The sequence below is a fragment of the Periplaneta americana genome, chromosome 9 (assembly GCF_040183065.1).
Source record: "Periplaneta americana isolate PAMFEO1 chromosome 9, P.americana_PAMFEO1_priV1, whole genome shotgun sequence".
In the NCBI taxonomy this organism is placed as follows: Eukaryota; Metazoa; Arthropoda; class Insecta; order Blattodea; family Blattidae; genus Periplaneta; species Periplaneta americana.
This window is the reverse complement of record NC_091125.1, coordinates 153,747,983-153,892,161: the sequence shown is the minus strand read 5'-3', so window position 1 is coordinate 153,892,161 and position 144,179 is coordinate 153,747,983. Positions and strand designations below refer to the sequence as shown.

Here is a 144,179-nt window from a genome sequence, read left to right as displayed (position 1 = left end):
TCCCCCCCAGTCTATAAATGCGGACTTAGAACAAACGGTAAGGTTATGTAATGATTTATTTTTCATTTTAATATTTTAACAATATTATTTACATAACATATTGCAGTAATAACATCGGCAAGTTTGTTGATTTTTTCACGGCTTCCTTAATGTTACTTGTATCAGGAATGCAATAAGTTTCGTGGAGTAGTAGACTTTACTTAATTTTTGCAAATATTTAAAAACAATAATTAACAGTGCAATTTAGGTGAAATTGCAGTGGTAAGTTTCCAATTTATAATTATTACTATGTTAAACGTCTCTAAAAATAATATGTTAAAAGCCTACAGCAGTAAAATGAATGTCGCGCTTAAGCGGTAAGAAGAGGGAAATTGTTATGTGTGTTACGTTGGGAATACTGAATGTGGTATTTCACACTTACCGCGTATTGGCTCTGTGCGGAAAACAAGCAAATACGCACGATCTCGCACAAAATATTATTATATTATAAAGAGAGAGTGTTTGTGTGTTTGTGCGAGGCAATCTCAGGAAACTATTTAATAGATTTAAATAATTCTTTCAACATTGGAAAGTGTAGTTCCTTTAGATTGACGTAGGCTTTATGTCATTACAGAAGCTCATAAGTGAATCGAGGACTGGGCACAATTGCAGATAAGGTAGGACTAAATACAACCTTACGTACAGAAAATTTTATATACTGTCGAAACTAATAATTAGCTATATGTACTGCAGTTAAATGTAATGCTATTTGGAGGTACCGTACTGAAATTTGTTGTCTTATTTGCGTTGCGTTTTTAATGAAATAATGAAAGCCAGAGACGGAATAATTTTACATATATACACGCGGCACGTATTAAGTATTAATTATTCAGTAACATAAAAGTACATATTTTTAGTGCTTAATTACGTATTTGGGTGAGCTACGGTAATGTATACTTAATAAGTAACAGATCTATGCAGTGCACAATACTTCATATTGAATAATTAACAAACCAACATCTTTAGCATGATTTGTGGTTTGTAGACCATCTCAAACCCCGAACTCCACCCCTCTGAGCGCAAGATATTGTATACTCGGTCAGTTATGGCCGAATGTTACAATAAAAACAATTAACAACATAGGTATTTCAGTCATAACGTCATACAATACCAGATGAAACTATGAAGTAATTACATGATTGAAATACGACTATTTGGTCTAGGGAGCATCCGTTTTCGTTGCAAGAATAATTAGTTTAACATATTTGTAAATTAGTCTTGAATACGTTGCGCTGCTGGAAAAGTTCTTCTTCCTGAGATTAAAGAGCCTCCACAACCAATTAAAAACTTAGGTAGCTACTTATAGTAGTACATCCGTTATTAACACACGTTTTAAATAATATAGGGCAGTACAACAGCTTATTTCAAATGGTATCATTTGGTGACAAAGCCTTCTTCCAGCTGAGAGTAACAACCTTCAGTTCTTACATATATATATATTTTTATTTTATTTGATTGGGTTATTTTACGACGCTGTATCAACATCTCAGGTTATTTAGCGTCTGAATGAAATGAAGGTGATAATGCCGGTGAAATGAGTCCGGGGTCCAGCACCGAAAGTTACCCAACATTTGCTCGTAGTGGGTTGAGGAAAAATCCCGGAAAAAACCTCAACCAGGTAACTTGCCCCGACCAGAATTCGAACCCGGGCCACCTAGTTTCGCGGCCAGACACGCTGACCGTTACTCCACATGTGTGGACTATATATATATATATATATATATATATATATATATATATAATTTTTCAGACGCTGTTAGGTTTAACATAATACCAAGCTTAAAGGAAGAATTAATCGAACAACTCCAGAAACTATTGCATGGTAATAACAGTTACATTCCTAGTTCTAAATACAGGGACATCATTTTATTTTTACTTCAATTTTTATTGTACCTGAGTTTTTGAATGTACTTCACTCCCACCCCTTCAACCGACTTCCACACAGATCTAAGGCCGCATATACAGTCATAGCAGCCACAGTACGTTCCAAAAATATGTTCGCATTTTCCAGTGACGAAAGAGCTTTCAATATTGAATCATTTTCGCACAGGTACTGTCGTCCATTTGCCTACGTCGTACCCCGATTTCCCCAGCCAGCTTTTATTCGCCAGCAAGTGGCTGGGCTGTCTTAGCTCTTTTCTGAGAACATTAATTTCTGTTAGGAATTGGACGTCTACGTAATATTATACAACTGTTTAAAATAACTTAAATAAAAGGGCCTCGTTAAGTAATTAACTGTCACGTGATTTCCCTCCTTTCTACGACCCCACGACATAACCACTTGGACGGACAGTAGATAGTATGTCTGAGTAATTTTATCTTTTCGGGCAGAAGTGAAGATTGAATTTACAGTACGTAAGGTACTCTTTTATAGAGTAGATACAGAATTATTTCAACATGAGTTACTAGTACGAAAAACCGGTAATTGGAATTAAGTACAATAGTCTATAGTGCGATAATATGCACATTAGAACTGAAGCCTATATCGAAATGTGTTTAATATCCATATTATGATTATTTTTCAATTTAACTTCATTCTCTATATTGCACGCTAATGTGTTGTAGACAGTATAATATACACTGCATAATGAATACGTCCACATGGACAGCTCAGTTCGTGAGTAAAAACACTCATTGTTAATACTGTACTGTATTTTGATTAAACAAAAACCTAATGAAAATGATGAAACTCAAAAGCGCAATATTTCCTAGTTTACATAAATGGATGAACTACTTTTCTTCCCTCCTATACCTAGTAAAGTGATTTGTTTGTATATTACGTCAGTATCATCGAACTCCAGTCGTGGAAGGGGATAGAAAACGGCGTTGATCCAGAGGTATAGGCACGTTAATATTAAAAATGTTAGTAAAAATAAAATGATGTCCCTGTACAACTTTGAAAGTAATTCAGGAGCAAACGATTTATAATTGATTATAAATTAATTATTCACTAATAACGACAAAGCTCTATTTGGACATATAAGTGAATGATATTTATTTATAACAAGTGCAGCCAAGCGCGCGGGTACGGCTAGTTTACAATAAAGTATGAAAAAGTGTTTTTAATCATTTCAAGAAATGTGTTACATTACAATAAGCCTACAAATTTCTATTTAAGAACCAAGAACAGACTTAAAAAATGGCGAAATATGCATTACTCAGAATCAAATTCTTGATATAAAAAAAGTCGAAAATATGATCTTTAACGTTCTAGTTTCCTTAATAAGTATCATACAGTTATCCTAAAAATAAGAAATTTTGATATTGTAAATCAGAAATGACTTTATTTATTTATTTATTTATTTATTTATTTATTTATTTATTTATTTATTTATTTATTTATTTATTTACTTATTTATTTATTTATTTACTTATTTATTTATTTATTTATTTATTTATTTATTTATTTATTTATTTATTTATTTATTCTCTTTGTCCATGTCTATGAAACTATGAGAAACTGGTCACATGAAATACATTTAATTGCATAGGTATTTTTTTAGTTTTTTTCATCTGATTATGTTTTTATTGCTTCCATAATGTATCATATTGTTCTTAACGGACTGATTTATCACTGTGGAAATTGATAAACTATAATATAAGTTTATGAGAGAAATGTACCTGAAGTTTGAAACGTGTATTACATATAAAAGTAATTTCATTAGTGTGTCAAGAAGCGCCTTTAGAACAAATCTCCAACTGTAACTGTATCAGTCTGTCAACCGTATCAGTATGGAATGCCTGATATAACTGTGCAATACATAAAAATTACTGTACTTTCTTTTAACGTTTTAATACATTAATAGAAAAGCAAACATTATTATAAAGATTTAATAATCATTAAAATAACCTATATTTGTTTTGTAAAGCAACCATAACTTGGCCTTTTGCCTGACTGAAAAATCGCGATGAACAGATTTGATTCATCCTGATCCGATTAACACGTGCGAGCCTACAACTGGTGGTGTCTTGTTTCCCAGTCATGCAGGAGAGCGTGACCACCCTGACCGTGCGAGACTCGGGCTCGGAGGACGACGGCTCGCTTGGGAGGACAGAGGAGCTTGAAGGTTAGTTCCAGTAGCTACAATACACCTGCCCAACACGCTGCAGCATTCAGCTTACATTCACAGTGAAAACTTAAAACGTAAACATAATAGTCTGACTTAGGGTAGGTACACGTTGGAGCGACGATAAACGATAAAAGAAGCAGCGATGCTATATCAGAGAGAATTGAAGCATGCATTGTCATTGAGGTGTGCATATTAGAGTAACGATAAAAGCGAAGATGCACGATAAAAGCGACGAAAAAGAAAAGTACCATTTTCTTCGCTCTTGTCGTTCATATGATCTCTGATTAAGATAATATTAATCTGTATAATTACCGGTGGTTATCAATATATCCGAATATTAATCGATTTATTATTATTTCGGATTATTAAATTAATTATTGTAGATATTGGCAAATTGATCAGTTGTGTATTTATTCGTCCAATGTTATGTGATCACAAGAACCAATCACAACACAACGAATTTATACTATCTTTGGGATGAGAAACGGGTTTAATTTTGTACGTATTTAAGTTACATTAACCTTGAACTTAGCAGCTGATATTTCCTATATATCTTCTTTCATTAAGTGGATGCATAGAATATCTTCTACTGACTATTACACTCTTACTACGTCATACTACTTTTGACCAATAAAACGGTACGAAAGGACGTATTTCAACCAATCATGGCTGCTTATCGCACAATTTTATCGCGTCCCTAGCATTTGTTTAATTTTATCGCGTCCCTAGCATTTGTTTCTTTGTTTGCCAACATTTGAAACTGCGCTGGTCTGGACGTCAAAAAAAAATGTATATAAAATTACAAACACTCCAGTCGATGCACAGCAGTTTCAAATATGACTCGCATTGGCATTCAAGAACAAGAATTAATAAAAATCACTTATCATACCTATGCATCTTCTGAAATCCGATTTACAAATAAATGAAGAGCACCATTCGGAAATCCTGAATAAGTTGAATACACCATGTAGGCCTAAATCAACGAGTTCCACTTCTATTACGCACACGTCCAATATAACATCAATTGAACCACCAACCACATTCAAATTTGAAAATAGTACATTCAATAATTATTCCTTTTAAAATTACTCATTCGGAAATTCTGAATAAGTTGAATACACCATGCAGGCCTAAATCAACGAGTTCCACTTCTATTACGCACACGTCCAATATAACATCAATTGAACCACCAACCACATTCAAATTTGAAAATAGTACATTCAATAATTATTCCTTTTAAAATTACTCATTCGGAAATTCTGAATGAGTTGAATATACCATGCAGGCCTAAATCAACGAGTTCCACTTCTATTACGCACACGTCCAATATAGAGTGTTAGTTGGGAGACCGGAGGGAAAAAGACCTTTAGGGAGGCCGAGACGTAGATGGGAGGATAATATTAAAATGGATTTGAGGGAGGTGGGGTATGATGATAGAGACTGGATTAATCTTGCACAGGATAGGGACCGCTGGCGGGCTTATGTGAGGGCGGCAATGAACCTTCGGGTTCCTTAAAAGCCATTTGTAAGTAAGTAAACACGTCCAATATAACATCAATTGAACCACCAACCACATTCAAATTTGAAAATTGTACATTCAATAATTATTCCTTTTAAAATTATTCATGTTTATTTTTTATGTCATCGTCGTTAATTAAAACTTTTCTAACACTTGTGTATATTAGTTAGGTTATGTTATAGTTTCTGCTATATGATATTATGGATAGTCACGTATCAGAGATTGTTCAATATTAAGATTTATTGAAAATCATCTGTCAAGTGACGTTGATTACTGGGATTCGGATAATTGAAGTGGAATGTTGCATTTTAATAAAAATGAAACTGAATCATCAAAGCCTTCTTGACTAGTAACATTGCCATCGTGTATAATAGATCGAGAACTTCTCGACGAGAAGGCATTGCTCACTACTGCCATCTAGCATGCATCTAGTGTAGGGGAAAGGAGGATTGTACCGCTCAGAGGGCAATCGCGCTCATGCTAATATATCTGCTTGGCAGTGGCGTAGCGTCAATGTAAGCTTAAAAGCTCAGCTTCCCCAGTTAATAATAATTTCATAATAAACCTGCAGTTTATAAACAAAATTATTTATAAATTTTAATAGAGTTTATATTTATGCGTTAAATATTGTGATGCGGCAGCTCAGGATGATTTGTGATGCAGCAGTAAACAAGAAGCCTGCACACACCAGCTTCCAAGCAGACTGGTTTCTTTCACTCATTCTTCTATGTAACCCACCCCGCAGATTTTCATCCCTTTCTAACTAACATACCCTGGTCGCAAGGCACGGAAGAAGCTAGCTTTTACATTGAAAGTTTCCGAGTTATCCCTTTCGTGAGTTGTGTTCAGTTGAAGGTTAGTGTGCATTGCGGCTGATATAATAAATAATGAGTGAAATAACAGTTCCTGACACCAATTTACTTGAATTTTTAGGACAATTCTATTATCGAGACTGACTTACGAACAAAAGTGCGATTTAAAAGACAAATGACCGTGTCTATTTGTTAGAGATATGTGTAAACCATGAAATCATATTTTACCATTTGAGGTCATGCCTTATTGATGTTACTTACGAGGTTCCAACCAATCTTCGGACTGCTGACTTGACATTGACTGCTATTTATTTTAAGACTATATCTTTGTAATACGTTTTCTCATATGTACACGAAAGACAACTTGAGTTAGCTTCCCCTGGTCAAAATTTCATGCTACGCCACTGCTGCTTGGTTTAAATTTTGAAGAGCTCAGGAGGTGATGCTATTTTGCGGACACTGTACTAAATGCATAGTAGTTGAATGGTTACCGTGGGAAGAAACATTTCATTGTTGTGAGCGAGAATATTTTTGTTAGTACTTTGTTATAAGAACACGTATATTTCAAACTGAGGGTATGTGAACAAATATCCTTTCACATTATGACCAATTAATATGTTTATGTAGGGGATAAAGTCAGCTTAACATTGATATATTTATAAACATCTGTAATAAGCTTCTTTCGTCGGTACATGTTAAGAACTTTAATATTGCTACGGAGGGTTGTGGCGCTCAAGTGAGCGGTATTACCCTCCAGCTGAGGTTACTTCCTTGCAGAAAACAGTCCATTTAAGCCTATATTCTTATATTACTGCAATAAAATGTTATTTAAAGCATACAATATGTTAAATATTATTATGCTTTCTATTTTAACGACGTGTGATGTCTCTATTTATTCTATTATTAATTAATTAACTTCGTAATTCGACTATTAACAGATGCCGAAAAAAAGAGAAAGGTGTACAAATAAGGCAGCATGGACAATGGAGACCATGAAAACAGCTTTGAGAGTAGTTTCTTCAGGGACATCAATTCGACAAGCACCTCGGCAATTCAATATCCCTTTCAGCACACTTAAGGACAGAGTGAAAGCGGGAAAGCATTATGCCACCTCTTTAGGTGCAAAATGTGCTTTCAGTGAGGAACAAGAAAATGAAACTGAAGAGTGTGTTTTGACGATTTCTAGATTATACTTTGGTATTATAGCTTCCGAACTCAAAAAGATAGTTTTTGAATATGCAGAAAAACATGAAATTAAAACAACTTTTGCAGAGACAAAAGGGAAGCTTAAAAAGATTGGTTTTACGGTTTCCTAAGACGGCATCCAAAATTGAGCTTAAGGAAACCTGAAGCAAAAAGCGTTTACCATATTCTGGCATTTAATAAGGATGAAATTCAACGAGTCTATAGCAATCTTGAGTCACTGTTTTCAAAATTCAACTTTCCAGCTGCGAGGATCTACAATGTAGACGAGACGGAGGTCTCAACTGCCCATACTCCTTCGCGCATTATTGCATCTAAAGGGACGAAACAAGTTGGCGCCATTACCAGCTGGGAGAGGGGCAAGAATATTATGGTCCGTTGTGCAGTTAGTGCTGCAGGACACTACATTCCCACGATGTTTATCTTCCCTCGCAAACGAATGTCACCTCAGCTACAGTGTGATGGACCTGCAGGAGCACTGTACAAGTGCTCTAAAAATGGGTGGATGACGTCTGAACTTTTCACAGTCTGGTTACAACACTTTGCAAAGGAAACCAGTGCTTCCATCGATAACCCTGTTCTCCTTATAATGGACAACCACAGCAGTCACACATCACTTTCTTCATATTCCTTTTGGAAAGAGAAAGCCGTCCACATCATTTCAATACCTCCCATAGATTGCACCCCCTTGACCTCACCTTCTGTGGAGCATTAAAATCAGCGTTCAACAAAGAATGCAAAACTTTCTTGAATACTCATGCAGCCCAAAAAAATCACTCCATACGACATTGCAAAGCTTTTCAATCAAGCATATGGTAGAGTTTCTTCTGTGGAAAAAGCGATTAATGGATTCAAAAGAAGTGGCATTTGGCCCTTGAACCCAAATGTTTACTCAGATGAAGATTTTATGGCTGCAATGAATTTGAGCCCACCAGGTGAAGGTTCAGTTCTTTCATTGATTGACAACGAAAGTAAGATTGAAGGAACAAGTCAGCAACTAGTATCAACCAGTGTGAAGCCAATATGTCACAATAATTTACCCACAATAACTTCTAAACAGCCGACGACCTCTCAAGAAATTCCATCGCATCCTTCTGCATTAGAAACAAATCAAAATAGAAAATCAATACCAATCACCCAAATATCACCTATTCCTGGCCCCTCAAAAACCAACAGTAAAAGAAGATCCGGGAAAACCAAACAGCATACTGAGATACTTAGAGCATCACCGATGAAGGAATAACTAGAAGTCTTAGAGAAGCGCAGAGCCGACAAACGTAAGACTAAGAAGTCTGAAAAACCAAAATCAACCATTCTTCCTTTATCAAAGATCAGGGCAAAGAAAATTTAAAACCCAAAAAGAAAGTTATTCGAAAGTACATCAGAAGGTGAACTGGATGAAGATGATTTGTGTGACGATGATGAATTAGACGACATTAATCCAAACACACTTCTTCAGGAAGTGGAAGAGATTTGCGCTGTGTGTGGAGAATTCGGTAAAGATGGTGAAGTGTGGTTTCGGTGTACTGTATGTGCAAACTGGACACATAAGGAATGCAGTGGGGTTGATCGATCACATAATTATAAATGCGATCACTGCACCTAAATACGCGTGAATGTTATTTACTATGTTGAGCGCCATTGCCCTACAGTGTCGGGCAATACCGCTCATTACTCATTTTCATTGTTTTACTAATAGTTCCCTAAATACAATACTTTCTTAAGCAAAACTATTTCAGATGTAAAGAAAACTGTTCAAGTCTGCATTTTGTGAGTGAAGTATTAAGATTGACCATTGTTTCGAAAACAAATAATAGTTTTCCTTAGGTGAGCGCCAATACCCTTCCTTCCCCTAATATTTGTAATGTTGAGATGGTACAATAATACATTTGAAGACAGTTGTATTTTCGTAAGTCAATTAATATTTTATTGTATTGGAGTACTTCGTTACTTCTAATCTTTATATACTTTCTTCTAATCGTGTAATAGTCAATTAAATCCCACTCGAGTTTTGATTTTCTCTAGATATATCAAAACGTCTAGTGAGATTACTGTTGATAAATCAAAATGTTCGCTTCCCGCGTCCTCGTTGCTCCGATATGAACACTTGATTCTTTGATAATACCAAAGCGTCACTAGATCATTTCTCTTATCGTTTGTCGTTGCTCCAACGTGTACGTACCCTTACACAGAAACAAAATGAGAAACGTGTAGTACGTTAACCAATTACATTGGTGCTCGATCGGTGTTATGATTGATGGAATCGATTGTGGGGAAGAATCAATAATTACTATATGTACTTTTTGCCGAAGCAGTAAGTTTGGTTCACATTCTGCCGTGAAATTTGACTTTCGATCTTCTGCTACCATGTCATCTCTGTCTTTCGATTGGCTGAAGTTTTCGCGGTGAAATTGCGATATCCTCGCACACCACACACGGGAGACAAAACATACCGATATTTAAATTATTGAAACTAACATAAAAAAATAACCTATCGCTCTAGAGACACAATGTGATTACTGCGCAAGTTACCTACTTAATAGGTATCTAAAGATATCTAACCCCTACTAATCGATAGAGACTGAAAATTTGTTCGTGTAAATATGGCTTCTTTAGTTATTACTTGCACGAATAGATTGCGAAGGTAACAGTCAGTGTCGCCAGTAGTGCATAAATATGCCCGCATTATACAGACGTGGACAAATTATTAGACTAAATGATTTATATGTGCAACAAAGCTGTACTTATCTGTAGAAATAATGAACAAAAATGTATTTTGCATAGAAATAATGAACAGAAAATTGAGTCTTGAGGTTACTAATATTTTGTGAACATTTCCTTATTCTTTATTAACACGTTGATTTTGTCAGGGATGCTGGAAACCAAAGTTTGACACTTTCTTTGAATATCAGCATCATTTAGCCAGATATCAGACAGTGCTTAAATGATTCCATGTTTTGTTGTAAGCCTCTTTTTGTTCATTTTCTTCTTCAGTACAGATCACAGATTTTCAATTCTGTTCATGTCCGGTCTTCTTGCAGGCCATGGGAGAACAGACTGTTGAATATCTTCTGCAGAATATCATTAAACACCAGTAGTACCAACATACCCAGACAAAATATACTTAACCATTGGAAAAATATACCAGAAGATGTAAACAATCATATTTACAACAACAGAGACTCTGTGAATTATAATGAAAGTTGATATGACGAATTATGTTTCCAAGAGAAACGTTTTTGTCTAATAATTTGTCCACGTCTGTAGAATTCAAAATTTAATCCCCCTCTAATGATTGTAAAAAAACACTAGGATAAGCGGGAAATACTGACGCTGTGAATTATGAGAATAGTTTATACTTAATCTACATCATTGTCCATAATACTTTTTTATCCGTCCCAGTAATAGTATCACCTATTGTGAACTAGCGGAACTACTTCAGTTTGTCAATTTTTTTTTTTAAATATGTCTTTGATTCTGACTTATCCCGTTGTTAGGAAGTTCATTTACACCATCAGAAAATTCTAGATCAGATATCTTTGAACGCCAGTGTACATAACACTGCATACTGAATTAATTAGGAAGGCGACATCTTTAGCACGACATATATGGGTTATTATTAATAATATGTAGGCCTAATCGTAGTCATAACAACTTCGTGAAATACGAGATGAAACTAAGAAGTAATTAAATAATTAAAATACGATCACTTGATTCAAGGAGCATCAGTTTTTGATGTAAGGAAAATTAGTTTAACATGTTTAGGTTAGGTTACGATATCCAGATAATTTAAATATGGTAATTTGGCCCAGAAAGCACCCGTTTTTGGTGCAGGGACAATTCAAGAATACGGATGAAAAAGGGTATGAGGCAGATTTTTGAGAAAATGAGTTATTGACGATTTCGTGCATTTCTAAGGCTTACCTATCGGCTAGTACAAATAGCACACGAGTCCCAATGTTTATTTTAAAGATAACAGTAGCCTACTTACAACTTTATGATGCAGTAGTGAAACATGTTTCTCTGTTTGGAAGCATAGCGAGATTTTATGCTTTGCCAATGGTATGACGTTGAGTGTGTACAGTACTGGTGCAGCCACCAGTTGTGTTGTTCAACTCATTCTGCGCGCAACTATTGAGACTGTATGTGAGGAAGTGTGAACAGATCTAGCGTACGACGTCAGGTTTAACTTTGCCAAACAAAACTGCTGAATTCCAGATGTTTCGAAACTTACATGTCTATGATAATCCATGTTGAATCTTTCGTACACTACTTTTAACACTTGAATATAAATAATTGATTAAATGGCGATCTTACTCGTGTTAATTATGTAAGCATGTGTGGCTTACAGCTGTTTCTGTGTTACTTGAAACATAGAACAAACATACATACTCAACAATGAATACAACAAATATGCAGACAATAAATATATTGGCACAGATACGTAGACGACATACTCATATTATACAAAGGAAACAAACGACAAATACACAAACTACACCAATACATAAACAAAATACAACCAAAACTCCAATACACACTGGAACTTGAAAACAATAACTCCATAAATTTCCTAGACATCACTATAACAAAAGTTGACAACAAACACACCTTCAAAATATACAGAAAACCAACCACCACCACCACCACCACACATACACAACACATCTAATCACCCCACACAACACAAACATGCTGCATTCAGGTCAATGGTACACAGATTACTCAACATACCCATGAGCCAACAACACTACAATGAAGAAGTGAACACAATCAAATACATAGCACAAGAAAATGGTTACAACCCAAACCTAATAGACAACATCATAAGGAAGACAAAACAAAAACTCAAGAAACACAAAAACACACAAAACACAACACAAACACAAGAACACAAGAAATACATCACACTAACATACGAAAACAAAAACACACACAAGATCGCATCCTCATTCAGAAAACAGAAATACAACATAGCATACAGAACAGAAAACACACTACAAAGACATCTCAACATACAAACAACACAAACAAATAAATACAACCACACAGGCGTATACAAACTCACATGCAATAGTTGCGACAGTTTCTACATTGGACAGACAGGCAGATCATTCCAAACTCGATACAAAGTACACATTAAAGCAATAACCAGAGGACACAATACATCTACATATGCCGAACACATAACTAATGCTAACCACACATACAATAACATAAATACAGACATGGAAATCCTACACATACAACCCAAAAACCAAAACCTCAACACACTAGAACAATACGAAATATACAGACACACTAAAACACACCATAATCAACTTCTCAACATACAGATCAATTTCAGAACACACACACTATTTGACACAACTCTTCATCACACGAACGCACCCACACAACAGGCAGCGAAGTTGAGGTAGCCCCGAGATCTAGTTGGCTCTGAGGATGGTGTCAAGTAACACCGAAACAGCTGTAAGCCACACATGCTTACATAATTAACACGAGTAAGATCGCCATTTAATCAATTATTTACATGTCTATATTTTAACCAATCGTCCCACTGCTGGGCCCAAGTTGAAAGATATAGGCCTACAAAAGTTGATAAACAATTGTTCCAGCTTTGTATCAGCCATTCTATGACTCCTTGACCAGAAAGGCTAACGAGCAGGAGAACTCTGTATCAGAATAATTAATAATAAAAAACAGGATAAATCAGACGCAAGATTGTTTGATGATGGCTTGGACAATGTGCAAGATCCTGGAAGTTTGAAGTAAAACAGATGTTAAACTCATGTCGCATCTATCTATCATCCAGAGCATAGATCAAGACTAATTTATTGCAACATTAGATGGAAATAAGGGGAATTTTCTTGCTATTACACTCGAGTCTGACATAAATGGGCATAAGTCAAAGTAATTACGATGCATGTACATAAAATTATTTAAGGCCAAATTAAGAAAGTATCTAATGTCTCGCGCCTTTTATTCTGTAGGTGAATTCATGACATTCAATAACACTGTATGAATATTTCTGTCTTGTATTAAGTATCGATACTAACCCCTTGTGCTGTATTAGTATACTATATTGTAAAATTCTTCTGTATATATTTCAACTAGACCGTGACTATAATTAAGACTTTATAGAGGTATTAAGATTCTTTTGACATTTTCCATATTCTAGCTGTGAAGCGATGTACGAATGCCATGGAATACAATAAATACAATACAATATAACTCCCGTGAAAAAACAATATTGCAATAAAGAAATGTACACATGCAAATTACACCACATACTATGCCCAAGGCAAATGGCAACATCACAACTCCTATATTTTCAAAAATATTCAGTTTTTCCTGTCTTCTGTAAAATTTGTTTCTCTTGACTCGTGCCCTTTTTCGACCGCACCCTTGAATTTGTTTTAATATGTTTCTAAATTAGTCATGAATACACTCCAAACCAATGTGAATATAGCATGTATTGTGTACGAAGAGAATTTTTTGTGTTAGCCGCTTTATGCATCATAAAATAAATTAAAATTAACATGGCACATAACCATTATTTTAAAAAATACAGGAAACAAATAAGTAAGTAATAAAAAAATGTGTATCTTACGGAATAGTTAATACTTGATATGTGCCGCTCATATATGTATAAAGTCATTCCATCTGTCACTTTCTTTTGATCATGAAATAACGCAACTCCGACACAGTCATGTGTGTGGTGTGGGAAGATATCGAAGTGGCATCGTTTTTGCTTTGAATAAAACTTAAATTTAAAAGCTTAACAACGTTCTAATTTGACGTCATTACAGTTTCGTAAACCTAAATGTATTGTGAATGCTGTATTTATTGGAATATATCATAGCCTTCATGTCGGCGTTTTGTTTACGTATAAGTTTTCGTTGTGGATGTAACAAGGATTTCAGTCTCTCTACTGAATGGGAAACATATCATTATAGTTAAAGGTGATGACATTATTTATTTGTGGTCACTCTTGTAACATAATTTTAAAATGTGTCGTGCAGGAGAGATTCATTTCAAACCATACAGGTTATTCAGTTTCGGTGAAACGACGATAAAGAGGATATTGGGAGGTGGAAAGGAACTGGCCACTCTACTCCATTATCTCCTGACTTAGTTGCCTCATGAATGATGCCTTATTGGTGTCACTGATTTTAGACAGTTGACTAAACAACAATAGTGGAATGAGGTCAGTATGAGGAGCCGAAATTCTCGGACGAAATCTGTCATTTGCTTCATCCCACAGAAACTACTAGGAATCGAATCCTGGCTCCTAGGCGTAGAATCATCAGCGGATTGAGCAGTGTCACGGCTAGGGTTGCCAACTAGCTGGTATTTCACCAACATGGCTGGAAATTTTGGCGGATCTCGATGGCCGGTGTCAACCCCTTACCGGCCCTACCTGTGCCCGGTAATTTTATTAAATGAGTTTCAGAACTTGTGATAACAGTTTTTATCATGTAATGCTAAAAGGGTTTTTCTCTATTTCGTGGGACATTTTAACCTTTAATTCAGAGCAGCAGAAGATAATATGGGAATTTTTCAGTTTTCTTCAGTCTAAATACTTGATAGGTTGTACACCAAAAGTGAAAGACATTTTAAGTATTAGACAAAAACTAAGATTGTAACTAGATGAACGTGCTTGTTAAATGTCGCAGATTCTTCCGTCGTGAAAGATGCATATTTGACAAGTTTTATAAAATAGTGTAAATATTTTCAGGATAGGGATGCCTCAGAAAAATCTCCACAAATAAGAATGGTAGTTCAACACATGTTTGCTATTCATGCAAGCAATTCTTTTGTGGAGCGTGCATTCAGTATCATGAATATCTTGCAGAATAATGGGAGGAATCATTTAACTGAGAAAACAGTAAAAGCTGAACTTTGTATAAAGAAAAAGCTTGAATTTAGTTATGTAGAATTCTATCTCCGAAATGGAACTATAAAAGTTGGAGAATTATCCTTCGAAGAGGTGGAAAAATTCAAATATCTTGGAGCAACAATAACAAATATAAATGACACTCGGGAGGAAATTAAACGCAGAATAAGCAGGCTATGGGAAATGCCTGTTATTATTCGGTTGAGAAGCTTTTGTCATCTAGTTTGCTGTCAAAAAATCTGAAAGTTAGAATTTATAAAACAGTTATATTGCCGGTTGTTCTGTATGGCTGTGAAACTTGGACTCTCACTTTGAGAGAGGAACAGAGATTGAGGGTTTTTGAGAATAAGATTCTTAGGAAAATACTTGGGGCTAAGAAGGATGAAGTTACAGGAGAATGGAGAAAGTTACACAACGCAGAGCTGCACGCATTGTATCCTTCACCTGACATAATTAGGAACATTAAATCCAGACGTTTGAGATATAGCATGTATGGGCGAATCCAAAAATGCATATAGAGTGTTAGTTGGGAGGCCAGAGGGGAAAAGACCTTTGGGGAGGCCGAGACGTAGATGGGAAGATAATATTAAAATGGATTTGAGGGAGGTGGGGTAAGGCTGTGGTATCAAGCTCCAAATACAAAATTAAAAAGTGTATTTTTGAACACTGAAGCAAGATTCTTTCTGAATTTATTATTATTATTATTATTATTATTATTATTATTATTATTATTATTATTATTATTATTATTATTATTATTATTATTATTATTGCTCATATGATATAGCAGATTCTGTATTTATTGTATTTATATATAATACAGTATTAATCCAAACTTGCGTGTGTAAATTACCGGTAATTTTATTTACAAGAGTTGGCAACCCTAGTCAGGTCTCGAGGTATGTTATGTTCTCTCTGGCTCCACGGCATTCTTCATGTCGTGGTGCATCTAAAATGTGTATCAGTTATAAGGTTTTCATAAATTCCGCTCCCTTTGAAGGGCTGTTGTTTCCTACTTTGTTCATCAAACGCCTGCTGCTTCAAGAGACTTTATCCTCCAAACACATGAGCAGTCTGATCAGGCGAGATATTGGCCTGCGGAGGAATGTGTCCGCAAACAGACGAGAAACATCTGGCCGGTAATTTTGCCTGGCTCAAGGTATTTTTACATAATGAATCTACAACACGACTCATCTGGTTTTACTTCTCATTCTGATATAGACAGAACATGCGAAGACTGGATGAGGTGACAAGCATGGTGAGGGGGCGAAATGGCATGGTGCAAAGATACTTTCCCACTAACTGGACGGCATTCTCCTGCGACGGGTGCGAGCATGTGCTTTAGGGATTTTGAGTGCAGCGGCATGTGTCAGAGAATTAACACTGTGTGAACTGAATGTGTATATGACAAAGTGATGATAACGTAATGAGTATGTCCTAATCACATTAATTGTCTCCAAGTTCAGCTTTGATCACTCAGATTTTCAGCGCACCCATTTAATCAGTGATCATCATAAGCGCACATCTTATCATTTTTATAAACCGAAAGCTAACATTTCATTCAATCAGAAGCGCACTCGTAAACAAAACAAAAGCGAACAGAATACTTAATCAAAAGTGCACAACATTTTCCCTCCCGCTTGACCAGACTTAGAACTGGCTGCGAAATATATCAAAGGTGTGTGTGTGTGTGTTAAAAATGTTGTGTGCATATTATTTATCAAAATGTTCTAAACTGAATAGCTGCGTTAGAAAGCTGCAGGTAATAATTTGAAACAGACTTCTTCAAGCGTGTGATTTTATTTTCTCTGTACTTCGTTAAATACACTGTTATAATTGTTTCCCACTGATAGGCATTTTTTCTTCGACTACGGTAATATTTTTAGGTACGTTTCAAGCTGTACTTTTTGCAGTGTGTCTATTACCAAATAACTTAATGGTTTTGATGCATAGAAATTTGTTTCAGAATGGCGATGGAAACTTTCGGCGCTGTTAGTGGTACAAGGTTAGGCTAGTAGATGGTGTTTGTACCCATAATATCGGTGGAAATGCAACGTAATTTTCTAAATAATTCTTTACAATGTACATTAAAAATATTCATTATTAAGTGTTTATCTGGAGCGTCTGACATCAATTCAGTAAATGCTCGCTCTCCGACTACAGTGAAGGCCAAAACATTGTTTCATCAACGTACTGTTGAGTCTTTTGTATAAAAGAAATAACCACAATTCCATAAAGTGTCCGCCGAGTTAGCTCTGTGGTAGCGTACCTGCCTCCAAACTACCCGGCATGGGTTCCATTCTCGACGGGGTCAGAAATTTTCTTGTAAAATTACTACCTTAGGACTAGGAGAGACGGCGGTGTACAACTTCTAATCACTAAATTGTGCACCAATGTGCCTGGGCTAAATCCCAAATCTCTCCGCAGTGCATATGAAGGGAAGGCATATGTCACTGTTGATAGTGATTCGTCCGTCGGGTGGGGACATTAAGCTATTCCCTTGGTGCTATTCGACAAGAGTAGGCTACGTGCCGGCACCGGGTTTCCCCCTTTCCCTTCCTCACCTTCATCATCATCCTCACCCATTCCCTACACTGCACTTACACGAACACTTAACATACACTCACCCTAGTACACGACAAAACTCTTCACAGATACACATCATGCATAACGCGGCCCGCCGAAGTAGTGTGCAATTTGAAAATGGGTCACTGTCCTGCCATCTATCCGCAGTATGTGGAACCCGAATCACGTAAAGTGAAGTGGGTAGGCATTAGACACACACACACAATTCAAAAATTTTCCTATGTCGCCTTTGGTTAATTTGAAATCGGTAACATTTGAAGGTTGTGATAAGGAAGTGTCTTGCCATGGCAATATATGGTATTAAAATATTTCATTAAAAGTGTGCTTTCAGTTGATTTAAAATGCGGCTTTCAAAATATTGTAAAATGGTCAATGTGCGCTTCTGATACACAGTCCATTTAATCGAGCTGCATTGCATCCAGTTGTTTTAACATTTGAACTGAAATTTAACGTTCCATTTCGATTATCGATATAGATGCTGAAGTAAACAAGCAGTGCCACCAGTAGCCAAACAGGGTGGCTAATAGTTAGCACACACAACACGAACTCAAGTACAATGAAAATACAAAGCTGCTTGTACACGATCAAATTTCCTTCCTAATTTAGTATTTTATAAGAAAGCTTGTCGAAGATTCTCAAAGACTGATTATTTATTTGGTATGCCTGTCTATCAAATAGCCTATTGCAATATTAAATTTATAAATCGTTTGGAGAATAACTAGACTGTACAAAATAATATTAATTGTGTTACTTGACTGTATTAAAGAACAACATTACGGTTTCATATTATTCTAAAACAAAATATTTACGATTAGCATTCGCCTAGGTTATAGGTATAATCTTCATTAAAATTAATGTATTGGTACTTAACTCGAGATATCTGCCTTGCAATTTCCTCATACTCATTATTTTCCTTCATTATATTGTGGTATTCCCCAGAATCCACAGCGTATATGCATCCATTAAGTTCATGTAATTGACTTAGCTCTCAAACAACTTCTCTCGGCAAGGACGCCAAGTTTTTTGTGCTTCTTGGCGCCATAATATTTTCGAATGCTATTGGCCAATTTCTTCAAAGAATTCGATTAGAACATGTTCTTATTTACTTTCAAGTCAATCAAAGACTTTTAGAGCATCTAAGTTATTTCACAAAAAAAAAAATTATTGACAAGTCTTGAGAAGTCTTGTGAGCGTTGAATTTGGCGAAAATTTGATCTTGTTAAAGCACCTTTATGAATGCATTTTTACAGCAAACTAAGGCCTATGTGAGAGAGAGCCGAAACTCCAATCCTTTTATTTTCGATGTAACTTCACCAAAAATATATCCATACAGATGTGTGACATCGGGTTGGCAATTTATCCTTGGTAAGAGATTAAGTATTAGCATTGTACGGCAAAACAATTAGCGTTTTTTTTTTGCAATTTATTTTATGGGAAATATTTTTGAGCACAAACCTTTTTACTGACACGGCTACCTGCCCAAAGTTGTAATGTTTGCTTTATGTTCAGGTAATGATTGTCACTCAGACAGAAAAGCTGCGCTCGAGGAGCAAAAGCTCAACAACAGTGAGTACTACATCCCGGAGTGCACGCCAGACGGACGCTACAAGATAATTCAGTGTTACAAAAGCACAGGTCAGAAAGTTGAGATATTTATGTTAGAATATAAGACTTTTCTTGATCATACAGACATGAAAATCAAAATTATCTTGATCAAGCAAATTCGAACCTAGAATCCTCTATATCATTGGTCGTCAGCACTCGCTGAAATGTGCCGTCTCTTGTGCACCGTCGTGCAGCAGGGAGAGCTAGAGAGCATACCCGCTAGCAGCTACAGAGTGCACTATGGTGCACTGCGTTTTTCGCGGGTAAGAGACGCTAGCCCCAGCGTGCTCTGTGCTGACGACCCCTGCTCTATATCAAGCATAGAGTTACAATCCTATTGATAAAAATTACGTAAATGCGAATTTCCTTATTCAGACAGTTTTTTGTACAATGATCTGTCAGTGATTCGTCAGTCAGGAAAACAAAATTTTCTTTTGTTCATTTAGTAATGCAAATGAAAATTCTCTTGATCAGTCAGCAAACTAACGAGAATTCTCGTGTTTAGTCAGCAATGCAAACAAGAATTGTCTTCATCAGTCAGTAATATAAGCAATAATACTTCTCTTCTTTAGTCATGCAAACGACAATTCTTTTGTTCTGTCATGCAAACGATATTTCTCTTGATCAGTCTTGAAAACTGAGCTTCTTCTTATCAGTCCTGCAAATAGTGTTTCTTTTTATCAGTCTTGCAAACGGGAATTCTCTTCATCAGTCATGAAAACGGGGAATCTCATGATCAATCATGCAAACTAGGGTTCTCTTGATCAGTCATGCAAACTACAATTCTATTGATCGGTCATGATAACGGAGTATCTCATGATCAGCCATCTAAAGTAGCTTCTCTTGATTAGTCATGAAAACTGGGATTCTCAAGATCAGTCATACAAACGAGAAGTTTTTTGATCCATCAGTCCTGTAATTTAGAATTATTTTTATCAGTTAGTTACTCAAACATTAATTATTATCTAAGAAATGAGTAATATAAATAAGAATTATTTATGTAACAATATTTTAATTGCGGAATTATGTTGATGAAGCAATTATCCCGCATATCAGATAAGTCAAGCAGGTGAGTTTTTTCGCAATCTGGCATAAAAGACGAGAATTTTCGTGCTTAACTAGACATGCTGTACTGTATCATGTGGTGAGTCAGCAATGGAGGCACAAGAACTCTCGTTAATCCTGCAGGGTGTCAATTACGACTCATAATCTGCCGCAGGTTACTGTTGGTGCGTGCAAGAGGACAACGGGAAGCCCATCGACGGGACGTCAAAAAAGGACGAGCTTCCCGACTGCGATTCCTTGCTATCTCCGCCGAGGCCCATGAAAGGTGAGGGTGTTGTGTCATCAATTAACATACGTACCAATAACAAGGGAAGAACTTGTTGACAGATAATACAAACATGCGAAGTTTTGATATTTCAGTCTTTGACTTATTTATAGCAAAATATATCCACAAAGTTATTTTTTAGCAAATCTTTGTGGATATATTTTACTATAAATAAGTCAAAGTCTGAAATATCAAAGCTTCACATGTTTGTATTATAGGACTCATTGGAACAAATACAAAAATGAATTCAAAATTCAAATTTGTTGGCAGGTGTTTACTAATATCGTTGCACTCATATTTAACGACTAGCCGTACCCGTGTGCTCCGCTGCACCCGTTAGAAATAAATATAAAGTAATTACATAATTAAAATAGGACATCTGATCCAGGGAACATTCGTGTTTGATAGAAGGATAAATCGTTTAATATGTATGTTACTTCATTTAAATTGCATCCAAATAATTAAAATGCGATCATTTTGGTCCAGAGACACTCATTTGGTGCAATGGCAATTCCTTTAACCTGTTTCTTAATTTTTATTACATGCAACCATAGTTTAATGAAGATTGACATCATTTAGATTTAATGTGTATATTTTATTTTACTTGTTATAGGTTTCCATTGAATTATGGTAATAACTTCATTTTAACCCTTGTTTTCTACGTATTCAGTAAATGACGCTTGGCCCACTATGGTTCTGAACCCTTCAAATAACTTAAATTCTATTCTATTATATTATATTATATTATATTATATTATATTATATTATATTATATTATATTATATCAGAAGGTACTGTAATAACATTATAGTATTATGTCCATCTAGAGAAACTACACTTTCCAATGGTGAAATAATAATTAATTATACAGTAATTGATTAAATCAAATCTATACTAATAATAAATCTGTAACCGAAATTTTTCTGGTAATTTTCGATTTTCCAAAAATAATTGGTCCTAACATATAATTAACCACCCTGAAACCGAAAATTGCTTTTTTGAAAATTTTGTTTGTATGTCTGTCTGTCTGTCTGTCTGTATGTTTGTTACCTTTTCACGCGATAATGGCTGAACGGATTTCGATGAAAATTGGAATATAAATTAAGTTCGTTGTAACTTAGATTTTAGGCTATATGGCATTCAAAATACATTATTTAAAAGGGGGGGTTATAAGGGGGCCTGAATTAAATAAATCGAAATATCTCGCTTATTATTGATTTTTGTGAAAAATGTTACATAACAAAACTTTCTTTAAAACTAATTTTCGATAAGTTTTATTCCTTGAAAAATTTTTACAGGACTGATATTTAATGAGATAAATGAGTTTTAAAATTAAAATAACTGCCATTTAAGGTCGTGTAATGAATTAAAAAACAAATGACTTCGTCTATAAGGGGCCTTGGACAGCAACAATCGAAAGCTATGAAAGATAGCCTATAGAGAATGTTTCTGTGTTTGTATGAAGTAATATCGGAAGCTAAATTAACCGATTTGTATAATTAATTATTATTTCACCATTGGAAAGTGTAGTTTCTCTAGATGGACATAATGATATAATGTTATTACAGTAACATCTGATACAATATAATATAATAGGCTATAATATAATATAATAGGCTATAATATAATATAATATAATATAATATAATATAATATAATATAATATAATATAATATAATATAATATAATATAATATAATATAATATCGTCGCCTGAATGCAAGAACTAGGTAACTTGATTTTTCATATTTTGTGACATTGCATATTTACTTATTTATTGCACTAAGGAATATGTCTCGTTTTCTTTTACCTATTTGTTATATTGGAAAATAGATGTCACTGGTATCGTTCGATCAGTTACCTAGATCCTGGATTACATTTTGTGCGATTTTTGCTAGCTATAAAAGAGATAACTAAAAAACGCAAATTTCGAGTTACCTAGTTCTTGCATTCAGGCGACGATATAATATAATATAATATAATATAATATAATATAATATAATATAATATAATATAATATAATATAATATAATATAATATAATATAATATAAGTTATTTGAAGGGTTCAGAACCATAGTGGGCCAAGCGCCATTTACTCAATACGTAGAAAACAAGGGTTAAAATTAAGTTATTACTATAATTCAATGGAAACCTATAACAAATAAAATAAAATATACACATTAAATCTAAATGATGTCAATCTTCATTAAACTATGGTTGCATGTAATAAAAATTAAGAAACATGTTAAAGGAATTGTCATTGCACCAAATGAGTGTCTCTGGACCAAAATGATCGCATTTTAATTATTTGGATGCAATTTAAAGTAAGTAACATATTAAACGATTTATCCTTATATCAAACACGAATGTTCCCTGGATCAAATGTCCTATTTTAATTATGTAATTACTTTATATTTATTTCTAACGGGTGCAGCGGAGCGCACGGGTACGGCTAGTAGATAATAAAATAGCGGCGTCTGATAGCACTAAGTTAGAAATAATTTCCTGGTATGCTGTGATTGCCTATCTGTCGTACGCAGGATGTTCTGAAGCTCGCAAGAGAGCCTTCCTGAAGGATTTGATGGATCTGATGAAGAAGAAGATGGCAGCGTCGTCGAACAAGACAACTACAACAGAAAGGAGGTAACATGAATTAGATGGTAGTTACTTTAATTTCTCCGCGAGGTAAAGCAAGGCAGCGAAAGTTTAAATCTGCCACATTGCCACAGTCTGGGCCGTCAGTTTTGCCACATTAGGAAGTTCGCACGAACTTTCATTTTCAGTGAATATTTGAACCTAGAATTAGTGTATTATTTGTAGGACTATGATTTTGATGAAATTGCATCTTTTTTCTAGTAAGCCAGAAACATAGCTGCTTTAGTATTTATGGGCCATATTCATAGACATTTTTAGCGCGGGCTTCCGGTGGATGATCAGCGTTTTTCGTATTCATAAACCAGTGTTAGCGATAGGATATGATTTGAATTCTGTACAAGTAACCAGTGGATAGCCGGGATAGGCGAAATGTCTATGAATAGCACCCTAAATGTTATGTGATAAATTGAGTGTTTTAAGACACATTTGTTAGGGCATTTTTTTTTTTTTGCATTTTTTTCCTGTTTCAACTCATAAGAGCATCTTTTGTTTTATTTGGACATTTTTTAGGCATTTTCATTTAATTTTGACCAAATCCCCATTATTAATATAAAATAATACTTATTTCCTTTGATATTTTGTCTACATATTTGGTCCATTAATACCCTTTATTTTTTTACTTGTTTATTTCACGACGCTGTATCAACTACGAGGCTATTTAGCGTCGATGGAATTGGTGATAGCGATATGATATTTGGTGAGATGAGGCCGAGGATTCGCCATAGATTACCTGACATTTGTCTTACGGTTGGGAAAAACTTAGGAAAAACCCCAACCAGATAGTCAACCCAAGCAGGAATCGAACCCGCGACCGAGCGCAACTCCGGATCGGCAGGCAAGCACCTTAACCGACCAAGCTACGCCGGTGGCTAATACCCATTATTTTGTATAATATTTTAATCGTTTTTCTACACAAATATTGCCATTTTAACGTAGTAAACTCCAACCACTCCTTCAATATAGACTCCTCTGTACCTGCTAATTCCGGATAAGAGTGGCCTTATGGTTGACTACATGTAAACTACATCAGGTAAAATAATTAATGAAAGTGTACCACTTAGAAAAAAATTATGTAAAATTAAATAAACTTAAATGTTGGTTCTATGATTTAATTTAATTACTAGTCTAAATATTAACGCTTGAAATGGGCAGGACATGTAACACGTATGGGCGAATCCAGAAATGCATATAGAGTGTTAGTTGGGAGGCCGGCGGGAAAAAGACCTTTGGGGAGGCCGAGACGTAGATGGGAAGATAATATTAAAATGGATTTGAGGGAAGTGGGATATGATGGTAGAGACTGGATTAATCTTGCTCAGGATAGGGATCAATGGCGAGCTTATGTGAGGGCGGCAATGAACCTCCGGGTTCCTTAAAAGCCAATAAGTAAGTAAGTAAGTGTAAATATTAAGTAATACAAAACCTCTTTTCCTACTAAGCCAATTATGTTAGAACAATTTTTAGGGCACTTTTAAGGGCATTTTTAAAAGATTTTTAGGTCATAAATGCATTGTTTTTAGGACATTTTTTCATGATTTATAGGTCATCAAAATCCTAGCCCCAATTATGTGTGTTGTATGATCTGTTTTAATAAAGAAAATTAACACAGTTTTTATGTTTATTTAGTTATAATCGGGCCGTCAGTGTTGCCATAGTAGGAAGATCACACAAACTTGGAATTTCAGTCAAAAGACCGAATATTTGTTATGTGGCGGTGCGTGTGTTATTGTTACAGCACGACCACCACCATACCGATCATAGAGATGTGGCCGGTGTCCGTGGAGGAGCAGGCCGCCAGCTGGACCTTCGTGATGCTAGACAAGGACAATAACAAGGTAGCCAGCCGGCCTAGTGTTAGCGATGCGTGAGCTGGGATCTGCCACCTGGCTTGGCGCAGCGAGATTGAATTGATCGTTTGCTGTCGAACAGGTGCTGGAGAGGAAGGAGTGGAAGAACTTACGATCGCTAGTGTCCTCGAAAGCACAGCTGCGGCGCTGTGGCAAGCGACTTCCACGTCACTGTGACGTCAACAACGACCGCAAGATCAGCATCAGAGAGTGGCTGAATTGCGTCATCCCCCAGCGCACCAATAAATGTGAGTGACACCTGACAACGATGTTATGTTTTTTGCACAGTAGTGTTTTATATAAGGTTTTTCCCTCGGGTGAAAAAAATAAACGCATCACGTGAGCAGGATCGCTTGCAGTAACGGCGCCTAGAGTGTAGGCCACCCTTCTGCCTCCTCTCCACTCTACTCTCTTTCCAGCTAAAGATTGACGTAAATGTAAATAAATGCACGTGGCTTAATGGTTCCTGATTGGCTATTGGACGCACAACGCCTGCAAACTCATCCTTGTCATCTTCTTCCTCATATTAAAATAGTTCCTTCTAAAATAATAAAATGTATAATATGCATGGAATACGAGTGAATTAAACATGCTTATAAGAACACTTTCGTACGATTTAAACAACATGTTTATATTAGTAGTTTCAGACATTGCGTGTTAAATCATTGTAACGTGTATTATGGCAACGCGCATGCGTAATAGGCATTAAATCCCTCCCAAGGTGACTTGCAGCTTCACAGAGCACATCAGCACGGCTGGTATAACACAGTGCGAGATTCAATGTTGTCAACCTCAAATAAATTTCTGTAGAATTAAAGAAATTCTCCACTCTTCAAAGAATAACATTTAATCACGAATCTACAGAAAATTAAAATCCACTATTCCCAGTAGAGAAATAATAAATATTAACCCTCTGTGACTATATTACGGGTTAGTTGAATGGATGTGTTGAAATGTTGTCTGCAATATATCAGACGGTGGCTGCCCTGCGTGCTCACTTGCTGGAAATAATGCGCCCTGGTGGTTGCTTTGGTAGCTAGCTTGCGATTGCGGAGTAATACATTTCGGTTTTGTTTACGTCTGCTTCAATCTTTAGTTGGAAATAGTTTAGCTGTGAGGATTCGAGAATTCTGGAGCTGGAGGAGCGGTCACAATCAGGGCTGGGCAAAATACTGACATCCAAGTATTTCAAATACAAATACAAAATACTTCGAATAATTGTATTTGAAATACAAATACAAAATACTTAAAAAAAATTAACCAAAATACATTTGTATTTCAAATACTCAAACTACATTTGTATTTCAAATACTCGATACAATATATAGGCCTAAAGAAATAAAAATATTACTGAAAATCTAAAATATTATATTAACATTAAAAGTATTTTTACCTCGAAGTTTTATATAAACACTGTAACTGAACTTCTTCCTTTTTCCAGTCAGCAATGAAATTATGCTACATATGAATAATTGCTGCTCCCTTTGAAAACAACCAGTTCCTCAAATGTTCATAAGATAAGGATCCCCTTGCTTGTGAATGAATAAATCCTGCAAAACACAACAGTCTTTCTACAGGCGCAGAGGAACACAAACTTGTATTATATTTATAAAAGCTTGTTTCACTCTTGGGTAATTCTCTAGAGTGCATTGTCCTTTTGCCATTGAAGAATTGTATGAGCTCATACTCCACAGCAGACAAGCTCTTTTCTTTTTGCTTTTCAAAGTCTGTTTTACTTGAGTTGAAAACATAAAAATTGTTTTCGTCGTCTGAACTGACCAAAGATGTAGCAGACAACTGCTCAGCTGATTTCACACACATATTCTGTGTTCTCTTCTTATCACTTAGTGAGGAAATGCCAGGTAGCCATCTCATCTTCAATGATGGGTGGAGTAAGCTGCCGAAATGGCTCAATTTTTTTCTGGGAGAATCTTGATGAATGTGAACTTATTAGGATTGGAGTTACTTGGAATAGATGGCGTAGATTACTAGGTAACAGAATATGTAATCTGTCTTTAAGGGAAATTAATGTTGACAAAATTTGACCGTAATAGCACGTCTTCTCATTTTGCATTAAATTAAAGGCTAAGGCAATGGGATTCAGAACTGCACAATATTCTTCAAGGTACTGAAACTTTCATCTTCTAAAAGTCCATCTTTGAAAGTTGGCAATCCCAGGTTTTCACATATACTGTTTATATCATGTTTGAATTGCAATATTTGAGAGATTGAGTCATAAAGAGAATTCAATCGAGTTGGGCAAGGAAACTTTAATGAATATTTCATACATCTGTTATAATTTCTGAGTATTTGAGTCTCCTAGACGCATTCCATAATGCTAAACATTTAGCAAGTGTTGGGTGATGGATCCTTGATGCTGTTGGAGATTTTTTCATGGCATTCAGGAAATCAGTTGTGGCAAGAAAACTAAATGTATGGCTAGCACAACTGAAATGGGTAGGGAAATAAGACAAAAATTCATTCTTCAAATCCAAATCTAAAACTTGAAGAACAAGAAGAAAAAAAAAGTATTTTGAGTATTTGAAATACAAAATACATCAATTTTATGTATTTAAATACAAAATACAAAATACTTTCGAAAATCCTTACAAATTACAAAATACAAAATACAAATGTATTTCAAATACTGCCCAGCCAACAATATTACTTAACAACTCTACCCCGCCTGCCAGGCAGTGGGATAATATGACTGACTTTTACCTTTAGCGAAAATAAAAGTTGTTGTTGTTCTTTTCTAATGCCAGGTGTTTGACAATAAAGTCATTTTACCTCTTGCACTCCAATATTTTTCAAAGATATTATCATAACCAGCCACTGAAGCACAGATTTTGAGGTGTTCCGAATCCATTTCTTGGTTTGAGTTGCACAATGGACAGTTAGGGGACTGATATATTCCAATTCTATGCAGGTGTTTGGCCAAACAATCATGGCCTGTTGCCAATCTAAATGCAGCTACAGACGATTTTCGTGGTAAATCGGGAATTAACTGTGGATTTTGATGCAGAGAGTTCCATTTTTTCCCTTGGGATTGAGTTATCAAATTTTGTTTGTTGAAGTCTAAGTATGTAGATTTAATAAATCTCTTCACAGAGTAATACGTAGATTTAGCAACAGGTCTGTAAGTAGCAGTGCTGCCCTTCTTTGCTAAAGCATCCGCATTCTCGTTTCCCAGGATTCCACAATGGGATGGTATCCATTGGAATACAATTCTTTTATTGAGTGATATTAATTGAGAGAGCATTTTAGTTATTTCTGCTGTTTGAGATGAAGGTGTGTGTTTAGAGACTATTGATAGAATAGCTGCTTTGGAGTCTGACAATATAACTGCATTCTTAAATTTATTGATGTGGCATAGAAGATTCCTGAGACATTCACTTATTGCAATGATTTCTCCATCAAAACTTGTTGTTCCATACCCAAGAGATCTATAAAGTGAGAAGAGACAGCACGTAACACCTGCACCGGCACCTTGTTCTCTGGAGATCAAGGATCCGTCAGTGTATAAATGAAGCCAGTTTTGTGGAGGGTACCTAATATTAATTGTCTCTAAAGACAATTGTTTCAGTATTTCAGTGTTTACTTCTGATTTCAGTATTTCTTCTGTTAAATTTAGATGATATTCTATATTTAATAGAGTTAAAGGGTTTGGTTTAATTTGTAAGTTTTCTTTTAAATTCGGGATGTTGATTTTTTTTTTAATTCTTGAACAATGGATATGAAACTTTTTTGAGTTTTCAATCTACAGAGAGGACTGTATGAATGCCAATTGTTTCCTGGTAATCTGATAAGTTTTTCATATTGAATCAGTGCTTTTTCTTCTATTGTCATTTTGATGCTGTTAATATTAGTGAGGAATCTCATAGAATCTTTTGGAGTTGTTTTGATTCCACCAGTAATGAGTCTGAAAGCTTGGTTTTGAACATATTCTATGTCGTTTATGAAAGGTGAAGTAATTAAAATTTCTCCGCAGTATGCCAGCAGCGAAAATAAAAGTTTTTAATATCATTGATATAGGTATATACTAGGGTGATCAGATTCTCAAAATAAAAAAACGGGACACTTATTAAAGTTGACTTCAATCAACATTTTATCTAAACATTCATTATTACTTGTGTTTATATAATGCCAGTGAGCAATAAGGTCCAGTTTTATTTATTTTAAAGTAATAAATACTACACTGTTTACAATAACTAGGTTATAGGCCTAATAATTATAATTGGCTTAAGTCATTGTTAACCATTTTTTTATATTGCAACTAGTCTGGGTTAATTAAGTTAACTTATCTGTTTAAAAATACTTCAGGTTAATTAAACCTTACATTATATCCATATCTGAACTTGTTTCATAACAAAATTTTTTACCTCATATTAGCCTACCTTTTAACTATTTTAACATTCTCCTTGAAGATGAACTGTACAATCAGCATCATATTTCTTTGATGAGTGAATTTGCTCTAGAAGTGTTAGCCTTTCCTTCAGGAAACTATAGAAGTCCATGCAAGACACATTTTTGAAATGACATTTTGTGATTAACATGACCTTTATTGAATTCATTGCAGTAACATCTGATAGAAACAATATAGAGTTAATCAATGTTTTACGTGATAGTTAAATAAAATAGAAGAAAAGGAAATGTTTCAACAATAATTTAGGCAAATGGGACGCCATTTTTAAAAAACCAGGACATTTGACGTCCCGAGCATACTTTTCTCGGGATAGAGGACAAGAAGCTGAAAAAAGGGATAATCCCAATTAAATTACATAAGTTAGGTCAGATGCAACAGTGTTCATGAGTAAGATAGTTCAGTCTTCCTTAAGCTACGTTACGCGGTCGAACATCTGTACCAGCGTCGTGGTACTACCACTGAAGATGGAGGAGCATTCCTCCGAAACATGTATGGTTTTTAACCGATTTTATTAATTTTATTCAATCATTAAAAAGTGTTCATATAACTGTATTATATTACTTTTATTATATAGAAGGGATAATCCCGTTAAAAACGGGACGTCTGGTCACCCTAGCCTATACAGTAGGGTGATTCAGGAAAATATATTATACATTTTAAGGATATTATGCACTACTCTTGAGTAAAAAAAAAGTTCATAGTAAACATGTGTCCAATTTTCAATGGATGTGGACATACAGTTGTTCGAACGCATAACAAGTCTTACAAATAGTATGAAGAAACAACAAATGGCTACATACAAAGGAGCAGTACGTGTCTCTCTTCTGAGATCATCTGAGGACAACACTGTTCATAATAGGTATAGAGAAACACCTGTTTGTAGTTTCCTTGGATACAATGATGGGCCTGTTCTTCCAGCATGATACAGCCACTGTACATTTTACCCATCAGGTGACACATCATCACGTACTTTGGCCACCACCGTCCTCAGACCTTACTCCTGTTGATTTTTGTCTGTGGGGATGGATGAAAGGTGAAATGTACAAAAATAAATGTTGTTGTTGTTGTTGTTGTTATTGTTGTTGTTGTTTTCTAATACCAGGCGTTTGACAATAAAGTCATTTTACCTCTTGCACTCCAATACTTTTCAAAGATATTGTCATGGTCAGCCACTGAAGCACAGATTTTGAGGTGTTCTGAATCCATTTCTTGATTTGAGTTGCACAATGGACAGTTAGGGGACTGATATATTCCAATTCTATGCAGGTGTTTGGCCAAACAGTCATGGCCTGTTGCCAATCTAAATGCAGCTACAGACGATTTGCGTGGTAAATTGGGAATCAACTGTGGATTATGATGCAGAGAGTTCCATTTTTTTCCCTTGAGATTGTGTTATCAAATTCTGTTTGTTGGAGTCTAAGTATGTAGATTTAATAAATCTTTTCACAGAGTAATACGTAGATTTAGTAATAGGTCTGTAAGTAGCAGTGCTGCCCTTCTTTGCTAAAGCATCCGCATTCTCGTTTCCCAGGATTCCACAATGGGATGATATCCATTGGAATGCAATTCTTTTATTGAATGTTACTAATTGAGAGACCATTTTAGTTATTTCTGCTTCTTGGGATGAAGGTGTGTGCCTAGAGACTATTGATAGAATAGCTGCTTTGGAGTCTGACAATATAACTGCATTCTTAAATTTATTGATGTGGCATAGAAGATTCCTGAGACTTTCACTTATTGCAATGATTTCACCATCAAAACTTGTTGTTCCATATCCAAGAGATCTATAAAGTGAGAAGAGACAGCACGTAACACCTGCACCGGCACCTTGTTCTCTGGAGATCAAGGATCCATCAGTGTATAAATGAAGCCAGTTTTGTGGAGGGTACCTAATATTAATTGTCTCTAAAGACAATTGTTTTATTATTTCAGTGTTTATTTCTGATTTCAGTATTTCTTGTGTTAAATTTAGATTATACTCTATATTTAATAGAGTTAAAGGGTTTGGTTTAATTTGTAAGTTTTCTTTTAAATTCGGGATGTTGATTTTCTGTTTTAATTCTTGAACCATGCATATGAAACTTTTTTGAGTTTTTAATCTACAGGGAGAACTGTATCGATACCAATTTTGTTTCATGGTAATCTGATGTTTTTCATATTGGATCAGTGCTTTTTCTTCTTCTGGGTGTTCATTTCAAAGTGTGTCATGACGTCACTGTTGGTGAGTCAGCGATTTGAAGCGAGTTTCAGCTTTTATGTCAGAGAAGTTGCCTATTAATCAAGGCGTTCCATCTGAACTTGAGAATGTGTACGGTATAACTTGAACGTCGTGGCAGCCTGTACGGTCTGTGTGCTACCATAACCTCTTTTGAACTGTGTTTTGCGCGGGCAAGTCGTATGCAGGGTATTTGTTATCATCGGTTGCGTACGGCAACATTCCACAACACAAATCAAATGCTCCGTGTCCGTAAGTAATCGTCTTAACCCTCCCCCCATATCCCGACAGTAAGAAAAAAACTCACCTCAGTACATGTTTCCAAACAGTTCACATTCCTGCCACTACCGGCGTTACGGTACGTATCAGTAAGTATTTTTCAGAATGAACGCTGTACTTACCAGGCAACTTCTCTGGCACATAGATAATATGCCTCTGCGGAAGTGTAGGAAGATTGCATTCTCTAGGCTCATCGGCTAGCAACATGACGATATACAGCGAGCCACGACACACTTTGAACTGAACATGCAGTATTGTCATTTTGATGCTGTTAATATGCTGGATAATTCGCGCATTCATTGACCTTAGCAATAGGCGTAATATGACAATTCAACATGAAACTTATTCTGACAGTCTTTCTCTCTCTTTCGCAGTGCCAGTAACTCCCACATCTTCGTCACGGAGAAGAGGACTCAACCCCCTTCAGATGTATCTCAAGGGAGAGGACTGATTGACCTCTTTGTGATACCACAGGATGCCATATACTGATTAACTTCACAAACAATACAGATCACAGATTACTGAATGTGCCAATACTAAAATGCAACAGTGAGAACCAATGCAGTGTTTCTGTGTGTGTATGTGTATGTGTATGTCTGTGCGTGTGCATGCGTGTGAAGACTGGGCATCCTTGGCTCGGTCTGAGTGCTTTCATTAAGTCATATTTTTGTGTTTATTTATTGTTGTAAGTGAAATATTTTGCATAAATATTTAGTACACTCTCCAAGTAATTATTTTAGGGATGACCTCTGCAATATTTCATGCAGGTCGTCCCACTTCGAATCGTTGCTGCGCTGTTCCCGGCCTACTATAATATATGAGTGATTATCCAGCTTAATATAAAGACTAGGAAATACTGTACATCTCAAGTGTAGCCACTAGTTGTGGTACAGCTAGTTCAGAGGACGTTAGTGATGCTGCTGTGTATTGTAATACTGTGACCAAATATAAAGACTGCAGTAATAGGAACGGCAATTATTAGAAGGGGGTAGAGCCATGTTTACGAAATGTTTCTATTTCTCGGATTTCTGCCAGAATCTTAACTATTTATATGGCGATTTTATCTTACGTCTCTTCCGAATTATCATTATCATCATTCTTCACAATTATCATAATCGTCAGCATACTTCATAAATATTTATAATTCCAAAAATCATCATCATTTTTAATCATATTCACAATACTCATAATTAGACTTCGTGGAATTGCCACGAGAACCGTAAGGTTTACTATGCACGCAGTATAGACTGTATGAGAAGAAGGCGTGGAAAGGATAGAGTATGCCTCTAATATAAACACTGAGCAGTATACTCCGGTTACCCCAAAACCTGTATCCTGCATTCAAGAAATATAATGAATGATCATTGAAGTAGGAAATGTCTAAACATATAAATACACAATTATTTTGTAGTGAGATATATTAACTCTTAAAATTTAATGTAATATTTTCACATCATCCTTGAATATGTGCATTCCAGATAAGAGTTACGTACGTTTTGAGCGACTGCAAAGTGAACCTCCTCCGATGGTCACTCAAACAGTTTTTATATTGGGAAAATATACGTTCAACATCACACGATGTAATACGTACATATTTGAAAGTTACTACTTTTTAGTACACCAACTTCAGACGTCTTGTCGTGACCTGATGGTATATCATTTATAACACGTAGTTGTGAATAGGCAGAATTTTTAGCAATAATGTTTCTCAACTTACATTTCACTTTTTCTGAAATTTGTGAATTGTTATTTTGGATAACGGTTTGTGATACTTTATCCACTATATTAAGGGCTTCTGAGAGTTATAGTTTAGACGATTGTAACAGGGTGATGCTTTTGGACACGATTTTAAAATTAGAATCAATGAACAGAATATCTTCCAATAGCTGTTCAGAAGACAACGATTTTACAGCTGCAACAGAGGAACTGTCTGTGCTATCCAATGCATCAATTACCTCCATTATTTTACCGTAATGTTCTGCATAATAATTAACAGCATCCAACCACGCTCCCCAACGGAGCAAGACTGGCTGCGGGGGTAAGGGTATTCCAGGGGCAATTATTTGGCACAGCAACACTCTCATTGTAGTATGTTTGATTGAATTCTTGTCTGCACTGAACAAATGTTAAGCTTTGACTATTCCAACCACAGTAATGCAAAAACAAGTGCTTACATAGGTATACATTAGCTGTAGCTGCTCTATCTATTTGGACCGGACACAACTCTTAACATGAACTGCTTATACTACGATACCGGGAGGTTGCCCACCTCCTCTATACTACCGTACATCGGCAACCTGATTGCATGGTGCGTGTGGCAATTCAACGAAGTCTACTCATAATAATCACCTTTCTTCATAAAGTTTTGTAATTCTCATAATCACTACCATTATTCATAATTAATTGATGAACTAGTGGACTTACTCATGTTAAATATGTATTATTTGTCCGGCTTACAGCTGTTTCAGTGCTTCACGCACCATCATCAGAGCCTACTAGATCGCGGCGTCATCTCAACTTATCTGCCTGTTAGGAGGGTGTGTTTTATTGTTGGAAGGTGTTGAAGTGTGGAGTCGAATAGTGTGTGTGTACTGAAATTGATCTGTGTGTTGAGGATTTGATCGGGGTGAAACAGCTGTAAGCCGGACAAATAATACATATTTAACACGAGTAAGTCCACTAGTTCATCAATTAATTATATTCAAGTGTTAAAAGTGGTGTACACAAGATTCAAAATGGAATATTCATAATTATTAAAATTCTCATAATCATCAAAATTCTTCGTAATCTTTCTAATTCTCGTAACCAGGCATGCCCAACACAGCCAATTCTAGCCTTTAAAAGAGGTGCAGCAGTGACGTAGAACCTCAGAATCGCATGCAGACACACATTTAAAAGATATTCTACGTCACTCTTGCACCTAGTTTAAAGGCTAGAATTGCCCGCGCTGGGCATGCCTGCTCATAACCATCGTCATTCTTCATAAATCCTTATAACTAAAAAAATAATCGTCATTCTTTATGTTCTTCTTCACCATTCTTAATATTTTTGTAATTCTCATAATCATTATCATTGTTCATAATCATTAAAATTCTCATAATCATCACCATTCTTCATAATATTTATAATTCTCATATCTAGCATCCTTCTTCATAATCTTTATAAACTCTCATGACTATCGCTATTTTTCATAATCATTATAATTCTCATAACCATAGTCATTCTTCATAAATCTTTATAAATCTAAAATCATTGTCATGATATTCATAATTCTCATAATCATCATTATTTTTCATAATTTTTATAATTCTCATAATCATTATTATTCTTCATAATCGTTAAAATTCTCAAACTCATATATCCAATCATCACCAGTCTTCATAATCTTTATAAACTCTCATAACCATGTCATTCTTCATAATCGTTATAATTCTTATAAACATTGTCATTCTTCATAATCATTATAATTCTCATAATCACCAATCTTCATAACTTTCAGAAAAATCGTAATACATCGTAATCTTCATTCTTCACAATCATCTTCATTAACATTCTTTATACTATTCACTTTCAACATCATCACCATCTTCATTTTCTTCTTCATCATCAATTTCCTTTCTAGTTTTAGGTTTGGTGGTCTGTTATGGTCTCCTGCCATCTTTTTGGTGGTCATTGAGGCGATTTTTTTCCTCTAACAGTGTAGGCCTACAGAGAATTTTTTTAGGATCCTAGTTCTATCCATTCTGTTTATTGTTGTAGCCAGTTTGTCCTGTACTGATTAATGCAGTCCCTTATTGGTATCATTTTGAGTTCTTTTACAATGTCTAAATTTCTCTTCAAGTCTAGCAATGTAAAGCCTGCAGTTTTCTGAGACATCTCGACTGAAGTGAGTCAATATACGTTATGTTTCCTAATTGATCATATTTCACTACCATACAAGAACATTTGTTTTAATTTAATAAGTTTTCATTCTAGCGTGCCTTTGGACTGTCATAGGATTGGATGTTAGATAATTCGTAGCACTCTTATAGCAGAATTCAGCTTCTTTTAGTTCGTGGAATATCTGTATTTGAGTGCTCTCCAACATCCAAAATCATATGTTCAACACTAGAATAATTTCGGTTATTTTTTTACCACTCTGTATATTAAATTTTGTTGCTATGAGGTGAAGTTTGTGTACAGAATACTGCAACTTTTCTCGAGTATTCTTCATCTTCAATGTTTCTCCTCCTCCATTTTATTTCCTTTTTCTTTGCCAGTAATAACAGTACTGCTGTCACTACCACCACTGTGAAGTAGACCCCAGGTTACCTTTTAGTCTAAGGTAGTCTTTCTAATTGCGTCTTGGTTGTCTCACTTGTTCAGGACCTGGTGAATTGTACCTCTGTATTTTATTCGACGCACTTTACAAGTCATTAGTTCAAATTTAAAATAAACATACAATATTGTTACCATTTGTTATTTAATATCTGACGTGATATTGAATGGTAGTATAACTTGCCACCCTTTGAAAGACTTTAATTTCTGTCATTTATATTATCCACTGGTCTGATGATATGAAGCTAATTTTCAGTGCCACGTGGAAATGCAAGTAGTATTGCCGTTATTTTAAAATGCTTCACTTAAGTTTTATACAGTACTGGTATCTTCTTTTTTACATTTTTTTGTGGAATGCATTTTTGTCATAGCTGAAGTCAGTGCTGTCATGGAGGCCATACGGGACCGTACATCGTATGGGAACTTATAATTTTTTTAATTAATCGTCTGAGAAAAAGAAAATTTTGTCTGTACAGAGCCATACGGCATATAGGTGCCTAAGTTTTGTATGCGGAGATCTGTACAGATATAAGATCATCTCTTGCTGTTCCTAATGTATTTTGTTTGATGTTCATAAACAAAAATTATTCACCTCTGCAGCACTGAATCCAGAATTATATAAAATAATGACTGAAAATACACACTCCAAGATTCATCGAGACAAGTGTGAATCTACGGTGGTGCTACATGGTATATTCTTTAAATCAAACTTGTTGTACAATTAAAATGTAAAGAAAGACAATTTATTTACTTCTTCTTTAATATTAAAAAAATTATTAAATGATGGTCGGAAAGATAGAGAGAGTAAAGTAAAATATATTTCAAGGTAGAAAACAAGGGATGGGGCGTATGGCCAAGAAAAAAATTACCATGACAGCACTGACTGAAGTTTATTCTGGAACATAGGAAAATACCCTGTTTCTGATTAGTTGTCCTGCTTCAATGGTCGAATCATCTCGCTTATTGGAATAACATTTCTGTGTGATTATGAAGGTCAAGCTACGATTTTCTAAGCACGAGTATCTGTGTGTGATGTTAAGACTCATAACTGCTTTTAATTTCTTCACTTCATAACTCAGGGATGCATTTATCTCTTCCTTGAATTGACAGAATTATTAAATCATTCCTACTTTTAGGTACCTACCAGCCAACAATCATTTACAACTGAAAACAAGAACTTTAAGCAGATAATACAGTGCATATTTTGAGAATATTGCATACAATATTAATCTGTTGAATGCCATAAGATTCTTCTGTATACCACAAAATTAGTGTAACATACAATCCCAAGTGTACTTCCATCCTGAATGGAAAACATGTTTGAGTTTTTCATTACAAATCGTAAGCTGGTTTTGAACCCTCGATACTCTGGTCCATAGGTAAGTACAATAACCGCTATACCACTGAAGACGATATTTGAATTAGGTACATAATTTAATTTAATCAGGTGTTATGTTATTGCATTGTTCTTCAAGATTATTTTCACACATCAAAGTAAATTCTCAAATACGGTAGTTAAGTAGTTTGATGAGTAAGAAACATACTTCAACTCTGGGTGTTCAAGTTCCATTTGTTGCTTAGTATGCCAGGAAGATAATGTTATATCATTATTTAAAGAAAACAGGAGTATTAAGAGTGTAGTTATACTTATAAATTCTTGAAATGATAGTTGGACATTTAACTAAACTATGAGACAATTCCATTATAAACAGAGTTCTTAACACACTATAGTGTTCAGAAATTCTTAAAAAGAACAATATTGCAGCTTCCCCGCAGCCACTGAGCATATAATCTGTATGATATCATAGTGCAATGGAGAGCATAGTTCGAAGTAAGGATTATGTTTTGTAAGAAAGTTTATTGTATATTTTCATATTTGTAAGTAATTATTGATAGTTGATTCTATCTTTCCTCACATTGGCCAGTTTTAAGGTCACATTTGTATTCACAGATAATATTACAAGCTTTATATTCATGTGCATCTAAGTTTTGGTTACAATTACCGGTATGTCTACCTATTTTCAAACTATAATTATACAGTAGAGCCCCGATTATCCAGACTTCGATTATCCGGCCTTCCATGTTAGCTAGATAGCTTTTTTTTCTAATTATGTACAGTAGTGTACATGTATTACACAATACTGAACAATAACAAAGCTTTTTAAAGTCAATTACATACTGCACTGTATTATGAATAAAAACTCGTTTATTATGTACATGTGAGTAATGTCTTTCTATATTACTGGGTCCGACTTTTGTCTGTTTAAGATTACAGGATCAAAAACCACATAGCGCTCTCATCTCTATATTATCTGGATTGCCCTCGGCCTGTATAGTCTGGATAATCGGGACTCTAGTGTATATATATCTGAATAAATTCCCTTCCTTCCCTCCTCCCACCGACAAATTACAGAGTATGTAGAATGTTTCAGAGAAACAAAATTTTGATACAATGATCAATTGAATTTTAAATAAAGTGTGGTAAAAGATGTAGAGACTGGATTAATCTTGCTCTGGATAGGGATCGATGGCAGGCTTATGTGAGGAGGGCAATGAACCTCCAGGTTCCTTAAAAGCCATAAGTAAGTAAGTATGTAAGTAAGTAAGTAAGTAAGTGTGGTAAAAGATACAAACATTTATTACTAGCTGAAAGCATCCGGAGTTACCTGGGTTTTCCTTTTTGCTTATATTTTTAATTACTGGTTGCTAGACTTTTCAGAAATCTCTGAAACTCAACTACAGACAACCAAAACGAATTGTCGTTACTCAGCTTTCCTCGTCCATAAAGATGAATCTTTACATTGCATGACATACATGAATTAATGAACTTCTTAGCTTGCGAGGGTTAACTCAATTTAAAACAGCTGTAAATCAGGCACCAAAAAGAGAACATTTCATCATGTGCCTTACATTCAATTGTTTTTAATTTATTTATATATATTTATTTAATTTTATTTATTTATTTAATCTGGTGTAGTTAAAGTCCATCAGATCTTCTCTTCCATATCACTAGAAAGACAAATAAAATAATAGAAAAAATAAAACTATAAACAAAGTAAAACCAAAAGAAAATATATACAGGCTACAATCACACAAACTTTAAATGAGTTAGTATTGTCTTGAAGTTTAGCAAAACAAAAACACACCCCTCGATTTCTATACGCCAACTTAGCATTGACTCAATATTTTACAGATGTTACATTTTATCTCTGCTAGTCAATTTCAAGTATTAGTCGGTAGATCAATGCGTGAAGTGTTGTTGTTATCGTCTAATGTGCTGCATCTAATACTGAAGTCATTAGCAGTCTTGCTCTCCAATACTTCGAGGATTTAGAATCTTCCTGTTTGACAGTGATGCAGTTGTTCAAGTGGTGTTCATCCATTTCTTCCTCCAGATGATTGCACAAGATACACTTCGGTGAAGGGAAAATATTGATTTGGATGAGGTGTTAGTTTGCAACATCGAGTACCTGGGCATGGCTTAAGTAGCTGAGTGAAGCTCTAGGGGCCTTGAAAAAAAAGAGGACGAGGGTGGGAAAGCACCCACAGTTATGTGAATCTGCAGCACACATATGTCCACCATCTTTTATGAAGCACCAGTATACTTCGAGTATTCCTAAGTATAGTTTTTACGTGATTTTATTAATAATTGCCAGTTTGCCACCCTAATGCAGTACTTGTTAAAATTAAAATTTCGATTTTAATTATTTCTGTGAATTAATTTAAAATAGATTTTAGTAGATAGCTTTTTTCGAAGAGCACACACTAATCAAATATAGATAACTCAGTACAATCAATTAAACTAATGCAGATTCATTAATTAAAATACCTATGTACGAATGGTTTTTGTATATAAGTAGGTCTAATCTGTATTTTGTAGAACAATATTTGGTTTTGTGGTGTGCATTGATGAAGTGACAGCTGATTTGACGCAACATTATATTTGGATGAGTTTGAGTTATAATGTTATATAATATTATATTATAATACCGGTAGTTCGTGTACAACAGCTAAAGGATGATAAACAGGGAAAAGAGTAACAGTTTTCATGCATGACAACAGTCCAGTAGGTGCGCCATTTTCCTATTGTGGGTACCGTATCCTCATAGCTGTCACCTGTATAATCGATGACAGAACATGACTGCCTTCCCTAATAAGGTCATAACAATCCATTACACCTCAGTGATGATTTCGCCCGCGATTTACTTCCATGTACAGAGTATGACCGTCACCCACAGTGGAAACACTTACAAAAATATTGCAGGGGTGAGTATTTCTGATCTTCCTTTCAGGAGAGAAGGCTGTTACGTTTTGTCACAAAGTACACATGTCACAGAAGTTGTTGAAACTATTTGCCCTGAGTACCGGTACAGGGGTGACATGTGTATCAATTGATGCTCTGGTATTCCTAAAATAGCGAAATGTTTCGAGAATAATTTCTTTAGCTACGGCTTTATGAGTAGCCATTTCTTCTACATTGCGTGTGTGTGCATGTGCGTATGCATGCACGCATGCTAAGAGAGCAATAAAATACATTAAAATAAATAAAAAGACTTATGTGTTTTGTAAATTAAGTGCATAGCTAATTGGAAAATTAGGCTGAAAGTCTGCATAGTTTGGCAATGGTGCCTTGCCAGCTCACCTATAAATACACAATCTCTATCTGAATAACAGCATTCCGATCCATAGCTACTGTAGTAAGGTTGTCAGACCTCCTCATGGCAGATGTTGATCTTTTTATTTAATTTGCAGTAAAACCGCCCATTTTATTAAAAAATGCAAAGGGATAAATCATTCCTTATCAGTTTTTCTAGTGATAAGAGTAAAAATCAGACTTGTGCAGATACTACTTATCTTACAAAATAGTGTTAACATTTAGGGAAATTTTTTATTAATTTTTTTTTTTTTAGAATAGTATTCATTTGGGACTAATACTGTATTGAAATTGTATGTTGTATACTATCCAGGAATAATCTGTTAAAATATGCACACTGATATTACTTTCACTCTATATACAATTATAATATAGAAGTCTTGTAGACCAGATGTTTCATCTCCCCCACAAAAAAATCTATACAGGTGAGATTGGGCGATAGAGGTGGCCAAGTACAGGCCAACCCATCCCATCCCATCCCATCCAATCCAATGATCTTGAATGCTGCATTTAGAAAGTTTTTTTTTACATTGATGGCAAAGTGTACATGTGTGAGTAAACTCCTAATCTGCCCTAGTGGGGCAAACCTCCGCAACTGTCGGACCATTGTCACATACTATTCCCCTTTATCTTCTCCATTGCCCCTAAGCCATTGTAAGCAAACTAATTTAACACCTTGTAAAGTATAGCTGGTCTGTAACAAAATAACTGAAATTTTCTTCCAGTCCTGTGTTCTCAAATAGAATAGCCCTGTTATTTTATTATCCATTTTCACTCCTGGAGAAAATAATGAAGTAAATGGTTTTAACAGTTATTGCGAACTGTAGTCTGGATTAAAGACATTTCTAGGAAATTCGACTCTTTACACGCCATGAAGTTTGGGAGACATGAAGGTAGAGTTTCATGCTTTCATGACATCGGCATTAAAGTGAGATGGTGTAGTTGAAGTTAATAACAATAATAATAATAATAATAATAATAATAATAATAATAATAATAATAATAATAATAATAAATTAGGAACATTAAATCCAGACATTTGAGATGGGCAGGGCATGTAGCAGGTATGGGCGAATCCAGAAATGCATATAGAGTGTTAGTTGGGAGGCCGGAGGGAAAAAGACCTTTAGGAAGGCCGAGACGTAGATGGGAAGATAATATTAAAATGGATTTGAGGGAGGTGGGATATGATGATAGAGAATGGATTAATCTTGCTCAGGATAGGGACCAATGGCGGGCTTATGTGAGGGCGGCAATGAACCTCCGGGTTCCTTAAAAGCCAGTAAGTAGTAGTAGTAATAATAATAATAATAATAATAATAATAATAATAATAATAATATTTCAAGAAATCCAAATTACGTTAAGGTATGGATTTGGGTAGGTCATTCAAATCTCCCGCAATGTATTCAACCATGGAGAAAGATGGTCATGGCGGCGAAAGTATTAAATAATAGATGTCGTTGCTATCATCGATGAATTGTTGATTTCACTTGCGATTGATGTGTTTTGTTTTGGAGAGGTGTAGGTTATTTTGTCACTGAATACTAGTATTGTGCTGGAAATGTAATAATATTACTTTTTAATTGTAACTATGACTTAAGAGCTAATGTAAGTATTAATTTCGGAATGGTGCGGAAGATGTTGAAATACTGTAGTGTGGATGGATGTCCTGGTTCTAGTAGAAGTGATCCAGAATTGAGATTTTTCTTCTTTCCACGGAATCCCTTGAGGTAAGTATCTTGACAGTGATAGGTGTTTAGATATTGGAAATAACGTTGCTGTAAGAACCTTCTTAAGTCATTACCCAGAATTGTAAATTTTACAGTGCTAAACTTGCAAGGTGGAGTGCAATATTAAATTTGAAAGTTGTGCAGTTAGGTTCTTGTAGGAGAAGAGAAACTTTCAAATACTTTTCGGTGAAAATTTATCGTTAAGGTAAAACAGCTGGCCTCGTTTAGATTTTATCCCAAAAATTATATCAATAAACGTATATACCGGCATACCAAAACCCAGAACAAACCAAACCTAACTTGTCACTGATCCTCGATCTTACGAAATCGTTATATACTGTATCTCCCTATCTACAAAAAAAAAAAAAAAAATGTACTTCACCATACTTTCAACGTCGTAATATTACTGGTAAGCATATAATGCCTTTCAGTAGCAAAAATTAGTCAAAGTGAAAAATGAGACATTGCCTAGCTTTCAGATTATCATGGTAATGAATTTGGGTTAGGTTTGTTTCTGTGCAGCCTAGATGTAGACGTGAAGCATTCAGGATCACTTACACAAGTCCCTTAAAATTTAAATTTGCGCTAAACTGGAGATTTCCCACGGTATCTTTGAACCGTGTCGTTACGTTTAGCACCAAATTTAAGTAAATACACAATCTCGCCAACATAAGAACACTACGTTGATGTGTGGCGTCGTTGTAGGGAGAAATTTGTTTCTTTTCTCTCTCTACCTCCTTCGTTCTGAATATTACTGAGAGATAACACCACTGTTAGCTACAAGATATATTTGCGCAAATATATTGAAGTACGAGTAGATTACGTGACTTAGATGAGAGTCTCGAGACAAAACAGTTTTGCTATATTTATTTTTTTTTATTAAATGTTAAGCACAGGAACGCCATTTCGTAATTTTATTTAAGAAACAAGCCAAACAAATTATCTTTGCATCAAAAACGGATGCTCCCTGGACCAAATTATCGTATTTTATAATTGTTTGAATACAACAGAAGCCAGAAGTCTTGCACTTGACTAGTGCAGTGAATTATTTAAGAATATAGTCGCGAATTTTACTACCACCTTTCGATTGTGTTTTGTTTGGCACGGCTCTGTACGGCCTGGTGACTAGTGGCCAGCGAGTAACGTCGACTATCGACATTGCTCTGCCGTGGGTATTATCCAGTTGTTCCGTTAATTAAAACATCCATGCATTGCTAGTGACAGATCCTTGTTGCAGGGCTCAACTATGGGCAGAGAAGCTGGGCATGCCCTGCTCTGTGGAGGAGGCAAGACCTTTATGTAGGAAAGTGGTGTGTAGTCGTCACTTCTCTGACACCGACTTCACAACAAATAAGAGAACACGTCTCAACTGGACTGCTGTGCCGTCTCTCCATGATTCAGTCTTGGACTTAATACTGAAACCAGAACCATCATTCTCGTCAATTTCTTTGCCTGAAAGTCCAGTTCCCACAGTTTTGGATTCTGAAGATGAGCTCAGAGTTTTAGTGCCCACCAACACCTATGCCAAAACATCCATTTGCCCCCCAACATTTATTCCAATTCTTGTCCCTGAGCATACAGACAATTATTCCCCATCTTTGGCTGTTCCCAAGAAAGAACCTTCACAGCCTTCAGATGATACATTATCATTGAAAGATCCCTTGTCTCCTCAGGTTCCTATGAGGGACAGCAATTGCGGGAGAGAATCAGAAGGTGTTAGTTTATCACGTTCTTGTAGATCAAATCTTGAAACAGTGCTGAAAAAGATGGAAGAACAATTACAGATAGAAAGACGGCTAAGACTGAAATTGGAAGGCCAACTGCTGAGGGAGCAACAGCAATGGATGCAGCCGAAGTCAGAATTTGAAAACAAAAAGCAGTGCTGCAGTGAACTTGAAACACAACTGCAAATAGAAAAACAGCAAAGAAATGAGCTTCAAGCACAACTGGAAATAGAAAAGCAGCAAAAAAATGAGCTTCAAGCACAACTGAGAAAAGAACAGCAGCAAAGAAATGAGCTTCAAGCACAACTGCGAATAGAACAGCAGCAAAGAAATGAGCTTCAAGCACAATTGGAAATAGAAAAGCAGCAAAAAAATGAGCTTCAAGCACAACTGGAAATAGATAAGCAGCAAAAAAAATGAGCTTCAAGCACAACTGGAAATAGAAAAGCAGCAAAAAAAATGAGCTTCAAGCACAACTGAGAAAATAACAGCAGCAAAGAAATGAGCTTCAAGCACAACTGCGAATAGAACAGCAGCAAAGAAATGAGCTTCAAGCACAACTGGAAATAGAAAAGCAGCAAAAAAAATGAGCTTCAAGCACACTGGAAATAGAAAAGCAGCAAAAAAAAATGAGCTTCAAGCACAACTGAGAAAAGAACAGCAGCAAAGAAATGAGCTTCAAGCACAACTGCGAATAGAACAGCAGCAAAGAAATGAGCTTCAAGCACAATTGGAAATAGAAAAGCAGCAAAAAAAAGAGCTTCAAGCACAACTGGAAATAGAAAAGCAGCAAAAAAAATGAGCTTCAAGCACAACTGGAAATAGAAAAGCAGCAAAAAAAAATGAGCTTCAAGCACAACTGAGAAAAGAACAGCAGCAAAGAAATGAGCTTCAAGCACAACTGCGAATAGAACAGCAACAAAGAAATGAGCTTCAAGCACAACTGGAAATAGAAAAGCAGCAAAAAAAAATGAGCTTCAAGCACATCTGGAAATAGAAAAGCAGCAAAAAAAAATGAGCTTCAAGCACAACTGAGAAAAGAACAGCAGCAAAGAAATGAGCTTCAAGCACAACTGCGAATAGAACAGCAGCAAAGAAATGAGCTTCAAGCACAACTGGAAATAGAAAAGCAGCAAAAAAAAATGAGCTTCAAGCACATCTGGAAATAGAAAAGCAGCAAAAAAAAATGAGCTTCAAGCACAACTGAGAAAAGAACAGCAGCAAAGAAATGAGCTTCAAGCACAACTGCGAATAGAACAGCAGCAAAGAAATGAGCTTCAAGCACAACTGGAAATAGAAAAGCAGCAAAAAAAAATGAGCTTCAAGCACAACTGGAAATAGAAAAGCAGCAAAAAAAAATGAGCTTCAAGCACAACTGGAAATAGAACAGCAGCAAAGGAGCGAGCTTCAAGCCAACGAAAAGTGCAACAACCAGTCAGTGAGCTCCAAGCAAACTTAAATAGCAGCAAGAGAATAAGATTTAAACATAGATGGAAATAAACCACGGTGAAGCAGTAAGCTTATGGCTAAGCTTGAGGCTGGAAATCTGTGCTGTAGTATGCTCTGAGAGTCACATTAGAAGGATCTCAACTGAATAGTGTGAGTATTATCCAGTTTATTGAACGTGCTCAGATTTCCTGTTTATGTGCATTGTAAATATCATTATCTCTGGTCACAATTCAGTTAATATAAATGTGTTCGTGTTTTAATGCGGAACATTTTAGTGGGCACCTATGTGGGATAAATGTCCGTTACCATTTCTGTAATACTCTATACCAGTGTTTCTCAAACCTTTACCATCATGGAACCTCATTTAACTTACAGTGTATCCAGCATATAGGGAATTATAAGTATGGACACTGTGCTTCGGTATCTTAGATGTAGTACCTAGTGCCTTATTTCAGTGATCTTTAAACCACTCTCTCTGCATCAGGGCGAGGTTCTGCCTTTTTCCCTAGAGCTGGCATTGATATTGCACCAGCAGTGGACAGCAGAAATACTTTTCAGCAGACTTGCCAGTGAATCGCGATTGCTGTTCTACCGTTTGCAGGTGCTCGATTACACAGAAGCATTTGAAAGTGGAATTATACACTAACAGAGCACATGAGAGCAGAAAAACAGACCGGGAAATTTTCTCATTGTCCATTCTTATAATTCTTATTCGCTTGTGTAACCATGTAACTCCTGTAATCCATTTTCTTTGTTCTACTATTGTTGCTGCTGCTGCTACTGCCCCCATCACCACTACCACCACCATCACCACCACCACCACTACCACTACTGTTATTTTGTCATTTTATTATATTATTATTATTATTATTATTATTATTATTATTATTATTATTATTATTATTATTATTATTATTATTAAACATTCGTTTTAACTATTAATAGTTCCATGACTGTTGGACTAAGTGAGAAGTTAGTACTTACTGAAATAAGTTAATGGGCAGCTGTACACGAAAGTTAACATAAAAATCTAAATTCTGTTTTTATCTTTACAGTAGGCCTCCAGTATGATTATGTTAAAGGTAAATAATGATATGTTTCAAAGTATTACCGTATACTCATACCTAGTAATTTTTTTTAGTTTAATATTTTCTAAAAATGTGAATTTGATAAAAAAAACTTCAAGAAATAAGTTGTTTGTTTTCGTACGTAAAATCAGAATCTGATGAAAAAAAAAATTGGTTCCGATTTAATAAAAACTAACTTGACCTTAAAATGAATTGATAACCTACACTCAAACATAACTAATGGCATCGTTTTCCCCCTTGAAATGTTTATTCAAAATTGTATTCTCGCAAATGCATTGTTTTTTAGACAGGCAGCTAGAAAGTTTAAAAAAGACACACTCTACATTGTTTTATGGCGTAAAGTTGTAGCCTCATTTCTGTTTCTGTATTTAGTTTGTTTTAACACTATTTGTTTTGGTGGACACACGTGCAGAAAATCCAGTGATAAAAGTGATACATGATAAATATTATTTTCTGTTTTAGATGTTTTGTTGTTGTTTAGTCAACTGTCTGAAGACAGGTTCTGAACCTCACAAGTGATAACAACAAGGCACCACTTATGAGGCAACTAGGCCAGGAGATAATGGGGTGGGGTGGCCAGTTCCTTTTCTCCTTAGATGTTTATAATAATTAATGTTTATATTATTATCATCATCATCAAGATTCTGGGAATTAAGAACTGGAGGAGGAAGGCCAGGGCCCCATAGGGCTGTCAAGCCAGTGAAGATGATGATGATGATGATGATGATGATGATGAAGCTGATGATGATTGCCAGTGATGATGATAATTATTATTATTTTTATTTTTATTATTGATGTTTCACGTTATTAATTCGTATTTTCGAGATTTTTGTGTACATTTTATAGTATCTGCTAAGTACAAAATAAAATTTATAAACCTTTTAGAACTCCTGGAACCCCTAGAATTAGGTTTTGGAACCCTGGGCTTCTGTTGAATACACTTTTAGAAATTCTGCTCTACATGCATCCTGTTAAAAAATAATACCTACAGATAATTCAAAATTTTCTCGGGCTTCCAGCCAGGTCATAAGTTAGTGATTCACCGACGTTTCGAGGATGTTCATTTTCCTCATCTTCAGGGTTAAATGATATCTAGGGGTACCCAGCTCCTTAATTGAGGGGCTTAGAACAAAAAGCAGGTAAGTGACGGAAACCTAGTTTTGAGGAAATTACAGTTAAAATTCTACATGCAATGAAATATTATACACTAGTTTTGTGAAATGATGCCCATATAGCAGCACTGCACAGTGTGATCACTTACCTGATTTTATCCCAAAGAAACATCCTTTTGGGCTATCACAACACGCACTTACCTCATTTTCTTAATAATGTCACTTACCTGCTTTTTGTTCTAAGCCCCTCAATTCATAGTGCCAGATGGAGGAGTCAGCCGAGGAGCTGTGAGCTAATTGGCTCTTATTAGTGCAGAACGCGGCCGACGTGTCGTCTTGCTTTGTGCTTTTCGGCTGATTGACCGCGGGTCTCACGATGGGCTCGGCGGACGAGTTCTTATGTGTCCTCTGCTGATGACGGCCCTTCGTCTGGGCATTGAGAAATTTAATAGCCGGTGCCCACGCCGCGCTTAGTTGGAGACCCGAGTCCCAATTCAGGTTACTGCGTTCCACCACTATGGCCAAGGTTTCCTTTACTCTTCTATCCCAGTAGCCCGAACACTTCACCAGGACCTCGGTGTTATTAAAATTAGCCCTATGGCTAAATCGGCTGACTCCTCCCTCTGGCACTATAAATTAAGGAGCTGGGGTACCCCTAGATATTATTTAACCCTGAAGATGAGGAAGATGAACATCCTCGAAACGTCGGTGGATCACTAACTTATGACCCACCTGGAAGCCCGAGAAAATTTTGAATTATCACGTTGCCAGGAAAGCTTCAGTAGTATTAATACCTACAGAGCTATAAGGCTTTCATTGTTATTCCTTGTGCAAGTGCCATGTGTTGTGTACAGTCATTCATGCACAGTATTAGTCTATGACCACAGAGAAGCAAGCATTCATTCCAGAAATTCTTTAGTCCTTGTGACTCAGTTCTGCATTGTTGGATTTTGGAATCTTGTGAACCATGTTTTAAAATGCTTCTAACAGATGCCACAGCCAAATCTTGCCAATTTTCTGGTCAAATATTGAAGTAAAGTTGTTTGGGTCAGTAAGAAACTGCAATTTCAAGCTTCAGTATGCAAACAGGTCTGCTTTTGTGTTGCAGGAACCATTAACAGGAGTGAATGCCCACCTTGCACTTGCAGCATGTGAAGGGTGTTGTTTCTAGCAGAGTCAGTTGGGTCACTTACTTCATAATACTGAAATGTAGTGAAAGCCTGTCCCCACTACAGTCAGCTGGAGGTAATGCTTTCATATGAATCTTGTGATGATACAATGGGAAACTTGCATGGAGCTTATTTTCTGTCGAAAATTGATTCTTTTTACGCAATGTGCATTTCACAGTGTATATGCAATTTTTATGCTTAACTTATCTGTAGTAATGTCACGAGAGGTCTGAGATTTATCTGGGAAATCTCAGACCTCGAGTGGCATTTATTAGGACTATTTCGTGAATAAAATAAAAATGTAAATAATATATCCCTAAAATTCGATCACAAAATGTTAATAATTATTTATTAACGAATACTTAACCTATTCAGACATTGTGAAGTTGAAATACTTGTAGATGAATATCGATTACTGCAATAAAGAAATTCGATGTTATTATTCAGTAATGCCAATTGCGAAATACAGGTTTAACAATGTTAATTACATGTACTGAACTTTTCTCTTATTATTAAATCTACGTATTACTCTGTGAAGAGATTTATTAAATCTACATACTTAGACTTCAACAAACAAAATTTGATAACTCAATCCCAAGGGAAAAAATGGAACTCTCTGCATCAAAATCCACAGTTAATTCCCGATTTACCACGAAAATCGTCTGTAGCTGCATTTAGATTGGCAACAGGCCATGATTGTTTGGCCAAACACTTGCATAGAATTGGAATATATCAGTCCCCTAACTGCCCATTGTGCAACTCAAACCAAGAAATGGATTCGGAACACCTCAAAATCTGTGCTTCAGTGACTAGTCATGATAATATCTTTGAAAAATATTGGAGTGCAAGAGGTCAAATGACTTTATTGTCAAACGCCTGGCATTAGAAAACAACAACAACACTTTTCTCTTATTATTATAACATAAAATTTTCATTATCTGCTGAAATCATAATTTAATTTAACAGTAACAGTGGGGACAGCTATATACCAATGCTTATGTATTCACAGCGAGACATGTTGCTACACAGTGAAGCCATCTCTGTATAGATAGGCCTAATTAAAACACGAATTTTATTACGCCATACAGAAGGCAGTTTGATCAAAGACCTTATTATTACTATGCAAGGTCTTTGGGTTTGATAAGCGATAATGTTACATAAATTTGAACATCTGACTTTCTATTAATTGTTTCATTTCATTCACAAAATACAAATTTTATAGGCTACTTATAGGTTATGTTACCTGTGGGAGCAGGACCAATGTCAACTGTGTCTTATTTCGACCGTTACAATCAGTGCTACACGAAAGCATTTTTTATAGCTCGACAAACGCATTCTCGCTGTAGTGTGTAACGGAACTAAAGCTGCATCTACAAAGTTCAATATTCCAATCGTGAATGCGTGCAATCTGGGAAGAATATTGAAAGAATAAAGTTTAAAAGGTACGTTCAATTAAGATGCATGAAGATTGCGCCGTTTTGAACGTCGTCTTCACTGCGTAAATATATTAATTAATATTAAATATCAATCTTGCATTCATTGCCTTAAAGTTGAAAGAAAAGTTTAACCGTGTAGTTGCATCTTAATGTATTCATGATCATCAATTCATGGGGAAACAGTTGGTGATGACTAAACAAAAGAATGACCGTGCGATAAATTGAAAGTGATAAATCTAGATGCAAAAATTATCGCAAAGTCTGACTGTGATTGGTTGGAATTCAAAATTTCATTACACTTCATTGGTCGAAAATAGAATGACGTCATATAAACGAAATAGTCCCCATAATTTTATGCACGAACATTGTTTACTGTTGCAAGGAATTACATATTTTAATAAATCTCATACCATATCATATCAGCAATCAATATTAATTATTCTGAAAGACCTATACAATACTGCTTACATTGCGAATGTGATGCCTCGAATTTTGGCAGATATGAAACAGTTCGCAAGTTGGCCACTTACCAGTGCGACCCCTTTGCATCCGTGTATTATTCTGTTGGAAGTCAGAGGGTTATTTAAATTCAGTTTCTTACTTCATTCTTACTTACACAAATTGCACTTGAGTTATATGACTTTTCTAAATCAACAAATACCATAATATGTACAATGCAAATCGAGCTTTCGGGTATAACTTCCTGTAAAGCTGATTTGAATAATTTCGAGGGAAAAATTGTAACGGGGCCGGGCATCGAACCCAGGACCTTTGGTTAAACGTACCAACGCTCTACCAACTGAGCTACCCAAGAACTCTACCAAACACCGATCCAATTTTTCCCTCTATATCCACAGACCTCAAAGTGTGCTGACAACTGTCAAGCAACCAACATTGCGGGCACACAAACTCTGTGTGACTTGGAAATGTGGTTTGCTTTTAATCAACAATGACGTGTATTATGCAAATCGAGCTTTCAGGTAAAGCAGGTAAAGGTGATTTGAATAATTTCGAGGGAAAAATTGTTCTGGGGCCGGGCATCGAACCCAGGACCTTTAGTTAAACATACCAACGCTCTACCAACTGCCTGGCCTGGAACAATTTTTCCCCTTGAAATTATTCAACCATAATGTGTATTTTCTTCTCTAGTACCGTAAGTCATTTTCTTCATCATTTGTGGCATACAGCTTGTCCAAGTCAAGTCTGCGAGTGGGGATATCTGGATGGAATACAGAGGCAAAACACAGTTGCCACATAGGTCACTTGACGCTCAGATTTCAATGTGTGCACATCGTTTAAAATACACTACGGAGCGCACGCATTTTTTGTCCTTGTCTTCAGATAAAGGCAATGGTTACGCTGTCTCCCAGCCTCCCCCCTCATGCAACTTTCTCTCCTACGCCCACACTTGCCAATCAGAACGCCAAACCTCACTGTCAAGCAGAAGTAGAAGTACAGTCTATTTCAAAGCGTCTTAAATTGTTACCGCTCTATGAACTGAAGCGCAGTAGAAAAAATTTTGCTGTCATATGAAACTGTACTGGTCTCCTCTCGTTACCGCCTCCTTTCACTACAGAACTGCCTCCAACTTCCCCTCTCAGCTCGCAGACTTAACTTGGTCGAGCTGTACTGAAGATTTTTGTCTAGCCACGACATTTTCTGCTGTAAGGTCTGCTTGTTCTTTGTTCCTTAGATATTTGTTTTGTATCTCCACTTCTAATATAGCCAAAATCTTTCTAAAGACTCTGCTTATTATGCCATAACACTTAATTCGTCTATATTTTTGGGGGGGGGGGAGGGGATGTAGATGACTGTGATAAACAAGAGAGTCAGTTAGTCATTCGGAATTTTTCTCCTTCCAGTCTTACCCCTCTGTTAAAAGAATAATATCGGCTAAAAGAATAATATCAGAATATCCTTTTCAGGAACTATGCAGTGCAGTGCCATTTGCACCAAAATCTTCAGATGCCATCCAATGACCAATACCAAGATGATCATCAGGAAGTCAAACAAAAACGAAGTGACAAATGTCATGAGATTTTAGGCACAGTGCAAGATGAATTGTCTGCTCTTACTATCGCCGAGCCAGAAGATAAATTTATTTTAATTGATTAAACTTGAGCGACAGAATTAAGAGAAATAATTAATGCTAAAAATAATAAATTATGTACTTTATGATGGTTATGTGAGTTATCTGAATTGTCGCTGCACACTAATTTATTATAGCATTTTGTTCTGTTATTAAGTTAGTAGCATTCAGAGTTATTGTCAGAACAAAATGTTCACTTTCAGCCTCACATTTTAGCTTTCCAGAACTGATGATGGCCAATAGCAGGCCGAAACATGTTAAAATTTAACACGTGAAAGACATATAATACGTTTTTGCGAGATCGTGCATATTTGCTTGGTTTCCGCACAAAACCAGTCTAAAATTCCATATTCAGCATTCCTAACCTAATACACATAACAATTTCCCTCTTCTTACCGCTTAAGTGACATATTGATTTTACTGCTTTAGGCTTTTAACATATTATTTTTAGAGACATTCAATATAGTAATAATTATAAATTGGAAACTTACCACTGCAATTTCACCTAAATTGCACTGTTAATTATTGTTTTTAAATATTTGCAAAAATTAAGTAAATTCTAAATCATTACATAACCTTACATTTGTTTTAAGTTCGCATTTATAGACTGGGGGAAAAAAAAGACAGACGTATATCACGGCCTGCTGGAGTATAGTAAACACAGAAAACATTTTAAAGCAACAATGTTGAAGATAGATATTTTTGTTTTGCAAATTTGCCGTCATTGAACAGAAACCAAGATGGAGATTTCATTGCAACTAATTAGAAATTCCTCTTTCAGGTATGTAATAAACGATCTTCGCACAAAATAATGTACGATACATGAGCGGTATATTTTCTTTCAATTCTCGGAAATTAAAAAAGCTCAACTACGTTCCGCTTTTTCAAACTTTTCCTCGAACATGAAAACTTCAATATATCACTCTTGTAACGCATATTACTATTTCCAAAAACATTTATATTTATTACTGCTGCTCCAAGATATTTGAATTTTTCCACCTCTTCAAAGGATATGCATTCATTCATAGTGTTCTGCCCAAGGCCAGGTCTTTCACTGCAAACTCAGCATTCTCCATTCCTTCCTATTTTCTGCCTTTCTCTTTTTCTTCTCCTATGATCCATATAAGATAAATGCAAATAAGACGAAGACCATGATATAGGAAGAAAAATAAAGAAGATAAACTTGCGAATTCTAAATGAGGCAGTAGAGCAAGTCGATAGCTTCAGATACTTGGGGTGTACTATAAGCAGTAACATGAGCTGCTGCCAGGAAGTCAGGAGGAGGATAGCAATGGCAAAGGAAGCTTTTGATAGAAAAAGGAGCATCTTCTGCGGACCTCTAGAAAAAGAACTAAGAAAGAGACTAGTGAAGTGTTTTGTATGGAGTGTGGCATTGTATGGGGTAGAAACATGGACTAAGTCTGCTCTGATAATCGGGTTCCGTTAAACTCTGTAATTGTTTCGTACCTCTTATCATTGAAGACTGTGACACCCCTACCTACTGAGCTACATAGCGGGATGATGTCGTAAGACTTCTCTCTAGTCCAGGCTTGCAGAAGTGAGCGCCAATTGTGGCGTACGTCATAAGGCTGAATACATCACTCATCCCTTCCTTCCATCCCCGCGCCATCGATTTGGAAGGGGAGGGGAATTGTATTCAGTATCTGTGTTATGTGATTGCGTACGGGCCACAGATACGTCATTTAACGCCGGTGGACTGTGGACAGGGAACCAACGCTTTCCCCATGTTTCCACCCCTCTCTCGCCAGTTCTGCATCCCTGCTCTAGTCAGTGGCCAATTCCATCTAACATCTTCTGATTGAGAACACGCTTCACACATGTTCGTTTCTTATCCAATACTGATCGAGTTGTACGAAATTTCTTCACTAAATTGTAAATCATTGCTTTAGAAGCTTCTGCGAATCAGGGAATGACTGACGGAAGTTTGTTATAACTGTTCTCCAAAATTCATATTTGAGGGGGAATGGAATGGATTTTGTGGTGCCAGCTGTCAAACGCTGATATAAGTTACTTTTTCAATGTTACTTTTTCAATGTTGTTTCAAATGTACCACCACTGGCAAGACATTTTATGTTATAGAAGGATATTTTGTCTGTTGGCTAATATGGTTTGGTCACTGCTTACTCGAAAAGAGCCCTCGCCCCACTTGTTTCTCGATCACATTAGAGGCTTTGTCTTTGTTTATGTGTTGTTTTTTAGTTTGTGAACACACGTGTTTTGTTCGAAGTATTTTTCATAAATAATAATTTATATAATTTACTATGAAAATGCCTCGATCAAGTAACAGAGTGTTTAAAAAGCGAGTCTATTGGAAGAAAAAGTTTAATTTGAATGGTAGTGAAGCCAGTAGTAATGTATTAACATTCCGTATTGTGACTCCTGGGCCATCTAACCTCAACATCATTCCTACAACACTAACCTCTTCTCAACAAAAACTGAACCCAGCGAAAGATAAGTATGATGAAGTTAAGTCACTACTTAGGTTAAACGAGCGTTGAGCGACTTCCGCCGATTTTGGAATAGACACCGACGAACTTGAACTGCCAACATAGAAAACAAAAAATCACACTCAAGCGCTTTCACCTTCATCTTGACGGGATAATAAAAGCCTGAACTAACCTAACCTAAGTGCGTCGGTGTCTATTCCAAAATCGGCGGAAGTCGCTCAACGCTCGTTTAACCTAAGTTACTAAGGGAACTGAACAGTTTGAATGATAGATTTATCAATTCTGCATGAGGTTTTTCAAATTTGTTGTGTAAAGGCTGTACAGCAAGTGGCATGGAACTAATTGAAGGGTACACGGGAAAAACAATGAATATCAAAATTCCATAAGGATAATGTCATTATTTAATTTTAAAAATTTAAAATTTAGTGTTGTTCTCATTAAAACTGGCGAAAAGAAGAACCGAATTATCACCATGGGTACAGTCATCCTTTCCTTGACTTTTAATATGAATTAAATTATTGTATCACCTTTACAGGAATGTGACATTCATTGTTTTTCCCCTGTACCCTTCAGTTGTAAATAAACATGTGGGTGTTGCAGCAGAATCAGAATTAGTCTGTAAGTCTTGTGATCATAGTGATCTTCAACTATGAGTAATTCGCAAGATGGGAAAAAGTTGTATAGTTCAAATAGGCCTATAAGGCTAGTTTATGGTCTGCATTCCATTGGCAGAGGAAAGGCGAGTGGAGACATGTTGTGTGGAATCATGACTCTGCCTGCTCCTCCCTCAAAATTTTATGACTGCAATTATATATTGGGGTCTGCAGCTGAAAATATTGCTCTTAAATGTATGAGAGAAGCTGTAGAGGAGGCAGTTTCAGAAAATAATATTAGAGACATTAGCATATCCCTGGATGGCACATGGCAGAAACAAGGCCATACGTCAATGGTGTAGTGGACACTGGGGAAGTAGTTTATGTGGCAATCATCATGTTAAAATTCTGTAGGTGTCCAGAAAGATTGAAAAATGATACATGAAGAGAAGTGCACAGCACATTGGAACAAGTGGTGGAATAGAAGTAATAATAATAATAATAATGATGATGGTTTATTTAACCTGGCAGAGTTAAGGCCATACGGCCTTCTCTAACACTCAACCAGGAGTAAAACTGCGTTACAAAAAAACACTACAAATTTACAAAGTACACTACAATTTTACACACAAAACTGAATAAGATAATAATAATAAAATGTAAACAACAAGTAAGTAGAAATCAGACATAATATACGCGTATAACATACCGAAAGAAAGAAAAAAAGCATAATAAAATGTGAACAGCAGGTCAAAATAAATGAGACATACAAAGTATAAAAAAATAAGACAATTATTGATAATAATAATAATAATAATAATGATAAAAAATAAGAATAGTAGTAATAATGATGATAATAATAATAATAATAATAATACTAATAGTAATAATAAAATAGTGCAGTGCAAAGCATACAATGAATACAATATTTTTAAGTATACACAGTAAGGAAAATTATGATTATATATAACTCAACTTATCACATTATAGATATACCATTATCGGAAAATATTAAAACAAAAATATAAAATAAGTTAAATATCACTAGAACAAAAAAAAAATGTGAAACGTGGAAACATGCAATACAACACTTGTCATAATAGTAAATTATAACTCGTCATAAGATAATTTTCTAACTTGGATTTGAAAGTTTTCAATGTTCGGCAGCCCTTGACTTCAGGCGGCAGAGAGTTCCAGTGACGAGAGGTAGCAACAGTGAAAGATGAGGAATACAGAGATGATGTGTGAAGTGGAATTTCTAGCGTGTTATCGCGTTGTGATCGAGTATTAGCCGAAGTAGCCGGAGTGGGAAAAATTTTTCAACAATCCGAGGAGTGGTACAAAGTGTGGTACACAAATTATTTAGGGAATAGTGATTCCAAACCATACAATGAAATTATTAGAATGAAACCATATGAGAATAATGTAAACATTGTAAAATTAGAGTGTGTGGGGCACGTGCAGAAGCGAATGGAGTCCCGTTTGAGAAGATTGAAGACATCATCGAAGGGGAGTAATTTGAGTGACAGTAAGTCCATAACTGGCAAGAATAAACTCTCATATTCTGCAATTGACAGACTATAAAATTATTATGGCCTTCCAATAAGGCAGAATGTTGACAGTGTAGAAAACATGAAAAAAGCTGTTTGGCAGTAAATTTTCATACACTATCAACAAACGAACAACCGAGTCATGAACTGTGTTCGGCTGCTGCAGACAATTGGTGTAAATTCAATAAAGGAAAGGTAACAGGAGTTAATTACAATCATCCACATAGTTTTCTTAGTGCCATTATGGACGTAATTAAGCCAATTTTCAGAGATTTAGCTCATCCTGATCTTCTGAAAAAAAATGTCTACATGGCCGGACACAGAATCCCAATGAATGCGTAAATAGTGTTATTTGGAGTCACATCCCCCAAAACTGTTTTTGTAGGGATAAACACACTCCATTTCGGAGTCTTTGATGCTGTAGTCACTTTCAACCAGGGAAATGTGACAAAGTGTCAAGTGCTACAGTCATTAGGTTTAGATGTTGGTAAAAACACTGTCACGGCAATGTGGCAAATCGACAAGAAAAGGCTTCAAAATGCAGAAACTAAGATGTCACACTTCTTCAGAAGGGCCCAGCAGCACAGAGGTACTAAAGTTGGTAATGGAAATTAAGAGGATGAAGATGATTCTAGCTATGGTGCAGGCTTGTTTTGATGACACAACTTTAGAGCTCGTTTTCCATAAGTTACTTTTTTTTTTACATCACTCCAAATGTTTGGTGCATTTTGTGTGTGCGTGCGCGCGTGCGTGCACCCATTTCACTTTACATGATTCGTGTTCCGCATATTGCGGATAGATGGCAGGACTGACCCATTTTTCTAGTTGTACACCACTTCGGTGGGCCACACTGTACATGATGTGTATCTGTGGAGAGTTATGTCGTGTACTAGGGTGGGGGTATATGTAAGTGTAGTGTCTGGAATGAGTGATGATTATGAAGATGAAGTGAGAAGGGAAAACCTGGTGCTGGCACATAGCCTACTCCTGTCGAATAGCACCAAAGGGGCTGCCAGGCGTAACGTCCCCGTCCGACGTATCACTTTAATTTTGAATTCTTAAAAAGTAAACAAAAATGTTTTATGCCATATCGTTCCTCATTTGCGTAATTTTAAATTAATATTTTTATTGCCCTGGTGTAAATCATCAAACAAGGTATGGAATAGTCTTCGATTCTGTCTTTCCAAAACTAATGGAAGAACTCAAACCCTTCTTCTATTTTTACGTCTATTCTTTCTCCGTATGAGCCAATTTTCCAAAAGTATATCTCTTTCTACGTCCATGTTCACTGGAAGACTGAATAGTTCTCTACAACACTCCACTACTGTATAAAAGTGGAGTCGTCTGAAGGGACCCTTTATGCTGAAGCAGTCTAATAGATACAGTCACGCAACTCATACGTATAAAATATGCCAACATTTGACAGCTGGCGCGACAGTAGCCCTCTAGCGGCAGGCAAGTTAAAAGTGTGCACACTACATAATGATAACACATCAGAAAACGGGTTTTGCGTAATTTATTTTATATTTTTATGCTATACAATAAGTGTATATGGTTCTTATTAATTCTACTTTAGAATTTCACACGCAGTTAATCTACAAGTTTCAGAAGCTGGGAATAAACGTAATTCTTTCTGCTCCTTACAACTGAATCATGGCCCTGATAACGTATCATGGTTTGAAATAATATAATTGTTTGTACGTGGACGGTTAATTCAGTTCATTCCTAAATATATTTATAAACCATTGGAACTCTATATTTCCTGTGAGAAGAGTCAAAATTGTAGGGCATATCTCGTAGGATACATCGCGTGGTGAACTCCTCTCCCTATTTCCTGAGAAATTAACTATTTTCCATAAAGCAAATTGGGGTAAACTCGGCCGCTGAGGTAAATTTAAAAATAAACAAGGGGAAGTTTTAAACCTTAATTTGACAGACATTGATTCATAAAGTTCATTATTTTTCAATTTTTTAAAATTATTATTTTGAGTCGCTAATAGTGCTGATATTATGGTTTAAATTTTTATGGAAAGTTTACCGCATTTTACATTACATTTCAAGTTTTCACACATAAGCTTAATTTTAACTTACCCTACCTATATAATACGTAATTTACATGCACTTACTGTTATTATGACGTAGGTGAGAACAAATGAATACACAACTTTGTTGAAAAACTTGTAACTTCAATTAACTCAGAAAATGTAGGCCTAATTTTATTTTCAGAGCAGAAGTGGTGTAAGGCAAAAATGGGTAATGAGGGTTAAAGTAAATATTCTGTAAAATACAGCGCAAAGTAGCAGTTAATATTGAATTTATTTAAACTATTAGTAGTCAGTGAATAGCACGAAGGATATATTAATTGCTACTTTGCGCTGTATTTTACATAATTTTTACTTTAAACCTCATTACCTAATTTTGACTTATACCACTTCTGCTCTGAACGGCTCAATCACTGGTAATGTAAAATCAACACCAATAACAGTAATGCAAATTATTACAGTAAAGATTGCTTTTTATATTAAATTTAAAAAGGCTTTTATTTCTTGAGAACTTAATACGTCTGCCACATGAATCTACACCAACACATCAGAAATTTATCGACACAGTCTGGATTTATTCAAGAAGTGAATATTTTGCAAAAGAATTATAATACGCCATGAATTCTTAAAAAAAATTAACACCATAATCCCTACTTGAATGCAATATAACATTCAACTTTTGAAAAATATAAAGAAAAAAACACGAATACAAAAATTATGGAATTACTTGCATTAAAAACTGTAGATACATTATCCAAAATCGGAATGGTTACACATTTACACATGATCTCTGCAAAACAATAATTTACTGTAACAGGTATTTACTTTGTTTTTATTTAAAGTCTCCTTCCTGACATACAAATAGGTAACTGATAACTAATAAATGTTTTATAGAACACAATACGTAGGCTACCTACAGCGTGGATTATAGGTTATGACTGAGTTATGATTTTCTCTTGGTCTTTAGGGAATCTGAAGAACGACAAATTCGGAGATTTAAACTTGTTGTTACTGCAATTTTCGTCATTGCACACATTGCCTTTATTCCGACGCATGATTAAAACGTTCATCTCGCATACCTTCAAAGCACGTGCTGGCTGTATCAACCCTATGACCAGTGCCTTGCCTGCCGCTTGAGCGCTAGTGTCGTGAATGTTGGCAAAAAAAGTGTTGAAGTTGCGCGACTGTATATATTAGAGTGTGGCTGAAGTATGATATTTTTCATAAGTTGGTACGACGGTTGCGTTTCCTTTATCTGGCAACCCTGTTAAGGTCACTGGTCACATTGTTCTGCGCGTGATGGGAATAATGGTGTAGCAGACGGTTGATTCAAACTCGTTTCCTACTGCGCATGCCGTCACTTGGGAAGCAGCAGCGGCGCAGTGCTCGAGGAACAAACCAAACAGCTGTTGTGTGTACGTGGACGGTGTTAACTCTTTGTTTATATATATTATAGTGAATGTTTTTCTTGTATTAGTAATGCTATTAATGTGACACATGCTAATAATATGCCTGGATGTGCAGTATTTGGTTGTTTGAGTTACAATCGAAAAACGAAAGGAAGTGACGTAAAATACTACAGATTTCCGAAGAATGAAGACTTGGCAAGACAATGGTTGCATGCTTGTAGAAGGGAGGATAAAATCAATTTACAGCACGGTGAGTTTTCTCGCATATTACTAAATTTTATTTACTTCGCAACTCATTTGCAAGATATATTTTCATGTTAAACTTATTGTTTGACTTATTCCATTGATTGCTTTGAGCGAAAAGAAAGGGGGTAAAAATCTTAAGACTTAATGTTGTTTCAGCTCGAATTTGTTCACTTCATTTTGAGGAGTCAAGTTATGAAGTACCTTTAAAGCAGAAACTCCTGAATTATGAACCAAAAAACTGTCGTAATCTGAAAGTAGACGCTGTACCCACAAAAGCTCTGGTGCAGTCGTGCTTGAAACGAAAATCCACAGATAGTCTGAGATTGGACAGATGTGAAAAACGGAGAAGGAGAAAAGAAATTCATGACATCATTGCCAATAGTTCATGTACTGTTCAGGCCAATTCCAAAACCAATTCAGACGAACAGGTATCAGAGGATAGTGCGTTAGACCTAAATAACGAAACGTAAGTATTTACAGCAATTATATAATTATAATAATTTGTTGTATTCTTGTTAATCGCTATTAACTATTAACTGGTATATTCCTGTGTATCGTATTGTTAAAATTTTTCACATATGAATCGCTCCGCAGAAGGGAATAATTTCCTCATAGTTCTTGGAAACTTTCTAAGCTAAAAGACTTAATTACATGTCTTATAAAGTGTTAAACCTGTGGTATCTTTTAACAAATTCCAGACAGAAAAGGCTTCAGTAAATGGAAGATTCAATTGTCTCGGAATGTCATTAGAGGAGCAAGAAAGGCGTCAATCAATGAGCATAAAATAATTATTTTCTCGTTTAACCCTAGCATTATCAAGGTTGGGAAAAAATTGCCCACCCTTTTTATTTTCTACATTTTTTTGAATTAATGAAATCTGACAGTTTTGACTTTTAGAGCCGGTTTCACCAACCTTCAGTAAATCAGTCCAAATGAAATATTAACTACTGAACATTAAAATATTTAACGATTCACTAAAATGCGAGCTGCCCACCAAACAAATTTTCTTAACATTTAATGAACAGTAAGTAATGGCTTATTACGGATAAATAAGTGCGATCTATGAATTTTTCGTAACTATATCAGAACATCTTTCTACGAAACTACAGTCTACTATATTGCAAATCGTGTACAGTGTTAGAAAATAGTTCTGTTGTCTCTCTTGGTACCGTAGTAGAAATGTTGAAATTTTGACCGCGATTTACACGAGTACGTTTATATGTGCGCTGTCTCCGTAGATTTCAAGCCGAACCGTTATATGTATATGTCTTTTCGCGTTCATTACGTCAGTGCTCTCCGGTGGAGCAGTCAGTAACGAGCTGGCTTCTCATTTCTGGGACCCGAGTTCGATTCTCAGTAAGAACTTTTTTTTAATGACGTAACTAATTTTTATACACGTTACCGTTGTTCATGTTTTATTTTTATATTTTTTTGTAGTGGAACGAATTATTTCGCAACTCTGGCTCCAGTAGGAGAATTAAAAAAAAAACTCTTGTGAGATCAATTTTCTTCCCGAAATAAAACAAAGATAAACAAACAAATTGAAGACAAAAAAAATACACATGTGGATCTGATACTTTGTCCACATGCCACCGGCGTCCTAACCCCCCTGACATCTTCGGGGCATTAAGCCCACCAAATGGCGGAAATAGTTCTGGTCCTCAAGCGAAATCTTCCCAGGTAACCAGAACTTGATCCCACAACTGATCTGGATTTTGAGGTGAGTTGTCTCGATATTTGTCAATCCTCCTCTTGTTCATGCCTTTCCGTGAACCGTCTTTGAATGTTTATGGCGGTGTGCGCGGGGTGGTTATCCTGCTGGAAAATTAAATTTCCTTCGGAAAGGAAATGATTATAAGTTTCATGAATCCAGTTCCTTCGCTTCTGTTTTAAAGCCAGTGCAAACATATCTTATCGGCAGCTATAATATAATTATAATAAATTAAAGTTAATATACCAATTAAGTTCTGTTATGTTTGAATGCACAGTATGTAGCCTATTTATTAATATTTTTTAGATATGTAGTTGTAATAACCACTTTCATGTGTTAAAATAAAAACTCAGTTGTATGTTACCTATACCTATTTTTTTGAAAGATGGGACATGACAGGAGCGTTGCGATCGGAAAAACAACTGAATGTCACATAGCGTGGTAGGCCTGTTGCTATGGTAACAACGATTGAGTTGCCAAACTTACCGTTCCCACCTGGCGAGTGCTTAATAGCTCTCTTGGCGACATTTATTGTGCACACAATGTTAGCATTGGTATGTTTTGTGTTTAATTCTCTGTCGATTTTTGTATTGTTTTCTTACCTTCGCGTAAATTGTCAATGGATGTTTTAACGTTAGTCATCTTAACGTAAATTACTATATTTTTTATAGCTTCCATCAGCTGGCAGCATGGTAGTTCATTTTGGCAACATAGCACTGTAGTTCCAAGCTCGGCCGCTTAACTGTCATATTCAATCTTTCAAAAAAATAAGTATAGTTGACTAGTTTCAGCTTTGTCTCAGCCGTTCTTATGATATTCTAACCTATGATCAGTTTCTTCTAAAATTTTGAGTACCACGATCTTCACGACGCGGTATCTTTCGTGAATTTTTGTGTCATTCAAATTTTCAAAATGATAGTTTCTTAAATGGTTAACATTACCTCCATCTGACTCTTTAATTTTCGAGCAGTTCCAGATATAACAATTCTGCGTCGCAACGTTCCGCCATTTTATATTGCAACTAGTCGCGACGTTGTTACTCCCGGCATGACTCCTCCTCTTTGCTTACGTCATAGGAAGTGAAGGCTCTATAAAGTCTAGGTAGGTAGTATCGTTTGCCTTTTTTGTTCTTTCGTTGCCGAGCTACCAGATGAGGAATCTATTTGCTACACCGTTAAACATTATCGTGTCGTAGCTCCTATGATAATAAATCAAACGCACTGTAATTCAGCAAATAATTGAGCGGCAAATAACGTCCTCGTGTGCTTTCTGCAAACGCCAACGAAAGAGTCAAAATTGCGGGCGATTATATTAAGTGTTTATCGAGCTTTAGGAAATGCATGACGTCATCATCAGCGAATCACAAGACGCACACGTTTAAATGTAGCCGACCTGCAACGTGATTGGCTGCCGGAAATTAGAGCGACGGGACGAACCATTAAAATTTAAATTTAATTTAATGATAAATTTAATGATAGCTTTACTGGTTAGTTAGGCTAAAGATGCTTGGTGAGCTATAAAAATGATTTAATGAAACATTAACCCCTTAGTGAAGCTTGGTGAAACCGACCCTGAGAGATATAAATCGAAAACTACAAAAGGAAGTTAATTCGAAAAATATCAAAATTAACTAACATTAAGAAGTGAAGTTTATGGAATAATAATTTTATTTTTAAATCGATGATGTACTTGGAATAACTCACATTGCACAGTGACATTTGAGCATTACCACAGTAAATTTACCAAAACTACGTCTTTGCCAATAAAGTGTGTTGAAAATAACTGAGAGTAATCAATTATCGCTTACATAATCCTTTCAATACAATTTTAAATATTTATTTTAAATCAGTTTTGCGATCTGAACTATTAATAAAAGTAGGGTACGAGATATTGTAATATTGCATGGATATTCTTTCTTAGTACCAACAAAAAATCAATTCAAATATTATTTTTCGTAAACTGTATGTGTAATGTAAAATCAATTTGAATATTATTTGTCATAAACTGTGCGTGTATTGTAAAATCGATTTGAATATTGTCATAAACTGTATGTGTAATGTAAAATCAATTTAAATATTATTTGTCATAAACTGCATGTGTAATGTAAAATCAATTTGAATATTATTTTTCACTGCATGTGTAGTGTAAAATCAATTTTAATATTATTTTTCACTGCATGTGTAGTGTAAAATCAATTTGAATATTATTTGTCATAAACTGCATGTGTAATATAAAATTAATTTTAGTAGGTAGCTTTATAGTTATTTTTATCTCACAAATTATACTGCTGTTTCAATAATTTAATTATTTACGGTTAAATATAATATGTAGGTCTATTGTAGACGAACTGAAGAATTGTTACATCTGAATTTTGGTGAACTTGTTTATTATTTTTTAAATTTAGATTCAGATTTTTTTCCACGCGTGTTATTTTGAATTCCGAATGGTGTGACTGTATTCACCTCTTGGACTTAAAACTGTTTTATGTTTTAAACATACAGAATTAATAAAATTTAGTGTATTTAATTAATAACAGGTAATATAAAATGCCATATTTGATTCTGATTTCTTTGTATTCATAATCAATTAACTTACTCCACTTTCAAAACCTTACGGAGCTGAGCTAAGCTAGCAAGCTGCGAGAGAGTGCGCAATGCATCCCGCGTGACGTTATCACGTAGTACGAGAACGGGCGAGACTGCGCACTCAGTGTTGCCAACTGGACGGAAATTCCGTCAAAATCGACGGAATTTCAACGTAGCGGACGGGAAATGAATGGCTTTGACGGGTGACGGAATTTCTGGCGGAATTTACGATATACATCGTCTTTTGACTTTTTTAGCTGCTGTCATTTTAATTGTTTAATTTTTGGGGGATTTTACTTTTTCTTTTAACAGCCCTGCCTGTGCCGTACCACGTTGAAGAATCTCCTGTTTCAGATTTCCTAGTAATCAAACCAAAGATTGACAAATTATTATTTTAATCAAAATTGGTTAAGTAAGTTGAGTTAAAATTTGCTTTTTATTTCTATACACTGTAGATATATCAAGTGGATAGTCGACCTGGTTGGCGAGTTGGTATAGCGCTGGCCTTCTGTGCCCAAGGTTGCGGGTTCGATCCCGGGCTAGGTCGATGGCATTTAAGTGTGCTTAATTGCGACAGGCTCATGTCAGTAGATTTACTGGCATGTAAAAGAACTCCCGCGGGACAAAATTCCGGCACATCCGGCGACGCTGATATAACCTCTGCAGTTGCGAGCGTCATTAAATAAAACATAACATTTAACATTCAAGTGGATATTTTTTTTTATTTTGACGGATTCTGACGGATTTCTAGGTGTTATATTGACGGGGATACAATTTATGTGTTGGCAACACTGTGCGCACTGCTTCACCATTATATTCCCACCACGGTTCTACGGTGGTCTGTCACAGTATCACATGGCGTCACGGTGTAAACTTGCTGTTGCTGCGGCTGCATACATCCTGCTACATTATTCACTTGAAGAAAAGAAGCGAAAGCGGCGACTGCGACGGTTGGTTAAACATTATTTCAGGAATACGGGAATTGACACTGAGGCTCCTTTGAGCACGTCAAATTTACCGATAAGCACACAGCTCGCGACACACAAGTTGTCATATTGTAATTAAACTTCTGTGTTTGTTTCATTATAGTTTTGCAAGCATGAAGTTGCATTATGTCAGCAACAGCGAAAGGAAAGGGTTTATTAATCGATGAGATCAGTACCGGTTCGTTACAGCGAGTTTGGTATTGTCGGGTTCTTGTGTGCAGCAACCAAAAATTTGTTTTAGAGTGGATAGGGCGTTTCATTAATGCACCAAATTTTGGTTACAGTTCTTTAATTTACACGGTATAAGCATGGAAGAATATATTACACGTAATTTTTTTTGTGATTTCCTACGAAACGTTACTGCTAAATGTATGAACATCAATATCACACAGGAACAAACCAGAGGTGATTGCAGTGGTATTATTCAATTAAAACTATTCGGTAATTACTTAGGTTAGGTTTGATTTGTTTGTTTTTATGTGTATTTAAAGCTGTTGCTGTAGTAAAAATAACGCTTTGTAGGAAATTACCACATTTTTAAACACACTAGATTCGGAGTAGAGAATCTGCCGTCCTTTATTTATAAGTCTTAAATGTGGCTATTTTAGAGTCAGATATTGAAATTCTGTAATTGGATTACAGGATGAGGGACTATTCAAGGAGAGACAAAAAATGCATCGTTAAGAGCTGTTCCAGTACGAGCCAGACCACAAAGGAGAGCTTCTTTCTATTCCCTAGGAATCGTGAGTTGTATGTACCGGTACATTATTTTAAACTTTTGTAAGATGTTATGGTTAAGTGAAACAATTTGTTTCAATGAGCTCATAACTATTAAATCTTCTGCCCTCTTGTAGTCACCTGACTGCGCCAGATTTTTCACTCTGTGTGCGTGCGTGTTTTTTTTTATACATCGTGAAATGGAAGATAAATCGTTATGGTAGTGTTTATCAGCAGTTCAGCTTCAAATTACCAATATCCCATTTTACTCATAACTTTCCCTCATTTGTGGTACTCCAAAATGATTCCGTTTCTGCTTTAAGCAGTTTTCCATTTTAAAGGACGTAAAATTTATTATTTTTTGTATGGAATCATTTCTAAATTTATTTTCCGTTTGTACATGCTGTACCTTTTTAATAGGATGTGCATATTGAACAGATTTTACTGTATTAGTCCTCACATACGAACCATTTATCTTAATGCGATTTATCATCTGATATTTTCTTATGCTTCGAACTTTTTTCCCGTTCACGATAAGCACAGGAACGCCATTTCGTAGTGCTTTAGCAATAACATCTTCAGCAAGCTGGCTTCTGTTGCATTCAGACAATTATAAAAGACGATAATTTGGTGCAGGGAGCATCCGTTTTTGGTGTAAAGATAATTTGTTTGGCGTGTTTCTTAATTGAAATTACGAAATGGCGTTCCTGTGCTTAACATTTAATATCATTTCCTTCCAGTTCTTCCTGCAGTAGGCAGTTTCTTCTCAGCCAGTGACCCAACCAATTCCTTTCCTCTTCATGATGAGTTTCAGTATTATTCTTTCTTCACCCACTCTTTCTAGCATAGCTTCATTTCATATTTTGTCTGTCCATTTCACACAATCCATTTTCCTCCATATCCACATTTCAAATGTTTCTAGTCGTTTCTCTTCACTTCATTGTAATGTTCTTGTTTCTGCCTCATTCAATACCACAGTCCACACAAAGGACTTCACTAGACTCGGTCTTAATTCTTTTTGCAAAGATCTGCAAAACATGCTCCTTTTCCTATTAAAAGCTTAATTTGCCATTGCTATCCTCCTTTGGACTTCTGGCGCAGCTCATGTTACTACTTATACAGTGAGGTTAGTTGGGGACACTCGGGTTTTGAAGGAGCCGTTCCCTGCCAAGAGATGGCATGATCACCGGGAATAGTGCGTCCGCATTCTCAGCACACTGCAGTTTCACTTTAGTTGTATTGTGAGAAGAAGTTGGTGGTGAAAGTTGTAATCTTAAAAGTTTAAGTTAAGTTTAATGTGTTCTGTATTCCCACTTGGGCTGATAAACTGGTTGGGTTTTTTCCGAGGTTTTCTCCAATCGTAAGACGAATGTCAGGTTATGTATGGTGAATCTTCAGCCTCATCTCGCTGTCATCAATCTCATCGATGCTAAATAACCTAATGGTTGATACAGCATCTTTAAATAACCAAGGAAGAAACAACACAGAAACGATAGCCTGAAAATAAAAAAATTAATTTGTTACTAACTTACTTTACAACACTTATTTACATATTTTAAAACTTTAAAAAGTTTACAGTGTTAAAATTTGCTAAACTGCTAAAAAAAAAAAAAGGTAATATACCTTATTAATTATTATGCTGGACAGCCATTCAGAGTCATGTCCTCTATCAGTTCCTGAGTTGAAGATATAGGACACAACTCTGGAAACAGCCATCTGGCATAATAAGGTATATTAACTGCAAAAGTGTATCTGTCGGATACAGGGGTGAGAGCCATTAATCCTTCCCATTGAAGGCTTTAAGGAACCAACCTGGACAAATACCTAATGTCCCATCCCTACCTTTCCGTGGTGCAGCTGTTAGTAAGCATAATATTACGAGCTGAACTAAAGGGAGGGGCTACTCATCCATTAGCGCTGGTCAGCTTGATGAGTTATTGACTGAATTTGGTATAATTTTCCTCTATCCAATACCTAATTCCCTCTTTACCCTTTCCTATCCAGTCCTCTGACTGAACTCTTACTTTCTTCGACCCCGACGGCATTAGAGCATTCAAGGTCTAGGGATTCATTTCCCTTTCCTTCCTCCTCTTTCTACTTTTCTGTTCCTAGTGCTGACCTGCTATGGCACTAAAATCGTCCTCCAGTGGCTTAAGGAGGGAAAGCTGGTGATCAACAAGATCTCCCAGCTAGGTCCAATTGACCCGTTGACCAACAGCAGGTGTGGTCCTCCAGACATTCTGGATGTTGTGTGTGAATGAAGTAGCCACCAAAACGTTAAAATATGGTGTTCACTTAAATCGGCTACAACTTGCCATTTAATCTACGTATTACTCTGTGAAGAGATTTATTAAATCTACATACTTAGACTTCAACAAACAAAATTTGATAACTCAATCCCAAGGGAAAAAATGGAACTCTCTGCATCAAAATCCACAGTTATATCCCGATTTACCACGAAAATCGTCTGTAGCTGCATTTAGATTAGCAACAGGCCATGATTGTTTGGCCAAACACCTGCATAGAATTGGAATATATCAGTCCCCTATCTGCCCATTGTGCAACTCAAACCAAGAAATGGATTCGGAACACCTCAAAATCTGTGCTTCAGTGGCTGGTCATGATAATATCTTTGAAAAATATTGGAGTGCAAGAGGTCAAATGACTTTGTCAAACGCCTGGCATTAGAAAACAACAACAACAACTTTTAACAAATTTTAACACCGAAGTTTTTAAAATTGTAATATTTTTAGACTTTTATTATATTAAAAAAATAAAAATTTTCTCGCAGTTTATGCAACCTGTTGTTGATTGCTGGAGTATTTCCTGTTATGTGAATTTGTTCTTTGTTTTATAGGGCTGTTATGTGGGCAGAGAGATTGGGTGTGTCGAGCAGCTTTGTGGATGGACAATTGACAAATCAAGTAGTCTGCGGTCTACACTTTCCTGATACTGCATTTGTCACCACTGATAGAAAAAGTCTTGTCCGGGGCTGTCTTCCAATTGCAGTTGGCTTGGAACCAACAGACGACTCCAAATCTTTTCCATACATCCCTCTGAATTCCCTGCCGACAGTTCTAACTGCAGAAGATGACCTCCACGTTACACGTCCAACTACCACATATTCCAAATCGTCTATGTATCCCCAACCAGAGTGCTCAACTGGCAGTGCAGAAAATACGACTTTGTTTACTTTTGAAGAAGAGGATGTTGTTGTTAAAGAAGAGAATTTGTTATTGCCATGTTCCTCCCCTCTGCTTTCAAAAACTAGCGAGGTAGAAGCCAAAGTTGTTAGCTCACCATCTTTCTGTCCAAATTGTAATGTGAGTCTGGGCAAAATAGATGCAGAGAGACCCAAGTCACAAGAACTGTGTCAGGATGGACAGCAATGGCTGAGACCAAAAGACGAACGGGAGGACTTTAGTGAGGTTCTAGCACAACTGGAGGAGGAGCAGCAGCGAAATAGGGAGCTTCAAGCACAACTGGAAGTAGAACAACAACAAAACAAGGCACTTCAGGCACGACTGGATTCGGAGATAGAACGAAGTAGAGAGCTTCAGGCACAGCTGGAAGTTGAGCAAGAACGAAGTGTAGGTTTTGTGGTGCAGTTGGATGCTGAGAGAATAAGATGCAGTGAATTAAGAAGTCAAATCAAAAGGCAGTCAGCTGGTGTGAGTGACATTCAATTTATTGAACATGCATTGATTTGCTATTTGCACTCATTCTAAGATACGTTATCTTTTAGTCTCACTTTGGCCTATCATTGCTTTTACATTGAACCACACTTAATTGCTATTCAAACATAGTACAAGATATACAGTAAAATTTACGATGAAAGAGTAATGGAACGGAGAAAAATTCTCTCTGGCGCCGGGATTTGTACCCGGGTTTTCAGCTCTATGTGCTGATGCTTTATCCACTAAGCCACACTGGATACAACCCCGACGTCGGACAGAATTGTCTCTGATTGAGTTCCAACTCTTGGGTTCCCTCTAGTGGCCGCCCTCTGTACTACGTCATAGATGTCTACGAACATAGGACCGAAGTCCACACATGTGCTGAGGTGCACTCGTTATGAGCGACTAGTTGGCTGGGATCCGACGGAATAAGCGGCCAACTAGTCGCTCATAACAAGTGCACCTCAGCACATGTGTGGACTTCGGTCCTATGTTCGTAGACATCTATGACGTAGTACAGAGGGCGGCCACTAGAGGGAACCCAAGAGTTGGAACTCAATCAGAGACAATTCTGTCCGACGTCGGGGTTGTATCCGGTGTGGCTTAGTGGATAAAGCATCAGCACGTAGAGCTGAAAACCCGGGTTCAAATCCTGGTGCCGGAGAGAATTTTTCTCCGTTCCATTACTCTTTCATCGTATGATGATGCAGAATATCTGCATGGAAATATCATATGTACTTCGGTACATTGAAATAATATATAGTAAAATTTATTTTATATGTTTCACACTTAGATTCATTAATTAGATGTTGATTTACTATTTACACGCAGTTTAAAGTACTTACCTTTGTTAGAGTGTAGGCTTTCACAGCCAGCGTCAATAGGAGAAAAGTTTTCCGGGCTATGAGGCCGTGGTCCGTTGGTTGTGTGACCAAACATTTCGTTCACTGCTGCGGTGAACATCTTCAGTGGTGTAGAGTCAGGCCAGGACCATACGAAGAGAGGCAGTGTTCTTGCCCTATTACAAGCAAGTCACGGACCGGATAAGCAAGATCCTCAACCGGCACAAGGTGGACACTATCTTCCTGCCCACCAAGCAGATACGCAACAGCCTACGCTCAGCCAAGGACAAACGCGACAGATTGTCATCTACGGGGGTCTACAGTATCCCGTGTTCATGTGGGTCAGTTTACATAGGGACGACAGCAGAGTTTCAAGACTCGGATCTCCGAACACAAAGGAACTGCCGCCTTGGCCACGTAGATAAGTCGGCCGTAGCTGAACATGCTTATCTGGAAGGTGAACATAAAATTAGGTTTGAAGGCACCGTTACACTCAGCAACACACCACATTTCTACGCGAGACTACACCGAGAGGCAATTGAAATATATAAACATAAGAACCATTTCAATCGCAAAGAGGAAAGCTCAAGGTTAATAAGGCCTGGTATCCGGCATTAAGAAAAACCAATATCAAACCTGCCCACGTAGCACAATTAAGCAACACAACCCCGGATGCGGATCGTGTAGGCAACAGCAATCCCGCCCGTGAAGCACATTCGAGCACGGACCGAGGTGACAACAGCAAGCCACCCCCCCTCACACACTATATATACAATGATGCAGCCAGCGCATACTGTCATCGGCACGCGCAATAGAACCAGCCGCACCAGCAATCTACACCACTGAAGATGTTCACTGCAGCAGTGAACAAAAGTTTGGTCACACAACCAACGGACCACAGCCTCATAGCCCGGAAAACTTTTCTCCTAATTACCTTTGATTTTTCATTGGACATGCTATTGGTATTTACATACATTGAAAGATGAGATGATGTTTTAATGTGATGTGGCTTACCATTGATTTTTTTACTGGACATACTCCGATTCATTATTTACACATATTGTAAGATACTGTCATCTTTTAATATAATTTATATTCCATTGATTTTTCATTGGAATATGCTCTGATTTGCTGTTGATACAAATCGTAAGATACGATGATGTTTTCTTTTATTATCATATGGTTTATCATTTATATTTATTGAACATGCTCTATATTTTGTTTATACATGTATGATAATGCGAGCCTTTAGTATGTTACGTTATTCCATTGATTTTTGATTGCACATGATCTGGTTTAATTTTATACATATGTAGAGTGATCATTTTGATCTGATTAATTTACCAATGATTTTTAACTTAATGTACACTCATTTACTATTTACGTGCATTGTAAGATACATTGATAATTCTTGATAAAATGTTACTACTGACTGAGTAAGACTCTTGTAAAATACATTAATTTCATTTGGAAGGTATTGAGTACAAATCCCAGGGCTGATCAGTATGATCGGAGTTTTTAATGGTTTCCTTGATCACAAAATTATGCTTGAATTGTTTTCGTTTACGCTACAGAATCTTTTGCAGACATGGTGATAGATTGTAGGAATCCAGTGTAACAACAACAGTGTTGACAAGTCACACATGACCTTGCAGTTAAAGGTATGGTCACAAGTCGCTACTTTTGCTGCGCAACTTTTGTACTGCAGCTGCAAAAGTTGCGTGTCGTGTTCACATGTAAGCCCAAAGTAGCACGCTGCACGCTACTTTTCATGCTCCGCAACCCGAGTGCAGCAAAAGTTGCAACTGGAGGTTGCGAGTCTGTTCACACACAAGGCGCTACTTTTGCAGCTGCAGTCTTGCTGCAGGTTTCCATCTCCATGTTGACTTCTCAATATATATTTTGTGGTTATGTTCGCATTATTAATAAACTCATGCGAAAGCTTACTTATCTATTATTTGCTTTTCTATCCTAGCTAGTATTCAGAAATTGGCATTATTTTTACTATAAAGCTTTTTTAAACGCCTATATACTTAAATGATAACCAACAGCATATTCACGTAATCAATGTTGGCAACCCTTCTGTTTGAAACTACACTACGGAAAATTAAAAAAGTGAATTATATCGTCAGCAAATATGCTCAGACTGTGTTGTGCATTTAATAACTTACAAATAATTTATTTTCATCATATCTAACATTAAAATACATCCAAACAATAAAAGTATCATTGGCACATATGGGTGGCAACTCTGGTCGCAACCGCAGAAAAAGTTTCAACAAAACCGATATCAAAAATGCTGCAGCTGCAACCCTGAGAACCCTGTTCGCACGTCGCTACTTTTAAGCTGCGTGCAGCATGAAAAAGTAGCGAGCAGGAGGTTCGGCAGCCGCTACTTTTTGGGTTGCATCGTTGTTCACACGTCGCAGTACGAGAGTTGCGCAGTTTTTTGTAGCGCATCACTGCAAAAGTAGCGACGTGTGACCGTACCTTTAAGCTCAACTATAAATAAAATCAATTAAAGAAAATCACTACTGTGTCCTGTTTCCTTGCAGGAGTTTGAAGCTGAGACATCCCAACAGCTACGACACTTCCTTGAGGCTCTTCCATGCGAAAACAATGATATAGCAATTGCTGCTGCTAAATGCGGGAATACTGCAGCAGTGAAGTGTCTCCTTGCATCAGGTACAGATGTTGAGAGGAGAGAAAGTAAAAATGGATTGACATTGCTACACCTTGCAACTGATGGGGGTCACACAGGAACCGTTAAGTGCCTACTGACGGCAGGTGCAGATGTGAATGCCGTTACTGAAGATGGTACCACACCTCTGCACCTGGCAGCATATAGGGGACACAAAGAAATGTGCGAGATTTTGCTATTGATGGGAGCTTGTGTGAACCTGCAGGACATTATGCAGGCCTGTCCATTGCACAAGGCAGCACAACAGGGACATCTTCCTGTCGTACAGTTGCTGCTACAACGTGGAGCCAACCCTAGCCTCAGGGACTGTGTTGGGCAAACTCCCCATGATGTTGCGACAAGCAGAGGACACATGCACGTGGCTGTATCCCTGCCATCACAAGGTACTGCAATGACGTCAAATATCAGTGCTGAAGATGCAGTTTTTGAAATAATACATTGATGCATAAAGGGAACTAGGAAAATTTTGCAGTGTAGCCATCAGATTCCTGCATTGGAGTTAAATCGCTCGCTTGAACTTGGTCGAGTGTCGCACCCTCGAGTGAGATACGATCGGTCGTGATACGCTCATAATAAATAGAAGCACAGTACAAGGTCATCTCACCGACATGTTTATCTTGTATGGAAGGCGACAGATAAGATACACATATGTTTTGCTCACACGGTAAAAATAAGGCTTTATTTTCTGAATTTATGACAAACGTTTAATGGAACAGTCAGTGGAACATACCAAAACAGGAACATGAAGTTATAAATAAAATAGTATGAAAAACTTCGATATACAGTTATTATTGCTAATTAATAATTATTCAATATTTGATTTACCACATATATAATATGATTGGTCCATAGATAGTGTTCCGCCTATAAACTGCGACAATGTAGAAACGTTTTACAAAATATTATTGATATAGCAGTAGATTAATAACAATATTAGTACAGAGATAACGTCACAGAAAATATAATAAAACAAATAATCATGCTGCACAACTGTTACAGACGCAAAGATTGATACACTAATTATTATTATTACTAGAAAACTTGATACAGTTCTTGCATTATCGTCATTGTGTTCTCCGTTTATAATAATTACATTTACATCCAATAACATCTATCAATGTGGCAAAAACGAAATCACTCCTTTGTGGGGGGAAAAAAAAAACATTTACCTACAACATTTATATTACATTTTAAAGCAAGTTTTGTAGTTGTACTATGGAGAGGTTAGTTAGACACTGCAAAGTTTTGAAATGATGAACATCTATGATGTTACTACACAGTTCATCACTGTAACAAGAACGAATGTCTAACGCTCGGCTTATACCGTTCGAGGATTTATCGCTCGTGACAATTTTACCCATCATGCATGTGCGCTACCTATTGGATTATGCTATGAACTACTTGGCGCTCGAGCGAAAACGTCCTATGCAGACTTCTGGTAGCTATACTTTTCACACTTTTTCAAAATAATTTCCACCACACCCAGTACACTTCCCAATTCATCTAAATCAGTCACTGAACCAACACTGTCATTTATCTTCTGGCAGGTTTGAGCTCTTCATCTGCTCTGAAATGTCTGCTCTGAGCTTCATCTTTACTTATATATCAGAAATGGATGGTCCAAATTATTATTATTTTTTTTGTATCATTTAATGGCTAAGAATTATACTATTACAGGGGTTAAAAATTAACAGGAGCATTTATAACAAATTATAATAGAAACAGAACCACAACCGTGCAGTGTTCTGTTGTTTTATGGGGAATGTTGCCAGTTCAACTGTCAAAGAGCATAGTTACAATGGCTTGGGTATACTTTAGAAAGTTGCATTTGATTTATGTTTTTGTTTAATATAAGTTACACTGGCAGAGTTGTTTGTGTTTTAATGCAAAAGATTGCTATTTGGTACATAAATTAGTAGACATTTTATGTAACATATCAAATGCTACATTTGCTATCAGGTGGTATGCCTCAATTCATGTTATGTGTCTGAAGAAGAACAATTGAGGGGTTTGGGGGAAAAACCATGCAGCTCCAATTTTTTCCATTTTTGAGTTATTTATGCACAGAGAACAAAAAAAATTTGCTCTATCGTTTGGTCGAAGAAACAAGTAGTTCCAAGAATTACATTCACAGTTATAATGCATTTTGTACCTGCCTCTTCTGTACATGCTTATTGCTTGGCGGTTCGTTTTTCTTCGTTATCTCGCATAGTACTGAATTGGAACTGCCTGGTTTTTCCCCCAAACCCCTCAATTATTGTTTGTATGCAACTGAAGTCTGATTAATGTAATATTGTATGTAGCTATCGGTGATATATGCAATGGATGGGAGAAAAGAACTGGCCACCCTACCTCATTATCTCCTGACTTAGTTGCCTCATAAGTGGTGCCTTGGAGATATCACTTAAAAGTGAGGTCAGACCTGTCTTAGGACAATTGACTAAATACCTTATGAAGTGCAGTGTTTTTCGGCAGTTGGGTACTCTTAATGATGCAAGACATAGTTCACTGAGCAGAAGGGAACCAGTGTTCGACCCCTGGCTGATCCTTTTGAGATATGCAGTGAAACAACTGCAATTCTTATGAGTTTGCTTGGAGTAGCCAGACATTATGAGCGCAATAAAGAAGGCAACCCGACTGGTTATACCTATAAGCCATGATAATGGAACATGTATGTACTTCCGAAATATTGGAAATGTTTCATTAAGATTTTACCCAGAAGTCTACTTCTGAACTATAATTAAGATTTTCTTCTCATACTGCGATTTATCCAGTAAGCCGCAGCCATTTTAGTCATACATTGTTGTTTAAAAACATTATTTGACTGAAGAGTTTAACGATTTTTTCAAATCTAAAAGTATAGACATGAGTTTTTTTTTCTGACTGCCATCAGTAATTTTTGAGTTCTGTGCTGTAGTTGTATGGAAACAGGATTTTAAAATCATGCAAAATAAAACTAGTTTTTGTATGAAGGAGTGTCTCCTACAGATGTTGGGTTTGATTAATTGAAATGAAAAGATGATTGAACCTTATTAATCTGATTGACTGATGAAAGTGTCATTTCTGTTGTAATGAACAGTTCTCGGCTAGTATTGTGTGATGAATCTCAAGATATAATACAAATAGTCATATTACCGAGTTCATAAAACTGGCTGAATAACTGCAATGTATCTCACTTGAATGTGTTTTGTTTATAAAAGTAATTCATAAGACTGTTATTTATATGTATTATGAAATTTAAGTTTCATGTACATTTTAATGTCCATAAATATTTCATATGCAGAAAGAAAGTTTTTTGTTTAATATATAATTTCTTTTTGTTCTTTACACTTTCTTACGCATTGAAAACAGGGGAGTATACTGTAAGTTAATGTCATTGTATCAATGACTCTTACATACATGTTTCAGTGTAAATAAAATAGTTGAATGAATGGAACATGACTGTCATTATGTTATAATTATTTGTATTTTAACAATAATTTGTGATAATTATTTAACATATTGCTGGAACCACTTCATTAAATGTGCTGTGTACATACAGTGGCAGCAGCATTCAGTTCCTTACTGTTCCTCAGAATCATATTGGTTAATTTGACTATGGCTTTCCTATTGTATCGACAATGTTTACAAGTAGCAGATGAGTGAGTATCGCACACTATGTCTCCAGCATGCAGAATGATACATGACTGTCATCAAATTCAGCTGTTTTCAGCAGTGTTGCCATATTAGTAAATGAGCGGCTCCAGTGATATGTTATGAGACTTTTCATTTCTTTTTCAGATTATAATAAATTGCATCCCTTTATTGTATACCAGAGTGCTGCATTGGAGTTAAATCGCTCGCTTGAACTCTGTAGAATGTCGCACCCTCGAGTGAGATACGATTGGTCGTGATACGCTCGTAATAAATAGAAGCACAGTACAAGGTCATCTCACCGACATGTCTTATCTTGTATGGAAGGCGACAGATAAGATACACATATGTTTTGCTCACACGGTAAAAATAAGGCTTTATTTTCTGAATTTATGACAAAGGTTTAATGGAACAGTCAATGGAACGTACCAAAACAGGAACATGAAGTTATAAATAAAATAGTATGAAAAACTTCGATATACAGTTATTATTGCTAATTAATAATTATTCAATATTTGATTTACCACATATATAATATGATAGGTCCATACATAGTGTTCCGCCTATATACTGCGATAATGTAGAAACGTTTTAGAAAATATTATTGATATAGCAGTGGATTAATAACAGTATTAGTACAGAGATAACGTTACAGAAAATATAAAATGAATAATCATGCTGCACAACTGCTGCAAAGATTGATACACTAATTATTATCATTATTATCATTATTATTATTATTATTATTATTATTATTATTACTAGAAAACTTGATACAATTCTTGCATTATCGTGATTGTGTTCTCCATTTATAATAATTACATTTACATCCAATAACATCTATCAGATGTGGCAAAAACGAAATCACTCCTGTGTGGGGGAAAAAAAAACATTTACCTACAACATTTATATTACATTTTAAAGCAAGTTTTGTAGTTGTAGTATGGAGAAGTTAGTTAAACACTGCAAAGTTTTGAAATGATAAACATCTATGATGTTACTACACAATTCATCACTGTAACAAGAAGGAATGTCTAACACTCGGCTTATACAGTTCAAGGATTTATCGCTCGTGAAAATTTTACCCATCATGCATGTGCGCTACCTATCGGATTATGCTATGAGCTACTTGTGCTCGAGCGAAAACGTCCATGCAGACCTCTGTTGTATACAATTCTTTATTTGCATATACATATAGCCTAAAGTGATTAAGAAGCTTAACTTTCTGTAGTAAAATTGGTGAATCAATAGGTGACTCCAATCTTCAGGGTCAGAACTATACAGATGGTAGAGGACTCTAAACTGAGCATTTTGACATGCATATTTCAGGAGCTATAAGGTCTTTAATAATTTTTCTGACATTTTGCATATCTGATTCCCTAACCGTTTCTAATGTGTATCATTTTACCTTTTAGGTGTGTTTCCAAATTATATGTAATACGCTGTGTCAAATCTGGCAGCCTTTTCATAAGGGAAGCTAAATTTATTTATTTATTTATAGAACATTTTTGCAAGCTGCTTTAATTTTTACACACACACACACACAAACAACTTACATCTTATAGCAACTGTTCAAAGTGGTGATCACCAGCCTTGATACATCCAGAACAATGCATGACATTTTGCTCCACTGTCTTAAATATCCCTGGTGTCTGTCGTACAGTGAAGCAGGCAGGTAAGAATCTGTTGCCCAGGTGATTGTGGATATGACGTGGCTAGTGTTACAACCATATTCTCTTGCAAACAACAAGATCTTTAATTTTTCAAAACAACATACACCTCTTAGCAACAACTTAAGAGTTCAGAGCAGTTGTTGAAAGTGGCGACCATCTGCCTCAATACATGCATTACAATGCATGAAATTTTATAAGCAATAAAAAATATAACCATGGAAGTACCAGGCAGTTGTTTGTTATGAAAATTAAAGCAGCTTGCAAAATCGTCCCTCACATACACTTTCAAGATCTCATGATGTCCGAAACGGCCATTTCTGACCACTAGTTCCTTATGTTACAATGCTCAGTTATAGTCCTCTTATCATCTTATAATTTTGAACCTAAAGGTTGGAGACACTCTGTATTTCGGAGTTGATTGGCAGTAAACTGGGATATCCTGCTACATTGGATTAACTTCATAGTAGAGATTGTGAAGTGTCTTGATGTGTTACATTCATACAATTTATTATTTAGTACATTACTCGAATCCTCTGATTGAGGTTCTGGCTGATATGTACAGTTTCCCAAAAAAGGAATGAGATGACATGACAAGGATTATGATAAATACAATATGGACCACTATACGGAATACAAGGACTAGAACCACGAAAAGAACTATTATTAGAAAGACAACAAGGACCACAGTAATATACTACAACAAGAAACACGACAAACACTACGACAAGGATTGTGATAAATATCATGACATGGGCCAGGATAAGGATTATGACAAGGACCAGGACCACGAAAAGGACTGTTAGAAAAACAACAAGGACAATGATAAGGATCATGACAAGGATATCAACGACCTTTATATGGACAACAAAAAGGACAAATTTGAATGACAAGGACCACAATAAGAATCACGACATGAACCACAGTAAGGAAAACGATAAAGATCACAACATGAAACATGACAAGCTTAAAAGTAAGAATCACAATAAAGACCACAATAAGGTTCACGACAAGGACGATAATAAGGATCACAAGGACCAGGATAAGAATTACGGTGTGAACTGTGAAAAGCACCATGACAAGGATCACGATAAGGACCCCGACATGGGCCACAATAAGGATCATATATGGACCACAGTTAACATCACGACAAACAAAACAAGGATCACGACATGAATTTCGAAATTTACCAAAATAAGGACCATGAAAAAGACAAATACCACTATAAAGACCATGAAAGGACAATGAGTGGAATGATAAAGACCGTTACATTGGCAACAAGCATTATGAACAGGACCATGGAGAAAACGATAGCTCTAACGGCTGCAATAAAGACAAGGACCATGATAAGCATCACGACATGTACCACGAAAGGATTGCGTCAAAGATAACAAGGACGATATGGGCCATGAAAAAGCACTTTGATATGTATTATTATAATGTACCGAAGTACATATGATATTTCCATGCAGATATTCTGCGTCATCATACGATGAAAGAGTAATGGAACGCTTTAAAGCGTCAGCATGTAGAGCTGAAAGCCCGGGTTCAAATCCCGGCGCCGGAGAGAATTTTTATCCGTTCCATTACTTTGATATGGATCACTATAAAGACCACGAAAATGATCACAAGGACCACGATGAGGATAATGACATGGGCCACGACGATCTGTATAATTGTCTTTAAATATCAAAGCGGGAATATCCCGTCACATTAAGCAGAAATTTCAATGAAGGGTGTGTGAGGAGGCATATAATAATAATAATAATAATAATAATAATAATAATAAATTATTCAATGGCGGGCTTATGTGAGGGCAGCAATGAACCTTCGGGTTCCTTACAAGGTTACAAGCCAGTAAGTAATAATAATTCGGGTTTCATTATTTAATGTCAACGACAATATAAAACTATTTCGCATAATGGGACGAAATTCCTTATTGAAACGTGACAATGAAAATAAATCTGTACATGGAATGTTTTTAGTTCTATATCGTTTGTCGTTGGGCAACCCTGATCACATGTAGGGTTGCCAATGAACGATAATTATTGAGAATGTTGGCGATACTGAAATTGCGCTTTTCATGTTTTTTTTTCATTCGCAAACTTTTATGCTATAATTAAAGTATGTCGCTTGCCGGGTTGCAGACTAAATACGCAAGAGTCTTTTTCCAGTATTCGCTTCAATTGAAATGTCCCGAACTGCAAGGCTCAGTACTTTCTGCATGTTTTTCTACCCGTGCAAAAACGAAACATACAGGTAAGTCCGTGGGTATGAATTATGAATTGGTATCCTAACCTCTTTGCATCCGAGTGTAATTATTTAGGCCTGTTTTTGGTTTAAGATACCTAGTCTGAGTAATTTGAAATGAAATAAGCATTTAATCAAGGTTGTATCGTAACATGTGTAAGCAACGCAGCTTAATATTTCAGGGGACTTTGCAGTATGTAGGTATAGGCCTAATGGATAAATTTCAAAACACGGATTCCTTCCTTTCCCTCTTACTTCAAAATTTCAACCTTGTGCACACGAAATAAATTATTGGCACTGAAAAATTCCTGTTCGTAAGCATTATGATGCCCACTCGACAAACGTAGACAAATCTGCTCTTTTTAGTATTTGAAGATGTAATTTGTCAGTGAGGAATCCGTATACTGAAATTTCCGAAGTAGGAATTCAGCATTGTTTGTACTTGTATGCTGTCTGACGCAATTCCTGTTTTCCTAGATGATGATGACTTCAGGGTGTTAGATCTGAAGCAGAAGAAGCAAGGTCCCACGAGAAGAAAATTTAAGAAGCAGGAAGTAATGCCACCTCGGTAAGTATCCAATGTAGACAAGTAAGTAGTCAGTATTGAAAATTGTTTGTATCAGGAAAGGTATTTGTAAGAAAAGGCTGATATCAAAAGAAGTAATGTTCGTACAGTTCTTCTAAACAAATGTTTAAAGAAGTGATTGTTTTGTTGTATGGTAATATATTTCCTTTCGGCGGTCAGTTCTTGAATATTTATTGTATGTATCTATTTATTATTATTATTATTATTATTATTGTTATCCAAATATTGAAACCCTATTTTACCTTTGGTATATTAGGGTTGTAGTTTTTTACATGTGAAATACATTATGTAGTGATAATACACAATTTTAAAGAATTAATAGTAGGTGTGAATCATAGTTACAATATAAATACACTAATTAAGAGACAGTAAACAATACTAAATACGTTATGCAATAATTACTTTCAGTTAAAACAAAATTAAATAAAATTAGAAATTATAATCGAAGGTGTAGAGAAATTGCAAGATTATTACATTAATTTGTGATCTTATACATAATTTTAAGCAATATTAATGAGATAATGCACAGAATTGGCGTAGTTACAAATAAAACGCCTATTATATAGTTGGTTTGCGATAGTAAAGAAAAAATAAAAACAAAATTACTTATGGTTACAAACTATATACCTGTCATCAAATACTCAACAATAGTAAAATCTATAATACAAACATAGTTATTGTTGTCATTACTATTATTATGTTCCAAAGATAGACACCTTGTTTTACATAGTGCATTAGGATTTTATAACATCATTAATTTATATACAATTAACAGCTACAGTCTTGCGTGGATGTGGTGTATAAACTCTGTGAATTGTTTGTAACAACATTTTTTTTTAAGAAAATGGTAAAGGGGTGTGGAGTAATTTAAATTGCAATCCGAGATATATCTTAAAAAGTGTCTTTTCCTTTCGAACACTGGACAGTGAAAAATCAAATGTTCAACAGTCTGATTCTCTTTGCATATGCACAGAGATTCTTCTGCACTTTTGATCCTAAATCTTTCAAAGTAGGAACCGAATTTTCCATGGCCGGTCATAAATTGGGTGTAAAAGAAGTCGGTTGAGAACTGACTGCAACATAGTCTGTCTTGTACATTGGGAAAGAATAATTTCTTGGTCACAGAGCCTTTAACACTAGAGTTCCAGTATGTATTCCACTTGAGTGTAGTTGTGTGCTTGATCTTCTGCTTGATGTACGAAATAGGACAGGTGGAATATTTATATTCTGAGTTGGTTGAGGCCGCTTGCTTCACTAATGTATCCGCTCTTTCGTTTCCTTCAGTACCTGTGTGGCCGCGCACCCACATTAAGCAAATACGACCTTCAAATTTAAGTATTAGGGATCTAATTTCGACGGCTATAGAATGCAAGTTGTATTTATCGTCAATGGTTTGTAAGGCAGATTGAGAGTCGCTGTGAATACATGAGTCAATCCCGTTGGTAATGCTCCATTTCACTGCTTGCAAGATAGCAAAGAGTTCTGCTTGGAACACGGAGCACATGGGCGCCAGGCGGAACGTGGCAGAGTGGACTTCAGTAGTGTTGTAGTAGGTAACAAAAGCACAGCCCACCAAGGTGACGTCGTTCTCCTTTTGCAACCGAGAGCCGTCAGTATAGATGTTGTATTCATGTCGATCTGTACATGTATTTGATGCACGGTGAAAATCTTTCGGATGACCAGTTAATTGAAAATGTGATCTTTTTTCCACCTCAAGATATGATTCTTGTTCTATAAATATCCCATTTCTTTTCACGTTAGAGATTTCAGCTTTAGCCATGGCTGTTAAAAACAATGGTGGTATACCCGCGATCACTAGGGCTGCTTCTGTCGATGTGGTTCTGTAAGCCTTCGTGATTCGTAGAATGAATCCACGCTGGATTTGTATTAATTTATTTTGAACCCACTTTTTGTGAAGTATATTTTGAAATGCCGAGACACAGTATAATATCAATGATTCGAAAGCACCATGATATATTGTTCGCAATATATCAGGACTAAGACCCCAGGTTAGTCTGGTGGCCCTATGCAAAGCAGATTGAAACTGGTGTGATTTAGTGACTAGTGAATCAGTATGTGCCTTAAAAGACATACGTTTGTCGAGAGTGACGCCTAAATACAAGAGTGTCTCTACTATGTCGATATCCTTCATGTCCATCTGTATGTGTGGTAGGTCGTAATTTCTTTTCCTTGTAATCAGCAAGGCTTTTGTCTTAAGAGGGTTGAACTGCAGTTTGTTGTCTTTTCCCTACTTGGATATGGAAGTCAGCGTTTCATTGGCTTTGTTTTCAATACAGTTTATATTGTCAGCTGTTATTAGGACGAGAGCGTCATCAGCATATGCTATTAATTGACAATCCTTTGGCAGATCCATCTGTAGCAGGTCGTCATATAAGATATTCCAAAGCCCTGGACTACAGCAGGAACCCTGGGGACATCCTTTATTAACGTCTTTCATTAGAGTAGTAGTTCCTATCGTGAGTTGTACTTTGCGATTGCTAAAGTAATTTTTGACTAGGTTATATAGGTTTCTAGGACAACCTTTTTTCTTCAGTTGAGACATATGTATCTATTAAGTTTACTTGCATTATAATACTTCGGATGCTGAAATATAAATGCGGGAAATTTTTTATGGTCATACACAATATCTAGATCAGCGTTTTTTAATCTTTTTCAACATATGGCACATTAAAGTAGTAATTTAAAATCTCACAGAACACTCTTATTATCTAAAGCTGTGCTTCCCAACCAGGGGGGGATTTTGAGGGTTTTAGCAGGGAATGAGAAGTATAAAATACAAATAAATTATGTAAATGTACTTGTATATCTATTAATATATAAAATAAAATATTTTCAATTTTATATGCATTATTTTTTAGTCAACATAGAGGAATAATAGTATGATGAATGGTGAAAGGACACATGAGGCAAACAAATTTGAGAAGAGAAACAAAATAGATTACAGATTATTCACAAATAGAACTAAGCTTAAAAAAACTTTTTTGTATTTTTTTATTTCGAATTTATGATAGAAATGTAACACTGAATCAAAGAAAATTACCGGTATTACAATGTCATATTATTGTAATAATTATTGTATTAGGCATGTTTTCTTAATTATTTCAGGAAATATGAAAACATGCAACATCATTACATGTTTTGCTATAGTATGTAATGTACGATATATATTTTTTTTCCATAAAGACAAGTAGAATACGATATTTTTTTAAGGTTGGTACGATCTGGTAAACTTAGCTGCGCGACAGTCATTCTCTTCTCTGCTGCTCACACACCTACACTTTGTTTACTGAATGTTACTTCTGCTGCGTTCACTGAAATTTGCTTCTTGTGGACTCACTTTTATTTTCACAATTTTTGCTATGGGCGGGCGTGCTTTTTTTACACCTAATAATAAATACAATTAATAATAAATTAATAATAATAAAATTAACGAGGACCATCCTAAATTAAATGAAGCATTATCAGTTAAAATAACATTTAAATTAAATGATGACGAAGACACACTATATTATAATTTATTTTGGCTGCCAAGGTGGTCTAGTGGCTAGAGCACTGGACTTATAATCTCGTGGACCCGAGTTCGATCCCCAGATTTATTTAAATTTAACGGACATTCTCAGCATTTGTCGATTCTCTTGGAATTATTGAAGACTTTCAAAAGCCACATCGCAATTTATACTGCAGTTTCTCTGTGTATATTGTATAATGAAGTGACTGCCGACCAAATGGAATGGTAAGCATTGGCTTGTAAATGTAGACAGCATTTGTCACTTTGTAGGACATCAGTGATGCCTGTGGACCAGGACTGGGGTAGTGTGTGGCCTGGTCCACGCACATTCCACCCTGCGTCAGTTCCTCTCCCCGTGCGACAGGGCTACAATGATAAGGGCGCGACCCCTGGGAAATTCGCCAATGCTGAGCTCATGAAGATCCCGAACTTCCTGCACTTGACTCCCCCAGTTGTGAAGCGGCAGTGTGAGGCTTTGAAGCACTTCTGCACGGCGTGGCCCCAGGGCCTCGAGACAGACAAGCAGTGCGAGGAGGCCTTCCCCATCGAGGTGATCACATCAGATTATTGCCACTCCTCGCCTGACATCAGGGACCCGCTGGCCAGGATTGTCACTCTCAAGGTAATGCATGCTTCATGTCTCTTGACGTGGATAGTGATAATGATGTGGGCTTCTTTTATCTTTTAACTTTTAATGCTTTCACAGAAGCCAGTTATGAACCACACTGTATGGAGGGACACCGTAAAATCGTGAATAAAATACATCAAAGTCAGTAGATAATACTTCTACAATTTCGTGAAAAAAGTTATTTAAATATGTAAATCATAAAAAAGTCGGTGTTTTATCATGTAAATTATGAAGAAAAAATTTGAATATAAATATGGAAATCACTTTAAAAAATCTATACTAATAATAAATCTGTAGCCGAAATTTTTCTGGTAATTTTCGATTTTCCAAAAATAATTGGTCCTAACATATATAATTAACCACCCTGAAACCGAAAATCGCATTTTTGAAATTTTTGTTTGTATGTCTGTCTGTATGTTTGTTACCTTTTCACGTGATAATGGCTGAACCGATTTATATGAAAATTGGAATATAAATTAAGTTCGTTGTAACTTAGATTTTAGGCTATATGCCATTCAAAATACTTTATTTAAAAGGGGGGTTATAAGGGGGCCTGAATTAAATAAATCGAAATATCTAGCTTATTATTGATTTTTGTGAAAAATGTTACATAACAAAAGTTTCTTTAAAAATGATTTCCGATAAGTTTTATTCTTTACAAAATTTTGATAGGACTTATATTTAATGAGATAAATGAGTTTTAAAATTAAGATAACGCCATCTAAGACGGTGCAATGAATTAAGAACAAATGACTTCGTCCATAAGGGGCCTTGGACAACAACAATCGAAACAGGGGCCTTGGGGATCAACAATCGAAAGCTATTAAACATAGCCTACAGAGAATGTTTCTATGTTTGTATGAAGTAATATCAGAAGCTAAATTAACCGATTTGTATAATTAATTATTATTTCACCATTGGAAAGTGTAGTTTCTCTAGATGGATATAATGCTATAATGTTATTACAGTAACGTCTGAGTAAATCGAGGACAGGTAAGATTAAAATAGCTTCTTATGCACAGAAAATTTGATAGGCTATTTTGTACATTCGTTTTCTGTATTTCTTAAAATAATATTTAAGTACACTCATTTTAATCTCAGAGAATTAACGAACGAGAGTGTATTGATTTAGTAAGCAGTAATAGTACGTTAGCTTAGCAATCCATTATTTTATAATTCAAATTTTAACTGTGCTCCATTGAATCGTGTACATTAAATATATATGCAATAAATGCAATGCAAAAAAAATTGGGTAATGAGCGAAGCAGATTATCTTGCGCTGTTGTAAAAGTTGTTCCCTGGATCAAACGTCCTATTTTAATTATGTAATTACTTTATATTTATTTCTAACAGGTGCAGCGGAGCGCACGGGTACAGCTAGTTGGTAATAAAACAATCATTCCCCCTACATTATTCCTTAGTCTTTGTTGTGTACTCTTGCTGAAAATATGGCAAATATCTTTTACATATTCTTATTGTGCAAGTGTGTAACAAACCTAAGCATTGTGCAGTGTGACACACAGATTTTCATTTTTCACAGCTCAGCAGCTTGCCACATGATAAAATATGAAAGACAAACCCATTTTCGTACTTATTTTGAATGTTTCATTGTCGAAAATAAAATATTGTAATAATGAATGTAACTTTTCTTCTGAAAAGGAATTTTAAAATGTTACATTTGTTTGGATCAAATTTCTGTACATTTAAAGGACAAAACTAAAATTATTTGAATCATTTATTAGGACTATTTCGTGAATAAAATAAAAATGTAAATGAAATATCCCTAAAATTCGTACTTACGAATGAGTTACCGTACTTAACCTATTCAGACATTGTGAAGTTGAAATAGATGAATATCGATTACTGCAATAAAGAAATTCGATGTTATTATTCAGTAATGCCAATTGCGAAAAGCGAAATACAGGTTTCATCATCATCATCATCATCATCATCATCATCATCATATCCCTCACGTATTAGACCCTACAGGATCTGTTACGGTCTCATGCCAGCGCTTTCGTGGTCTTCCCAATTTCTTCTTTCCTCTTGGTACATAAGTAAGAATCTGTTTAGGCCATCTAGTGCGATCCATCCTTTCGACATTTTTTTCCAATGAAGTCGATATTGTTGAACAAAATTAACTATAGGATCCATTTTGAGTTCCTGCAATATGTCCACATTTTTACGGTGTTCCAGCAAAGAGCATCCCGCTGTTCGTCTCATGAACCTCATTTCCGCTGTCGTCAGCCTTTGCTCATCAGCTTTTCTGATTGTCCATGCCTCGCTACCGTAAGTGAGGACCGGTCGAGCTAGTGTTTTATATACCTTTAGCCTTGTATGTTTCTGAACAGCAATTGCAGCAATTAGCGAAACAAAAAGAAAACAAAAATGATTGAAATACAGGTTTAACAATGTTAATTACACGTGCTGCACTTTTCTTTTATATTATAACATAAATACATTTTCATTATCTGCTGAAATCATAATTTAATTTAAAGTTTTATAATATAATTCCAGTAACCTGATTAATACATTAATTAAATGAAGAATTGTTGAAAACGCAGTTATCAAATCTGAATAAAGGAGTGTAATTTTCTTCAGATAGCGTACAATGGACATGGAATTAGAACATGAAGATGTAGATGTGGAAGTAGAATTTCGTACTTTATTTAGTACATCATTACATTGCACACTACACCGAGAACTAAGAACTATGTAATATGTGTGGAGACAGCTATATCTCACTGTAGTGTGTAACAGGACTAAAGCTGCATCTACACAGTTCAATTTTCCATGCGCGTATACATGCAATCTGGGAAGAATATTGAAATGATCAAGTTTAAAACGTACGTTCAATCCTAGATCATATTTACATGTATGATCTAGGGTTCAATTAAGATGCATGAAGATTTTGTGTCTACATGGTGCGCCGTTTTAAACGTCATCTTCACTGCTTAAATATATTAATATTAAATATCAATCTTGCATTCATTGCTTGAATGCGTAAAGTTTGAGAGAAAAGTTTAACCGTATAGATGGATCTTAATGGATTCATTCTTATCGATTTAAGGGGAAACAGTTGGCGACACCAACAAAACAAAAGAACGACCATGCGATAAATTGGTAGCAATAAATCTAGCTGCAGAAATTATCGCGATGTTTGACTGTGATTGGTTGGAATTCAAAATTTTATTACACTTCATTGGTCGAAAATGGAATGACGTCATATAAACGAAATAGTCATCATAATACACTGCTCTCTTAAACTGACTGAGATATTGGGAATTAAATCAATGGCTTTCCCAAAACATGCAATGAAATGTTTCATATACAAAAATTTTTATCTCGAAAAAGAAGCAAAATCGAGCTTTTAAACTTGTTTGTTTGAAAGATCTAAAAAATAACCCCTTGAAATTGATGACATTACTTACGGATCACCCTGTATATACAGTATATGCATATTATTTTCCTTTCTAACTAGTGAAATGAGATTCACGGAGGTCACATGGCTTCTTGATGTGCAAAGTGGCTATTCGGAATGTCTTATGCAAATGCTTTGGATTCTCACTTTTTTGTTTCATTATTTGAAGTTTAAGGAGTCAATTACAACATTGCCACAGGTGAAGCTGAACAGTCTTCCATTGAATGCACATGCAAAAGACAAGCTGCTGAGGCTGGTGGGGGAGCGCTACAACCCTGACAACGGGGTGTTAACGATCATGACGGATCGCTGTCCCTTGCGCAAACAGAACTTGGATTATGCGATGTACTTGTTGACTGCGTTATTCCACGAGTCATGGGTAAGTCATAACACATCAGTGTGTTTCCCATTTTTTCTAAACTAGCCATGAACGGCAGCATTACCACTATCATTGTCACTACTATTATCATATCACCATCACCTTCACCAACCTGCTGCTCTCACCATTTTCATCATTAGGGACCGGATTTCTATGTAATATCAAGATGTGAAATATGTAAATATTTATGTAAGAAAAATAAGCTGAATATGTACCAAAATATGTAAAATCGTGAAAATATTTAATATCAATATCTGGCAGGTGTAGGATAGGTAAGACTTTCCAGTTGTGATTCCATAGAGCACCCGACTTTTTTACCGCACACTTGACACATTGTTTTTCCATCTGTAGTGAAAGCTTCGTCCATCGCAATCAATAATTTTATTTTTGTCGTTAGGGTTGAAGATACAGGGGACATTTTAGTTAGTTAAGAGCAGTAGATAAACTCACTTGCACTTTATCTGTAAGTACTAAAACTAGAGAACTGAGTGAAATGAATGACACAACAGTACTGCAAGCACAGTTTCGCTTTATCGGATTAGGAGAAAATAAGAGGAGATGTGGGACACATGCATTTTAGCTGCTTCCTGTAAGAAACAAAGTACCTACTGAAATGTCAAACTATAGGCATTTACAAACTGTTTGAAAAGTGACATTCCTGTCTCATTCAGGAGGGTAGGATTATTCCAACCTCAAGGTTCTAATTGCTCGGAAAATCCCATTTCCGTATAGGTTTACTAAATTTAAAGTAAAGAGGCCAAGCAATAACCTGAAAAGATATTCCTTTTAATCTTTCAACATCTTTCCGGTTTGTTCCTTTATTCCAGCTTCTTTTCAAAAGTCGGCTACTTTATTGCAGCTCATGTCAGACTTGACACGAGTTTACCCTGCAAGGATTAGAAAGAGGGTGGGTAAGGTTGCAAATTGCATGGGAACGGCTTGTTAATACGTGTGCAGAACAATTATAGTTCGAGACAAATCATGTCGTCCTCGTTCCACTCCACCGCATGAAGGCGACATTACTTCCTGAGCGATTTTTACAATACAAGATAGTTGTATGAGAAAGGTTGCCTTTTGTTCACTCATATTTACAGTGGGCGGTATGGGGTGAGTGCCTCTATTACTCCCTGGAACTAGGACGTTATGTTTCGTCCCGAAATATAACCTTTCTTGGGTAGGTAAAAAGGCTTTTTAAATCTGTGTATTTCAAATTGTAAACTTCCCCAGCAGAAGTTTTTTTTTTCCCCCTTTTAGAGAAATAAAAATGAATAAAACCCCTAAATATGTAGATTTATGTAATACCAAGCCATAACATGTAATGTGATGTAAATATGTAAAATATGTAATATCAAATTTTAATATATTAATTGTAATTACAAGATTCGCAAAGATTTGTAATATGTAATTAGCCTACATAAAACTCCGATCCCTAGTCATCATTGTAGTCATCATCCTCATTATTGTTATCATCATCGATATTCTTGTATTCATTAGATTTGTCATTTCTGTGTCTTGGTGCTAGAATTCACTATGAGCTTGCAGAATCTTGTCTGAGGTAAAGATTTTTCCTCCTCTGATGGGCATGTCACCACTAACCTGCTGCTGGTATTGTGTGTGTGCAGAAGGTGGAGGCGTGGGAGAGCGAGAAGAGTGAGGCTGACATGGAGTACTATGACTGGGAGACAAGTGCGTCCCGCAGGAGTATTAAGGACCTGCTGACGTGGACACCAGATGGGCCTACAGAACAGCCACAGGATGTGCAAGTGGACCTACAGGCCTTCAAAACAGCAGTCTCCACCATGATGAACGAGGGTAAGTAAATAATGGGATTTTAGATAACTATAGTCCCGTCGCTCTAATTTCTGGCAGCCAATCGCGTTGTAGGTCGGCTACATTTAAGCGTGTGCGTCTTGTGATTCGCTGATGAAGACGTTATTCATTTCTTAAGGCTCGATAAATACTTAATATAATCGCCCGCCATTTTGGCTCTTTCATTGGCGTTCGCAGAAACCACACGAAGACGTTATTTGCCACTCAATTATTTGCTGAATTACAGTGAGTTTCATTTATTATCATATTATTTATTATCGGCAACAAAAGAACAAAAATGGCGAACGGTACTGCCTACCTAGACTTTATAGAGCCTTCACTTCCTAAGACGTAAGCAAAGAGGAGGAGTCACGCCGGGAATAACAGCGTCGCGACTATAGAAAGGAATTTTAAATGAAGCATTGTTCTCACTTTGTCTTCAAGTGTTTATTCCCGAAATAAAGCTATCTGATGCCCCTCCAGTCTTGTTTCATATAATACAGTGAAACCTGTATTAAAGAATCACTGAGGGGTGGTTGCTTAGTAGGGGGAGGTTTTTTTTTATACAAGTAATGAGTCAAACTATTGTATGCATATAAAATTAAAGAACTTGGAATGTGTTATTAATTAACCTATAAGAAGTTGTGTGCAGAACTTCATTACAATGTTATCTCATAACTCATTACTTCCATTTTGGAAAATCATAAATTGAACTCTGCTCTATTTTATTCATATTACTTTTTTTATTTGTATTTATTTATTTTTTTACACTTTCATTCTCTAAACTATTCTTTAATGTATTAAGAAGTCCATTTATATTTTCTCCCTTCGGGAAGGCCGAGACGTAGATGGGAAGATAATATTAAAATGGATTTGAGGGAGATGGGATATGATGATAGAGACTGGATTGATCTTGCTCAGGATAGGGACCAATGGCGGGCTTATGTGAGGGCGGCAATGACCCTTCAGGTTCCTTAAAAGCCAGTAAGTAAGTATTTATATTTTCTCCAGTTGCACAGTCTTTCACTGGAAGTCCACTTGGTTATAATTTTTTCCTTTGATTTTAAAACTGAATTACTGGTAATCTGAGCTTTGCCACATTCAAATTTTTGCGCTAATTTCCTTTCAGATAAACCACTTTCTTTTTCGCTAATCACTTTGACTCGATCTCCAACAATAATACCCTTCTCATTTTCTGAACATGTTTTTACTCGTAATAATTTTACACAATGTTAGAAGAAATTAAAATGTTAAACAAGGAAGCAAATACCAAACAGGTGATCTGTGGTCAGACTCTGAAGGCCATCTGCAGCAGTCACAACCCTCAACAACGACCTCTTTCTCACTATAAATTCCCACATTCCTTAGAGGATTAAAGGCTCAGAGACATTCAGTATGAATAGTTAACAACATTGTCAAATTTCATTTCAACTGTGAAAGATACTCTTATCAAGTTGTCGGAATTTATCTAATGCATTAAACTACTACATTTTAAAATTATGATATTGTACTTTAATGAAATCTGGTATCTTAAAAGGGGTAAAATTAAGAAAATGAGTATCCATGGCTGGTTGAGAAGAGGGATGGTTCTTAAATGGAGGTAAAAATACATTTGTTTTATGGGTTTTTATATTGGTTCCAAGAAAAATCGGTCTGTAAGAGGGGTTGTCTCTTAATAGGAATGATCTTTTAGGGCCGTATTCATAAACGAGACTTTGGCTGAAGACTTCCCAAAGTCAACTTTCATAGTAAAGTTTAACTTTGTTAAAAGTCCTATTCTGAGAATTTGACTTTCACTTTGGTAAGTCGAGATTTGACGATCTTTTATGAATGTTGGCAATCACAATCATGGCCTTCTAAACGAATTAAATTAATGAATAGCTGAAGTAGAGTAGGCATTGCCACAATAAAAGCCATCTTTTGAGTCTCATATCAGTGAAACAATTGAACATCGGCAGACATTAAGCGATTGTTGCAGCATTATATAATATTATTTCAATGTAAAATAATTGTGAAGACGTCCACGAACGAAAGTCAAAGTCAAAGTCTAGATTTTCGGCGACTTCGAAGTAAAGTCACGATTGAAATTTACTTTCGTCAAAGTGTCGACTATGAATAGGAAAATGGCGACTTTGTACTTTCCAAAGTCAACTTTGGTCCAAAGTATCGTCTATGAATACGACCCTTAGAGAGGTTTCATTGTAGCTACAACCTATAATACTTAAAATTTTCGTAAAGACTGTTACCATTGTTTGTACCATCATCAAACTACAGTATTTACAAGAGAGGAAGAACTTTGATATAATCGGTGTGTATTTAGGGATCTTGTTTCTAGGGATGTAAGGGAAATAATATTAAGAAAGATGTTCAAGTGTTTGGAATGCATCTTGAAAATTTTAGACACCTGTCACTGACATTCAGTGTTAGGTATAACAATAACAGGGAAATATTTAAGTGCTTTGTTTTTGCTTCATAGGTGAAGAGACATATACTCTCAATCAGTACAAGGAGGAAGTGAAGAAGCTGCTCTCACTGTCAGATTTTTCAACTAGCAGCGAATCGTGAATTGTGATGAACCTCTAGTAAACTGTAGTTCAGAATGGCACAAGAGACTTACCAGCTTGGCAAGCCAATTCTTTGACAATGTTCGTACAAGCTGGGTTCTCTATTTTATAAAAAAGTTTCAAGAGTGATATCCTCATTGGAGCAAAATCAACCCCTGAAGATTGCTGGAAATGTTAAATAATGTAGATAAATTGCATTTGTGGATGTATAGTGAGTTTGAAGAAGGACAATGGAGGCACGTTCCATGGTGGAAGGGTCTACATATGCTTGCACTACCCAGTACCAATGTAAAATTGTTTTATACTGCCTTTCCACACTGGAGGATTGGGTTGAAATCTCAGTATGTACCTATGTAGAATTTTTAACAAGTTTTGAACAGGTTTTCACATGAGATTTATTTTCTCATTCTGCCAATTTTCCCATGAGACACATATTTTAAGTCATTGATGAGTTCATCAAAGGCATCGAATTTTCATCAAGGCATTCTTAAAGTCATCAGAAAATCTATCAGAATTGTTATGAAAATCATCAACAAATTACAATAAAATCCCTTGTAACTGACACCCAACCAACCGTCAATATCAAAACAACAGCACTTTTGCTCATGTTTAAATATGTTGTGTTGCCACAGCCTGAGCCATCAGTGTTGCTACATTAGGAAGTTTGCACGAACGTTCATATTTAATGGATATTCAAACCTAAAATTAGTGTATTATTTGTGTTGTGTGATGTGTTTTAATAAAGAAAATCCACACAAGTTTTATATTGTCTAGTTATGTTCAAGTTATTCAGAAATAAGCTTCACATGGCTGCAGTTTCAACAGTTGGCATCATAAAATATATTTTTTAATATTCAATTATTCGGCAAAATCTCATATTCGGAACTAGCCTGGTACCTTCGATGCCAGTTATGGGGGATTGTACTATGATTGGTATTCACTAAACTCGTTGGCTTTGACTTTGATAGACTGTAAATGCGAAATTTGTGATTGCCTTGTGATGTTAGTGCACGTTAATACTGCTGTCACAGTAAACGTCACTGATAGTAGAGTAAGTTCTTGTGAAAATGTTAGTAACTTTGATTAGAATCAGAAGTCACTCCTGAAAGCAGAGACAATCTGTTTTTATTTAATTAGTAGAAAGGAGGAAAGTACATAAAAGGAACAAAATTATATCAAGGTTGTTGTGTCGCGATATTTCATTTCATTTATTGTGTCTCATAAATTGTAAGTTTTGGATGTGAAACAAGTAAAAAATTATACAAAAATAATATATAATACGTAATTATTAATATACAGTAAATGGATTAATTAATTTATAAGGATACACAGTTCGTCAGTTAGGTAGAAGGTATGAATATGGAGAAATGTTGTTAATTCTGTTCCTGACTTTTTACTTATCCCTTCAAAGCTTTAAGATAATTGTGCAGTACATTAGAAACTGTGATATCATTTTAAATTTTGTAGAATTTCATCTGAAGTCTGTAATCATTTATATGGCTGAGGAAATGTTGATCAAGTTATAATGCCACACTCACTTTTCTTCAGTTTTGTTTAAATTTTATCATTCATAGTTCCTCCAAAGCTCAATGCTACAGAGTATTCCCTCTCATTCTGTGCAGGTGCTCGGTAGCAACCGATACTGCAACATCACTCGTAACAGCCAGTGCACATGTCGCAGTAAACTCGCTAGTTGAGATGATTTAAAGTGCATACACCTGATCATACAATAGATCAGTTGTCTGTGAAGTGATGTTTTAAGTTTATATTCGTACACTTGTATTAGTTCAAGCTTGTTCAAATGACACCAAAAAGTACATATTACAGCAAAGGATTTTTATGCTAAGGACTTGCTTTCAAGAGCATGATTGTGGAATAGTGTGAAGACAATTTTCAACAGAATTTCGTGATGTTCAGATTTAGAGAAATGGATTCAGCAGTGAATAAGAGTACCAAAAACAAACCACATGTACTTAACTGAAGAAAACTCGACGTAATATGTAAAAGATTAGAACATATTCCAAAGAAATTTCTCCATAGGCTCAAGAAACAGGTGTTTTAAAACCACAGCATTCAAAGTGACTAAAATTCTTGAATTTAAGCCATACAGAGTGACAGTGGTTCATGAATTGCAACCAAGAGACGTGAGTCTAAAGAATTTTTGTAATTGGGTTCTGAAAAGTGTTGCTGATGGTTTGATGGATCGACATTTAATATTTTTCACTGACAAAGCATGGTTCCATTTACACTGCCGTATTATTTTCCAAAATGATAAGTACTGAAGCACAGAAAATCCACATATTGTGCATGAGACCCCTCTATGTGGCATGTTTTGTGGCCGTATGTAGCAATGTTTAGCGCAGAAACAGTACTATTTGTGCCTCATTTAGCCACGCATATTGTGACAGTTACGGCAACTTCATTTGTCGCTGAAAATCAGATACATTTACTGCTCATCTGTCGCTAGTGCAAGGCCACTCATATTCCAACAGCTATATGTACTGCTCGTCTGATGCTAGTGTGGCACGTCTTCTTGTCACATTTATCCATGCATATTGTGACAGTTACAGCAACTTCATTTGTTGCTGAAAATCAAATATATTTACTGGTCGTCTGTCGTTAGTGTGGCACGTCTTCTTGTCACATTTATCCATGCATATTGTGACAGTTACAGCAACTTCATTTGTCGCTGAAAATCAGATATATTTACTGCTCGTCTGTTGCTAGTGTGGCACGTCTTCTTGTCACATTTATCCATGCATATTGTGACAGTTACAGCAACTTCATTTGTCGCTGAAAATCAGATATATTTACTGCTCGTCTGTTGCTAGTGTGGCACGTCTTCTTGTCACATTTATCCATGCATATTGTGACAGTTACAGCAACTTCATTTGTTGCTGAAAATCAGATATATTTACTGGTCGTCTGTCGTTAGTGTGGCACGTCTTCTTGTCACATTTATCCATGCATATTGTGACAGTTACAGCAGCTTCATTTGTTGCTGAAAATCAGATATATTTACTGGTCGTCTGTCGTTAGTGTGGCACGTCTTCTTGTCACATTTATCCATTCATATTGTGACAGTTACAGCAACTTCATTTGTTGCTGAAAATCAGATATATTTACTGGTCGTCTGTCGTTAGTGTGGCACGTCTTCTTGTCACATTTATCCATGCATATTGTGACAGTTACAGCAACTTCATTTGTCGCTGAAAATCAGATATATTTACTGCTCGTCTGTTGCTAGTGTGGCACGTCTTCTTGTCACATTTATCCATGCATATTATGACAGTTACAGCAACTTCATTTGTTGCTGAAAATCAGATATATTTACTGGTCGTCTGTCGTTAGTGTGGCACGTCTTCTTGTCACATTTATCCATGCATATTGTGACAGTTACAGCAACTTCATTTGTTGCTGAAAATCAGATATATTTACTGGTCGTCTGTCGTTAGTGTGGCACGTCTTCTTGTCACATTTATCCATGCATATTGTGACAGTTACAGCAACTTCATTTGTTGCTGAAAATCAGATATATTTACTGGTCGTCTGTCGTTAGTGTGGCACGTCTTCTTGTCACATTTATCCATGCATATTGTGACAGTTACAGCAACTTCATTTGTTGCTGAAAATCAGATATATTTACTGGTCGTCTGTCGTTAGTGTGGCACGTCTTCTTGTCACATTTATCCATTCATATTGTGACAGTTACAGCAACTTCATTTGTTGCTGAAAATCAGATATATTTACTGGTCGTCTGTCGTTAGTGTGGCACGTCTTCTTGTCACATTTATCCATGCATATTGTGACAGTTACAGCAACTTCATTTGTCGCTGAAAATCAGATATATTTACTGCTCGTCTGTTGCTAGTGTGGCACGTCTTCTTGTCACATTTATCCATGCATATTGTGACAGTTACAGCAACTTCATTTGTCGCTGAAAATCAGATATATTTACTGCTCGTCTGTTGCTAGTGTGGCACGTCTTCTTGTCACATTTATCCATGCATATTGTGACAGTTACAGCAACTTCATTTGTTGCTGAAAATCAGATATATTTACTGGTCGTCTGTCGTTAGTGTGGCACGTCTTCTTGTCACATTTATCCATGCATATTGTGACAGTTACAGCAGCTTCATTTGTTGCTGAAAATCAGATATATTTACTGGTCGTCTGTCGTTAGTGTGGCACGTCTTCTTGTCACATTTATCCATTCATATTGTGACAGTTACAGCAACTTCATTTGTTGCTGAAAATCAGATATATTTACTGGTCGTCTGTCGTTAGTGTGGCACGTCTTCTTGTCACATTTATCCATGCATATTGTGACAGTTACAGCAACTTCATTTGTCGCTGAAAATCAGATATATTTACTGCTCGTCTGTTGCTAGTGTGGCACGTCTTCTTGTCACATTTATCCATGCATATTATGACAGTTACAGCAACTTCATTTGTTGCTGAAAATCAGATATATTTACTGGTCGTCTGTCGTTAGTGTGGCACGTCTTCTTGTCACATTTATCCATGCATATTGTGACAGTTACAGCAACTTCATTTGTTGCTGAAAATCAGATATATTTACTGGTCGTCTGTCGTTAGTGTGGCACGTCTTCTTGTCACATTTATCCATGCATATTGTGACAGTTACAGCAACTTCATTTGTTGCTGAAAATCAGATATATTTACTGGTCGTCTGTCGTTAGTGTGGCACGTCTTCTTGTCACATTTATCCATGCATATTGTGACAGTTACAGCAACTTCATTTGTTGCTGAAAATCAGATATATTTACTGGTCGTCTGTCGTTAGTGTGGCACGTCTTCTTGTCACATTTATCCATGCATATTGTGACAGTTACAGCAACTTCATTTGTTGCTGAAAATCAGATATATTTACTGGTCGTCTGTCGTTAGTGTGGCACGTCTTCTTGTCACATTTATCCATTCATATTGTGACAGTTACAGCAACTTCATTTGTTGCTGAAAATCAGATATATTTACTGGTCGTCTGTCGTTAGTGTGGCACGTCTTCTTGTCACATTTATCCATGCATATTGTGACAGTTACAGCAACTTCATTTGTCGCTGAAAATCAGATATATTTACTGCTCGTCTGTTGCTAGTGTGGCACGTCTTCTTGTCACATTTATCCATGCATATTGTGACAGTTACAGCAACTTCATTTGTTGCTGAAAATCAGATATATTTACTGGTCGTCTGTCGTTAGTGTGGCACGTCTTCTTGTCACATTTATCCATGCATATTGTGACAGTTACAGCAACTTCATTTGTCACTGAATATCAGATACATTTACTGCTCGTCTGTTGCTAGTGCGAGGCCACTCATATTGCAACAGCTATATGTACTACTCGTATGTTGCTAGTGTAGCACATTTTGTTGTCATATTTATCTAGCCATGCATATTGCGACAATTGAAGTAACTATATTTATTGCTGAAAATCAGATACATTTACTGCTCGTCTGTCGCTAGTGCAAGGCCACTCATATTGCAACAGGTATATGTACTGCTCGTCTGTCAGTAGTGTGGCACATCTTGGTGTCACATTTATCTAGCCATGCATATTGCGACAATTGCAGTTACTATATTTGTTACTGATACATATTACTCTGTGAAAAGATTTATTAAATCTACATACTTAGACTTCAACAAACAAAATTTGATAACACAATCACAAGGGGAAAAAATGGAACTCTCTGCATCATAATCCACAGTTAAGCTACGGTTTCGCTATGACGATCTTTGTCGAACGAACATCGCTGATGATTGAAATCTTTACCGGCGAACTTCGTAGGTGGATAGTTTATTGTTTTATATAGTTGACCATGTCTGATCAGCTGATAAGTGGATGACAATATGATAACGTTATAATATAAGTTTTGCCTTGAAAAACAAGTTCTGTACGGATCTTTAAAGTAGTTAATGTCATGTTTAGAAATAGATATACGGAGGGGTTTTTTAATTAATTGATATTAAGACATCTTGAAAATGAACCCAACAATTTTAAGGAATATTTCAGACTTTCTCCCGAACAATTTCATTTAGTTTTAAGTTCAATTGAAAATGATATTGTAAAATTACCCACAAAATTTATTCACAAACCAATAAGCCCACTGAAAGATAAGCATAACTTTAAGGTAAAAACCAATTATGTAAAAACTTTATTTCTACTTTTTACAATGTTATTTTTTCATTTAGGAGCATTTATTTAGGAAATAATGTTACAAATAAAAAAAATAATGTGAGTAGGAGGTTGTTGCACTTCTCTCCTTTGCTCGGAATTCCACTTCACTTACTATTTCACACTCAAACTTTTGCTTCAGTAGCTGAATCTGCAGCATTGTGTGTGTCTTTCAATTATGAATCACTTTACTCAGTTGTATTAACAGTTCTGGTTGTTGCAAAATATAGATTTGTTATTGTTTATGTTGGTTCTTCTTTTTGGCTCATGTCAAACAGGGATTTGTGTTTAATCAATTAATATATCGCCCTCATTAGTGAAGAAATTGCAGAAAGATTTCTGTTTTACCGCCATTATGGTATGTATGATGTATAAGTCACATGTTATTAAATGATTTAATTCATGACCTACTGTAATTTTACAATTGGTTTCTTGGTGATGATTGCCAGGTTTTTGCCTCCAAGGCAAACGTCGACGATGTTCGTCGAGCCCAGCGACGTTCGTTGACGTTCATCGCCGTAAAGAAACCATGCACATTAAAATCAACGGGACAGAATCCCAGCGAAGATCACCAACGATGATCATCGGCGAAAATCGCTGTAGCCAAACCGTAGCTTTAATTCCCGATTTACCACGAAAATCGTCTGTAGCTGCATTGAGATTGGCAACAGGCCATGACTGTTTGGCCAAACACCTGCATAGAATTGGAATATATCAGTCCCCTAACTGCCCATTGTGCAACTCAAACCAAGAAATGGATTCGGAACACCTCAAAATCTGTGCTTCAGTGGCTGGCCATGGTAATATCTTTGAAAAATATTGGAGTAAAAGAGGTCAAATAACTTTATTGTCAAACGCCTGGCATTAGAAAACAACAACAACATATTTGTCGCTGAAAATCAGCTACATTTATTGCAAGTTGACATGCGGTGTGCAGTGAGGGCACAACGAATCATAGGGCCTGTATTTTTTGGCAATAGGCTCATTGCATACAAATACATAACAGAAATACTCTTGCTGTTTTTGGATTAGTTGGATGATATCAAGTGTCAGTATGCCTGTTTCTAACAGGAACAGACATTGGGAGGATCACGAAACAGAGATTGAGCATGTGGACGCCAATTTTCTTAAGTGATGTCAAGAATGTGTGATACCTATTTTTTGGTGAAATAAAATGGATAAATTGCTGTGTTAAACCCGACACTATTTCGGTGGATATTCTGTGAAATAAATTATCAGCCTGGTGGGCATTTTGTGAAATAAATTGTCTGTTAAATGTATTATGTTGCACTTAATGCAAAATACAAAATATCTTCTTATTTTTTTTTTTTTTTACATAGCCTATATCAGATACTAGTTTTGTAAAAATATAAACTTCTCTCAACATATTGCACATTTCTGCTGCAGATTTAGTGTTTTTTTAGGAATCTGATGTTCACTCATTACTTCAGTGCAACTCTTAATGTGACTCTTAGGAGCCACTGGTGTAGCTCAAGCAGTAGCGCATTTGCCTACTGATCCAGAGTTGCACTTGAGTGTGAGTTTGATTCCTGCTTGGGCTGATAACCTGGTTGGGTGTTTTCCGAGGTTTTCCCGAACCATAAGACGAATGTCAGGTAATCTGTGGCGAATTTTCGGCCTCATCTCGCTAAATACCATCTCATTATCACCAATTCCATCAACGCTAAATAATCTAGTAGTTGATACAGTGTCATTAAATAACTAAGTTAAAAAAACACGACTGATGCAGCCTAAGAACATTGCTTCTAACCAAGCCGAACTGAGGGTTGCACATGGTTGAAACTTAAACAGTAAATGGAGGGAAGAGCACAGGTCAATGTCCTACTCTCCCTATTGTTGTAAAATCTATAGAAATCTCACAGCAATATCAGCTTGGTTATTTTATAGCCACATCTCGTACTCACCTTGCATTGGTAATGTCTGCAATGGGTGGTGATCTGTTATTTTGGCAATTCAGTTCCAGAAGTAGATGCTTGGATCCAAGTACTCCCTGTTGGAGGGGGGAAAGAACTTTTTATGAACAAATTAACATGACTGTCACACAAATTATTTTAAGAACTCGAAACTTGTGATGTTAATAAACATGGCTGCTATTAGGATTGACTCCAGTTTTTTCCCCAGAAAGTGTCTCCATTGTCAAATCTGTAAAGAGGAGAAAAAAATAATAGTGTATGAAAGTTGGAAGAAGCCTATGTAATAAAGCACACATACAACTGCATTTTTTTTATTTCCTCAAGTATCACCAATCCTGAAGTGTTCCAATTCCTGATACCCAGCCATAGTTCATTTGGTTGAAGTTTCTGCAAAATTCTGGTAGACAAAATCCAATGGAGTTCTAAATATTTTATTTTGGTCATTACTTTTTTTAAATTAAAGTTGAGTAAAACACACAAAATATACAGTAGCGTGCAAATTAATCCGAACATGACATATTTTTACATTTTCTGTCATTGTTGGCCTCACAGCTGTTCATACCGTTTTAATTGACATCTGTAGTACGTGTAATTTCATTGTTGAAGTTCTGTCATTTTTTTTTATAATATGTGACAGTTTGCCTGTCGTTTTGTACTTATAAGCATTTCAGTTGTGTTGAAGACTTAATACTGCAATCCTGTGGACATTCTGTCGTCTTCACAAATGGATACAACTCCACGAAAACGGTCTAAAATTATAACATTAGCAGAGCATTCTTCTATGACACAGAGGCAAATTGCTGCAGAATGTCACATCGGTTTGGCTATTGTTAATTCGATCATAAAACGATAAAGGAAGACTGGATCCATCACACCCCAGAAAAAAGGAAACTGTGGCCGGAAAAGGAAGACTTCACCTGCAGATGATCATTTAATTGTCAGGAAAAGTAAATTAAATCCTAGACTAACTGCTGTCGACTCAACCCGCGAGTTAATGCTACCACTGGGGTGAATATTCACGTCACAACAGTGCAGCGTAGGCTTTTGGAAGCTGGACGAAGGGCTCGTAAGCCTATTAAGAAGCAACTGCTAACCCCTGTTATGTGCAAAAAAATGCTTAATGTGGGCAAAATTACATCAACACTGGACAGTGAATGACTGGAAGAATGTACTTTTTTCCAATGAGTCTCATTTCGAGGTCCACGGCCACCGTGTTTCTTACGTATGGAAAGGATCCAAAAAAGTAACAGCAGCTCATCTCCAACAAGCACCCAAATACCTCCCTAAAGTAATGTTTTGGGGTTGTTTTACACATGAAGGGCCTGGAGCATTAATACCTTTCAAGGGAATGATGAATTCTGACAAATATCTTCACTTATTGGAAACCAGAATCGTACCCCAGCTGCAAAAATCATTTCCGGATGGCAGAGGTGTGTTCCAACAAGACCTGGCACCATGTCATACGTCTTCAACAAGAAGAATATTCAGGTACTCCCCTGGCCAGGCAACTCACCCGACATCAACTCCATTGAGAACTTGTGGTCAATTTGCAAAAGAAGAATGCAAAAAATGGATTGTTCTACAAAGGAGAAGATGATTTCTGCCCTCATTGGTGTATGGTTTCGCAATGAAGAAATGAAGAATATTTGTGGGAAATTAGTGGAATCCATGCCAAATCGTCTCAGAGCTGTTATTAGAAACAAGGGAGGCCACATAGATTACTGAGGTATGTCTTACAACCTTTTTTTATCCCGTTTGAGTGTTTTTGCATAAGTAATTACGTTGTTCGGATTAATTTGCACGCTACTGTAGTCATGAAACATACGTGAGGATATCTTCCAATGGAGGTCTTCTTGGCTATTTAAGGCAGATTCCTAAGGTCAGGATGTCGCTTCTGTTTTAATATTTGTTTTTGTCTTGGAGGTAGCATTTGTGCTGGAATTTTTATTTAGAAGAATATTACAATGATAATAAATAGTGAAAAAATCTGTAGTGTGTGGTAGGAAAGATGGTAACTTCATTGACTTCTTATCTATGAGGTACGACATTGCAGTACCACCTGCTCCAACACATCCATGCATCTGATGGCTGCTTATGCCAAATAGCTTATACTGCCTGCTCAGTCCATGGTCAAACATGTAACATGAATAGGAAAAAATTCCGCTAGATAGCAGCTCTTAACAGCCTGAAGTCTCTTGTGGTTATAGACACAGTCTAGTATACAGGGTGTATCTAAATCGGTGTCAAATATTTCGGGGACGTGTTCCTAACATCAAAACAATTAAAAAAGTTAATAAGAACATGGGCCTGAAAACCATTCATTAGGGAGTTATTAAAGGATTTGTCCCTTCATTGACCGCTGATTGTTTGATGGTTTTTTGTTTGTTTGTATTTTGTAGAGCAAAGAAATCAGAAGAAAATGTATTCTGTAAGTGAACAGAACGAAATGATTTGCATCATTTAATTGATGATGTGCTTCTGGACGTCATCCAACGAAGTGTTTTAACACGATGCTGCTCCAGCTCATTTCAGTCTGATAGTTCGTAATTTTTTTAATGATCGATTTCCCCAAAGATATATTGGTCGAAGGGGATTCATTGCATGGCCTGCTCGATCGCCTGATTTGAATCCAATGGATTTCTTAGTCTGAGGACATTTAAAGTCCCTGGTTTATGCGACTCCTGTACTTAATGTTGATATTCTGAGAGCGTATCCAAACTGGATTTCACGAAATACGAAACACTCCAGGAATGTTCAACAGAGTACGCCAGAGCATGTAATGCAGGTTTAGGGGACACATCGAAGCAGGAGGAAGCCGCTCCGAGCAATTTTTGTAACATTAATTTTTGTCTTGTAACTCTGAAATAAATTATTTTGAGACCAATGTTTATATGAACTTTTTGTAATGTTTTGGTATTAGGAACATGTCCCCGAAATATTTGACACCAATTTAGATACACCTTGTATACAATTACGAAACTTGAGTTGTGAGGTTGCTAGGAACAATAGACTGTGCAGGTGCTATTTCGCAATGTCTGTAATGAGGCAATAGTAGCGATCCTAGTGGTTAGCAACTATCTATGGATGCATATTATTACATATTGAGCTTCGTGACTGTATATACTAGACTGATATAGATCGTATGCTTTATGTTTACATTATGTGATTAAAATATTACTTTGTTTTGCGACTCTAATAGCTTCATTAAGCCATTATATTCTTTGCTCTTAAAACAAAAGAAAATACAACTAGACATGTATAAACAAAATTCAAAATCTGAAAACCAATGAGTTGCTCAGTTATAAAACTCCTATGTGACAGAATTAAAAACAGTTTTAAAACTAAAATTACAAATTAACTACAAGGAGGACATTTTATGGAACTTGTAAGGTTAATTAATTATTTTTATTTTTAAAAAACTGCAGGAGACCATGCTCTGTTCATATGCTGGAAGGTTTTGGTAATTTACAAAAAAAAAAAAAAAAAAAAAAAAATAGTAATAATAATAATAATAATAATAATAATAATAATAATAATAATAATAATAATAATAATATTTCAGTAGGGACTTTTGCAACTAGGCAGTTCAATAAAAAAAATGAACTAGTGCCTCAGAAACTTACAGCTTCAGTACTTTCTGAAAAAGGGTTTCTTCTAGCAAGAAAACCGGAAAATTTTTCCTGTGTGGAACTTCCCTACATTACTAAATGAGCCTTTCAGAGCAAAAGTGGTGTAAGTCAAAATTGGGTAATGAGGTTTAAAGTAAAAATTCTGCAAAATACAGCGCAAAGTAACAATTAATATATCCTTCTTGCTATCCACTGACTACTAATAGTTTAAATAAATTATATATTAATTGCTACTTTGCGCTATATTTTACAGAATGTTTACTTTAACTCTCATTACCCATTTTTGACTTACACCACTTCTGCTCTGAACAGCTCAAATAGAGATTTCACGAATTTATCCACAATTTTCCTCAAACATTTCATTAATCTTTAACAGGATCCATTCTTTCATTAAGGTGCATTCTTCTACATAATTCATGTGAATTGGAACTGTGACCACTAGTTTATATTTTAAATTTACTATTTTTTGTTGGTTATAAAATATGTATTTTGATGCCAACTATAACCCTAATATACCTCAGGGTGAAAGAGGGTTTATTAAATTGGATAGTAAAAAAAAAGTTTCTGACACAAGTTTCTGATGATTATTCTGATTCTGACACTTCAGTATGTTACACTGACACAAAGCGGGGCACAAAGTAGGTAGAACAACGGTTTTTTTTTTTATAGTTTGAAGCACAGTCTAGTATATAGAGTTAGGAAGCTTGAGTTGTTGAGGGTACTACGTGTACTGGTCTTATTTCGCATTGTATGTGCTGAGGCGATAGTAGCGATCCTAGTGGTTAGCAACTTTCTATGGATGCATATTCCCTACTTATTGAGCTTCGTGATTGTATATACTAGACTGTGGTTTGAAGCAGGCATATAGATGAGCTGGTTGGTGCTGCACCTGCTGTTGAAATTTGGAAATATGCTGTTTCAGTGAAAGCATTGTTAAAATTACCTTATGAGCAGGCAGTATAAGCAGCCAACAGATGCATTCGAGCAGGCAGTGCATTGCAGATAAAACATGGTGCAACAGAGATCAGAGTGGTTAATCATTATTTATTTATAAGCCATGGTATCATTTGATTTATGGTATTTATGAGAGGTACAATAAGATATGTTAAACTACGGTACGTATTTTGTCAAGTAATTTCTTAATAATAGGTTCCTCCATTGTTGGAAATGAATTTAAGATCCTTACATAAGTCACTTTTGGTGAGTTTACTGTATAATTTGTTTCAACTGATTTGGTTTGGATTTGTTGAGTGTCAAATTGACATTATTTTAATTATTGCTATTTACTGTAATGACAGGTCGTGTTGACTTTTGCAGTTTTTTGTGGACTGGACAGCCTTCATAACTTGCTGTATGCTGACCTTCACAGTTTACACATATTGGTGGAACTGCTTTAGGAACTTCTTTATATTTAGCAGTTTCATGGTTTTTTTTTGTCACATTGACACAGCAAGGTTTTTAGAATGACCATACTGTTCATTACATTTTTGTATTTTCATTGTTTGTATATTTGAAACTGCTTATTTACATCAATAATTAATTAAGAAGGGTTAAAAGAAAGATCTGTAGTGCTGAATAATTTGAATATTTTCTAATCCTTTGTGTTTGAAACCAGATATGTTAAAATATTTCTTTTTTCATTTTGTATGATTCTCCGATAACTACGTCGTAATATAATACTATTAAAATATTTCTGTTTTTATAGTTTTATTTACTGTTATAATTATATAATTACATTAGACGTATCGGGTAGACATTTGGTTTTTAATACCATATTGAAGTTTACTAAATATTTCCAAAATTGATTTGTGAAGGTTGTTATTAAATAAATTTCCCTGTTCGTGTTTGACAATTTTCTGTCGTTAGCTTGGTTATACTGATGAACCGTATTTGTTTTGTTCTCCATTATTAAAAAAAGAAAAAAAAAATTGGAAAACTTATTCCAAGATACATAATATGAATGGCTAGCCGAAAGAGCAAGAAAGTGAATAATGAGGCAGAAATCGGAAAACCTGAATTGCATAATCATACATCTGGACACAGATTTTCCGATGACGGCACCGTGACGTATTTCTGGTAATGCTGAATGGTTATAGTCTACTTTGATTCATAGGCTTATGGTATAAAAATATGGTTAATGGCGTATAGATGTTTCATTTAAGCCATTTTATACATAAATAAAGCGGTGTATTTAATCGAGTAGAAATATGACTCGGTCTCTAACTCACGTTAATTTAATGGTGAGCCACTGAAACGTGTAGGTGTCTTCATGAATAGATTTAATAAAATGATTAAAATACAGAACAGCCGTATTAAATTATCATTGGGTTTTTCTGTGAATTCATATGTTGGGTCATTAAGGTTACGTGACAATCCTCACACTCTCTAGGGCAGCGGTCATCAGCACAGTACGCCCTCGGGCTATTGTCTCTACCCACGGATAATAGAAAAGAGTACGCATGGAAAGTGGGCCTGTCATCCACTTGTGTCATTTTTGCGCGAAGCACAATATCCTTATCAAACCCTACCCGACTTCATCATTATAGACTATTTATTTTATTCAAATCAAGCTTTCGGGTATAACTCCCTGTAAAGTTAATTTAAATAATTTCGAGGGAAAAATTGTTCCGGGGCCAGGTACGGTATAGCTACGGTATAGCGGTCCATGGTAGTCCTGTATATATTCATTAATAGTTTTCTGCCCAAGGGTAGATCCTTGACAGCATCTTCATCTCTCTCTTCCTCCTATAAATCAGTGTATAAAAACTATAGTGTTTTCGTAAAAGACAAGTATTTTCCCTGGACCAAACATACAATTCAAATAGAGTAAAAATCAGTATTCTACTGTGGATCAAATTTGTATTAAAATTGCTTAAAGTACACATTACTATGGATTGCTATAGCTGTTTCCAGTGGACTATTTATCAGCAAGGGTGAGAACGAATGAGGGAGAGAGAAGGAAACCAAATTTTTTCTGGTAAGAACGGCAGAGTGAACGTCAAGCCTAATATACATTTGTTCGGTACAAGGTAATCAATCTTCTTAATGTATCCAGCTGTTTGCTGACAACATAAAGTCCACTATAGTCCACTGTAGTCTATTCAGTTGTTTTTCACGAGAAATGAGGGATATTTTGATCGGTGTTCATTATAGATGCCTGTTGCTAGTAGCCAGAGGTGGGGTGTAGTCAATATATACTGCAGGGCTGTGTCTTCGGCAACTGGTAGTGATGATTTTAATTTACTTCTTTTGTGGTTTATGGGTGGACAGTATATAAGAATGTGTTCCAGATCTTCATCATGATTATTACACCACAGACAAGTAGGATTATCAGAAATGTGAAATCGGTGTAGCTACAATTGAGTGACAATGTGACCTGTTCTGGCTCTTGTTAAAAATGTTTGAACTTGTCTGATTTCCAGGTCATTTGGTTTCTTTTGTACAGACTGTAAAATTTTTCCTTTGTCAGAAGAGAGCCAATTGTTGAGCCATAGGTTTGTAAAATGAGACTTTACTGAAGCAAAAGCATTCGGTACAAGGTAAATATTAATATAGTGAGACATTTGACTTTATTATGAAATTAAATTGATAGTGCTGCCAAATTACTTAGGTACTTACACAGACTCTGTAACTTGAAATGAGTTAAGATAGATTACACTATTAGGTTAATTTTTTTCGACTTGTGTCATCATATTGTCACACTACAATGGCGTTGTGAGTTCTGTGAAAGGTATTCAGCAGAAGTGTAAGATACGAAGTTAAAATTTGTGTATTATTTTTGACACAGTTAGTGTGGGGAATTTTCGTGACAGGTAGCCCTGAGGTGTGTGACAGATAGACTCGATGTCTGTGGCAAATAGTTCCAAGGTCTGTGACAGGTAGCCCTGAGGTGTGTGATGGTTAGACTCGATGTCTGTGGCAAATAGTCCCGAGGTCTGTTATAGGTAGTCCTGAGGTGTGTGATGGTTAGACTCGATGTCTGTGGCAAATAGACCCGAGATCTGTTACAGGTAGCCCTGAGGTGTGTGATGGTTAGACTCGATGTCTGTGGCAAATAGTCCCGAGGTCTGTTATAGGTAGTCCTGAGGTGTGTGATGGTTAGACTCGATGTCTGTGGCAAATAGACCCGAGATCTGTTACAGGTAGCCCTGAGGTGTGTGATGGTTAGACTCGATGTCTGTGGCAAATAGTCCCGAGGTCTGTTACAGGTAGTCCTGAGGTGTGTGATGGTTAGACTCGATGTCTGTGGCAAATAGACCCGAGATCTGTTACAGGTAGCCCTGAGGTGTGTGATGGTTAGACTCGATGTCTGTGGCAAATAGTCCCGAGGTCTGTTATAGGTAGTCCTGAGGTGTGTGATGGTTAGACTCGATGTCTGTGGCAAATAGACCCGAGATCTGTTACAGGTAGCCCTGAGGTGTGTGATGGTTAGACTCGATGTCTGTGGCAAATAGTCCCGAGGTCTGTTACAGGTAGTCCTGAGGTGTGTGATGGTTAGACTCGATGTCTGTGGCAAATAGACCCGAGATCTGTTACAGGTAGCCCTGAGGTGTGTGATGGTTAGACTCGATGTCTGTGGCAAATAGTCCCGAGGTCTGTTACAGGTAGTCCTGAGGTGTGTGATGGTTAGACTCGATGTCTGTGGCAAATAGTCCCGAGGTCTGTTACAGGTAGTCCTGAGGTGTGTGACAGACTCGATGTCTGTGGCAAATAGTCCCGAGGTCTGTTACAGGTAGCCCTGAGGTGTGTGATGGTTAGACTCGATGTCTGTGGCAAATAGTCCCGAGGTCTGTTACAGGTAGCCCTGAGGTGTGTGATGGTTAGACTCGATGTCTGTGGCAAATAGTCCCGAGGTCTGTTACAGGTAGTCCTGAGGTGTGTGATGGTTAGACTCGATGTCTGTGGCAAATAGTCCCGAGGTCTGTTACAGGTAGTCCTGAGGTGTGTGACAGACTCGATGTCTGTGGCAAATAGTCCCGAGGTCTGTTACAGGTAGCCCTGAGGTGTGTGATGGTTAGACTCGATGTCTGTGGCAAATAGTCCCGAGGTCTGTGACAGGTAGCCCTGAGGTGTGTGATGGTTAGACTCGATGTCTGTGGCAAATAGTCCCGAGGTCTGTTATAGGTAGTCCTGAGGTGTGTGATGGTTAGACTCGATGTCTGTGGCAAATAGACCCGAGATCTGTTACAGGTAGCCCTGAGGTGTGTGATGGTTAGACTCGATGTCTGTGGCAAATAGTCCCGAGGTCTGTTACAGGTAGCCCTGAGGTGTGTGATGGTTAGACTCGATGTCTGTGGCAAATAGTCCCGAGGTCTGTGACAGGTAGTCCTGAGGTGTGTGACAGACTCGATGTCTGAGGCAAATAGTTCCAAGGTCTGTGACAGGTAGCCCTGAGGTGTGTGATGGTTAGACTCGATGTCTGTGGCAAATAGACCCGAGATCTGTTACAGGTAGCCCTGAGGTGTGTGATGGTTAGACTCGATGTCTGTGGCAAATAGTCCCGAGGTCTGTTACAGGTAGTCCTGAGGTGTGTGATGGTTAGACTCGATGTCTGTGGCAAATAGTCCCGAGGTCTGTTACAGGTAGTCCTGAGGTGTGTGATGGTTAGACTCGATGTCTGTGGCAAATAGACCCGAGATCTGTTACAGGTAGCCCTGAGGTGTGTGATGGTTAGACTCGATGTCTGTGGCAAATAGTCCCGAGGTCTGTTATAGGTAGTCCTGAGGTGTGTGATGGTTAGACTCGATGTCTGTGGCAAATAGACCCGAGATCTGTTACAGGTAGCCCTGAGGTGTGTGATGGTTAGACTCGATGTCTGTGGCAAATAGTCCCGAGGTCTGTTACAGGTAGTCCTGAGGTGTGTGATGGTTAGACTCGATGTCTGTGGCAAATAGACCCGAGATCTGTTACAGGTAGCCCTGAGGTGTGTGATGGTTAGACTCGATGTCTGTGGCAAATAGTCCCGAGGTCTGTTACAGGTAGTCCTGAGGTGTGTGATGGTTAGACTCGATGTCTGTGGCAAATAGTCCCGAGGTCTGTTACAGGTAGTCCTGAGGTGTGTGATGGTTAGACTCGATGTCTGTGGCAAATAGACCCGAGATCTGTTACAGGTAGCCCTGAGGTGTGTGATGGTTAGACTCGATGTCTGTGGCAAATAGTCCCGAGGTCTGTTACAGGTAGTCCTGAGGTGTGTGATGGTTAGACTCGATGTCTGTGGCAAATAGACCCGAGATCTGTTACAGGTAGCCCTGAGGTGTGTGATGATTAGACTCGATGTCTGTGGCAAATAGTCCCGAGGTCTGTTACAGGTAGTCCTGAGGTGTGTGATGGTTAGACTCGATGTCTGTGGCAAATAGACCCGAGATCTGTTACAGGTAGCCCTGAGGTGTGTGATGGTTAGACTCGATGTCTGTGGCAAATAGTCCCGAGGTCTGTTATAGGTAGTCCTGAGGTGTGTGATGGTTAGACCCGATGTCTGTGGCAAATAGACCCGAGATCTGTTACAGGTAGCCCTGAGGTGTGTGATGGTTAGACTCGATGTCTGTGGCAAATAGTCCCGAGGTCTGTTATAGGTAGTCCTGAGGTGTGTGATGGTTAGACTCGATGTCTGTGGCAAATAGACCCGAGATCTGTTACAGGTAGCCCTGAGGTGTGTGATGGTTAGACTCGATGTCTGTGGCAAATAGTCCCGAGGTCTGTTACAGGTAGCCCTGAGGTGTGTGATGGTTAGACTCGATGTCTGTGGCAAATAGTCCCGAGGTCTGTGACAGGTAGTCCTGAGGTGTGTGACAGACTCGATGTCTGAGGCAAATAGTTCCAAGGTCTGTGACAGGTAGCCCTGAGGTGTGTGATGGTTAGACTCAATGTCTGTGGCAAATAGTCCCGAGGTCTGTTACAGGTAGCCCTGAGGTGTGTGACAGACTTGATGTCTGTGGCAAATAGTCCCGAGGTCTGTTACAGGTAGCCCTGAGGTGTGTGACAGATAGACTGGATGTCTGTGGCAAATAGTCCCGAGGTCTGTGACAGGTAGTCCTGAGGTGTGTGACAGACTCGATGTCTGTGGCAAATTGTTCCAAGGCCTGTGACAGGTAGCCCTGAGGTGTGTGATGCTTAGACTGGATGTCTGTGGCAAATAGTTCCAAGGTCTGTGACAGGTAGCCCTGAGGTGTGTGATGGTTAGACTCGATGTCTGTGGCAAATAGTCCCGAGGTCTGTTACAGGTAGCCCCCGAGGTGTGTGACAGATAGACTGTGGCAAATAGTCCCGAGGACTGTGACAGGTAGAGCCCTGAGGTGTGTGACAGACTTGATGTCTGTGACAAATAGTCCTGAGGTCTGTGACAGGTAGAGCCCTGAGGTGTGTGACAGACTTGATGTCTGTGACAAATAGTCCTGAGGTCTGTGACAGGTAGAGCCCTGAGGTGTGTGACAGACTTGATGTCTGTGACAAATAGTCCTGAGGTCTGTGACAGGTAGAGCCCTGAGGTGTGTGACAGACTTGATGTCTGTGACAAATAGTCCTGAGGTCTGTGACAGGTAGAGCCCTAAGGTGTGTGACAGACTTGATGTCTGTGACAAATAGTCCAGAGGTCTGTGACAGGTAGACCAAGGTCTGTGAGAGTTCTAAGGTGCGTAAAAACAAGTAGACTGAATTTGTGACAAGTTTATTTAAGATTTTATGAGGGGTTAGCTAAGTGACAAGCCGAGGTCTGTGACAAGTAGGCTGAAGTACACCTCTTATCTAGAATAGCATTCTTGAAGTGGGTAGCCGAAAGTCACCAGATAATGTGGAAGTGGCTTTAGTAGAGTAGTCCTCTTTAAGAATTCATAACATGGTATCGGGGGAAGTTTTTCATGAATATGTGCTGTGCAAAATGTGCCTTCTATCGCTTCTTAAAATGCACAAATACTTAATCACGTTTCGGAATATGCTCTGTATAGGTTGACACAGTGCTACAAAAGCGGCATAATGTCCCAACTTTCATTATGGCGTATTAATCCTCCTCCTGGACGAATTCTTCCTGTATAAGTTAATAAACGACAGTGTTTAGATTGAGTGGGTGGACATACATAGCTCTCACAATGTCACTGCTTCATTATTGAAATGTTATTTTCTGGATTTTCTCTATTTTAGGCGAGCTCATACACTAACAGTGCTGTTTGTTCTGGTTAGTGTTTTGATTTATGTGGCTGTATTTGAACCTGTCAGAAATGATACATCATATAACACTAAGAGGTAGGTGTCAAAGTTGATATAGACATGGAACTCAAGGTTTTTACATGATGTTGACAAGACATCAGGTGTGAATGCTGTGCTTGTGTTGCAGAGGTCTAGTGGCTTGTGTGTTGGCTTTCATCCTGCTGGGAGTCACTGTCACTCCAGATGGGGTGTTCAAGCGCCCTCACCCTGCAGTCTGGAGGTTCACCTTCTGCTGCAGCATTGTGTATGAACTGGGATTGATCTTCATTCTTTTCCAGGTGATTGCCACACTCTCCATATGTTTATTTATTCTAGAAACATTAAACAAATGTATAGTCAGACCATCGGATCTGTGCCCCTTCAGCACTGTCGTCATTCTTGGAAAAGTTAACGCCTGTACTCACTCCATTCTACCCGCTTTCCTCCCACCACGTTAAACAGCAGGCCACGAACCTTGCCGAATAGGGATGTTGCCAAACTTCCATCAAACGGTGTCATAAATAACTGGTCCTCCGTGCTACAATATTATTTCTTTCAATGAAAATAAATCTTGTATTTCTACATATTTTAAACCTAAATCCCATGTCTCGAATCACTTTCCGTAATTTTTCCCTCCAACCTTGGAAATTATTACTTTTCAGTAATTTATTCAATGTTGAACTTTCCGAACGGCATAAAATTCTTGTCTCTTTCTTCTTAAAATACATTGGTTCATATCATCTACAATAATTAAAAGTTCCCATGGTCTGTTCTTCTCTGGTGATTCTAGCTTTTCATCTTCTGCACAGACTCCCTCTTGTATTTCTACATATTTTAAACCTAAATCCCATGTCTCGAATCACTTTCCGTAGTTTTTCTCACCAACCTTGGAAATTATTACTTTTCAGTAATTTATTCAATGTTGAACTTTCCGAACGGCATAAAATTCTTGTCTCTTTCTTCTTAAAATACATTGGTTCATATCATCTACAATAATTAAAAGTTCCCATGGTCTGTTCTTCTCTGGTGATTCTAGCTTTTCATCTTCTGCACAGACTCCCTCTTGTATTTCTACATATTTTAAACCTAAATCCCATGTCTCGAATCACTTTCCGTAGTTTTTCTCACCAACCTTGGAAATTATTACTTTTCAGTAATTCATTCAATGTTGAAACTTCTTTCTGAACGGCATAAAATTCTTGTCTCTTTCTTCTTAAAATACATCGGTTCATATCATCTACAATAATTAAAAGTTCCCATGGTCTGTTCTTCTCTGGTAATTCTAGCTTTTCATCTCCTGCACAGACTCCCTCTCTCCTGATTTTCTTTATTAGGAGTTCTGACCTGTCTATATAAATTACATAAAATGTTGTATTATTAGTATTAGTTAAGTAAATAATTTTAATACATAATCAATTGAAATAAAATAAGCCTCGCCTGTGATATCAGTTGCTCTTTTCGTTGCCTGATTTATAGGAAACAGATATTGACCTGTTTGTTTCTCTTCATCGCAAGATGCTATTACGTACTTAATAATATTTCTTTCGCCACTCCATGCTACAATGTTCATGTTGAGTTGACAACACTGGACTGCAAGTGCAAATATTGTAAACTGTCCCGCAAGAAGACCAAAATTGTGAGTAGTGGGGGACAGAAAGGGAGAGAGCTAGAAAAGAGAGAGATAGGAATGCAGGGAAAGAAATGAATACCAAGGCTGAGAAGGAATTAGAGTTCAATTCGCATATCTTACGGGGGCACAGATCCGATGGTCCGACTGTAGCTTTCTTTTTCTCTTTCCTGCCCCTCTTCTTCTGCTTTCTCTTTGTCTTTCTTCTCCTACATTCGTGGGGCAGTAGCCTCAAAGTTAGTTCAACCATATTTTGATAATCATTTTGTGGTTCTGATAAGTTAAAATGTCTAATTTTTATTCATATATATATGTACATGAACCAATTACATCTAATAATTTATCAGTAAAATGTAATATTTATTTGACAAACATTTTCGCCTATTTATTGGTGGGCATCTTCAACTTGTTACACATTAAAATTTCTTATGTTTAACCAATGCTTATAAGGGGTAGTGAAATGAATTCTATAATCTCTCCTACTCAAATCCCTTCCTCATCTTCCCGTTGTGCAACCTGTTTTTAATTAATGAAACTCTGGAGACTGAATCACAAAAATGGGGGAAATGTCAGTTCAGCTTGCTGACCTACCTTGGCATGCATAAGCGTCCCCTAAGTAATGAAGAGGGGATAATGTCAGTGGAATTGTCTGACAGTCCTCCTGGGGAGGTCAGTTTGGGGGTTGCATGCAGGTGATATAACCTCCATAACAAAAATATGGTGCCTACATTAAAACAATTTTACTTTTTGCTACACCACTATCCTATATTGGAGATCAAGAGAATTAATGGCTTTATTGCAAAGAACTTGCTTCGGGATATCACTGGATGAGGATTCCATATCTCAAAATACTAATCTAAGTTTCTCAAGTTATTCCTGAAAATTTGTCGATGTTTTTCTGAATCACTCGGTATTTAAATGAACTTTTCGTTTAATTTTTTCATGTATGTATAGTGCATATATTTTATCTTTCCATGCTCGCATGCGAGTAGCTCCTCAGTGCACTGCTTTTTCCAATCTACTTCATGAAAGTGTGGAAAGATAAAATGTATGTACTGTATTTTTTTTAATACTTAAAATGGATCTTAGGAATTTAATTTCTTGTTATACATGTAAGTTGTTTGCTATGAGTAGTTTGTACCATCCTTATGTTTGAAGCAACTGTCCAAAGCACAGATGCAACTTTTTATGCGTTTAATGGAACTTGAAATTGTAATTAATAATATTATTTGATCTAGACAAAGACTGATGCCATCCATCTTCTGAAACACATTGATTCCCGACTTGGAGTTCCATTGGAAGAAAAGAGCTATGGAGGGAACTGTCGTGTGTATGATCAAGACGTACCTGAAGACCCATTTCATAACATATGGGTGAGTTTTAAGTTCAACGAATTATTATACAGAGCAGGCGGAAACTGGATATGAGGCAGTAACAAAATTATATGACTTGTGAGGGACATGAGGAGGGCTTGAAAAAAGCACTTGTCTGCTCGTCTAAGATCAATTAAAAAAATTATGGTTTTTTAATTGTACTTTAGTTCGATCTTGCTGATTGTAACATTTTTGTCTGACTGGTGAGCCACCATAAAAATTTTGAAGTCCTGTACATAATCATCTGTTTAGACAACTCAGTATGTTTGGATAAGTGCTTAACTTTCTAAGGCATAGTACAAATCCTTTGTAATAATCATAGTTATAAAATTGTGAAATAAATAGCTTTTTGGTTGATTGCTGCCTCAGTTTCCTTCATTTTCAAAAAGAGAATTGATCGGCATTATCGTTAGTTGCTCTGGAGTGATTTTTGAATTTAAACATAATTTTTTTTATAAATTCACTACATGCCTGTGATTAAGTAGACCCTATTTACTTGTTATAGTACATATTGAATTAAAATTTTAGCCACTTACTGCTAATAGATGCTAAACCATACCCTACCAAAATTGTTAATATATCTGCAATATTATGGGTATAGGGCTTATACCATTCTTTACCGTCTATAATTTATTTTGAAATTAAATATTTAAAAAATTGTATTTAAGTTCAAGGATTGTTTTAGGGGAAAGATTTACTCTAGAGTAGCCGTTCTCTTTGTATTTTGAGGCTTAAGGTGTCTACACGCATCACTGAAAAATGAGAGAGTTATTTTTACCATTATTTTGCATAGATAAGTACCAACTTCCCTTAAGGATGCCAATATTTCGCAATTCCACAACAAGCTTATGAATACAAAGCAGCAGAAAGACGAAATCTTGGACGACCAAAGAAAACATGGAAAGAGTTCATTTCAATTAATATACTGTAGGTCGGAAAAGAAGATTCTTCTGCGCCATGAAGTGAAGGTAGTGATGATGATGATAATTGGAATATGCATATAGTTATTTATGTGATTTTGTGTAATTACATACAGTTACTTAAAACTTAAGTCATGGAATATGTAAATTAAGTAATACATATTACTTTTTGGAGTCCCGCACCGTGGCATCGTGGTCTAAGGCATGCTGCTTAGGACTCGCGTTACAGAATGCGCGCTGGTTTGAGTACTCATGGGGCAAGAAATTTTCTCATGAAATTTCGACCAGTGTAGGGACTGGTGCTCACCCAGCATCATGATGCACTACGATAGGTAGCGAAAATCCGGTTTTGCAAACCAGCTGTAACGGCTGGGAGGATCATCGTGCTAACCACACGATACCTCCATTCTGGTTGGATGATCGTCTACCTCTGCTTCGGCATGTGGATGTGAGGCCAGCAGCCGGCTGGTCAGTCTTGGTCCTTCATGGGCTGTAGCGCCACGGATTACTTGCATCTCAAAGAAAACGATTGAACAGTAGAAAATATTGAAAATAGTTTTTGAATGAGATGCAACGAATAGATAGTGAAGGAATCTGACGAGAATTACGTTGTAAAAGTGTATGTAGGCCTATAGCATAGGTATATGTTTAAACCCTGCAGTTTGGTACAGGTTTCATTAAACTATATCGACTCATTCAAATGGTAACTAACTTGCAGGACAAGCTGGACTTATTTGTGCCAACCCACTTCTTGGGCTGGTGGCTGAAAACCCTGGTGCTACGAGACTGGTGGCTGTGCACCGTGCTGTCTGTCATGTTTGAGATCTTGGAGTACACCCTGGAGCACCAGCTGCCCAACTTCAGCGAGTGCTGGTGGGACCATGTGAGTTGCAAGTTTTAAGTGGCAGAGCTTTTACATTTTTGTCAGGAAAATTCATATAACTCGCCACTTATCTATCATCGTCTTCTTCTTCTTCTTCTTCTTCTTCTTCATTTTCATCATCATCATCATCATCATCATCATCATCATCATCATCATCATTATTATTATTATTATTATTATTATTATTATTATTATTATTATTACAGTGATGACGTGAATATGTTAATAGAAAATCCACAAACGATTAGGGAAAACGCGGAAATTCTAGTTGAAGCAAGTAAAGCAATAGGGTTGGGAGTAAATCCCGAAAAGACTAAGTATATGATTATGTCTCGTGACCAGAATATTGTACGAAATGGAACTATAAAAATTGGAGATTTATCCTTCGAAGAGGTGGAAAAATTCAAATATCTTGGAGAAACAGTAACAAATATAAATGACACTCGGGAGGAAATTAAATGCAGAATAAACATGGGAAATGCCTGTTATTATTCGGTTGAGAAGCTTTTATCATCTAGTCTTCTGTCAAAAAATCTGAAAGTTAGAATTTATAAAACAGTTATATTACCGGTTGTTCTGTATGGTTGTGAAACTTGGACTCTCACTTTGAGAGAGGAACAGAGATTAAGGGTGTTTGAGAATAAGATGCTTAGGAAAATATTTGGGGCTAAGAGGGATGAAGTTACAGGAGAATGGAGAAAGTTACACAACGCAGAGCTACACGCAATTTATACGTCACCTGACATAATTAGGAACATAAAATCCAGACGTTTGAGATGGACAGGACATGTAGCACGTATGGGCGAATCCAGAAATGCATATAGAGTGTTAGTTGGGAGGCTGGAGGGAAAAAGACCTTTGGGGAGGCCGAGACGTAGATGGGAAGATAATATTAAAATGGATTTGAGTGGGGTAGGATATGATGGTAGAGACTGGATTAATCTTGCTCAGGATAGGGACCAATGGCGGGCTTATGTGAGGGCGGCAATGAACCTCCAGGTTCCTTAAAAGCCAGTAAGTAAGTAAGTATTATTACAGTTTTTTACATTTTTAAAAAGATAGTCATTCCCATTGTAGACCATGGAGTCCTGGAGAATAGTGGGAGGTTAAGGCTCACACCTGTAGAGACAATTGACATAAATGGTAGTAGGGATGTCAGTCCTACGTGTCCGCTGCCTGTACCCTCAAGGAAACATCCTTGGTTCTCATTTAATTTTAATTTCATTTATTGCATTCCATAAATCTTATATTAGCATTGAAGCTTAAAGATGTGGAACAAGTCAAAATTTTACAAGAGTACAATTTTTTGGCAAGATGAAGTGAGGTGAGGCCGAGGACTCGCCCTAGACCACCCGGCATCCACCCCAAAACTGGGGAAAACCTCGGAAAAAAACCAACCAGGCAATCAGACCAAACAGGGATCCACTCCAAGCCTGAGCACAGCTCTAAATCAGCAGGCCAGCGAGTCTGTCAACTGAGCTACGTTGGTGGCTCTACAAAAAATATACAGTAAATAACAATCAGATTATTAAATTTACAAACATAAACAATTATTCATCAGTCGAGCTATACAATATAATACGAACATAGCAAGTAAATTCGTTCAATTTAAAAGTATAAACAATTCAATTAGTTGAGATAAACAAAGTTGATAATACATATCATGCAAATTACTTCATATTACAAGCATAAACAATTCATCAGTCGAACTATATACATTGCTATTCAATTTAAAGCATATACAAAAATATACAATACATAGTGAACAGATTAATTCAACTTCAAGCATACTTTCGTGAAACTATACAAAATTGTGCAATTCATTTCAAGTAGATCAATTCAATTTATAAGCATAAATAATTCATCAGTTGAGCTATACAGACTACTATTCAATTAACAGTATATACAATTCATCAGTTAAGCTATACATTATCGTGTACGACATGCTTTGGCGACATCGTTAAAAACTTTAAATTGGGAGATTCATGAGGAAGTGCATTGTGTATCATCAGATGGTTCTTTCAGACGAGCAGACATTATTGCTATCAATGGACGCTTAAAACGGGCTCTTGTTCTTGACCCTACTATCTGTTTCGAAAGGAACCTAAATCAGGCTACCGAAGTTGATATTGAGAAGAAGTCCATATATGAACCTTGTCTGCCGTATCTTTCTCAAAAGTACAACGTCCCTCTTAAACAATGGTCTGTCATTGGTTTGCTGTTTGGTAGTAGAGGTTTTATTTCCAAATTCACATGGAATTATCTTAAGGAACGTCACATTCCCTTTGATTATGTAATGTCTGTCCTTATAAATATTATCAAGGATTCTCTTCAAATAATACATCATCATCATCTCTATTTCAATTAATCCATTTATATTTGCCTTAAACAATTAACTTTCTTTTTTTTTTCTTTAATGTATCGTATCACATCACATTATATTGTACATGTTTATTGTATTCAGGACCCTTGTGGTCACTCAAATTCTTTGAGCTGATGTCTATAATTTAGAATTTATATATACTCCAATATCTCTCAATTAATATCACTTAATAAAAGAATTGTATTCCAATGGATATCATCCCATTGTGGAATCCTGGGAAACGAGAATGCGGATGCTTTAGCAAAGAAGGGCAGCACTGCTACTTACAAACCTGTTACCAAATCTACGTATTACTCTGTAAAAATATTTATTAAATCTACATACTTAGACTTCAACAAACAAAATTTGATAACACAATCCCAAGGGAAAAAATGGAACTCTCTGCATCAAAATCCACAGTTAATTCCCGATTTACCACGAAAATCGTCTGTAGCTGCATTTAGATTGGCAACAGGCCATGATTGTTTGGCCAAACACCTGCATAGAATTGGAATATATCAGTCCCCTAACTGTCCATTGTGCAACTCAAACCAAGAAATGGATTCGGAACACCTCAAAATCTGTGCTTCAGTGGCTGGTCATGATAATATCTTTGAAAAATATTGGAGTGCAAGAGGTCAAATGACTTTATTGTCAAACGCCTGGCATTAGAAAACAACAACATATATACGTAGTAAACAGATTAATTCCATTTACAAGCAAATTTTAGTTGAGCTATACAAAATTGTACATTTCATATCAAGTAGAATAATTTAATTTACAAGCATAAACAATTCATCAGTGTTTAGAAGGTATGAGTATGTAAAAATTTGGTTAATTCTATTCTAAACCTTTTTTCATGGTCCTTAAGCTTTAAGATAATTAGGCAGTGCACTGAAGACTGTAATATATGAATAGCGAAGTCCTTTCTTGTAACAGCTTAGACTAAGAGGGTAGATGGAAATCTGATTTGTGTTAAACATTTATGTTTTGTTCCTTTACATGAAAAGGATAGGAAGTCCGATACTAGTTAATATGTTTTTTAATGGTTTAATTATAAATATAATATATAATAATATAATGGTCCATATATGATATTTATTATTGGATCATTTCGTACGAATTTATTATTAGATGGTCAGTGGAAATTTTAACAGAATATTGTTGAGAAATTGAGAACAATTTTTTTTTTCCCCTCATTGAGACCATTTTGACACTACAGCACCTAACTTAATCACATGTTTCTTATATATAGAAATATTAGATTTAAATGTAGTATAATTTCTCTGTGACACAAATTCTGCCAGTTTTGGAGCACTGGCAGAAGACACTGGCGGATTTTTTAAACTGCAATGTGTTTCTGGGCTGATAAAGATTAGAAAAATGTGTGCTGCTTAATTATGATAGAACAAGTTATAGGAGGAGAAAAGGTTGAGTATAGAGACAGGAGTATTATGGTGCAATTGTATTTCTTTTTATCTCTGTAGGTTGTTAAAAGTGAGTACGTAAATTTTCTTAAAATCAAATATGTGATGTTATATAGTATAGTTTTTTCCATATAAATTAAATTGAATTTGATGCGTACTTTTTCACTGTAGATAGATGGGATAAATTGTGAAACAGTGAACGCCAGTAGGGGAAGTTATCCCCACCCTCGCCGCTCGGCACCTCGCTCATCTGCTCTCTCTCTCTCTCTACTGTCTCTCTCTACTATCTGCCCCGCTTCGATGGAACACTGCCTACCGTCTAGCATGTATTTCATATTTTAAAACACAACACAATACAACGAAATTGATGTGGGATGCCCTTGAGATGTGCATTAGACAACGTTTGGATCTCGAACTAACACATACTTTGAATAAAACAACACTGGTGGATCACTGCCTGCCACCTCGCACGTATTTTATATTTACGTTTCATATATAAGTTTTTTCCTCGAACTAACACATACTTTGAATAAAACAACACTCACCTGCTAACTTTGCACTGTCCTCGAAGTAACACAATAGTCACTAGAGCCTCGTTTGCTGTAATCAGGACCCGCCACGTGACGGCTCATCACAACATGTCATTCCGTCTGTACTCGAAGCTGGACATGGACACAATGAAGCTCTACCAGCGCGCGTTAACACTTATGCCACCCCCGCAGTCAACCCCTACCAAGCTAAATTCACAAGCCCGCCACTTTCTTCCCACGCTATTCGGTCATTGTCCGAACATAAATAGATTAATTTTCCCTTCTACCACCAACTTGTCTCGGTAGCCGAGAGGTCTAAAGCGTGACCAAAAAGCGTGCATACGTTTCGTTAGGAACATACAAGGATCGAATCCTACCCTCTGCAAAGTCATAAGAAAAAAAAAGAGAGAGAGACATCAAGCAAGGAAGAGAGAAGAAGAGGCTGGAGAGAGAGAAAGAGAGAGACAGGACGAAGTTCCTGTTTTACTTTGTAGATGCCTCATTCAGTCATTTTGTTCCACTTTCCTCTACTAAATGTCACCACCACCCTAAACCCCCTATTTCCACTCTTTCCTGCTAGAGTGTGTGGTAAGCTTGTAGGGGAAAAGTGGAAAGGGGTCGTGGGTGGAGCTTTGCGTTCGCTGTTTTACGATTTGCCCGATAGATGGTAGTAAGTTTCATGCCTTGCAAGATAAATGTTTCTCTTAGTCACCTTTTCTTGCTTTTTTGTTTCATTTGGAAAAGCAATAGAAAGCCTGCATATCAATCACTGGCAAGTTGTTCTGAATAATGCTCGTTCTTTTGGTTGACACAGTGGATAATGGACGCAACAGTGTGTAATGGCCTGGGCATTTATCTGGGCTTGAAGACTTTGCAGTACTTCTCTATGAAGACTTACCACTGGCGGGGACTGTGGAGCATTCCAACTTACAAGTAGGTTAAATGTCTCAGATCACCATTTTGTGTGTATGTGTGTGTACACTTGAGATGCACATCTCCTTATGCAAGTGGTTACTCTTCATAAGAATGACGTACTGTCGAATATCATGTGTTTCAACTTGAAATAGTACATTATGCAACGAGCCTATAATGGTAGTAATTAAGACGCGAGTATGTTTATGAAACGAGCGCAAGCGAGTTTTATAATTTTCATACGAGCGTCTTAATTACCATTATAGTCAAGTTTCATACGACTTTTTATGCTCGACCATATTTCTAACTTGAAATTATTCATACGTATTCATGTTATTCTTATCTGACTGACCTTGTGCAATACCTCGTAAATTGTGAGATGTGTGTAGACGCGAAAGTATTGATTTTTTCCGAGAAACAAATGTCGACATTGACCTTGATATAATCTAGAGAGTAAAACAAACATTAATCGTGATATAACCTTGAAATTGAATTAGACATTGAAAAACGAGATGACAAATTGAATTTATTTGAATATTATTTACAATTAACGCTAATTATTATAGTAACAGAACTGACTTTATTTCAAATATAGGTGATTTATTGATTTATTGTTGCCTTTTGATTGCATATCTGAGAATAATCGATACTTGCGCTTTCATATTGTTACAATGGTATTTTCTGATTGGTGGAACACCTGAACTTCAATGAATAGGTATACTTTAATGAGGTCCATTAAAGGGCTGCTACCAGGTGTATAATTACTACATTTCGGCATGGTCGAGCATAATAGTATATTATGCAACGAGCCTATAATGAAGGTAATTAAGAAGCGAGTATGGATATTTATGAAATTGAGCGCAAGCGAGTTTCATAATTTTCATATGAGCTTCTTAATTACCATTATAGGCGAGTTTCATACGACTTTTTATGCTCGACCATATTTCTAACTTGATATTATTAATTTTCTTTGTATCTGACCTTGGCCAATGTCCTGTATGTTGTGAGATGTGCGCAGACGCGAAAGTATTGATTTTTTCTGAGGAACAAATGTTCACATTGACCTTGCTAGGCCATAAGAACCTACAGAGATAACATTAAAATTAAATTAGACATTGAAAAACGAGATGACAAATTGAATTTATTTGAGTATTATTTACAATTAACGCTAATTATTATAGTAACAGAACATAACCTTCTGCGACAGTATTGGATTTCCAGCCTCTGTGACTTTTCGCTAATTCTCTTTCGATTGCATATCCGAGAATAATCGATACTTGCGGTTTTATAACGGTAGAAAGCTGACCTGTCATTGGCTGAACAGTTGTAACCTGAGTCGTCATTGGCTGAAAGACCTGACCTTTAATGAGTAGGTGTACTTTAATGAGGTCCATTAAAGGTCTGCTGCCAGGTGTATAATTACTACATTTCAGCATGGTCGAGCATAAACATTTTTTTACAATTAATGTTTTTTGTTAACACTTATATGGGGAATATAAATATCAAGATATTGTGGTTCAAACACGGCTATGTATTACACAACTGCCTTGAATGGGTCTCCACTTGTTCTGCACTGTAGTCAGCACATTTCTGGAATCTTTTCCATGTGGTCCACAGAGCCCGGTTGCACATTTTGGGAGGAATTATTGCAATGCTCTCCGTTATTCTCTCTTGCAGATCTTGCATATTATATGGCTTGGTTGCATAGACTCTATCTTTCAGCATACCTCACAGCCAGAAGTCGCAGGATGTAAGATCTGGTGAACCTGCTGGTCATTGCAGGGGTCCCATTCTACCAATCCATCATCGTTGAAATGTCGTGTCAAGATACGTATGGACAGCCCGAGCAAAATGCGGTGGAGCACCATCCATCTGAATGTAACCATTTTGCAGGAATTGTAATGGTAGGTGGTCCTCTACGTAGTCTTGCATCATAACCATAATGTCAGCACCAGTAATGGTGTCATTTGGGAAGAAGTTTGGACCATACTACCTTTGCTGCAGTGATCGCGCACTGGACATTGATTTTACGACTGGCCCTTTTGTGTTCACGCACAACTCGGGGATTTTCCGTTCCCCAGATGATACAGTTATGTCTGTTCACGTGTCCACTGACATGAAAACGTGCCTCGTTGCTGAATGCCACTTGTCATAATTATAAACATAATCACCCATATAAGTGTTAACATTTTTTTAATCACTCTGTATAATATAAGGTTTATTTTCAATCTTATAACTAACCTATTTCGATTACATGAACACGTAATATTTTACATGTTAAGTATCAATATAATATTTGTATTAACATTTTTGCCTGGTATGGCATCTTAGCATACAGTTTTGGCAATACAGTATCTACTTTATCGTAATAGTTTAATCTATAATACACCGTGGTTACAAATATTTGATGATTTCAGAAGACTATATTTTCACCAATATTGAACATAAATACATGATCTTACCACCATTTGAAAGAGGGAAGTTTGAAGTTTTATACTGACTTTAGATGCACACGATGCGAGCCCCACGTGTAACACGGCAGACGTCCAGGTGTGATCCCATTCTTGCCAAACCCTCTCAAGCATATCTTTTGTGATGTTCCTGATTGCTGTGTTAATGAGCCAAAGATCAATTCGTGCACTCAGTAAAGTACTGTCATATGTCGAAAATCACATATTACTTTCGTAAATTATTTCCAACACTGTTTTACTAGTTGAAGGTACGAAATTCTTATAATAAAATAGTAAATTATGAAAAGTTTGGTGCCTTACTTACTTACTGGCTTTTAAGGAACCCGGAGGTTCATTGCCGCCCTCACATAAGCCCGCCATAGGTCCCTATCCTGAGCAAGATCAATCCAGTCTCTATCATCATATCCCACCTCCCTCAAATCCATTTTAATATTATCTTCCCATCTACGTCTCGGCCTCCCCAAAGGTCTTCTTCACTCTATATGCATTTCTGGATTCGCCCACACGAGCTACATGCCCTGCCCATCTCAAACGTCTGGATTTAATGTTCCTAATTATGTCAGGTGAAGAATACAATGCGTGCAGTTCTGTGTTGTGTAACTTTCTCCATTCTCCTGTAACTTCATCCTTCTTAGCCCCAAATATTTTCCTAAGCACCTTATTCTCGAACACCCTTAACCTATGTTCCTCTCTCAAAGCGGGAGTCCAAGTTTCACAACCATACAGAACAACCGGTAATATAACTGTTTTATAAATTCTAACTTTCAGATTTTTTGACAGCAGACTGGATGATGAAAACTTCTCAACCGAATAATAACAGGCATTTCCCATATATATTCTGTGTTTAATTTCCTCCCGAGTATCATTTATGTTTGTTACTATTATTCCCAGGTATTTGACTTTTTCCACCTCTTCAAAGGATAAATTTCCAATTTTTATATTTCCATTCCGTACAATATTCTCGTCATGAGACATAATGATATACTTTGTCTTTTCGGGATTTACTTCCAAACCTATCTCTTTACTTGCTTTAAGTAAAATTCCCATGTTTTCCCTAATCGTTTGTGGATTTTCTCCTATTTATTAAAATGTATTAAAATATTTTTACAGCAATATTTTACCAGGAAATAACATATCTTTGCAAATCACAATTTTCAAGTTAAGACACTATTTCACTGGGAGTGCGAATTGACTGTAGAAATTGTATATTATATTCGACTAAATAAAAATAATTTAAATATTTTTATTTACTTCTTATAGTCTATTTCTTTTATTAATTTGTCAAATGTGAAATTCAGTGCTTATTATAGATAATAAGTTTTATTATTATGATTTTGATTAATATTGTCGTCGTTCTGTGAATCCCACCCAGTACTTGTTTACAGTACATACACTGTTTGATAGAGCTTGATAAGTTCAGATTTGTTATCTGACACAACATTTGGAAATGTTAACATTCCTAATATACAGTACATAAATTTTATTAATGAAATTTTGTACATCACTTAAAATTATTTGACAATTTTTCTAGGGGAAAGCTGAAGAGATTGGTAGCACAGTTTGGTCCTTATTCGTGGATTGATTATGATTGGAGATCGACATCTAGTCTGGGCCGTTGGATCTCCACACTGGGCATCATCTTTGTGGTATGTTTACAGTGCTTTTATTGTGGATATTGTACTCTCTTTGATAGTACACGAAGAAAATAACAATTTAAACATTTTTGTGTGTGCATGCTTGCGTGCACCTGCAGAGAACAGCTTTGTAATGTATATTACATTTGTGATTGATTGTGGTGGTTTGCTCTGTTTTTGCTGAGTGTAATTTTAGTTTGTTTCGGATGTTCTCAGTTTCTGCTGGCTGAGCTGAACACGTTCTACCTAAAATTCGTGATGTGGGTGCCACCAGAGCATTATCTGAATCTCGTCAGGCTGTTCCTGATCTTATTCTGGGGCGCAGTGTCAATGAGAGAGGTGTTTCAGTATCTTGATGACCCGTAAGTACTGTGCTTTTGGTTACATTCATATTTAATAGCTAATAGGTGTAGAGATGCTATGAACATGGTCCCATTATCATAACTCTGTCTTGCAATTTGCTGTTTGCTGCTTATTATCAAAGAGTCTGTCTGTTAAGTGATGTGCTTCGAAGAAGTCCATAAGTGTTGCCTTGTAAATTTTCTCCTCTTACCTAATTCATAATCATGAAAAAGTGTTGTTGTTGTTGTTTTCTAATGCCAGGCATTTGACAATAAAGTCATTTGACCTCTTGCACTCCAATATTTTTCAAAGATATTGTCATGGTTAGCCACTGACGCACAGATTTTGAGATGTTCTGAATCCATTTTTTGATTTGAAATCATGAAAAAGTAAAAGTATGGTTTATTTGATGACGCTCGCAATTGCTGAGGTTATATCAGTGTCGCCAGTGTGCTGGAATTTTGTTCCGCAGGAGTTCTTTTATTGTGCAACTCAAACCAAGAAATGGATTCGGAACACCTCAAAATCTGTGCTTCATTGGCTGACCATGATAATATCTTTAAAATATATTGGAGTGCAAGAGGTCAAATGACTTCATTGTCAAACGCCTGGCATTAGAAAACAACAACAACATGCCAGTAAATCTACTGACATGAGCCTGTCACATTTAAACACACTTAAATGCCATCGACCTTTACCGGGATCGAACCTGCAACCTCGACATAGAAGGCCAGCGCTATACCGATTATGCTGCTGAGGCCGACATCATAATCATGAATGCTGTAAGGCATTGAAATTAAATAAACATTATCATAATGATAGCAGTGTAGGAGGATGATGATGATGATGATGATGATGATGATCTTCATTACCACCACTATCACTACAGTCACAGTTGCCACCACCACTACCACCATCACTGCTACCTACACTGTTACCACCATTGGTACCTCCACCATTGTCATAATCACTGATTCCACCAGTATAATTAAAACTGCCACCACTGCCAGTTCTTCAATATTCCTACTACCATTATCATTTTATTCATGGTGGTGTCCACCGCTGTGGAGTAACGGTTAGTCTGCCTGACTGTGAAACGAGCAGGCCTGGGTTCAGATTCTGGTTGGGACATGTTACCTTCTTGAGGTTTTTTCCGGGATTTTCCCTCAACCCATTAAGAGTAAATGCTGGGTAACTTTCGGCATTGGACCCTGAACTCATTTCGCTGGCATTATCACCTTCAGCTTACTCAGATGCTAGATAACTGTAGCACTTGATAATGCGTCGTAAGATAACTAATTCTTCACGGTAATAGCAACAAAGTTGGTGATATTGACGGTATAGGTTCATAGTACAGTAGAACCCCGATTTTAGGTGACATCCATTTAATGTTTTTCGACATTTAATGTTGTTGTTGTTGATCTAGATTCATTTTCCAGGCTGAGAGGCCGTGGTCTATTGGTAGGTTTTATACCAGATGTTTCGTCTGCAACTGCGGCAGACATCTTCAGTGGAGTGGTATCCAAGGTCGCAAGACTCTTCTCGGCGTACCTGAGGCAACTGATCCTGTGGCTGGTTGTGCGGGCGTATTTATAGTGCGACTAGTGGGCCGAGGCCTGTTGTCGCTGCGGTCCGCGCCGCTTTGTTCGCTGCTCCCATTCTGGGTTCCGTCCTTTTGTTGTAGTGGCTTCTTATCTGTTCTGTTTAGGACCGGGTACCAACACTTGTTCATAGGTTCATAGGTTGTTGTTGTTGTTGTTATTTTCTAATGCCAGGCGTTTGACAGTAAAGTCATTTGACCTCTTGCACTCCAATATTTTTCAAAGGTATTATCATGGCCAGCCACTGAAGCACAGATTTTGAGGTGTTCCGAATCCATTTCTTGGTTTGAGTTGCACAATGGGCAGTTAGGAGACTGATATATTCCAATTCTATGCAGGTGTTTGGGCAAACAATCATGGTCTGTTGCCAATCTAAATGCAGCTACAGACGATTTTCGTGGTAAATCGGGAATTAACTGTGGATTATGACGCAGAGTCCATTTTTTCCCTTGAGATTGTGTTATCAAATTTTGTTTGTTGAAGTCTAAGTATGTAGATTTAATAAATCTTAATTAAATCGACATTTAATGTTAAATTTTGACTGGCTCTACAGCCCAGTGTGGACCTTGGCCTCTTCTACTGTATGCCTCCAGTCATCTCTGTTTTCAGTCTCACTGGTCTCTGACGTAATAAAGTTATTGTATTGTATTACAGTATATTGTATCATTCTTTAGTTGCTGAAACGTGTTATGATTCTTGATATTCAGGCATGAAAATTTTAAGAGTAGGCCTATTGTTTATTGTTATAATAAGCAACATTTTAAAGTTAATAGAAATGATGGATAACATTTTAAATCTAAAGTGGTACAAGAAAATTCTGGGATAAGAGCATATAAAGCCACAGCCAGATGGTTACTGCTCTGTGAGAATGAAGTTTGGACTTCAGAGAAAAGTTGTTGTTGTTGTCTAGTGCCTTGCATTTGGCAATGAAGCCATTAGCAGTCGTGCTTTCCAATACTTTTGAACTGTAGTTTCTTCTGATCTTAATGCTTCACAGGTCTTCAAGTGGTCTTCATTCATTTCTGCTGGATCGTTACACAGGACACATATGGGTGAAGCTGAGTTACAGTTTTAACTCCGGAATATTTATCTTTAGGACTCATACTCATGTATGTTGTGGCTTTCATGTAACTGTTTTCTTAACGGGCATCAGTTTTTACAATGTGGCAGTTACATCATCCGACATAAACCCCCATTATGCAAGGGGGACCGCACCTGTCGTTGGTCAACGGGTCCTTCGGACCTAACCTGGAGGACTAAATAGATGTTATTTAGATCCACTGACCTTTCCCTCATGTGCCGCTGAGGGACGCTGTTGTGCTGTGATAGGCCAGCACATATGTAAATGGCATTTCCTCCATTTTAGATGAAACAGTTATACCGCTGTGACTCGGTCCCCAGATCCTCATCTGTTAAAAGCAGGGTGTACCACTGGCAGGTTGAGGTTGGGAATTGGGTAGGAGAGGCTATAGGGGGCGCATCACTACTCCTTACACCCTCTTCAGAGAAAAGTGGATGTTAAGAATTTTTTGTGCAGAGGTAAAACATTATAATTATTTTAATTGTCTCGTAATATTTTAATTGTCTCGTAATAATCTCGTTCTATTATCTAATATTATTTGAAATATATTAACATTCTATGTATTTTAGTTTAATTCTGCTACACAGTTTATTTCAGTGTTTAATTAATAGTTCATAGTATTTTGTTGTTTAATTTGTAAATAACTTTTGTATACATGTAACTCTCATCTAAATCAAATTGTTGGATTCTTTGTAAGTTCATGCATATGTATATACACTTTTTGCTGGTTGAGTGGAAGAGAAGGCCTTACGGCCTTAACTCTGCCAGCTAAAATAAATCATTATTATTATTATTATTATTATAAAAGAAAGTAGGATTTTTGGATATAGGGTGGACTAAATTAGCCATATCAGCATGATGCAACCACAATGCAAGTAATGAAGAATACACCAATTTGAAGAAGGAATTTAGGCCACCATGGAAGGAGATGGTATGAGACAGGAACAGGCCATTTGGAAGAGGATGAGGACTAATAAGATGATTTCTCAGCCTTCCTGTGTGTATTTTTTTTCAGGGATTGTACCAAAATAGGCCGCCAGTCTTGGATGACTTTAGCAATAATTTCAACGGAGTTCCTTATAGTTGCCAAATTTGACTGGGAGACCATAACCAAACCAATTCCCAGGTGAGTTACTACTATCATTCTGCCTGTTTTATTTCATTGTTTACATTGCCAAGTGACTTTTTATTCCCTCATACAAACTTAAAAAAATATTGTGATTCTATATTTTGACACCTAAAAATTGGTTTTTGATGTGTGTGTGTGTGTGTGTGTGTGCGTGCGTGCGTGCGTGCGCGCGCCTAATGCTCTGGATTTAACAATGAAGTCATCATCCTTCTTGCTTCCCAGTATTTTGATGGAAGGTCCACAAATGTCCTAAGAGTTTCACAATTAGCCAGGTGCTCCATCTCCATGTCCTCTTCTCTGGGGCACAGTAAGCATTTAGGTGAATTCAGTACTCCAATACGATGGAGGTGTTTACTGAGGCAAACATGACCAGTAATCAATCTAAACATGGCCACGGCAGATTTTCGAGGTAGATCAGGAATTAGTTTAGGATCTTTGAGTGATTCTTTCCATTTTGAATTTTGATGTTTTGCCTGTTGCCGTTACTTATTCTTTTTATGACTCGTTTTATTGATGCATATGGGAACTTGAAATTTGTTTTTAAGTTGATTTTAGTTCCTTTCTTTGCTAACATATCTGCTTTCTCGTTACCGTTCAGTCCACAGTGGGCCGGGATCCATTTTAAGACCACTTTTTTATTTAGCATTTGAATTTGTTTTATCATGCAATGAATTTCTTTTACTTTTTCCATTTTAGGGGATGTAGTTGAACTGATGGACTGGATTGCAGCTTTGGAGTTAGACAGGATGACTATGTTTTTGCACTGGTTTAGCCAAACAAATACATTTTGAAGTGATGTATAAATGGCTTCAACTTCGCCATCAAAATTTGTTGTGTACTTGCCAACATTTTTATAAAGAGAAAAGTATTGACAAGTAGCTCCTGCTCCAGCTCCTTCATTTTGATCCATGAGAGATCCATCAGTGTAAATGTACAACCAGTCCTTTTGTGGATATTTTCTATTAATTGTTTGTAGGGCAATGGCTTTTGCTACTCCTGGATTTCTATCTTTTTGTTGAAGACTTCATCAAGATCAAGGCAGCAGTCTACTTTGAAGTTATTAAGTGGATTATATCGAGACATCAAGTTTTCCTTTTCACTTGGTATTTCTAGATTTTGTTTAAGCATTTCTACCTCTTGTATGTATCCGTTTTGGGTCCTCAATGTAAATTTAGAATCTTTGTATCTACTCCATTTATCCCAATTTGGAAGCCTTCTTAATTTTTCATAGGTTAAAAGGCCTTGTGTTTCAAGGTTTTTGATGTGTGTTACTGTAGTGTCTGCATAGAAAGTGTTTTGTTTAATTTATAATGTAATGATCTGACACGTGTGGTGTTCCTACCTATACTGACTGAAACGTTTGACTTCCTTGCAGTCACATTGTCCTGCTGTGGGGGCTGGGATTGTCGATTCTTATGGCTTGGACAGTTTGGCGTTTCTTCGTTTCGTCAGGATCCCAAAGAAAGTAAGAAAGTTTTCATTTGGATTGTTAAATGCAGTAGAACCCCTTTTTAATGAATCTCTGGACGATTTCCTTAAAATAGGAGTTTTCCTTAAAAGGGGGTTTACATAAATTGGGAAGAAAAGGCTTAACATGTGTGTTACATACCAAACTTTATTATATCTATTTAATTTACGGTCTTACTAATAAACCGTGTATAATTTTTATACGAAACTTATGCAGAGTTGTGACAGAAAACATTACTAATAAACCATGCATAACCGATGGATGTATAAACAGTCTGTAACTACACAATGGGAATTGCTTTGCAGTAGTTATATACACGAAACCCCTTGTTTAAGCAAATCAAGCTTTCAGGTATAACTCCCTGTAAAGTTGATTTGAATAATTTCGAGGGAAAAATTGTTCCAGGGCCGGGTATCGAACCCAGGACCTTTGGTTTAATGTACCAACGCTCTACCAACTGAGCTATCCGGGAACTCTACCAGACACCGATCCAATTTTTCCCTCTGTATCCACAGACCTCAAAGAGGGCTGACAACCGTCAAGCAACCAACATTGAGTGCACACTAACTCAGTGTGACTTAAATTGTGGCTTTCTGTTAATGAACAGTGACGTGTATTATGCAAATCAAGCTTTCAGGTATAATTCCCTGTAAAGTTAATTTGAATAATTTCGAGGGAAAAATTGTTCTGGGGCCGGGGCTCAGTTGGTAGAGCTTTGGTACGTTAAACCAAAGGTCCCGGGTTCGATACCCGGCCCTGGAACAATTTTTCCCTCGCAATTATTCAAATCAACTTTACAGGGAGTTATACCTGAAAGCTTGATTTGCATAATACACGTCACTGTTCGTTAACAGAAAGCCACAATTTAAGTCACACTGAGTTAGTGTGCACTCAATGTTGGCTGCTTGACGGTTGTCAGCCCACTTTGAGGTCTGTTGATACAGAGGGAAAAATTGGATCGGTGTCTGGTAGAGTTCCCAGGTAGCTCAGTTGGTAGAGTGTTGGTATGTTAAACCAAAGGTCCCGGGTTCGATACCCGGCTCCGGAACAATTTTTCCCTCGAAATTATTCCCCTTGTTTAAGAGTTGTATACAGAAAAAAAATGGCCGCCCCTCTAACAGCTGTTCGTATCGACTGTCATTTTATGATGATGGTTGCCTTGTAAGCATAGAAGAACAAACCAAAGAGCATAGAATAATTAGAGTAATATTGCTGTAGCTTGTACTCTTTGACCAAAATATAATGTGGTAATCGATCAGAGCCAGTTGTACTATCGATACTTACATGGCACACTATAGCGCTCTACCGGATGCAATAGAGAATATCAGATATTCTATTACCTTTCGTAATGAAGTAATGACGAAACTGTGACGTAGCTGTGTAACAGTTATACTGTTATACACGACGTATGTAGTGATTATTAGTAAGGAATTTACACATGACTTATAAACGAGCTACTCATTGTATAAGTATAAGACAGTTAAACATCTGTATACAGAGTTTTTATTAGTAAGACTGTTAATCAGTTATTATTTACATAAGTTTCATTACAGTATTTTGTAACTCTTCAAATGGTGAGGCATGAATGTTTTTTTTGTTTGGTTGAACCTGAACCACACTGAAACTCGGCATTGAAAATTTCTTCTTTCTTTTCCATTATTTCCTATAATGAAGTATGTGATAGTGTTATTTGAGGATTAGCCTTGACATCCCTTATTATTTTCTCTTTCTGTCCAACAGTTAATTTCTTCCATTTAATCACCATTATAACGGCGCAAAAAAAAAAAAAAAAAAACTTGGAAGCAGGATCCACACAACTCGAGACAATAAAGCAAGCAATGCAGCCACTCTGTAAAAGCAATGCAAATCAAGACCATAAAGAATAATGCTGTCACATGGCACCACATTGAAAAATATTCCTTAAAAGCGGAATTTTTCTTAAACTGAGTTTCCTTAAAAGCGAGAATTAATTACATTGTTCTTATGGAAATTTGGCAGGGATTTAACAGATTATTCCTTAAAAACGGGAATGTTAAAATGGGGTTTTACTGTAGTATTGAAATGCTAGGAAAGTATAATTGAGGACGTCACTCGAATAAGGGCGTATAGAGCAAAATGTAGTTCTGATATATAAACTAATTTCAATGTTTAAATTGAGTGTCATCAAATTTGATGTATTCCATTCATGTAGTTGATTTAGAGCTTTAAGAGAAGAATTTTGAATTTTGTCTCTATGTCTGTAAGATCCAGAAGTCCACAAAACTATATCATCTGCAAATAGTGCTGTTTTCATGTTTGATTCCTCTAATAGGGAGGGTAAGTCATTTATAAAAATATTGAATAAAGTTGTGCTGAGGACAGCGCCCTGAGGTAGACCTATGCTACTTACAGACCTGTTACTAAATCTACGTATTACTCTGTGAAGAGATTTATTAAATCTACATACTTAGACTTCAACAAACAAAATATGATAACTCAATCCCAAGGGAAAAAATGGAACTCTCTGCATCAAAATCCACAGTTAATTCCCGATTTACCACGAAAATCGTCTGTAGCTGCATTTAGATTGGCAACAGGCCATGATTATTTGGCCAAACATCTGCATAGAATTGGAATATATCAGTCCCCTAACTGCCCATTGTGCACCTCAAACCAAGAAATGGATTCGGAACACCTCAAAATCTGTGCTTCAGTGGCTGGTCATGATAATATCTTTGAAAAATATTGGAGTGCAAGAGGTCAAATGACTTTATTGTCAAACGCCTGGCATTAGAAAACAACAACAATTTCGATGTTTGTCAGCTTTCAGGTTCATCACAGTTGTGTCGAAAAAGTTTTTCTTCACTGTTAAATTATACTTTTTCGACACAACTACGATCAACCTGACAGCTGACAGACATTGAAATTAATTTATATCAGAACTACATTCTGCTCTATATACCCTTATTCGGGTGATGTCCTCAATTAAAAAATAGATAGCACAAAAATTGAACTGTTAACGAGTTCACATGGAAACCTCCCCTCAAAATGTCCACACATCTCAACAAAATACAGACATAAAAATTAGTAGCCCATACTAACTCTAAGGCAGAGAGCCCACTAATATGATAGTGATACGACAAAAACACTGATCCAACACGAACTATGATAGCAACATGACAGCAAAGTGACCTGCCACTCACTGGACTGATTCAGTCATACAACATGTCGTCGGAGGATGAGGACGTTCTCAATCTAGTTAATTTAGCTAATATCAAATTACAGTGACAGAAAACATAGGAGACGATTCTGGGTGCATCCTTTTTGGTATGCTAATTTCGAACAACATGGTCCTTTTAATCTGTTCAAAGATTTAAATATATACCCAGAAAGATTTAAAATAATCTACAGAATGAGTAGAGAAACATTTAATCTGTTGGTACAGAAAGTTGGATCTGCAATTTCTAAAAAGAACACTAACTTCAGGATTTCAGTCAATGCTGAGGAATGCCTTCTGATAACTATCAAATAAATCTATACTAATAATAAATCTGTAGCCGAAATTTTTCTGGTAATTTTCGATTTTCCAAAAATAATTGGTCCTAACATATACAATTAACCACCCTGAAACCGAAAATCGCTTTTTTGAAATTTTTGTTTGTATGTCTGTCTGTCTGTATGTGTGTTTGTTACCTTTACACGCGATAATGGCTGAACGGATTTCGATGAAAATTGGAATATAAATTAAGTTCGTTGTAACTTAGATTTTAGGCTATATGACATTCAAAATACATTATTTAAAAGGGGGGTTATAAGGGAGCCTGAATTAAATAAATCGAAATATCTCGCTTATTATTGATTTTTGTGAAAAATGTTACATAACAAAAGTTTCTTTAAAAATAATTTCCGATAAGTTTTATTCCTTGAAAAATTTTGATAGGACTAATATTTAATGAGATAAATGAGTTTTAAAATTAAAATAACTGCCATCTAAGGCCGTGTAATGAATTAAAAAACAAATGACTTCGTCAATAAGGGGCCTTGGACAGCAACAATCGAAAGCTATGAAAGATAGCGTACAGAGAATGTTTCTGTGTTTGTATGAAGTAATATCGGAAGCTAAATTAACCGATTTGTATAATTAATTATTATTTCACCATTGGAAAGTGTAGTTTCTCTAGATGGACATAATGCTATAATGTTATTACAGTAACGTCTGAGTGAATCGAGGACAGGTAAGATTAAAATAGCTTCTTATGCACAGAAAACTTGATAGGCTATTCTGTACATTCGTTTCCTGTATTTCCTAAAATAATTTTTATAACCAAATGAGTGGTCTCTGGATCAAAATGATCGCATTTTAATTATGCAAATACAATTTAAATTAAGTAACATAATAAACGATTTATCCTTATATCAAACACGAATGTTCCCTGGATCAAATGTCCTATTTTAATTATGTAATTACTTTATATTTATTTCTAACGGGTGCAGCAGAGCGCATGGGTATGGCTAGTAGGCCTATAAATTTATACATCAGATAAATAATAATTGTTCGTTTCTCGTCCACATCAAAGTAAACATGTGTTTACAATATGTTTATAGGGTAGGGGGGCTAATTACCGGACAGGTTCTATTTACGGACACTCCTAACATTTTGTCATTTTGTGCTTATACGGAATCCTTTATACATTCCTTTAGCTAGTCAGTGGAAAGCAGTAATATTCTAGAGCTGATTGCGACAGATGGGAGTGAGATTGTGTATGAAATCCTAGCTCCAGATAGCGGAAAGTGTGCAAAGGTTATTAGAATATCTTTATATTTCGCCCTGTTGTAATATTGAGCTGTAAATTATTCTCTGTAAATAAGATAAAATGATTTTGCAATAGGTTTATTATGTTTTCAGTCCGAAAAATAGATGTAGTATCAAAAGACATGGCAAATCTTTAATAAGTTCAGTAAAGGCTATATTGAAATTAGGATCGTCTCTCATCTTAACCCTTGTATTACCAACTCACAATTGACACACAAAAAGTGGAGCTGCAGCACTGTAAGCGACACAACACAACACAGGTAGTGTCGAGCTGCTGTCTGATCAGATGAGTGGGCTTCCGTTCATTTCATATTATAGGTTATATAGGAACATACACGTTAGCAACAAGCAAAGCATCAAATCCGTGTTGTGTTGCTGTCGCTTGTCGTTCCAGTGGGCGCTCTGCCTGAGGAAGTGGAAAATTGCCTAGGATGTGCATTGAGAAAAAACAGCGTGTGATTGGAGAGAGTAGTTGAGTTGTCTTCTGATGTGAATGTCTATTCTGTCATGTAAAACACAAGATTATCTTATGCACTTAATAGTTCTCGCTATTGTTTAGTACAGAAATTCACAATTTAATTAATTTCAACTGTAAATACATTCTTGAATAATGTGTACTTATGTATAAATGCAATGTTTGTGCTGGAGTGATAAGAATTGGATGGTGCATCTGGTTGCTACAGGTATGGTGTACCAGATATTGATCAGCGTCGTCAGAGGTGGGCCCTAGTACGTTCCTGTGAGCTAGGGAGGTTTGCCATGAAAATTGACTAATCCCAAAGCTTGAATGTTGCATAGCCGTCATGTCAGAGGTAAGTGTAAGACATGATTTAAATAAAAGTCACATGTTTGTGTATCTAGCAGAGGTGGATGAATTTTGTAAGGGTAACAAAATTCCTTAGCATTAGAGGACAGTTACGGGAAATTATAACCAGTAAAAGCATTCCAAACCACCTATTCAAGACTATTCAAAGTATTATATGAAAAACATAATAAAATTATGTATTGTAATGGCAGTGTTTTTCTTCTGGAGAGAAAGGTGGTGAAATTCTATTTAGGATATATTATAAGAGACTGAGAGATGATTACTATTCAGTGTCGTTTTTAACCTCCTTTTTGCCCAACTTTAAGACTTTCTAGGTCTAAGTGGAATTTAAAGAAAAATTAATTATTAACACATTTCTCTGGCTTCATGATGAAAAATACAACAAAAAAGTAAATCGTCTGTAGCTGCATTTAGATTGGCAACAGGCCATGATTGTTTGGCCAAACACCTGTATAGAATTGGAATACTATATCAGTCCCCTAACTGCCCATTGTGCAACTGAAACCAAGAAATGGATTCGGAACACCTCAAAATCTGTGCTTCAGTGTCTGACCATGATAATATCTTTGAAAAATATTGGAGTGCAAGAGGTCAAATGACTTTATTGTCAAACGCCTGACAACGTCAAGTGCCTGAAAAAAGGCACTGGGTAATGGCATATCTGAGGATTATAAAAAAAATCGCGCAAGAGGTTATATAAAACTGCCCACTGTCACCTATATTGTATAATTTATATTTAGACAAAGTGATCAGTCAATGGCTAAATCAACTGAGAAGAATTAAATATTTTTATTTTTAAAGAACTTCTTTTTAATAAACTCTTATTTGTTGATGACGTTATTTAAATATCAAATTCAGAAGGTGGTTTGCAAAACTTATACAACATTACAAAAGAATATAATTTAAAAATGTCCACAAATAAAAAAAAACTACAGAATATTATTTTAAAATGTTCTCGAACACGTCATATCTCACACAACAATATTTGCAAAAGGAATTCGTTTCCATGAGAGTCTTTTTTTCTTAATGCAAGGTTTGACATTTTGTCCAAAAGCCCATCATTGTTTTAATTACAATTGTGCGTTACTTTTAAAAGACTCTGTATATTTTATATTAAGTGCTGTAAGAGCCATACCTGGTAGGTCTCAGGACAACCACTGCAGGCGATGCCTCAGTGAGATAGAAACCTTTGGATATGTCCTGGGAGCCTGCCCTTATGGCGAAACATTGTGTATACATAGGCACCATGCAATTAGAACTAAACTGGCCGATGCCCTTAGAAAACTAAAATACACCGTCTGTGAAGAAGTCCACGAAACTGCCGACAATGGCAGTAACAGACGAATTGACATAATCGCCATTAGCGAATCCCTGTCTCAGGGTATGATAATTGACCCCACCATCAGGTTTGAAACGTATAAAGGACAGCCTGAAGACGTACATGAGGAGAAACGAGCAATCTACATTCCAACCATCCCGTATTATAAAGATAAATACCAACTTCACAATATCAGTGTTACGGGGTTGATGTTTGGAGCAAGAGGAACGATACCTAACTTCTCTTCTCAATTCTGTAAGACCCTAGGACTGCACAAATCGTTTCTGAAGGAACTGGACCTCCTCATAATTAGAGTCAGTCAAACTTTTACGAAACCACCTATATGAACTCAAATTCAGTGTACAGAAAACACTGACGCACCATTATCTTTTTTCTTTCTCTTATTAGCTTTCATTGCTTCTTTACTTGTAACTTTTTTATTCTGTAAATTGCCATTGTTTGTTTGTTTGCATACTTGTTTCCTTTTTTTCTTACTCTGTTATCTTTCATCACCTATTTGTTCTTATATTGTTTTGTATGCTTTGTCTAATGGCAGCCTCTAATTTGGGGAAGCTCAATAAAATAAAAAATAAAAAAATATATAGCTGTCTGTACCTATACATATACATATAATCGAACAAGAAAAAAACATACACGCTCGCACACACATTCACAAGCACAAAAGGATATTTTGATCTCTTAAAACTGGTGCTTTGTTGTCAATAGACATAGAATTTTTATTTCGTTTTTATTATTTTTGCAAAGTGATTTAAAACTAGAAGAATTCGTGGAACTACTTACTTTCACACAGTTGACAATTGACAGTTAAGCTTTAGGCAGCAGCCAGTCATAATTATCTGTAATAATTTGTTTACTGCAAGGATATTATCTAAAATAACTATCACCCTTGCAGTAAACAAATTATCATATTATGATAACTTCAGTATTAAGTAACTCTGGTTCCTAAGTTTGTGTTGCATGTACCAAGTACGAGAACTCATGCTACTCTGTCATTTTCTCTCTTACAGGGCTAACTTTATAGTCATTCATTTCTTAGGTTACCACAGGTCTGGACACTCATTATGTCTATGTTACTACATGCGACTTTGTTATAGAATGGAAGAATTCAGCACTGCCAGATTCGTTGCGACTCTGACGAAGATAGAGAGAAGTCCTACAGCTGGTAGCTGGTAGGTGTGTCTGTTGGGTCCAAATGTTCTAAGTCTGCTTTCTATTAATAGCATTTATAAAATATCTCGGTGTTACATTGTCGTCTGACTGGGCAATGTTTTTGACAATGGATAATCATGTCTGTACAGTGAAATGTCATAATATGTACTGAAGAGTATATTTTACAGTAACAAAATTATTAATTTTTCGCTGGAGACATTTACTTGGGCAGCTGTACCATAGAGTTTGAACTGTTTTTGGCAGCTGTGACACTTGTCGCGAATTTGAAATAGTTCGGTGTGGCATCAAGCAGAAATATGAAGTTTCTGAAAAATTACATTTCCTCCTTTTACTTTTGAGATTACCAATTTTGGTGACTATTTCGAATGAAAGTAATGTAAAAGTAAGCTTAGCAAAGCCAAATTATGCAATGCTCAAAGGCTGCTAAGTCATTGGCAGTGAAACTTGCTGTCTTTCCCTTTTTCTATGTATAGGTCATTCATTACCTTGTGAAATCAAATGCTTGTGTGCACCGCAGCATACAGTAAGAATCTTATGGCGAGGGTAATTATCTCGATACATAGAAGTAGAAGCGTAGCAAGGGAGGGGAAACTTCTCAGCCACTTTCTTCTTCCCCTGATGTGGAAGTAGGTTTGACAAGATAACAAATGACCTATATTCGTCTTTCTCCTGCTTTCATCAGATCACAGTGGTGGTAGCTACAGTGTATAGGTGTGAGGCTTGTGATGGAGGGGTCTCGAATTTAGTTTATTCCTTTTTATTTTACTTACCATGTAAATTATTTATGGACTTGTTTCTTGTGTGTTTAATATAGGAGAGGAAGATAGGTATTTTTTTTTTATTACCTAATGTAATGCCTTACCATTTGCAATACTGTGTCAATATGATTGACTCATCTTAAATCACCGAACTTTTATGGGTTATTTGCAAGTAGCATTACTACTGCTTCCACTGTATATAGTGCATACTACAGAACGTCCGTATGTTAAAACTTCCATAAGGTCAAAATGTCCATATTGTCAAAATGTTCATACGGTGAAAATGTCCATGTACTAAACGTCCATATGACAGAAAGTCCATATGATAAAACGTCCATAAGGTCAA

The 144,179-nt window shown here is 36.5% G+C and overlaps 5 protein-coding genes and 1 non-coding gene across 18 annotated transcripts in view; 5 read left to right on the top strand and 1 right to left on the bottom strand.

The window, feature by feature from the left end:
- The window catches only part of magu (SPARC related modular calcium binding-like protein magu), a 310,140-nt gene extending 271,358 nt beyond the window's left edge, over window positions 1-38,782 (top strand). For 5 of the 8 annotated variants that reach the window (XM_069836155.1, XM_069836154.1, XM_069836149.1 and 2 more), the window contains 7 exons: window positions 4,020-4,106; window positions 19,639-19,764; window positions 20,954-21,064; window positions 23,605-23,707; window positions 25,455-25,554; window positions 25,649-25,814; window positions 32,861-38,782. In XM_069836155.1, coding sequence (XP_069692256.1) covers window positions 4,020-4,106; window positions 19,639-19,764; window positions 20,954-21,064; window positions 23,605-23,707; window positions 25,455-25,554; window positions 25,649-25,814; window positions 32,861-32,937 — 770 coding nt within the window. In that variant the 3' untranslated portion in view covers window positions 32,938-38,782. The remainder of the gene's footprint in view (window positions 1-4,019; window positions 4,107-19,638; window positions 19,765-20,953; window positions 21,065-23,604; window positions 23,708-25,454; window positions 25,555-25,648; window positions 25,815-32,860) is intronic. The other 3 variants (XM_069836153.1, XM_069836151.1, XM_069836150.1) reach the window with 1 other exon arrangement.
- Window positions 38,783-42,931: 4,149 nt separating this feature from the next.
- Window positions 42,932-53,350, top strand: LOC138706623 (zinc finger protein 853-like). Of its 2 annotated transcripts, XM_069836145.1 has the most exons (5): window positions 42,932-43,188; window positions 44,426-46,511; window positions 47,912-48,016; window positions 49,670-49,806; window positions 53,092-53,350. In XM_069836145.1, the coding sequence occupies exons 1-2, from the start codon at window positions 43,085-43,087 to the stop codon at window positions 45,330-45,332; spliced, it is 1,011 nt and encodes a 336-aa protein (XP_069692246.1). In that variant the 5' UTR covers window positions 42,932-43,084; the 3' UTR covers window positions 45,333-46,511; window positions 47,912-48,016; window positions 49,670-49,806; window positions 53,092-53,350. The 2 variants fall into 2 exon arrangements, with proteins under 2 accessions (XP_069692246.1, XP_069692245.1); XM_069836144.1 differs by lacking the exon at window positions 47,912-48,016.
- A 7,805-nt stretch (window positions 53,351-61,155) lies between these two features.
- LOC138706622 (uncharacterized) lies at window positions 61,156-78,218 on the top strand. Of its 4 annotated transcripts, XM_069836139.1 has the most exons (5): window positions 61,156-61,567; window positions 61,720-62,029; window positions 67,488-67,595; window positions 70,420-71,233; window positions 74,637-78,218. In XM_069836139.1, exons 1-5 carry the CDS (start codon window positions 61,417-61,419, stop codon window positions 75,222-75,224), a joined length of 1,971 nt encoding a protein of 656 aa, XP_069692240.1. In that variant the 5' UTR covers window positions 61,156-61,416; the 3' UTR covers window positions 75,225-78,218. The 4 variants fall into 4 exon arrangements, with proteins under 4 accessions (XP_069692240.1, XP_069692241.1, XP_069692243.1 ...); XM_069836140.1 differs by lacking the exons at window positions 61,156-61,567; window positions 61,720-62,029 and adding an exon at window positions 66,650-66,809; XM_069836142.1 differs by lacking the exons at window positions 61,156-61,567; window positions 61,720-62,029 and adding an exon at window positions 66,650-66,809 and having other exon boundaries at window positions 67,488-67,605.
- A 3,946-nt stretch (window positions 78,219-82,164) lies between these two features.
- Window positions 82,165-103,686, top strand: mRpS35 (mitochondrial ribosomal protein S35). Its single transcript, XM_069836137.1, has 6 exons — window positions 82,165-82,344; window positions 82,813-82,903; window positions 86,721-87,072; window positions 90,699-90,878; window positions 92,501-92,690; window positions 95,164-103,686. The coding sequence occupies exons 1-6, from the start codon at window positions 82,212-82,214 to the stop codon at window positions 95,250-95,252; spliced, it is 1,035 nt and encodes a 344-aa protein (XP_069692238.1). The 5' UTR covers window positions 82,165-82,211; the 3' UTR covers window positions 95,253-103,686.
- A 5,243-nt stretch (window positions 103,687-108,929) lies between these two features.
- Window positions 108,930-143,884, top strand: LOC138706620 (phosphatidylserine synthase 2-like). Of its 2 annotated transcripts, none has more exons than XM_069836135.1 (12): window positions 108,930-109,086; window positions 115,144-115,245; window positions 115,337-115,487; window positions 118,054-118,188; window positions 119,827-119,991; window positions 125,125-125,243; window positions 129,225-129,339; window positions 129,544-129,689; window positions 133,367-133,477; window positions 134,856-134,945; window positions 140,424-140,552; window positions 143,000-143,884. In XM_069836135.1, exons 1-11 carry the CDS (start codon window positions 108,971-108,973, stop codon window positions 140,512-140,514), a joined length of 1,341 nt encoding a protein of 446 aa, XP_069692236.1. In that variant the 5' UTR covers window positions 108,930-108,970; the 3' UTR covers window positions 140,515-140,552; window positions 143,000-143,884. The 2 variants fall into 2 exon arrangements, with proteins under 2 accessions (XP_069692236.1, XP_069692237.1); XM_069836136.1 differs by having other exon boundaries at window positions 142,913-143,884.
- On the bottom strand, window positions 135,348-135,420 carry TRNAN-AUU (transfer RNA asparagine (anticodon AUU)). Its single transcript has one exon. It is a non-coding gene; the product is annotated as a tRNA-Asn (tRNA).
- Window positions 143,885-144,179: the final 295 nt, after the last annotated feature.

What these genes read in the sequence shown, in the direction of transcription:
- LOC138706623 (XM_069836144.1), top strand. Translation starts at nt 43,085, where the DNA reads ATGGTGCGGAAGATGTTGAAATACTGTAGTGTGGATGGATGTCCTGGT. An exon ending in TTTCCACGGAATCCCTTGAG is followed by an intron (nt 43,189 to 44,425) that starts GTAAGTATCTTG and finishes TCCTTGTTGCAG; the next exon opens with GGCTCAACTATGGGCAGAGA.
- LOC138706622 (XM_069836139.1), top strand. Translation starts at nt 61,417, where the DNA reads ATGCCTGGATGTGCAGTATTTGGTTGTTTGAGTTACAATCGAAAAACG. An exon ending in TAAAATCAATTTACAGCACG is followed by an intron (nt 61,568 to 61,719) that starts GTGAGTTTTCTC and finishes ATGTTGTTTCAG; the next exon opens with CTCGAATTTGTTCACTTCAT. An exon ending in TCAAAAGGCAGTCAGCTGGT is followed by an intron (nt 71,234 to 74,636) that starts GTGAGTGACATT and finishes GTTTCCTTGCAG; the next exon opens with GAGTTTGAAGCTGAGACATC.
- mRpS35 (XM_069836137.1), top strand. Translation starts at nt 82,212, where the DNA reads ATGTCGCTTGCCGGGTTGCAGACTAAATACGCAAGAGTCTTTTTCCAG. An exon ending in CAGGAAGTAATGCCACCTCG is followed by an intron (nt 82,904 to 86,720) that starts GTAAGTATCCAA and finishes GTCACTTTGTAG; the next exon opens with GACATCAGTGATGCCTGTGG. An exon ending in CCAGGATTGTCACTCTCAAG is followed by an intron (nt 87,073 to 90,698) that starts GTAATGCATGCT and finishes ACATTGCCACAG; the next exon opens with GTGAAGCTGAACAGTCTTCC.
- LOC138706620 (XM_069836135.1), top strand. Translation starts at nt 108,971, where the DNA reads ATGGCTAGCCGAAAGAGCAAGAAAGTGAATAATGAGGCAGAAATCGGA. An exon ending in ACATCATATAACACTAAGAG is followed by an intron (nt 115,246 to 115,336) that starts GTAGGTGTCAAA and finishes CTTGTGTTGCAG; the next exon opens with AGGTCTAGTGGCTTGTGTGT. An exon ending in GCGAGTGCTGGTGGGACCAT is followed by an intron (nt 119,992 to 125,124) that starts GTGAGTTGCAAG and finishes TGGTTGACACAG; the next exon opens with TGGATAATGGACGCAACAGT.